The following is a 121,896-nucleotide window of genomic DNA, read 5'->3' on the forward strand; positions in this document are numbered from 1 at the left end:
AATAGTAATATGTTTCTCTGAATAGCCTAGAAACATCACATTGAGTTAGAGATGGGAAAACAGGAGATATATTGATGTTTTTTCATTTTGAAGGCTTAATACTGCAAATACATTTTTTATAGCTGTTCTACCTGAATTCATGACTGTTAGATTATTCTTTGGCTTTATCTTAGTGTAGAATATTTTTAATATGCACAGCTCCAGAGTTCAGCAACAGTAATCAAATAATTACATATGCCATTAGTTGAGTTATTACACCAATCTCAGTGTATTTCAATGGATAATAATCTAATAAAATTAGCATTTAACTTCTGGAGTCCTCTTCTATGCTCTGAAATGAAAATCAAACAAAAGTGCTACTCTTAACTTCCCTCATTAAGAAACTCCAGCCTTGGTTAACAAGATCTGAAAATTTAGAACTTATTTGCCTAAATTACAAGCTGTGATGACTTTCAGTAGAGGACACAGAATTAAAAAATAGAAGAGAAACTCCACATTTAAACAGACTGTGCATGGGAGAGGAGAACTGAGCAGTGATTCCTCCTTCCCTGGTGCAGAAGAAAGGTCAAGTAGTTATCTTCATCAGACCTTTGAGTGGCAGGAAGTGTCACACAGGGAGCTCGTAAAAGGAGAAAGGAGAAACAGTAAGCAGTTGCTGTCCTTCCCTGACACTTGTCTTTCAAAGAGGTTGCTCATCAGAGAGAGCAGGAAGGCAATAAATCCAAAGTATTGGGAAACAACAACAAAAGAAAAGAAAGAATTGGATGCCAAAGGGACTGTTAGTGTTCTCCTCTAGTGTCTTGGTTAATTCTTCTGCACTGATTTTCCCTGGGGGTGTTTTCAGTTGGAAGACTAGAATTTGGGAAGAAGCAGAATGAGGAGATTTTCGTCTCTTTCTGGTCCTTTTTGCATGTTCCGTATTAGCTGTGCCCATGTTACTGGTGGAGGCCCAAATCCAGCGAAGATGATGGTTAGCCCTTACAATGACCTTTGCTCTTTGCAACTCTGTCTTTGCTTTACATGGAGTAAGTCATGTAGTTTACAATAAATCACTCCTTAATCTGTAGCCACTGACAGCAGGATTTGTGCTGTACCACATCTGAACCAGTTTTGAATTCATATTGTCTTTCTCAAACAGACTGGGAACAATGCTGTACCGAGACACAAGGCAGTAGCGGCAGAGCAATAACATCTCGTTAGGTCCAGACATTGCTGAAGCAGTCTGAGACATTGTCTCTCACCTTACCCAGTCATCTGAGCATTCATATCCTTCACCCATGCACACAGTAAAAAGTCAAAATGTTTAATGTGTATGGCATCCACTGAGGACAGAAGTTGGGACAGTGAACCTAGCGCTGAAGCAGATGAGGAACACCCTCTCCATCCATTCCTCCCACCCTGCTGTGGGGTTGCCATCCTCTGGCTTGAGAGTGCTGCAGCTGTTTTGGCAGTGAATGTTTGCATATGTTAGAAAAAATACACCTGATCATCCAAAGGCGACTGAAACAACGAAGAATTTCACTGCAAATAAAAGGACTGGATTCTTTGGTAGCCAATGGACACAGTGGTCTGGGTATTTTCTGACTTAGGAATCCCTTAAGTTCCCACTATAAAAACTACATGAGCAGGTCAGAGCAAAGGTCTGGTCAGGTTAATATCTTCCTCAAACAGCGAGGCAAGGACAGAGCAGCTCTGCCCTGGGGCACATTCCCAAGCTCCAGCAAGCTGCGGTTTGTGGACTTTCCAAGTCCAACGTTTCATCCATTTCTAATAATGACTCTTTGTTAATTAATACTGCTCATCTGTCCCTTTATGAATAAAAACAAAGCTGCTGGGGAATGATATATTATGGGATCATTTTCAGCAAATTGCACTGTACATAGCTTTCTTCCTTCTGCCTGGCTGGGAGCGTGTGGCACTTTGTGCTCCAGAAGGACACGGTTAGGTGAAGTGACCAGACACTTTGCTCTTCCCATAACAGAACTTGGGGCTGAAGTTCTCTGCTCAGTGCCAAGTGGAAAATCAGGCAGATTTTCATAATAGTGTTGCAGGTAAGCAGGGAAAAATAAATTGGAATTCTCAGTCAAGCCTTCCGTTGAAGCACTGCCCTGTTTCTGGGTATAAATCCCTTCTCATTCTCATCCCTGTTCTCTGATATGGTTCTTCACTTCCCATGCAGTGTTGTTGTGTGCTACTAAGGGGAGGTTTTGTTCCACTTCAGAGGTGGCAAAGTGAAAATCATAAATATGCAGGGAAGAACTCTTTGAGATGCTTCAGGATTTAAAAGTCTATGAATGTGCAAGTTCTTATTAGCATAATTTCTTTTTATGGTATATATTGTATCAAATATGGTATTTTCACATTCAAAATTTGACACATAAGGTTTTTCCAACTGGAACAGAAAGATGGCATCAGTCATCTGTACTTAAAATCTGAACAGAGAAAGTTGCATATAGGAACTGCCATTAGATAATGAGAGGGAAGACGTGTTTCCTACTGATCATCAAAGCGTGGCCCTGAGCAAGTCCCCAAATCTTTCTGTGCCTCGGCCTGTGGTTGAGACACAATTAACATGTGTGTTTTATCAGTGAGGATGCTGTGCAAGTTATTTAATGAACACTTGCAAAATGATTTGTTGCATTTGAATGAAAAAGGCTGTGTAATTGCAAAGCATTGCTGTATTGTATAATTGTATATGTTGCAGGAGGTGTATAGCAAGCCACTTGCTTGCTTCTTACTGATGAACAAGTGTTCTTTTAAGTGCCAGAAGGAAAATCCTGTTATGCTGAAGTGCAGTGTGGATACTCTGCTTTTCTGGGCAGTTTATGCTTCCTTGTGTAAAACTCCCCACTGTGCACAAAGCAGATTTTCCTAATGGTGTCTTCTGACTTGAAATGATTAGAGTTGAAATTCAAGAAGTTGGAATTTGATCCAACTTGAAATCTTGAAATGAGATCTTGAAATTCAAGAGTTGGACTTGATGATCCTTAAGGGTCCCTTTCAACTCAGGATATTCTATGATTCTATGATTCTATGATTATTTAAGCAGATAAAAAAAGTGTGGAAGACAGTAACTTCCATTTCAACAGCCTGGAGAAAATGCTAAGCTTCAAGCTGTTCCATCAGGATCGACACCCTGCCTCTGGAGTATCTTTTTCCACAGGAGCACAGTCCTTGCATGCATGATGTTAGTCCGCTGTGCTCCTGACACGTGCAGCTGGCAGGTCAGGTCTGTGGATGTCTGGTTTATCTGCCCCACAGTGCTGAGCCCTTCCGAACGAACGTGCACGACAATGAGGAACTCAGTTGCTTTGTGTCACATGAGCCAGCATCCCCACCTCTTGTCTTCCCTGTACCAGCTTTGACCTGGGGCTGCTGCCTTCACCGATTGCTGGTTCCTGAAGTACCCCACATGCACCCCTAGCCAGGGTTTTTTCCTGTTGCATGTGTAAATAAAACAACTCTTTTTTTTTTTTTTTTTTTTTTTTTGGAGGGGGGGGCATTGCACCAGAATCTGTGAACTGCAGCAGTGCAGAGAAGCAGCGGTTCAGCTTTTCCTTTTGCCACTGGGTTTCCTACCAAGTATGTGCCTTTATGCGGAGCGTTTCCATTCCAAAGCTTGACTGGATGCATCAGTATGCAGTAACTACAAGCACAAAAGTGTTTGTGCTTCGGCATGTCACTTGAAGCATGAAGTAGTTACTATTAAAGTCTGTAGAAAGCAGCCCAAGGAGCAGCCCATGCTAAGGAGATGAATTCTCACCGACTGCCCTCTTCCCCTTTTTAGTCAAGCTTCCTGCTCACCTTGTGATTCTTGGTTCCCCACCTGGACAGGAAAGGCCACTCTCCTGCCCCATAGGTGCTCAGGGGGCCTAGGAGTGCTGGAGCATGGGGCAGGTTGGTGTGCATACAGCGAGTGGGAGATCCTCGCTGGAGCCTGTATACAGCTGCTTGCCTTTTGAAAGCACAGCAGAATGCAGTGTGCATGTAGCTGTTTATACTGGACTGCTGCAGAGGTTGTTTCGTATGTTTGTCAGTCAGGAATAAAGAAGGAATTGAATCTGGCAGCACGCAGAGCTGCAGCACATGCACAATAGGTGTGACTGCATGTGCATGATGGGATGGGATCTGCCAAAATCCTGAAAAAAATAAGGAAAAGTATCGCAAGCTTAATTGTTCACAAGCATTTCTGTGTTCACAGAGCAATCGAACACAGAGGAGTGTTGGGTGCTTCTGCAGCTTAACACAGCTGTGACTCTAGCATGACAGTCTGAGAGGTGCTTTACACAATATGGTGTCAAAAATCACAAATCTTTGAGCTTTTCTGTAACTAAATGTGTGGCTTGGACACTTTATCCATTGGGCTCAGAGGCTGTTCACAGAGAAGTGCCAAATTCCCAAAGCCCATTCTGGTGAGGATGTTTTGGGCTTTGGATATACAGGTGACAAAACTTCAAATTCCTTTCTGTGCTCTAGGACATTTCCAGGTCTTCACCTGCTCTGCAGGAAAGGGTTTTTCTGCAGTACATGCACGTGTCTTTGTGGCTGAGAAGTCCTGCACCGATGTGTGACAGCCCCAGGGAAGGGGTACACCGAGCATCCCTGCTAGCATGGGCCCCAAGCATCACAGCATTGTAGTGAAGAGAAAAACCCAAAGTGAAGAAGCGCCAGAAAGGTAGTGAGCTGGAAAAAAAAACAGGCTCATCAGTGGGCAAAACTCTTAGTTTCTTCCAAGAGAAAATAAATCCAGAAAAGCATTTCAGATTTGTTCTTTCTGCATGTGGAGCTAATTTTTTAGGCCAACTGAACAAAATGTTTGTCTAGAGAGCTCAAGAAAGAGGAACAAAAATAAACTATAAATATTCAGCTCTTGATTTCAGGTTTTAATAAATGATGAGCACTAGGAAAAGTGTTTTTTCTTTCAAATATCAAATGACTTGGTTCATTTTATAATTTGGTTATATAGTGCTTGTCACTTTCCATCTGCATACAATACAACAGTCCCTGGCAACACCCTAAGGTGAGAAATCCCAAAGGAATTGGGTCCAAGAGTCTAATGAGAATCAACCACTCCCCCGTGAATGCTGAAGGCTGTATCTGTACCTCTGCATCTGTATCTATACAGCTATGGCTATAAATAAAACCTCCTGCACAGGAAGGTCTGATCTGAGACATGATGCTCAAAGTTACTTGACCTACTTAAAAACTGCTCACAAGTCTGGTGAGACTGTGTTTCAGACACACACCACGTTTACCCAGGTGCTCTCTGGCAGGCAGGCTGCTTGAAGATGCAGCTGGCGGCCCACCCAGTATCACGAGCACCGATTGAAAATCTTGAGATATGCACACCTTCTGCCCTGAGGGAAGTTCCTGTGAAACCAAAGCAGACATGGGCCAGTGTAAATTTTTGATGTTAAACTTTACTAATGTTTACCAAGCAGCACACATGGCTACATGGTGCAGTTTATTGGCACCACCTGAGCGTGCCTAATTCAATTAACAACAGAATAGCTGTGACATGTTGGCTCAGACCATGCTCCTGAGCACGCTGGTAGGATAAACAAGAAATGATTATTATGTCAGTTTAAAAGTCGCCCATTGTCTTTAAATTTACTGAGGCTGGATAGATAAGAATATGAGAGAGCTGAGCTTGCTCTGGGTCCTGGAGTATTCAAACTATTTAGTAGGAACTCAAGGAAGGAAATAATGCAGACTCCAACTAGTGCACAGACAGCCGATGGAGAGAAAAGGATTCAGCTGATCATCTGCTTGTGTTATTCCACAGGATGCAGAATATGCCATTCACCATAAATTCGATGCACCGTATCAGTGGCAGAAAGTCCCTCCACCTTGCAAGCTGCTAACTGCGGGAGAAGAGCAGCCTTAGCTGAGTAAACTCTGCTCTGAAGGTAAGCAGTTGGTGGGTACTGTCCCACTGCCAGGTCCTTGGTGTCTGGAGCAAGTGGTTCCTCTGGGAAAGAGCACTGGCAATTGCACAGTTCATGCTATATTTTGGGGAGATTTTTGTTCAAACAGACCATTGTCAGAGGTACATTCTGTGCTCCAGATAACACCTTACCCAGTGTCTGATGCAAATTTCGCAAGCTTGCTGGCAGCATGTGAAGAGGAGAGGGCTGGCTGTTGCCCCTGGCAGATGTTCCCTCTCCATCTCAGCGGCTGCAGGGTGGGAACAGCCCAGAGGGGGAATTGCTGGGACTGGACTCCTTGACAGACACTGCTGGGGAAGCCACCCCTGCTGGTGACATCCCTTGGGACACGACGAGGGAATGCCACTACCCAGCAGGATCAGGAGCAGAGCCCCCTGTCCTGGTGGGATGTCCCACACCATCTGTGAGGAGTGTGACAATATCCTAACAGATCCTGCCCCCATTGACCTCACAGTTAAATCATCAGGCTGCTTTATCTTGGGAAACAGACCAGCAGCATCTTATATCTAACACCTAGCCCCTCCTTTGTGCTGCCATTAGTGCTCATCCAACCACCCGTGTGATGAGTGGATTCACGAGTGCCCGCCAGCCTCCTTACTTCAAGGCAGCCACCAGGAGCAGCAGATGCATGCACAGGGCAGCCTCCTGACACCTCTAATCTGGGGTGGCTCTGCTCACACACCCACAGGCCTCTATTTCAGTTAGGGGTCAGTAAAATGTAGTTAACCTTCTCCTTATGTGTGGATCTCCTATTCAGATGGTCAGTCCTATGAGGTGCTATAGCTCACTTCAGCATAAATGTCTTGCATGGTGTTGGCCTCAGTCTTGGGCGGTCCCTCTGGGTGTCACTGCAGCACTCCACAGGGGAGTCAGAACAGCTCCCCAGAAAGAAGTAGACTGCACAAAGCCACCTAACAAAATAGATTAAAAAAAATAATAATTTTAATCGAATTGTCTATCTGTAGAATGTAAGAAGTCATATGTTTTCTTAAGCAGTTATACCCTAAATCCTTCTTTAAACTGCAGATTTAATAAAGGGATAAGATCGTTGTCTTCTACTGGAAGATCTCAAAGCATTTTTCCCAGAGCAACATACTCATTTCCAGACATTAGCTGGGGCACACAGTTGTTTGTATAAGCTTCCCCTGATTGCAGCTGGCATAGTCCTAGAAAGACACACGGCCTTCAGCCTCTGGTCCACCAGCACCGCACTGGCTGACACTTCTGAAGCAGTGGTGTGAAACCACGAAGCAATGGTTTCACACAATAATCTTGCTTTAATAATAGAGAACTTGTGCCTGGCCTGAAACCACACTTTCTCCCAAGTAAATTCCTTGGAAGAGCAGATTCTTTGGAAAAAAAAAATAATAATAAAATAAAATAAAATAAAATAAAATAAAATAAAATAAAATAAAAATAAAAAATCTACACAGTAAATCTGAGCAAAATCTCCAGATACTACTTGTGCAGCATGTCACAGAAGGACAGATGTTTCATGGGAAAGGTGAAGTACTGCCAGTGTGACAGAGCAATAGCTGTAGCACTTTCCTCCAAAGCTACATTTAAAACTTATAATCCTACAACTTATATCAAACTCGTTGTCTTACTTCAAGCAGATTGTTCCAATTCACTATTTTCCAGAATGTCCACAATCCCAGACTTGGAATATTTCACAGCACTGGGCACAAAGCTTCATAACCAAGCTGTTTTTCCACTTTGCTCTGAATGCACAGAGTGGGCACGTGTGTCAGCAATCCAGCTGTGTGCCTGCCATTCCCCTGCTCTGTTCATACATGGCTCTGCTGCCTTTACTTCCCCAAGCAGCTCTGCTGGCAGAAGATAGAGCCCAAACCAGAGCTGACCTTCATCTTGTACGTTTGGCAGTGAATCTTCAAATCCTCAGCAAAGGTTCTTCTTTTTCACACATCAAAAATCTGCTGCTTCTTGTAAGAAACAGAACATTTCTTTGAATGCTGTAGTCATGGCACAGTAGTGCCCCTGTTTCCCAAAGCTCACTTCCCAATGTCACTTACACCTGTGACTCTTCATGCTTTGAGGAGCTCTGCTTGGTGGCTGTGGCAAAGCGACCCCCCAGGCAGAATGAGATGGCAGGAGTGGACTCAGGAGGCAAGCTCTGCCCTGCGGGTTTCTGATTTCAAGAAGCTGGCTTAATCTGTGCTAGGATGTTTTTTGTTTTTTGTTTTTTTTTTATCAGGGGAGCTCTTGCTCCCAAGTCTGCCATTTTCTTTGTATGTCATGTACCAAACACCTTCCTAGTTCACACCCTTCATTACACTTACATTTTCCTACGTTTCTCAGTAATTTCCTTCATAAAAGATTGGACAAGTGCATTTCGCACAGGTATTCCTACAGTGCTAAGATTTTGAACTGCATGATTTACAATATGATATTGAACAAACTCCTAGCGAATAAACATGGTTTTCATCACCTGCATAGCCGCGTGATTTTGTTAAACTCCCTGAACACAAGGGTCCTCTGTGAAATCTATGTCGTAATATTTTGGAGGGCTTTTCCTTTTTGCTTCATTCAAAATATACATGAAACTTCCTGGAGATCGCTTTTCTTGGGCACAATTAGGGAAGGCTGCCTTTATCCCTCTCACACAGCCCTGGTAGCGGCGCTGCCCCTCAAAGCCAGCGGCAGCAGCGGCTCCGCAGGGCGTAAGGCTGGGGAACTACCGAGGGGCTCGGGGCCGGGGCTGGGGGCTTGGGTTTGGGGGCTCGGGGCCGGGGCTGGGGGTTTGGGGCTAGGGCTGGGGCCCGGGGTGCCGTGGCCCCGCCGCCCGCTGCTGCCCCCTGCCGCTGCCTGCCCGTGGGTGCTCCCACGCCGCCGGCCGGGCAAATTTGGGCGATTTTCCAGCAGCTCGGACACAAGTGAGGTGTGGGGGGGGATGCTTGTGATGCGAAGCTGTGCCAAGTGTCTCAACCGGGCACCAAAGCACGCAGCCGGCGCTTCCCTAGGTTAGAGAAGTATTCCCAGTGTACACCCCCGGGTCAGGAGCTGTGGGTGAAAATGATATTTCTCTGGCCGTTTCACAATGATTTCTGGTAACTTTAGGCTAACAATCCTTCTCATTACTTTAGCTTAACAGCCACCTATAGAGAAAGAGAGCAGTGGTCACTTGCTGTACTATTAGTATGTTTTAAATGAACTGAAAATACATTCAGAAATTCCAGCAAGTGACTGTGCTCCAAAATAAATTCTGACTACAAAATAAACAAACAAAAAAAAAAAAATATATATATATATATATATATATATATAAAGTTCTGCTCCACTCTAAAATAAATAGCACTACATGGGTTATTACACCAGCACCCCCAGGCTCTTCAATGTAGGAAAATAAATAATGTATGAGTTTATTTATTAACTGAACATAAATATGACTTTAGCAGTAATGACGTTATAGACATCAGCAAAATAATACATGAGTAATGTAACAAGTGAATTAGAGAAATACTACAGAGAGAAATCCTGAAAGAGCGGGCAGTTTCAGAGCCTCTCCTCCAGGTTACTTGAGCTGCACTAGCTCTTAGTAGGGAAAGGTTGCTGGTGGGACACAGAACACTATGGGCTCTGCTGCTACACACTAGCCAGGGGGAAAAGAACTATGAAATAATGGAGCCCATTGCTAGATTTATTTCTTGCGCCAAAATTAAATATATATATATAGTGCCAGTGTGTATGTGCATGTGCAAAAATAACTGAATATCCAAAATAAGCCATTTAAAAAGGTCCAGTAATGCCTCCCAGCCTCTCTGCAGAGGTCTCAGTGAGGTCAGCAGTGATTCTGCCTGGAAAAAATATAAAATGTGTTACTGTTTTCAAATGGAAAAGTGCAACAATAAGGGGAAAATCTCAAGACTGAGAGCACTTCAGCAAGTTTCATTGATAAAAGGTGATGTCTACTGCACATGGCTCTGCTGGCCAAGCCTGTCACAGCTCTGCACTCTGGCCATGTGGCAGTGTACTAGTATGGGTTGCTGTCCCTGCACCCAGAAGTGAGCTCCCAAACTGGTTATTTTGCAGCTGGTTTTCTCAAGACAGGAATAATTCAACTTCTGAGTACTTCTTCCTTCTGGGAAAACAGATGATAGTATTTAGCCATACAAAGGTTGAAACGAAAATTTCAAAAACTTTGTTAAGTTACCCAGTTAAAAGATATATTGTGATAATGTTTTCTAATAGGATGATTTTATTCCTTTATGAGAGTAAACGTACAGATGCTATTGCTAAGGGAAACTTGACTCTTGCTTTTTTTTTTTTTTTCCTTTTTTTTCTTTTTCCAAAGCTTGGACAAAATGGAAAAAATGCAGAGGTTACATATGTTAGATCTGAGTATAAAACATATCCTCAGATAATGATGTTTGTAAGTGAAGTTCACTCTAAAAAAACTGGATGCTGTATAAAGGAAGCTAAATCCCTGTGAAGAACAACCTCCTCCTTGTCACTTGTGTCTCTTCTGGCACCTGTAACATAAAATTGCAGTAACAGTGACATGATCCTCACTGCCCATCCACACCATAATGGGATGGCACAGCACAAAGTTCAAGTCTTTCTCAGTGAAGCCATTAACCCCCTTCATAGATACAAAATTAAAAAAAAAAATCTTAATTGCAATATTGTTATCTTTTGATCTTTCCATGGACTGCAGTTTGATTTGCACACTGCTTTGGGCTTGTACACTGCTTTGGGTCTCCTTTGGGTACTCCTCTATGATAACCTGGGTCTTATTCTAGCTATATTCACTCCTATCCTTATTCTTTTTTAATACTTTTCTGCCTGCACCTTCTCCTTAGCTTCCTTTTACAGATCTGCCTGGACAGTGATCGCCAGTTATCTTCCATGCACACGAGTATGAGCACAGTTAGCTGCTAATTTCCACCTACTGCATTTTCATCTTGTCAGTTGATTTTCTCTTATGAACCTAGCAATTTTTTTTCAGCCTGGGTTGATGGAGCTGACACACTTTAGCCCAACCCTTCTCTATAGAGAAATATGGTTCACAGTGCATACTTTGCTGCATCTGCCAACATTTATGTCTCTATGGAGAAAGAGTTTCTTCTGTCTAAGAGTTGTTTATTTTTACATTAGATGACTGGGAAGGAATTGTACTCACTATAGAAACAGCTTTATGCATCCTGTACTTGTTATGTCTTCATATCTAACACACTTCTGAGCACAGTATAAATTATTATTAATAATGAAAGACATAGGAGTGAATGGCCGGGATGCTTGCATCACTTGGCCTCAGTGTCTGGAAGCTGCAGCCTTCCAAAGGCACCTGCAGCCTCTCTCAGCTCAGTGCCCCTGCCTTCGCCCCTTGGCTGGAGGAGACACCATGGGGAATCTTTGCTTATCCGCCTCTCATCTCATGCCATTTAAGCTCCATATTCCCTTCCTACAGCTAAAGCTCAGACCTCTTTCTGAGAAACCATGATAAAATTTGTACCCTCTAGGTACCCTGACAAGTAGGCAGTTTCTCAGCATTGTTATAAATGTGTCAAGGTGGACCATAAAAGTGGGCTTTCTACCCAACTTTTACTTATGCACTTGATGGCATTTTCATGTAAATCTTAGCTTTTGGTCAGCCTCATTAGTACCTGTGTCCTGTGAGGCACAGCCATGCACAGCATACAGGAAAATGTCCCTACCTGATGCCAATTTTGTTGCAGAAGAGGAGAGTTTCTGTATCCTCTGACACTTGCAGATATGAACAAATTTTTTGTACAAGTTCTAGCAACACGTTTTTTCAATATCTTGTTTTGAACTGCAGCTTCTACACATCTCTTTGTTTCCAATACTATGTTGGTCAGTACTCTGACCTGTTTGTATCCGAAAGAAGTGCTGGCAGTGCCAATTCTGTGAGGTTGTGGCAAAATACCGAAGTTTTTCCCAACATCTTCTCTGGCAGCTGGGCATTTCAATGCTGCAGTGAGGAAAATAACACCTCATACTGTAGTATTTGCCCTGGAAGTGGACGAAATAAAAAAATAGCTGTGACTGTGATTAACTTCTTTTGCTCTGGAGGATTCTGCCGCTTCAAGGAGGCCCGGAGCAGGCCTGGTGCTGCTGCCGCAGGCCTGGAGGGGCTGGAGCCCCACCTTGGCACAGCCACCCTGAGGGCACCCACTGATCACAGGGGATGTGTGACCACCTCATGTCCATTTCAGCTGGTGTGGAGAGCGCACACATACCCAGAAACACCTCCTGAGAAAGGCCAGTAAAGGCAACATGAAAATCCAAAGAAATACTGAGGGGCCTGTTGCTGGACTAAACCTTACGACCAGCTGCTCTTGTGCAAAGTGGCTGCTGTACACAGCACTTCTGCAAGTGGAGCAGTACATTTCTTCTTCTCTTCCTGCTTTCCAAACTTTATGTTGTTCAGGGAACACTTCTTTCCTGTGAGGATGACTGAGCCCTGACCCAGGCTGCCCACAGAGGCTGTGGAGTCTCCTCGCAGGTCTCCCAAAGTCACCTGGACATGGGCCTGGGCCCCCTGCTCGGGGTGGCCCTGCTGGTGCAAGGGGGAGCAGACAGGCCCGGGGGGCCTCAGCCCCGCTGTGATGCTGTGATCCAGTGATACCACATCGTGTGTGTCCACTTCATCCCTGAACTTCCCAGGGAGGAATTTGAGGGAAGTTGCTCTTCAGGCTGGTGGGGGTCATCTGGAGAGCAATTCCCTGCCTCAGTCCATAATGGTTAGTACAAGAGCAATGCTTCTAAAATCACAGGTCTTCTGAAATCACTTTCACCTCCTGTGAAACAGCAAGCTGCATGTTAGAAAAAAATAACAATAATCATGTGAAATCTGGGCTGAAATTCTCACAAATTGATGAGATTGCAGCTTTGGAAAAAAAAAAAAAAAAACGCAAAATATTGCGAAATGCCTGGTGCGGTAATTACAAATTGGCAGCACCGTAGGACTTGTACACCTGAAATGCCTGTCTCATCAGCCAGCCTGCTTCAAGTACAAATGGTTGTTTGTTCTCAACATTAAGATCGGAAGATAAAGGGAGCTGGCAGAGCCCAGGAATGCGGGCTGTTAAGCAGACATCCCCCACCCATCTCAGCTCACACTTTTTGGGCAAACAGCTGCCCTCCCCCCTGGCTAGCTTCCCCAGCAGGGATACACCAAAAGTCACCTTTTAATTACAAGAGCTCCAGACTGAGAGCTTTTATTTACTGCTTTAAGTTTGCAAATCTCAACATGCACTATTTTTAGCGTCTGCAAAGATGGACCACGATTGACTTGGGACGGTGGCACACAGAGCAGCATATGCACTGGTTGGTAGCATTCACTCATTTCACATAAAACAACATTTGGCGGGCTAGGACCCTCACATACAAAGGGGGCTTGCATACAATAACTAGTACCAGGCTACTTGCAAGCTAACTTTTTTTAATTGTCAGTGATTCTTGTTACAGCAAGACTGCAAATGTTTGTTTAAACACAATCTTCTGTCCTTTCCAGTGCCTACTGAGCACTCAGATGTGTTTAAATCCCTGTTGGTGACTCCTGAAGTATGAATGTGCTAAGATACAGAGCATTTGTCGTTGTACACACTGTTTATATTGGTGCCATTGCCTGTGGCCGAAACAATCAAACTTTCTTCTCTCCAGGGGCCAGAAGAGAGATGGCCCTTTCAAAGCCTGACTCTAACATCAAAACTGGCTTTGCAAACTCGAGATGAATTCATCAGCTTTGAGGAGGTTCCCCTTCCTGCATCACTGCGTTCACCTTTGAAAAACCTTGTGCTGAGGTAGAGCTTTTCTTTATCTTTTGGCAGGATTTCTAGAAAGCAGGCATCCATGGCAGCTGCTGCTTGATGGTTGGTAGCTCCCTGCTAGTGCCAGCTTGGAGGGAAGGATAGAGCTGGTCCTCTCATACAGCCATCAAGTGAAGGAGAGCAGAACCTCAGGCCAGCAGTGGAGACCAAGCTGTGTCTGTGTGGTTGTATCCTACGTGCCAGGTGCTTTGTGGGAACAGGGTATGCAGAAACCATCCATTGTCACACTGTGATGCTGTTACACGCTGTTAATCAAAAGCAGGTTTAATACAACAGAGTCATTGTCATGTTTCAATGAAAGCCACTTCCTAATGGTCACAGCATCAGAAAATATCTTTACAGCAGAGATGTTGTGTTTCAGTGAGGTATTTACATTGCAGACCAAAATGGACAGCAGACACTTGGGTCTGTCCCATGGCCTCCTACCATAGCAAGCTCTTGTCAGCTTTTCAGCACTGGGAAGCTGCAAAAACCATCTGGTAAGGGCTGAGAACAGGACTGGTTTGTTACAACAACCTTTTTCTTACTTTAAAGAAGTGTGAGAGGCCTAAACAATGGACAATTCCTCACCAGAAATATTTCTATCCAGTGTGTTTGTAGGTATTACGTCACCCTTGGCTCAGGATCTTAGTGCCTTGCTCCATATATAGTATATCTAGAACAATATTCAAAATCCAAATGGAGCTACTTATAGTTTTAACCCAAGTTTGTTTTTTTTTTTTTCATTGTGCAGCTTTACAACTGGCTTCTATGTCTTTCTGAGAAAATAACAAAATTAAAATATGATCCTGAATGACTAAATGACATTGAAAATGCTCCCAAAAAAGATATTCTTGGGATAACTAGTGGATAAGTTATGCTTTCAGGGAAGAACTAGTTTTCACAGAACTTAATACTGACCTTTCACATAAAAACCCACTCTACTTACCTGTTAGGGGGAAGGGAATATCTTCCAATTACATGTAATTTTTTCAATTATGTCAATTTAAATAACACTTAAACCAATGACTTCCAGCACCTTCAGGTTCAAATAAGTTACAACATCTTATAAACGTATTAAAATTTTTAATTTCACCTGAAAATATCCATTTAGTTCAGATAATATTTATCTAGTTTCATTGTTAAAGCCACTTCACAGGCTGATGATAGACAAATATTATGATAAGTTCCATTTCATGGACAGGGAAACTGAGGCACTAAGGACATAAATGCTGCACTGGGGACTGAAAAGGGTGACCACAGGGCTGGGACCCGAGCTCTGTGGTTTTGTCTTCTTGCCCTGCTGTAAAATGACTCAGCCCTGCGTTCATTCTCTTTAAAGACAGCCTGTTTACTTTGACTGCTCCAGGGACTGTGTGATTAGCCAGGAGAACAAATGTAAAAGGCAGCATGTGTATTTAGGAAAGAAAGAAGATTGAAAAGGTATGCACAATAATGCTGAGTGCTTTGGAAATCACTGCCATTAGGTCAGATTATGTCTGTCATTAAATCCCACCCTAGAGCAGAGCCCAGAGGCCTATGATCAACTCAGATCTGCTCCCAGCTACGGGGAGCACAACCAAGCTTTGCCTATACAGTGATGCTCTGCCAGGTTTGTCCTGTTGAGGGGGTTTAGCAAGCACGCACGGAGATGCTGGCTCTGTGCTCGTAGCAGTCAAACACCTCTGCTCAACCCTCTGCTCAAGTGCTCAACTCTGCTCAATAAATAAACATCTATTGGCCACTGAGATTTGAGATGTGAAACGTGGAATTCAGCCATTTGTGATGTCGATTTATCTTTTGGCAGTTTTGGAAAATTACAGCCACTAAGGGAGAGTAGCGATCTCTCATAAATTTCCTAATTCATTGAAGTCAGCGCCGTGGTGAACTGCTAGACTGGCAAAGGCACAAAGCCAGCTGACATGGGAGAATTACGTCACTGTCGCTCATGTCATCCAGTCATCAGTCCTAAAATACAATATGTTAAATGCCACTAAACCAAAACTGAACCAAGTAATTCACTCACACCCTCTATATCTCATAGGCCTAAGGGTGTTTCTGTACTCTTAGTTTTCAGGAATTTCAAATATCATGCTATTCGGATCAAACAAAGTTCCTAAGAAAATACCTGATGGGAGAAGAGGCTTTTCCTCCCTGCCACCATGATGCCAGCTTGTGCCACCATGATGGTGCAAAGTCCTGCAAAGCCCAGAGCAAAGAGCAGAGGAAGCCCCCAGATGTGGCTCTACAAATGGGGTGACCCACAGCCTGGGCACCAGCAGCACTTTCTTTAAGTGATGCAAATGTTTAAGAAAATCACAATAAGCATCTAGGTCACCTCTGTGAGGGTTCTCCTGATATTTTGCCTCCAAGCTGCCTGGATGGTGTTTGGGGGTGGCCCTCCCCAGGCAGCCCCACATGGGGCAGCGCTGCTGTGCCCAGCTGCATGCCCAGGGCAGGGAGGACAGGTGCAGGGTGGGGGACAAAGGCACAGCACCTATGGGAGGACATGATGCCAGGGCCTGCTGCTGTCCAGGCAGCTGCAGGGACTGCTTTTGCTGGTGATACAGGTTGTCATCTGGTGCTACTAGCGGTATCTTCTGGCCTGCAGCTGGGCACTTAGAGTCACACTTGGATACACATTTGTGGGTAGCTGCAGGGAAGTGAGCACCCCACCTGTAAGCTCCACCCTGGGATGAACGCTTGGTGAAACCAGAGGCTGCTCTCCTGGGAGCTGCCCTGCAAACCACAGAAAGAGGGCTACTTCTGTAGGAGGCAACAGTCACTGCACCTGTCTTTGGGAAAGGGGTTGTGAGCAGACAGATCTACGGACCTGGCTGCAGTTAGGGTCTTGTTTGGACTGTCTTTGGGCAAGTGGGATCCTACTGCAGAGAGAATGAGGAGAGAACCAGAAAGCATTCCTATGTTACATCCTAGTGAGATAACATGATAGTGCTCCATGACCTCCATGATGAGATTTAATGAAAGGTTTCCCCATGATTTGAGTGGAGCTTTCTGGGAAGTAAACGTCAATTTATAATTTGTTTACTGTAAAATAAGTTTCTGAATAATTTTGGGTAGTAATCTAGCATGAAACCTGAACATCAGCTTTCCCATATGGAGCACTACATCATGCGGACCAGGAGAGGAAATCCCTCTCCGTGCAGTGGCAGCCAGCCCTGGTGCTGCAGGGTGCCATGTGGGGCTGTGGTCCTGGGAGGTGGTCTCAGACACAGCAGGTCACCTGCACGGGGACAGGCAGATCATATCCACTTGTCAAAAACGTGTGCTCCCTAGACATGGGCTGGTTGTGATTAAGCTTTTATAAGCTTTTATCCCACCTCAGGATTCTCTTGATAAAAAAAAAAAAAAAAAAAAAAAAAAACAGGGAAGGCACACATCTTCCCAGGACCATCCACCAGTTGGGACTGGGCACAGTGGTGGTGCCTGCCCACACCTGTGCCTGGAGCAAGGGCTTTGCGTGACAGGCAGATGGCTCTCAATAGCAGAACAGAAATGTACACATGCATTATCTGCACAAATCAATTCACCAAGATATCATTATTTTCATCTGCCCTAAAACTTCCTAGTGGAAAGATAGACCCCTCCCTAGTGAATGTGAGCCTTCTGGCACTGTGCTTGCCTTCAGCTACCTTCAGGGACTCAGAAGTCGTATATAGCTCCATAGGGACTGAAGCCACCCTTCTCCAGGAAGTCAGAATGAATTCCCCCATCTCACAAGGAAACATTTTTCAGCAGAACTCTTGCTGGCAGACACAAAATATGAGGAAGGACTTTTTGCAGACCCATTTCCTACATGCCCATACAATGTTTGTTTGACAGACACAGAACATTGTTAGTATAAGGAGCACGCTGGTAATATGGCAAACTGCAAACTGGTATAGGAATTCATCCGATACTGAAGGCTGAGACACCTTCTCCCAGTTTTAGGGATTAGTCTGTATAGCAAGTCTCACATGTCCCTTTCAGAGGTGCTAGATGAGGTGGCCATGGGGATGCTTTGCTGCTAATCTGGGAATTCATCTGATGCCCAAGAGCTGGATAGCAGTGGCAGAACTCAGCCCATTTAGTTCCAATTTTTTTAGAAGTCAGTTCTCCAGAGTCAAGGGGTTACTGCCCTCTTTAGGGACAGAAACAATAAAAGGAGTTTATCTGCTCTGAGGCAAGAAAATGTTCCAGCAATATTAATTAGTGAAATAGCTGTCATAAAAGTGATATTTCCTGAACCTCCTGGAAGGAGTCTTGCTTTAATCACAGAAGGTAGATCCCAGTTAAAGGTCTCACCACTGACTAGTCTTGTTTCCAGTGGCTGAAAAACTCAGCATGAAAACTAATTGCTTCCAAGATTTGCACTAAATACCTGCATGAAATAAAAGTGGCTGCACGGTGCATGAGGAAAGATAATGCAAAGACAAACAGAACTGGCTGGCAGTTAGGACAGACCTGCACTTGGTGTCCTTTGGTAAAGGAGGTCCCAGCAGACACCGACAGCCCAAAGAATTCAGATTTGCAAAATGACAGAAATACCAGACCATGGTGTCCATGAAATTGAGACAATTATGGTAGATATCACTAGTGTTTTTTTTCTGCAGTACATTCATAGTAGCCCTACCACATTAATGCTACCAGTTTGGGAAGTGAGAATCAATTAGTAGATCCAACCAAATTGCATGATTTTTTTTTCATGGGACTAGAAGATATCAGAGATCATCAGTGCCTTGGTAATTCTTAATGTCAAGAAGTTTTTGCACTGAATCTCGAGCGCTGACCACCTGAGCCCTCTGTTCACAGGAGCAGGATCAGCAGTGCTTCACACTTCTCCCTTCAGCATGCGATCACACAGGAAAGGCTGCCAAGGGTGAGGATGGAGCACACCTCCCTGCTTCATGTTGAGATCTATGTGCTGGTGTAGTTTTCAGGTAAAACATTTCCCTTCATAATATAGCTAGAGTTGGAAAAAGGTTTAGGAGGAACAAGTAGCTTGACTTCAGAAAATTGGAAAAGTACCTCCCTGGGAATATGGGCGCGTTAGAGTATTTTGGCTGACTAAGTGAATTTGCATCAGATTTCACTTCTTCAACAAAGCAATTGAAAAGTGTTTTCATTCTTTTTGGCTGTTATTTCTCCAGAATCTGCCTGCCAGGGTAATTGTCTAAGATGGAGAGTGACTGAGATCTGTTTTGCAAACACGAGTATAATGAAGTTTTAATATCTGGCGTGTCCACAGCAATACCCTAGAATCCCCATAAAATAACATACACAGTCAGGAAGAACAACAAACATCTCCTGGGTTGTCACCAAGGAGTCTCTGGCTTCAGTGCCTTGGTGCAGTTAAAAAAAAAAAAAAAAAAGATTTAAAAGATTTGAGATGTCAGATTATAATTATCCATGATGGCAAAACAATGGTCATAATGAGAAAACAATGCTCTTTGGACTTCAACTCAGTGTAACACCCGCCTCTTCCTCTCTCCATTCCTCTGACTGTGTGAATTAAAAATAAAAGATGACCCGGAAGAGCAGGCGTGGTGCCCATTGCAGAGGGTGTGTTCCCAGCTGTGCCACACCAGTACCATGGTCCTGCTCCAGGAGCCTGTCTGGAGGCCCCTGTGCCACAGCAAAGTGCATTTTGGGCCCACACCAGCTCGCAGGCAGAAGGATATTGGATTATTTTTTGCTTTGACAACAGGAAGTCTGAGGCAAGGCATTTCCTATTCTTGTTCCAGCATTATATGAATGGCCTTTAAAAAGTGTTTCGGAGAAGTAAACACAAAGGAATTTCATACAAAGGAATGGTTTTTAACAATGCCCCTGTTTTTTCCATGTTCAGCTGTGTGGCTGGGCTGACTTGTCTCAGCCGGCTCCCTTGAAAGTTAGTGCAGTTCTGTGCACATCGTGCAGTTGTGAACGTGTTCCTCTGTAGCCCTCCTTTTGATCATACAGTCATTAAGGCTGGAAAAAACCTCCAAGACCATCTGGTCCGACTGTCCCCCTGCCACCAATATCACCCACTAAACCATGTCCCAAAGAACCATGTCCAACCTTTCTTTAAACACCCCCAGGGTGTTTAAACACCACCTCCTTGGGCAACCTGCTCCTGGCTGCCTCTAGATCTGTGATCTCCTCGTCTCCTGGTGAGAAAGCAGGAGGGAAGAAGGATGGAACATGTGCTTTACCCTATCTGTGAATGGATAGCCATGTAGCAGTCCCATATGTTTACAGGTATCTGAACCTATTTGGGGTAAGCTTTTTGCTTCTGTGAGGTATTTTTTGTTTGTTCATTCATAAATAAATGGTCTGAGCAGACAGAAAATTGTTTTTAATAAGGATTTTCCACTGGTTTTAAAGGACTGGATGAGGTCTCAAAACCATAGATCACAGAAAGAGACATAGGAAAAATGTGTATTAGCAAACAGTTTAATGGTAAAGCCAAGCAATTTCAAAAAGAGAAACAAGGAGCCAATTGTTAACAGTAGGGGGACATCAGCTCAAAATTTAACGCCTTTTCAGATGCAAAAAAATATATATATTTGGTCTAATAAATGATTTAATGCTCCTGTCTAGCCTTCAGTAATATGTGGAACAAGGCAACCTCTCATCAAGTAAGGACTGTTTCTTACCTTTAAATGTTTTATATGGTCATAGTCTAAATCTATTAGGTAGTAAGTGTTCATTCCAATATGAAAACCCATATATCCCAACAAAAGAAAAACTGTAAAACGTTTTACTTTTTCTCTCAAAGTTCCAGTAGACCTGTTCTGATTATGTTTTCCTCTACAAATCTGCTTTGTCTTTGGAGTTATAGACTCTGAATATCTGTATATTGTCTATCAATCAGTGCTTAGTTGATTTATAAATACTCCCTTTAAACTCCTGTAAGTCTCCCAGCCTTTGTGCAGCTCTGTAAACTTTGATAGAGGATATTTGGGAAAGAACATTTAAATGATTCAAACATTGCCTGAGTTTTTCATAGGTCCTCCGCAGAGAAATTATATTCATCTGAAAAATCGCCTTAATTTGCATCACATGGGAAATGGGGGAAAAAAAAAAAAGTGAAATGCCCTCCTCATGGTCATGCAACAGTTTGGTGAAAGAATAGCTTCTTGACCCTAGTCCCAGGCCTGACCTTAAACCATATGCCAGGTGGATGTATATCTCTTCAGGATTGCCATACTGATCTCATCTCTGGCATTGCACTCACTGCTTTTTTATCTATAATTATGTACTGACATAATTATCCTTCATTACATAGAGTGCATGCTGTGCACACACGGACAGGAAAATGAACTGTGCTGTGCTGCTGGGGTGTGCTTTATTCTGACCAGAGGTAAAATTTAGCCACCATCATCAGTGTGAAACATCGCAACACAGGCCAGTCGCACTGAGTGCAACATAGAACAGTTAAGGGACGGGGTTTTCTTTTTTGGGATAGAACTGTCCTGATGTTGTGGTTTGCAGTTCATCCATAAAGCTGCAGTGCCTTTTTGTGTCTTCTCACTTCCCTTCTACCATTTTCTGCAATATTCAAGCATCTTCTGAAATAGGAGTGATAAAATTGCTATCACTAAGGCTTTCTGCTTGGTTCAAGCTGCTTTCCCTTGTCATCTACCTGTATTTACTTCTCCTTTGTGAGGATATCAATAGACAAAATATAAAATCTTAGGCAATCAAAGTATAGTAAATTAATTCTTAAGTCATCAGATGAAAGTCAGTTCTTTACCTTGTGAGGAAGAGGTAAATGAGGATAAGGATTCCTGGCCTGAAGACCACCACACTCTGCTTCATCCATGACAAAGGAGAGGAGAGGGAGAGGAGAGGGAGAGGAGAGGGAGAGGAGAGGGAGAGGAGAGGAGAGGAGAGGAGAGGAAAGGAGAGGAGAGGAGAGGAGAGGAGAGGAGAGGAGAGGAGAGGAGAGGAGAGGAGAGGAGAGGAGAGGAGAGGAGAGGAGAGGAGAGGAGAGGAGAGGAGAGGAGAGGAGAGGAGAGGAGAGGAGAGGAGAGGAGAGGAGAGGAGAGGAGAGGAGAGGAGAGGAGAGGAGAGGAGAGGAGAGGAGAGGAGAGGAGAGGAGAGGAGAGGAGAGGAGAGGAGAGGAGAGGAGAGGAGAGGAGGAGACTGATATCACATAAGCTGTTTAGCCGCACATCTGCCATTAAGGGTACTGGTGCCAGCAGTGCTGCTCAGAGGGCTCACTGCCATAGCCAGCACTATCGCACCTTTATGGTGTGGCAGTTGGTGGTGGCAGCATGCCAGGATCCCTGGTTTATGCTTAATGCCCAGCACACAGCACTGTTATCTATTATCGCCAGTGCTTCCAACTGTATCTTTCCTGATAGACCACGTGCAACTAGTTTTATTTTCTGCAAATGAGGAGCGGGGCCTTACCTTTGATCTGAGGAGTCACCATGTATTGGTCTGACAGAGAAGTCAGGTATGCATGGTGGTTTATGAGTGCCCTGGGTGCGCTTGGCTCCCAAGATCACAAGCTGTGCCTCCCGCTCACAAACAATTCCGGTGTCTGATGCCAGTGGCCTTCCGTCGGCATATAGGCCCTTCAGATAACCAAGCCATTTGATGGCAGGAGTTTATCTGTCTGAATCTGTTACAGGTCAGTGCTATAAATACTAACCTTTTTAGTATCTTGGTTCCTCCTTAACGTTTTTGCCTTTCATCTTCCCTATTGGAGTCAACCTGGAAAAGATAGGGATGGTTTCTGGTAGAGTATAAATCTCCTTTGTAACAGCCAAGGATGTGAACCTCTATGTTTGGTACTGCCCAGGAAAGGAACTTCTCTGTTGTCAAGAGTTGCCTTTCCCAGTTAAATCAGCTTTCCATCCTGCCGCCAAGGGAGTGAGTGTCACATTCCTTTGTATTTTTTTGGATGAACTATTAGACCATACTGCTCTGAAAACTTACCAAAAAAAGGAAGCGGGGATGTGTTTTCTTTTCTTGTATTGTTCTAAGCAAGTTGATATGTACCACAAATAAAAATGTTATTTGTTTTATGCATAACAGCAAAAGAGGTTGGGAGGCTGAAGCTCTCCAGAAAATCCCACAGGAATTTGAGTCCAGTGCTGTGTTCTGGCCCAAATGCAGTGTTGCTGGTAGGAAATAAAGATCTCCATTGTCTCCTAGCTGTTGATGTTTGACTGAAATCTAATCTGAGTCCTCCACTTCTATTCCCGGTAGTCACCTCTGGAGCATGTCTCAGCTTCCAGGGAGCACACAGTCAGGAGGAACTCACCTGCAGAAGGTTTCATTCTTAAAAATGCACACACTAGATCAGAACTGTTTACTCATTCATATTCACTTTGAATAACACCTCACTCCCATGACTACTTGTACTTTCTGCAAGGATGGCAGATAGCAGCCCACCACCTGGTTTGTAACCTGTGTAACCTCTGGAAGCTGAGGAGTGCAATCACTTCACCATTGCACAGCATGTATGCACCAGGAATGAGATGCCTTATGACTGATTTGTATTGTGTGATAGTGCTGTATTTTATGTGCTATATCAGTTTTTGGCAGCATCACAAAAGTTCTACTCAAACTTTTTTTTTTTTTTTTTTTTTTTTTTTTTTTTTGTGGGAGGCAGAATAGGAGGTGAATGGAAAGACTACTTTCCCCAGTTTTGGTCAAAGGAATGAAAAATACCTACCATAAAAGAAGTGGAACTGCCAGTTCACAGAAATATGATGCAGTTTGCCTATGGCTCTGCCTTGCACTGAATTCAGAAACCCTAAAAACTCACAACTTTTGTATTTTAGAATTGAGACAATCTGTGTAATATTTATGTCCTTCTTTAACAGATCACAAGAGTGAGTCATGATGCTTATGTCACATTGTTGTCCCTGGCAGCATGATTTAAGGCTTTGTACACCATCATATTCAGAATAGGATGGGAGATTCAGAGTAGGGGCTGGCACTGGAAGACCACATCCATGTGTGGCTGCTGGGTAGACATGGTGCACACTTAAAGAAGAAATCCTGCTGTATCAGAGCCTGAAATTCTGGCTTATGCTCTTTATTAAAATAAGGAATATTATTTAAAAAATCAGGAGTTTTGGCAAAGTTTCTTAAAAAGAAAATTCTGGGCAGAAAATAGACAGCTTCAATTCGTTGAGTAAACGTTTCTTTAAAGCTTTTCACCTCACTTGTAACAAGATTGGTAGCAAATTTTACCTGAAAGACTATTTTCATTTGATACTTTATGCTATTCGACCATATCAATGTATTACTAGCAATTATAACCAGCAGAAAGAACTCAAATAAAGCCTGGAAACTGTGCATTGCTCTGGCCTTGAGTACTCCTCAGACACAGCTCCACATCCATCTCTGTCAACTCAGCTTAAATTGAACTTTTGTTCCTATTCCTGCCTGCTCTTGAGGTAATATCCAGTGACATTACTGTAACTTTATTTGGGGACACTTCATGTCAGTCAGAGATCAGGATGCTTACACTTCCAAAACATTATGAGAAAAAATACTAGTCTATCTTTTTAAGAGAGGGGATGCAGACTATGCCATTTTATTCATAATGAAGGAATTAAAATTACTTATCTGATACTTCTGAATCTGGGAGAACTGAAAAAATATTTTGCATTGGTCCTTGTGTTACTTTGCTCAATGACAATTATTTTATTACTTTTCACACTAACAGAAATTTTTATATCATTTTGTACACTAATACTGATACTTCTGCTTTATCACTGGCGACCTCTTATCTTTCATAAAGCTGCACTCCAAATATCCATTTCTCCACTAAAAGCCTTCCAACACCTATCAATGTTATTACTGTAAAACGACTGTCCTAATATTTAAGCATTGTATTATAATTGCCTGTAATAGTTGTAGAACTGTAGAAGTGTAAACTTCTTAGGACACAAACTACTATACATGTTTAGAGAGCAACATGGCTAAAACAAAGCAAGAGGAGATGAATGTTGAGCTTGTCGCTGTAGACCATTCCCATCACCTCCTGTGAGCACTTTAACCCTTATTTACTGCTGAGGTTTGCATCTTATCTTTTCACTAGAGCCTGATTGAACCTTATAGTCTCTTCATAAAGCATAGCAGTACATTTTTATCTTCCCCCCAAAAGATGTCTTACACTTTGGGATTTGGGATTAGAGGCAGAAGGTGAACAAGCTGTTGTCTAAGGGCCTCACATTTTGACGCTATGCCAGAAGTAATGGAGGTTTAAACCAAAATGAAAAGCAAACAACCTTAAGCAAACCAAGGTGATGATGCTAGGGAGAAATTAATGTTTAGGGAACTGCTAAACATCTCTGAGACACTGTCAATCTACAGGTTTTGCTTTCCTTTGACTTATGACACTGGGGTTTGTTGCTCTTGGTGTCAGGATGACACAGACTCTCCCAGGCATCTGGTAACTAGGGAGAATGCTCCTCTTACATCCTTGACCTTGCATGCACTGCCTACCTTACATATATGGTCTTACAAGCTGTGATACAGTCCTTCCTGAATATCTGCAATGTGTCTCAAGGTAGAAATAACAGCCAAATGTTGCACACAAACTTTGGCTATATCTACACACATTGCTTAGAAGTTTGTCACAGTTAGCATGTTAGGGGTTTGTCACAGCAATGCTCTGGGCTTCACACTGGGCTCTAATTCTGGATCAATTACAAATTCCTTTTGCCTGGGCAGTGCATCTCAAAGTTTGCCTTTATATCCATCACTTTACTTGTGATCAACTCTGCCTTTGGAGTGTGGTGCAGTTAATGATGGAGACCACCTGGGGAAACCCACACCAATTGCCTCACATGGGGGACCCTATCTTGGGATACTGCAACTGCACATCAGGACAAGGTTGTATCTTCAAAGCCAAGTTGAAATGTTCAAAATCTGGCATAAGAATCCTTTGGTGTAAGCTCCCCCTCACTGCTCTGTCTGGCCTCTGCAAGCCAATCCCGATAAGTAGCCTAGACTTACTCCTGATAGGAAATATTCACCAACAACCCTCACTTCAATATGCATCTTTAAAAACAAGCACAAATTTAATGCTGGTAGTAGAATACATGCTGTTGTTTTTTGTTGTTGTTGTTCTTGTTCTTGTTTTGTTTTTTCCCAAGTTCTCAAGCTTGGCATGCACCTGCCTTTCACATTTGCTCTGTCATACCAAAGTTTCTATGTGCTTTTCTCAGACAGAGGGTTATATGCTAAGAAATATGCCCTCACAATCCTTAATTATCCAAATTCTAACCATAGAGCTGAGTGGTTGTTTCATGAGCAATCATTTATGTTTGTCCATGAGCAGAAGCACTCATGCATGGAATCTGGCTGTTTAAAAGGTTCTCATCTTCACTCTGGCAAGAGTTCAAGTAACTAAGTTTACAGTTAATATAAAATTTCTTTTTATCTTTTATTTGTTTCTTGATTCTGTCTTTTCAACCCATTAAAAAAATGACAGAATCACCTCAGAGAATAACTTCCACTCTGTTTTGTTGTCCCCTATTTCTTTAAGTTGTGGTCACCAAAAGCAGTCCTGTCCTCGTCTGAACTTTGATTCAGCCTCAGGTCTAGAGAGTCCATTTACTGAGGAGCCAGGAAGGGTACATAAACAAAAAGGCACATTCACAAAAGAGGAATTGTATTAGTCTCCATAAAATTCACACTGATACTTTATTTTCAGTGAATATTTGGATATACCCCTTGTAAGAATGACCCAGAGCTTTTCCCAGCTGTGAGGCAATTAAATATTGTATGACTGAAGATGCCAAGATGTCTTAGGATGTAGAGTGCTTGAGTCCTTCTGCTTTAATGGCTCCATCTTCTGGGATGCAATCAGTTGAGCTTTCTAGGTAGGTTATCAGTTTGATGCTCCTAAATTCTCACTGCTACCTAAGCCTGGTAATAACGTCCTGCAAGAAGGCTTCTGAACTGTGGAGCTTATTCTGTGTGAACTTATCAGTACAGCTGCCGCTACTACCAAGTCCTGACTTGCCAGCAAATCACTCTTCTTTAGGGAGTCCTACAGGCTGGAGAGCAGATTTAGTTTCATCATCGTCTCCTATGAGAACAGGGTGACTCTTAGTCCAGGGAAGAAGTAAGTCGTATTAGAGAGGCTAACAAGATTATGACCAGTTCAGTAGGACACTCAGGAGGCCACAGATTTCTCCCATGCTGCAGCAGATAAATGCTCTGCAGCATATTTGAAAGTGCTGAATGTCCCTGACAAAAACAAAGACTTAAATTCTTGTTCCTCGGGTACACACCTGCTGTCACTTTGAATAATGAAAAGAATGTACAATCTCATAATGAGGTCCAGGGAGTCAGCAGAAAGACTATACAAAATGCTTCACATTTTTACTCTTTCCTCATCTCTTCATTCCTTACTTCTCAAAATTCCCGGCGGCCTCAGTGGGAGTCGTATGTGCAGGATGCAGGGCTGGGCGCAAACCATAGTCCCTACCTTAAATCTTCATCAACTGTCCTAGCAGCAGCAATTACATCCTCTCCACTGCCTCTAGAGGGTAGAGCAATCATGAGTCTCTACCAGGGCAGGCAGACTGAATACTGACTGCTATTTCAGTCTCCTAAAAGCTTTAAAATTTCCTTAATAACCCTGCACAAAAACTGCCCGTCAGTGCAGCCAGCCGGCAGACCTGAGACTGGTGACACAGCAGTTTAGCAGCGCTTTGCCAGATTCATCCCACTCCAAACATATTCATAGCAGTCTCATGGAAGTCCCAGGACTGCTTTGGCAGCAATTGTGCGGGATAAATAAAGCTCCCATTGTTGCAGATGGCTCTGCTTTCAATTGCATGGGAATCCAGGACAGCAGAGACTTCTGACTGATAAAGGTTAGCACATTTGTACTACTTTTTGAGTAACACTGGGCTAGAACCAATGCACGAAGCAGCACCTTTTGGAACTTAATTTTGGGCAGCTTTCAGCATTTTTTAAGCAGCTAAGTCTCTTTGATTTTTGCACTGCCATTTGAACAAGTATGAGTTAATATATTCTCAGCCATAGATATGTCTGGATCTCCACATAAATAAGGAGGGAGTCTTTGCCCCCAAAATCTTTGTGAGGTGGAGTTATATCACGGACATATATATATATCATGTTGAGTAGAAGAAACAGTGCTCTTTTTATTCTATGCTTTGATAGAAACTCTTTTTATGTTGAAGATGAAGAGTGGATATTCATTTATAGTAGTCCTGATCATGACCCCTGCAAGTATTCCTGAAAATCCTTTGAATTTCACCAGCTATACATATTCCTTCCATGGCATAAATTAAAAAGACCCCTCTTGTACACTACCTTAACATTACAATATATTTATTTGTCCCTCCAGCAATTTAAAGAACTGAACTTACTGCTCCTGAATATACAGCATGTACAGAATAGAGATACAACCTCTCCAAAGGAAAAAAAAAAAAAAAAAAAAAAAAAAAAAGTCTATTGATTATTTGCCTCCTAAAGCTTTCCAGAAAGTGCATGCAACTTTCCTGAACCAGAGATTTCCCAATAGTAGATACCTAAATAATTAGTGGTGTTACTGAAAATTTACTTCCAGCAATTTGGTCTGCCTATGTGCTGTATGGGTTTTTTTGAGCCTAATCAGATCTCCAAAGGCAGTTTATATAAATCAGCCTCAGGATGGTAATATGATAGCAGCTGAGCTTGTTTATAACACAGACTTCTACGTGGTGCAAAGTCTGAGTTTGATGGTTTATAGCAGGCAATGAAAAGGCATGCCTCTGCCTTGCCCTTTGATTGTTTTGCTGAGTCGAACCATTGAACATTGCAAAAAAAAGTTCACAGCCAATTTTTCTAGAAGTTTAATTCACTATGTTGCAGCCTGTAGAATAAGAAAAAAAAAAAAAGTATATAATAAAGTTTTTCAGAAGTTTAACCTCCCTCATGTGAGCCAGAGTTTGAGTGTAAAAGCACATAGGTGCCTCTCTATGCCAGCACAGTAACAAAATTCACTGTGGCATCCTGAACTGATAGTCCCCAGCTCTTTACATCTGAACGCAGCCATACAACAGCTAATTGACTGTGTGCTTGCAGCCAGCGAGCTCGGCCAACCTGCTTTGAAAGAGGAGGCAAAAAGTGGCATTGGGACTGCGAGAGCAAGTGGCTTTTCCCCCTCCTCTGGATGCCAGACGTCTCAATCTGCCAGCAGTTTGGGAAGGGAGTCATCCCCAAGGGAGGAACAGGGAATGCATGGAGGAGGCTGCTCCCTTTGCTCTCTGCAGCATGGCAACCCATTGAGAAATAAGGGAAGACAGGCAAGAATGGTGTTAAAATAGAGTCAATTAGGGCTAAGTAAGATGGTAAAGGAAGAGATGGCTGCACTCAAGCAAAATTTAGAAAAAAAAAATCTTTGGGGCCTTACTGTCAAATTTGACTGAACCTGGCAACAGAGGCACATGTGTGCCTTATCTCCACAGGGAACTGAGTTGAATACCCTGGAGTTTTGGCTGGGGAATGACATACAGACAGGACTTTTTGGGGCAGTGTGAGAAGCAGGCTCCAGGGTTGGGCAGAGGTGTGAGGAGTACCCATGGCTGTGTTGATCATGCAGAGCCCCTCAAATGGGTTAATCGGGGCTGGCTGTGAGTTAGTGCGTACCACGAATGTATATGTGTGCACATACACATCGCAGAACGAGGTTTTGGGGGGAAACTTGTCCCCCAAACCCTTAGAAGCACCGCAGATTCACTGGTTTGAGGGCTGATCTTGCCTCTCCTGTGAATAGTGAGTGAATTTTCCTCAGGGGAGAAAGGCGGGAAGCGGCAGGAAGGGTGGGCTTCCCTCCTCACCTGGCTGGCACCATATGGGGCTCAGCCCAGCCCTACACACAAGAGTGCCATAGGCCAGTGCCAGGGTACCTCCTCACCACTGAAAGCAGGTGGGCACATTTTAGCCTTGACACAGGCAGTCAAAAGTAATGCGGCCTGTCCAGCTCAGGAATCATCTCATCTGCTATACACACCAGACAGCAACACGCTGCCCAGCCACAGTACCTGTGGGATCAGGGAGGCAGGGCCAGGGCCGTTCTCCAGCACCTCACAGCGGGCACTGTGGGCAGCAGGAGGCTGAGGGGCCTTCTGGGCGCACCGGCTTCACCCCAGCCACTGAGCTGCCCTCAAACCTCCAAAATAATACCACCGATGGCTGCGTTTCCATCGGCCCAAGCACAACTTGCCCTTATAAAGCTCTTAGTGAACAGATCATTTGAGATATGCAAAATATAATGAATGGACAAGTGACCAGGAGTTGGCCAGCAACGACCACCTCTGTGTTTCATGACAGCGCTCGGTGCTCACTGGCAGTGCAGGCCAGGTTTATGGCCACCACTGAGGCTATGTGGAAAGTTACCTGACTCTGCCGGATTACTACAAACGCGTTTATGGCATATCATTTTCCACTTCTTTGTGCTTCTCCAGGAGTGTCGTGTCACTTGAGATTGGCAAGATTCATACGCTGTTCTGTATAAACAACCTCCAGTGGACTGAATTGACGTGTATGTATTGCCTTCATTGAACTGTTCAGTTCTATGACAGTTGAGGATTTAGCTTGCAAGGCCTGTAGCACGTTAAAGATGATATTTTGGTAATTTTGTTATTGGATTACCTTACAGCTCTCCAGGAGAGGGACCTGCATTCACCCATTTGCTGCCGATGCTCTCCCCGCAGGACGAGCTGGTGCTGGTGGATGAGCTGAGGTGTGCTCACGCTTGGGGGCTTACTCCAGACAGCACTCTCTGTGAAAGACAAGAATGTTAAGAGGTTAGTAATTTTTTGCTTCCCATTATCATTTTTGAGCGTCTTCCTTTAACCTTAGTTCTGTGTTGATATTTTTGGTGATGGTAACAACTGTCTTTCCTTCTTTCTCTTAAGCCTGTTGACACTAACAGTGTACCTATACTGATATACGGTCCTGTTTGGTATACAACAATATAAAGTTTAAGGAACTAGTTTTAAAAGAAAAACAAGAAAAAGAAATTTATAATTGTTATTTTGGTGCTTACCTTTCTTTTTTTTTTTTTTTTTTTTTATTAGAGTGGGAAACAAATTGCAGAACTCCTCAATTTTTTACCTCACTGCCCTATTCCCTTTGTTCTTGAAACAGCTGGCATTTCTTCCAGCTCACCAGCAACATTCTAAGAGAGAGATAACCCTGGCAGTAAATTGTTTGGGGATCGGTAGTCTGAAATTGTGAATTTTGAATTCCAGATGCATGGCAGAACCATTTTGCTTTTCTGATACAAGATTCCCCTAGAACAAAGTGAAATTACCTTCAGGTTGCTTTTATACTTTTGTGCTTCTTTCACCAATTGAGCCTATTTTTCTGCTTCCCCATTAAACCATTAAGGTAAGATGCACATTTCCCAACAGGAATGCCATAGATGTCTCACAAACATAATTTCTTGGGAACTGTTCCTGCAGTAGTTAAACATTTGTGTTTCTAGCATAAGGGTTAAGGAACTGTCCCAAACAGAAAAGGCAACACCAGGCTGCTGACTGCAAAACATCACACAAATGCACCTTCCATTTGTAACATCCCCATTCAGTGTCCTTTGCATAGTAAAAGCATTTAGCAACAAATACAGACCACAAGGACTTTATTCATGTCATTGTTTAATTTAAGAAATGCCATACATGAGCATCTAATAAACTACAGATTTTCTTGCATTTCACCAAATGTGTTTTTTGAAAGAGAATCATTGCATCTGCTAATGCAAAACAAGATGACAAATCGAGATGGAAAGACATTGTCTATGCTCTTCCTGCTCTAATAGCAGGTCTTCCTCTGTCTCCCTCTGTTTCACTGAGATGAGCTCATTTCGTATAATTTCTATGGTAATTTTTCTGTACACAAACTCTCAATTAGTACAATAAGTATGTAATTGGTTGTTGTGTTAGTTAATCATGTGGCCAAATAATCTCTCCATAAATAACACAGGAAGAATCATACATCATCAATCTAGGAAAACAAATGAAAATAAAATTTTCTACAGAAAGACTTTTAAAAAGACTTAATTCTCAAGAAAGGAGAATGAGCTCTGTACGCTTTGCTGCTGCTGAGTCTGGCCATCTCTTTCTTGCCTTTGGTGCAGGCTGGTGTTTCCACAATGATCCTTGATTCTGCTCTAGAAATGTTTGTTGGGCATTATGAAACATGAGATTCATTATTTCATTGATCAATCAGTTTTACGTTCTGTCTTTGGGAAATTGAAAGAGGTGGATTCAAAAATAACAGGGAAAGAATGAGGAAGCTCCTGCAGGCAGGGACTGGCACAGAGCTGATGGAGCCAGAAGAACAGGAAGAACAACAAAATAAGGACCAATAGGCCTTTCTCATTCATGCAGGTTATTGCTATTTGTCTTCTCAAATTCTAAAATCTTCAGAAATGACTTCTTAACCAGCTCTTGCTTCCTCCAGTTTCTCATAAATGTTTTCTGGTTGGAATTTTCAAAGTGCTCTTGAAGAATTAAGTTTCAAAAAGGTCTGGCTTCCTTTATGATTATAACATGGTGGTGTAATCTTTTTGCAAAAACGGTGATTTGTTTTTTCTCCCAAAATAAAGGGGAAGAAAAAGTAATGAACCCGAAAGAAAGAACTGAGGGTGAATGTGGGAACATAAGCATTGCACAAGGAGCATGTGTTTGCACATGTCTCTGTGAAATAGCACTTTCCTTGCAGTGCTTCAGACCACACCAACTACCAGGTGGCAGAAAACCTTGTGCTAGGCATGCACCATCAAACTGCAAAGTGACGTCCACATGAAACAAGTGTGTCTCTCTTCAGAGCTGCACCCTGTCACAGGGATCTGGATACATGTGTGGGCTTCCCTGCTCTCAGGAACCCCCAACTCTGCTATTTTATCCTTCCCCTCCAGGACTTCTGCCTACGCATGGAAATTCCCTTCCCCTCAGGCAGTGGGTAGGCCCGGGCTTCCACTCCTACCTCCTCCACCACCACGCTCAGCTGTAGCTCCCTCCACTCAGTCTCTGACTCCCACAGTCTGCAGCTGTTTCTGCAATTTTTTGCAGAAAAAAATGCAGAAATTTTTTGCAAAGATTGCAAGATTGACTTCTTGCAATCCTTTAAAAACCAGCTAGGGTCTTTCCACCTGCAGCTCCTCCTCCTCTGCTGTCATTCTGTCATGTGTATTAGATAATTCCTTTACTTTTATGTCTCGTCTGCTGGGGTTGAAGACAATTTAGGATGTCCCATTAATTTCTAAATAGCCAATCCTCAACTTTTAGCTTAGCAAGGTTCAAAAATAGCCTATCCATATTTCCAGTTCTACACAACCCCCCCAAAATTCAGCTCTGGAGTGTAAAATTATGCTATTCCAGATTATGCTGGCCTCTAGTATCTCTCGTGTAGTACAGCCCCTCTCCATCACTACTACTACCTGATGTTTAATGAAGCTCCAACACACTTGGTGCAGCAGATTAAGCCAGAGGTTTCACTGCCTCCAGCCCGTGGCCTTACTCCTTTCCAAGGCACAGACTTCTGATTATCTGGGGAACCTGGTCCTGGATTGCCACTGTGGTCAGCCCAGTACCCTAAAGGAAAATAACTCAATCCTGGGCTGGCCTTAATACAGAACTGCAGTAGTCCGAGGGCTAATTCACGGGTGGGTGAGCTGTCCTTGCTTTGAGGGCAGTGACACCCAGCAAAAGGATAGGAATGGTGACTAACAGTAGTGACCACTTTAAATGCAGTGACCCTTTCAGTATAATGTTTCTGGGACTGTGTGACCTTGTTATGAATTTCTCTTCAGAAACATGGGAAATGAGGATGGTGGACTGGAAAGTTTCCAACTTCCTTGAAACTAGTGCCTAGCTATTGTATAGAGAACTGACCAGTAACAGGTTGAAAGCATCCTCAAAATGTAACCTATTTAAACATCAAGTCACCTTTGTGTTTAAATAGCACTCCCTTTATTATAAACTGTATTCAGCTTTCAAATTATAGCATACAGAGAGGAAGACATCAGTCACATTAGGTTTGCAGGTCTGCAAATGTGTGTGTGTAAATTTATGCATGGGAATATTCCCACTGAATAGGTGTGCATGAGCTGTAGGCCTCGCAACTCATTCTCTTGGAGCTGCAGCTGTGCTAGCTACAGGCATTGTTGCCTTCCTCCAGTTGCAAGTGTCTGGGTCACCAGTACTTCAGTCTGTCCAATCTGCTAGTGCAGAATTGATTCTTAATATTTTAAACTGCTTAAGAGACAGGCTTCTACCCTTTTACTTGAAAGATATGTCCACAATTTAATAAGTAGCTCTTGTAACACATTTTTAACGTACTCTCCCTAAAGGTTTTGAAAAATGTTCTCACTTCTCTTACATTTACACAAATTCTCAGAACCGTGTTGTTGTTGTTTTCTTTTATTTCTGTAGATAATCGAGATTTCGTAGAATAATCCATCTCTGCATTGACTTATGCATGGGTAGTTATTGACTTGTTCTCTGGTTTTGGTTAAGCTTTAATGCTGCAAATACCTAATGGCATCTTACACTATATTAGCAACATGTCAAAAAGAATCGATTGTGTAATCAAGCAAATGCCTAAAAAAAGTTACTAACCAGTAATTTTCACATTTGCAGAGATTATTCAGATTCTCATCTCACTGAAGATTCTCAGTCCTACTTCTTGACTTCTCAGAATGAGATAAATGCAACTCTTTGAAATCCTGAGATGTTTGGGCCCATATACTGGTGGCTTGGTACTTGTGCCAAGCACAAACTGGTGGTCTCCACATCTGGATCGGCTGCTCTGTGCAGCTCCAGATATGAGCAGGCATTAATGTTTTACCAGTGAGATAAACCAGTGAAGTAGGGCAAAACATAAAAGAGGATGGGAAGGGGAAGAAAGTCTGACAGAGCAATACAGAAGTTACAAAATCAATATCTTATCAGAGACTCTCCAACAATAGGACAGAGGTGAACAGTCTCTTCAGAGCAGTAAATTCTGGTGAGTGGCTGGCCCTTTGCAGAGATCTGTCTGGATTCTTACCCCTGGAGTGTCAGGAGGTGAGAAAAAAGAAGGCACAACAATAAGAAAAGCCATGTAAAGGTGGAATTCATAGGGGAAAGGAATGTATATAAAGGCAGTCATATTTGAAAGAAAAGGCGAGGCAACTCGGAGTAAACTCCAGCACAGCGTTTCTAACTCTGAACGATGCATGCAAGACTAAAGCAAAACTCAGAGTTAAGTAATGTTATCCTGCAACAGATGAAGTTTCTGCTGTGTTGAACAGCTTGATTCCTGTAATCTTGGAAACAATTTCCACAGCACAGGATGACTAAAATAGGATCTCTTTCTGTAGACTAAATCTAAATCATAGTGGTTTTGTGAATGTGTGGAGCATGTACCACGTAGCTAACTTGCAGTTGTCTTGGATGAAAATATCCCCGAGAAACACAGTGGGGACTGCTTTGCTTCAGATCAAATGCAGTTTGACATGATTTCAAACTTCAGGCCAGACAGGTTATAAAAACAAAATGTACTGGAGCAGCTTAGCAGTTAGACAAGGTATTGGTGGCAAAGCTGCTTGCTGTGTTGATACCAAGTGAGACAGTAAGGTAGATGGACCTTCCAAGTACTTTAGTTCACTCAAGGCCTTTACAACTGTTTTTTACAATAACAACAACAATAATAATAATGTTTTATTAGAACATGCAGGGCAGAAATGGCAAAGTAGCTCAAGTCTCATCCTTGCAGTGATTCTCAGATGAGTCCTCTGCAGCACTCTACTATGTAACATCTAAAAGATAACTGCTTGATGTGTGAATCTCACTTGATGCCACCAAGAAAGTATATAAGAAACCACAAAGTGAGTGGTTCCAATGAAGTCAGTGATAGCAGACTCCATAAAGATCCTAGAAGAGAGCTCTTAGTAGAAGGTTTCAAAAATACACATTGCCATATGAATGTATAAAAAGTCTCAAGAGTCTACCCTGGAGTAATTCAGTTTAGGTAAAACTGGGCGTTTTTACTTTGAGAAGCCTGACTACTTGGTTGTACTGCTTCCCATGTGGATTGGGGAAGGTTAGTGCTTTAAGCTTTAGGTTCTGATGGACTGAATTGCCAAAGAATCATCAAATAAAAGTGGCAGTCCTTTATTTGCAGCTGTAGGTCTTTCCAGATTTGAAAACCAGCTAAGAGCATTCAAAATCTCCCACTTGTTCTGATCTGAGGCCAGAGTTAGAAGACTTGCCTTTGTTAGAAAGCTTCTGACAAGGTGAGTTAAATATTCCAACCTCTTGGGACTTGATCTGTGTTGGAAAATGGCTTTTGCTCCTTCAGCTTCTGCTGTGAAGGACCTCTGGGTCTGATCTCCTTGAAGCTATTCAAAAGCATGAAATCCTGTTAATAAAAAATAATTCCTTTTCTCTGCCATGAAAGGAACACTCGGATGAGTCAGTGAGCTAACATTTGGCAGAATCTTCCAATTTGATGGTGATAGTTTATTGGGCCTATGGATGGAAATACGAAAAAGCTAGCCCATGGAGCACCAAATTAATGCTTTTGTAGAAGATACTGCTTAAAAATATATTAAAGAAAAGCTTCTTAAATTTATCAAGGCACCTTGAGGATTGAGGCAAAAAGTAAAATGAGTACCAATAACTGCAGTTTGCCAAAACACTGAAGTAGCCTCCAGAGAAGCCAGGCAAATTGTGTCAAAACAGGTTCCTACAGGCATCACATCACTTAAGGCAACAGCCTTCAACATTGGCAGAGTACTGGTGATTCTGCAAGGACCTCCTTTGCCAGGTTCAATCAGGAAGAAATAATGGGGGGGAGGGGGTTATATAAGATATGTATGTAATATAAATAAACATATGTTTGGTGGAAAAGGTAAATGATGAACATAGGAATCCTGCCTTTTGCTTAATGCAGCAACTGCAGACATCAAGGATCAAGCAAAAAGGTTATTGAAAAATATCTTATACTAAGGATCTCAGACCAAGAAGTCTGACCACAGGCTATCTTTATAAATTATCAACTTAAGGATTTCTAAGCATAGCATATCTAAAAAATTAAACTTTTAACTCTCTTTTCTCCCCAAACCCTACCACTAACACACCACGCACCAGGTTTATTTCAAATGCAACATATCCAAAACAGCCCAAAAGAACATTTTCCCTAAACTTTCTCAAAGAAATTAAATGCTTTAATCTTGCTAAAAAACAACGACAACAATAACCTTAGCCACAATTTACTTTTAGTGAAAGCATCCCTCGCTATCAGGACACTGGAGATGGGATGGGCTGCCCAGAAAGCAAGGCATTCCGAAAGAATGACAGACTGCTTTAAGCTGCAATGTTAGCACCAGCTGCTTTAAGCTGTGATGTTAGCACCAACTAATGCTTAATGCTCATATTCGAATAACAAAACAGCTTGCTTTAAATATAATTAATATTCATTGCTAAATATTGAGAACAAATAAAGGTAGTTGGATGCCACATTTGGCTTTGACTTCACCACTGTGGAAATGTTAATCCATGCTCTCATCTTGCCTCCCACGGCCTGTTGTCAGTTCTCAGTCCATGTTCTTTAAAAGCCCAGCTTCCCAAACTCCCCTAAATGTAAACTATTGCTGATAATAGGACGAACTACAATTATGTGATTCCACCTGCAAACAAATCTCCCAGTTTCAGTTCCATTTCGGGATTGCAGTTAAGTTCATCCTTCCTATTTTTAAGTCTTCAAATGGAATCGCCCGAGGGAACCTTCCAGATGTTTATCTCTATGCTCCCAGCCCTGCTCTTTCTATTAGTCTAATTGGTGTCTTCCTCCCCGCTGCAACATAGCACAATTCTGGCATTGCTGGTGTGAGGAACTCCTCCTCCACAGACCCCACATATAGCGGCAGTTTTCCAGCAATTAATTCTCAGTCTCTACTCAAATATCTGGAGTGATCATTGCTGTTTAAATAGCCCTCTGAAAATTGTCTTAAAGGGGAGGAAAAAATCCCACATCTCATTTATTTGTTATTGATTTATGAAGAAAGAGCAAAGATACCTTTTTTATTCTGTCCTGGGTTTTTGGCTTGCTTGCACTTTGACCTCTCCAGCTTTGCTAGCTGGCACAGAGCATAGGGAAACCAGAATGATGGCTATGATAATAGGGTCTGAAATCTGAACAATCAGAGGCCAAGGGTCTCTAATCAAACTTTTTCTTCCTCCTGCTGAACTCAAATTCCTAATAATACTTTGGAGACAGCCTTATTTGGGAAAAATTCAACAGTCATATCTTTATCAAAAACCAGAGGGCTTTCACTTCAGCAGTTTTTTTTTTTTTTTTGTAGGGACAGCGAAGCTTCATAATTCTGATACTCCTTTCACATACACACAAAAACTAAGTAGAGAAAAAACACTTTTCTATTTTACTGGGAATTTCTGACCTGAAATCAAATCTCAAGACACTGAAGAAGACCACATTGCTTCCTGGATCTGTCTGCACAGAGCTCCCTGCAGGATCAGGGCTCACATTTGAGAGTGATAGAAACAGACATATCTTCTAGGACCTGGTTTTGTTCATTGCAAAGCAAAAGGTGTATCTTCCCAAGTTTATATTTAAAAAATTCCTTTTTATTATTTGATTCACTTGTTCTTATTTATTCCCTCTCTAGGATCTTTTCTCTGCCACTCAAAACAAATGATTAATTCAACCAATGCTAGAACATTCATTTGAAGTAAAAATGGCAATGCAGATCTCAGTTACCTTTTTTATTTAATCACTGAGAGATTTTTTGAGGTTTGATTACTAGACAGGTTACAAAATTAATCTTCAGTACTGGAATCTGATCCATCCACTGAGTTCATTGGGTTTACCCAGGCTGATCAAATTGCAGGATCAGTTCCTACCTTTGTACTGAACTCTGCCAGACTGTACATGCTACATAGAAAGAAATCAGAGCTGCTCCTTACTATATGACAGATAATTCTAATATGATAACCATTCAATGTAGTCCTAGCATCACCTATGCTTATGCTGCCCCAGACCTGTTTTCACAGTTTTTAACCCATCAGGATAAAGTGAAGACCAGGGTGAAGAATTGGTATCAGAATAGAGGTTAATGTGGCCTCCAGAAGGAAGGAAGGAAGGAAGGAAGGAAGGAAGGAAGGAAGGAAGGAAGGAAGGAAGGAAGGAAGGAAGGAAGAAAAAGAATTTGTGGGTGTAGGTTTTTCTTCTAAGGAGGAAGACAGAGTAAGGAGGTAAGGAAAGGGCACTGGAGATATGGCACTGTAGGTCCCAGTGCCTATGCGTGGGCTGACAGCTGCTTCTGGGTATACAAAAGCTAAACTCAGTATCCAAGTGGGAATGTGATGTGCAGCCAGGCAAAGGGAGGTGATTGCAGGAAGGAGAAATAGTTTAAATCTTTAAGCACTCTGATTTCTCATATTATATTTTATGTTTATTTTCACTTGAACGTAATAAGTTACCTTTGCTTAGGAGCACTAATGCCTGGCAGACCTAGTGAACATCAGGAAGCATCTTATTTAGCACAGACAGTACCTGCCCATGTCTGTGACCTTTCCCACTAAATTGACCAAACAAATTGACATTTATGGATACACAACTCCTATGTTAGCAAGACCCAGGTTAAATCTGTGTTGTGTTCTTCTGGATCAGCCACCTGGTGCTTTGCAGAGGAGGTGTCACAGAGGAGGTCTGTGACGAAGCCAGGAACTCAAGTGTCCTCTCATAAGTCTCAGCCTGATACCTTAACCAGAATGTTTATCTTCTTGTTGTCCTCAAGAGCCCCCAGGGAAGATGGCACAGAAACAACTTTGTTTTCCTCCACAGATGAATGGACAAGCGGTCAAATACCACTGCAGATGCTCTTTGCCTTTTGATGCCAGAAGTGAAGAGACTTAAAAATTAGGAAGACTGCACAAAGGGTGATCAGTTGCTATGCCACAACAGAAGAATTCCCCTGATTTTCATCCCGCTACTCTGTGCCACCTTTCTGTGGATGTGTCCAGTCCCACAATAGCAATGTGCAGAGGGATTATGAAGCTGCAAGTGCATGGCCTATTGGGACACATGCTGGAAGGATCTGCCCTTATAACTACATATGTGATACATGGATGGCCACAGCAAAGAAACCATCTTTTTTTTTTTCTTTTTCTTTTTTTTTTTTTTTTTCTAAAAGCAAAGGAAGTAACAAAGAAATAAGCAAAACCCAGACCATGTAACTCATTTCTGCTTTAATATATTCACAGCTCACATTCTGGCTCTGACAGTGAGTTAGCTGGTGTATGACCTGCGGTGTACAACAAGTCACTTAATCTTTTCCTGCCCATTTGTAAATACGGTGATCTTAAGCACCTCATCTCCCTTACAGAGAAGGAGTTGTATGGATTATTCAAACACGGCATTACAAGCATTTTGAGAACCTCTGTGGGTCAAGGCGCTTCAGCATAACAATGCAAGCTGCACGGGAAGCATCGGTTTTCTTACTGGCAGTCCCTATCTTCCACTAATAATGAATTCACTTTAAAAAGGGCTGTTGCAAATATACCTAATTTCAGATACTTTGCAGCTTCACCTTCTGCCTTCTCCTCAGAGTAAGACACAATTTTTATGGGTAGCCTTATTTAATTAATTATAGTATAATTAATTATAATTATAGTATATAATTATGAACCAGTAGAGTACCTTCCATTGCTTATTTCACTATGGATGTATATCACTGGTAACACTTAACTTCAGTTTACTGTGTCTGAACTGAAAAAGGGATCATCTGACTTTTCAAAGATGGTAAACAGAGACTGGGTCACCACCTAGCAGCTCAGATGTGAACACGCCTCTTTTGTCACTTTGTGGAAAGAAAAAAATACAAAAGTCCAGAGTTATTGCAGGATTTTGAGGGTTAGAAAATGTGGAAAATACATTCATAGAGACATGAGATGCTCTCCATCCCACTAGCTGTGCACCAAGTTGTTGCAGTTAGATACATGCATTGCAGCCAAATAAATTACTGAGTTTTTGCATCCAATTCTGTACCTTTAGTGACTTTTTCTGCCTATTGCCTTCCTGTCTCATGTGCTCCAGCAACATCATGATTTTCTTCCCCACACTCAGCTTGAAGGTGTTCACAAGAGCAGCTGATCGCCTGCTTCAGCTGGAAGGTCTTGTCTCAAAACGTTTGACTTTTGACTCCCTGAATAAGGTGCCCGAGGATCCACCTTTCACTCTCTAGATGCAGCGCAGTATCAGCAATGTGGAAAAGCACCGAAAGAACCATGAACAAGGGAATGGAGAGCTTCTGGCAACAGCGAGAATATTTTCACTTACTTTTATCACTGTAGTACTAAGTGTCTCTGATCGTGGAAGAAGCAAAACCATGAGACCAGAAGCAGCTGCCTGAGTGGAGAAGGCAGCCTCCAGCACACTTTAACTCATGACTGTAAGAGGTATAGGATGGTATAACTGTGCATACGGTCCCATGAGTGCAAACTCAACATCCTGAGGAAGCATGTTGCTGGCACAGGGGCATATTTGCATTAATATATATTAATCCAGAAACATGGCAGAATACGCACAAGTGGTAACCCCAGTTTTGCTGGTTTAGTGCATCTATATTAAGGGTGTGTGCTGGTGTAATTGCCCTTCTGTCATTACACAGCTATAAATCTCCTTAATTATAGACATGGCCACCTGCACGCATTATGGGGCACCATAAGTGGTGCTGGAAGTGTAGAGCCTGGCCACAGGAGGACGTCTGTGCTGAAGTGAGGGCAGCAAACAGAGCCAAGTGGGAGGCAAGATGTCCTGATGCAGCTGAGGAGCTGGGAGGAAATCAGCAGACTGGCGCAAGTGCTCCTGGTCCAGGATATTCTGCCATGGGGCAGCATCCTCCTTTCCTTCAGCCCAGTTTGCTGTGGTGTTCCCCTCTACAGTTTACCCTGTGGTGGCCATCTGAAGCCATGGGTGGCCACTGTGGCCACCTGAAGCCTGCTGAAGACAACGTGGCCTTTTGGAGCAGGGGGCAGCAGCAGGGCAGGACAAAGCCTCCCCGGCTCCAGCCCAGCCAGGATCTCACCTGGAGGACAGACAGGCAGCAGAGACACGGGGCTGCCTGGTTCGGTGCTCGGCCTGGCACTCAGGCAGCCAAACACTGGCTTGTGAGTGTTTTAAAAATAAACAGATTGAGTTGGATTTATTTTTAATTTCGGTGAGGCTCAGGAGCAGGTCAGCTTCATGAAATGAAGCCCATTTCTTCAATGGCATTTTAAAGATGATAGCGCCTCTTTAACTTCATCTCTCATTACATTACGATGAGTAATGTGGAGGGAATGCTGGGAGGCTGCAGCCTGTCTGACAGCCCTATTGACCCAGCCAGTACAAAACAGGGAATCTCCTTTGCCTACTAATATACAGCTTGGGCCTGGAGGACAAAATCCCTTGCTCAGGTGCAGCTTTACCAAATTCCCCAGTGCTTTGTGTGGGCATAAGGGCCAAGAGGGACTGGATTAGTTTACAGGATAGAGGCCTAAATTTAGACAAGATTCAATAAGTGGGCGTAGGAAATGAAAGGAAGGAGTGAGAAAGGAAGGACAAGAATAAAACTGATAGCAATGGATACATAGACTGTATTCATCATGTCCCCACTCGTGAGCTTATTTATTTTTTTTTTTTTAATATCAGTAACCCTTCTCAGGTGTTTGCCGAACCTTCCACATATGGAATTTACCATCAGAACTGCAGGAGGCAGGAATCATCTGCAGAGGGATGTGGCTGTTAAAGATGGGGCATGCAGTGCGAAAATGGATTTCTTATGAAAACAGAAGGAATTTATGGAACAGCTGGATAAATAAGTGATTGGATATCACTGCTGAGGTAGAGGCTAAGCCAAATGCTGGCAGCGATGATATGGCCAAGCAGTTATATAAAAGGTGACCAACCTTTCCTTTAAAGGATGGAGCTTTTGTGTCTTGTACTGGGGAGAGGTGAACAGCAGAGAGTTTCAGAAGGGAGTGGAAACAGGCCAGAAATACTTTGCAGAAGTATGCTTCAAGTAGTTGGGATAAAATGTTAGCATATGTTGAGATCTGGACTTCACCTTAGGCTTGGCAATTGATAAAATTTGTATTTCCTGTCCAAAAACAATCAAATCGCAGTGCTACAACCACTGGCTGGCTATGCAAAATGCTTACCATTTATTTCAAAAATGCATTTTGAGATGATTATACACACAAAATTTATTCCCTCTTAAATAAGAGGACCTGAATCAATTTTCAATAGATTTGTTTTTACTTATAGCTATATTCACACACACACACAGAATCTCTAGGTTGGAAGAGACCTCAAGATCATCGAGTCCAACCTCTGACCTAACACTAACAGTCCCCACTAAACCATATCCCTAAGTTCTACATCTAAACGTCTTTTGAAGACTTCCAGGGATGGTGACTCCACCACCTCCCTGGGCAGCCTGTTCCAATGTCTAACAACCCTTTCAGTAAAGAAATTCTTCCTAACATCTAACCTAAAACTCCCCTGGTGCAACTTTAGCCCATTCCCCCTCGTCCTGTCACCAGGCACATGGGAGAACAGGCCAACCCCCATCTCGCTAGAGCCTCCTTTAATATACTTATACAGAGTGATAAGGTCACCCCTGAGCCTCCTCTTCTCTAGGCTGAACAAGCCCAGCTCCTTCAGCCGCTCCTCATAGGACTTGCTCTCCAGGCCCCTCACCAGCTTCGTCGCCCTTCTCTGGACCCGCTCAAGCACCTCGATGTCCTTCTTGTAGCGAGGGGCCCAGAACTGAACACAGTACTCGAAGTGCGGCCTCACCAGAGCCGAGTACAGGGGGACGATCACCTCCCTAGACCTGCTGGTCACAGTGTTTCTGATACAAGCCAGGATGCCGTTGGCCTTCTTGGCCACCTGAGCACTCTGCTGGCTCATATTCAGCCGACTGTCCACCATCACTCCCAGGTCCTCCTCTGCCTGGCAGCTCTCCAGCCATTCCTCTCCCAGCCTGTAGCTCTTCTTGGGGTTATTGCGCCCCAGGTGCAGGACCAGGCACTTGGCCTTGTTGAACTTCATACAGTTGACCTCAGCCCATCGGTGCAGCCTATCCAGATCCTCCTGCAGAGCCTTCCTACCCTCAAGCAGATATTCACACAATGTATGATATATTTTCACAAGTGTTTTTTTTTTCTTCAAAACATTACAAGATACTTAAGTCTGCCTTGTATCTGGACCCCGAAAAGTTCACTTAAACTATAAATATATAGAAATGGCACTGCTTGATTGCGGCATTCCATCTTCATAAGCTGACTATGCATCGTCCAGTTGATGACAAAAATTCCTGCCCCTCTTCCACACTGCTCTCTCCACAGCAAAGGATTTGTGCAGATGCCTTTTGCCAATTTCTGCTCCCCTAAAACAGCAGGAGAAGCCAATGACTTTGGAAGACTTAGCTGCCTGAAAAATATCTGAAACTGAGAAATTTTCATATGTAAAAAAAATAAATAACTTTAATGCTTATGATGAATTAGCTTGACTGTCTTTAGGGACTTGCTCCTAAACAGTGAAATTGTTTTTGCTCAGTTGGTCCTTGCTTACAACCTCGCTGTCTGTGGCTGAAGAATCAGGTAACAATCTGTAGCGATCTCCTCATTGTGACATACTCGTTCATCCTGTATTGGGAATCACTTGTGGAGGAAGGACAGAGGGATGAGTTTAAACCTGCATATGATTTAGGAGGTTGGAATGGAAGTCATTAGGAAAGAACAATTGTTCAGGGAGGTAATGATAGGGAAAGGCTGCAGTGCGGAATTCAAAGCTTAGGACATTCAGAAATGAAAGATCTGTGCATAGACCTCTGTCCTAAGCCAGATCCCATCTCCCTCTTTATCGGTAACCTGGGTTTTGTAGATTTTCATGTTTTTGCCCAGGTCAGTATCAAGAAAATGCTTGTAAATGATTTTTCTTTAAACAGCTTTTGAGAATTGAGAGGAACAACAGGATGTCGTCAGAATGTCCTATTTAGAAGGCAAACTATCAAACTGTTTTCAGAACCTGATCTTCTCAATAATATCTTCAGCCTCCATTATTTTTCCACATTCTAGCTCTGGATTTTTACTACTTAAGGCAAGGCTTCAGATGCGGGACATTATTTTCCTGTCCTGCCCACCCTGCAGAGTCCTGTGTTGCTGAAAAGGGACCAGCTGGAGCTCAGACAGACTGGGTTTGTCCCCCAAATTGGGTGTGATTTGCTCATTTTATAAACTGGAAAAATAAACAAACTCATAGATCACTTATCCACTTGCAATCAGAGCAGCACTGCCTGCTGGGGTACATTTTCAGTCCCTTCAGGAAGCCCAATCTTGCACGTCCTGGGCATTTCCCTTCAGGCTATCCTCCTGCCCCGTTTTCCCACTGCTGCGAATTAAATCCTGCACGGCTAACACCGCGCATTACAAGGCCCTCTCTGCAGTCTCCCACCTACTCTTCCACACCTCGATGAATTTGCTTCCTCCGCCGCCCTAGCTCTGGGCTGCCCAGCATTACCTATTCATCCGCACCCTTCCCTGCCCTTTCCAGCGTACAAAACCCAAGTCCACGCAGGGCCCATCCCCCGCGCGGGGCCCACGAAACGCAGCGGGCCGCAGGCAGGGCCGGGCCCCGTCCCCAGGCCCTCTCCGGTGCCCGCTCCCCCCGGCGCCCCCAGGCCCCCCGCCCGCTCCCCCCACGCACCGCAGCCCGGAGCCGCGCGAGACAGGGGGGGCCGAGCCCTGAGCCGGGCCCGCCTCCGCCGCAGCTTCCCCCGCGTGCGGCCGCGCCCCGAGCCCCGACCCCCGGCGGCTCCCGCGACCCCCGGCGCTCCCGAGCCACCCGCGGGGAGGCCGCGGCCCGGCCCTGCCCTGCCCGGCCCGGCCGGGGCGCGGGGCCGCGCGCAGGTGGCGGCGGCCCGCGGGGAGGCCGCGGCGGCGGCGGGGCCCCTGTGGCTCCGCCTCCCCGGCCTCCTGTGGCGGCGGCGGCGGCGGCGGCAGCGGCTGCTGTTCCCGGCGCGGCCGCGGCGCTGCCTCCCCCTCCCCGGCTCGCTGGGCCGCCTGCCCCTCATGCGGATGTGACATTTCACGGCGCTTACCGCAGCCGCCATTTTGAGGCGCAGAGCGCTGGCGGCGGCCGAGCGGCACCAGCGCGCCGGGCCACGGGCGACGGGGGCGGCCCGCGGGCCGGGAGCAGCGAGCCGGGCGGCGGTGCCGGGGCGCTGGGGGGGCCGGGAGGGCAGAGGAGGGGCCCCGCGGCGCCTCCCCGACTTCGCAGCGCCGGGGACACCTCGCCGGGGGAGGGGGAAGCGGCGGGCGCAGCCGCCGGGCCCTGACTCCTGATCTCCCGGCTCCCCCCCCCCCCTCCCCTCCCCCCTCCCTCGTCCCGGTCCCCTCCCCTCCCCTCCGGCCCCCGGGGAAGCCGCCACCCCCGGCCGGTCCCTCCTCCCCACCCCTTTCCCCCGACCGGGTGCCGCCGCCGAGATTGGGCGAATAGCGAGCAAATACGTGCGCGTCTCGCTGCCTCCCCCGGCTGCCCGCTCCCTGCCCGCCGGAGCCCAGCCGCAGCCCCCCGAGGCGGGTGCCCAGTCCCGGCCGCTGCCCGGGCCCCGCCGCTCCTCCGCCCCTGCCCCTCCCGACGCAGGCCCGCAGCCCCCCGCGGGAAAGGCCCAGGCCGCCGCCGCCGAGCCCCAGCCCCGAGCCCAGCCCGACATGAACCACCATCAGCAGCAGCAGCAGCAGCACCAGAAGCCCGGGGAGCAGCAGCTGAGCGAGCCCGAGGACATGGAGATGGAAGGTGAGGCCGGGCCCCGGGCCCTCAACTCCGCGCCGAGTTCCCCCCCCCCCCCGCTCTCCCCCAGCCTCGCCGCGGGCTCCCGGGGCTCCCCCGCAGCCCGGCTCCCCCTCGGGCGCTCCCCTCCTCGGCCCCCAGCACCCGGCCCCGGTGCACGGGCGCCCGGCCCTTTCTCCCCTCTGCAAACATGGGCGGCCGGGGCCGGGAGAGCTCGGGCGGGCGAGTCGGCGGCGGGAGGCGCCGAGCGAGGAAAGTTGAGGCTGGGAGCAGCGTGCGAGGGGCAGGGGCGCGCAGGGGGAGCGGGGGATTGAGGGGGGGGCTCGCTGCAAGAACGCGAACCGCCGGGGGGGAGCGGCCGTGCGGCAGGGGCTCGGCTCTCCGGGGCTCCGGGAGCCTCCCGCCTGGGTCGGGGGCGCTGCGGGTGCCCGGCTCCCTGCGGCTCGGCACGGGGGGGGGGGGGGGGTCGCGCTCCCGCGGGAGGCGACGCCGATGCCCGGCGGGAGGCTGGGGGGGGGGGGGGCGGCCCGGGGCCTGTTTTGCAGCGGGGCGGGGGGGACCGGAGGGGGCTCGGCGTTGGCCGGGGATGAATGGGGGGGGCCGGGGCCTCCCCGCCGCCCCCCTCGGGGCGGGCTCGAGCAGCGCCGGGCCGGGGCCGGGGCCGGTGCGGGGCCGCTCATTGTATGCGCGCAGCCACGCTGCTCGCCATTTTTAATTAACCCTCCTCCCGGGGTTATTTACAGCAAACGCGCCCGGCCGGGCCTAGCGCGGGGTCGGCGGGGGCTGAGCGCTGCCCATGTGTAGCGCCCGCGAGCCGCCGGCCCTCATCCTGCACCGTCATGCAGCTGCGCCGTGCTCGGGAAGGAGGCACTGCGTGTGCGGGCTGCTCCCGAGCGGTCCCCTCGGCCTTTCTCGCCTGCTGCCCTTGTTTTTTTGGTTTGGTTTGGTTTTTGTGTCCCCCCCCCCCTCCTGCAAACTACGAGCTCAGCCCCGTGCAGCTCTTTTGGGCAAGCAGCACGGCGGGGGTCGCTCCGTCAGGCAGGGCAGGCACGGCGCTGTGTGTGCCCATGGGGTTTGGCTTGGAGGTCAAAATATTGCCTAAATCTTGTTTAGGGTGCCTGGCCGTGAATGCACGCGTCTTGTTATAAGTATTTGGATTAGCAGTAAGGTAACTCGACACAGGGCATTCCACTTGTGAACCACGGAAATTGACATAGCAGATGTATATTTCTACTAAATAACAGGCCTGGAAATTACAAGTAGCAAAGGTGTTTTAGTAGGAGTTTGTCACAGTAACTGTGTGGCTCCTTTTCAAGATTAAAAGGTCATTACAGGAAGCCTTGCTTTTTTGAATGTAAATCTCTATTTCCTAAAATTATAGCTAAAACCTATTTGCTATTGAACTGATTTTTTTTTGAAAAATCTCCAAATTGGCAATTATGTACTCAGTGACCAATACAAAAGATTTTAAAAATGCTTCATATTTGTTTGTGTGCATGCATGCACACACATTAACGTTTTGTGGGGTATATTTTCCGGCAAACTTTGATAGCCTTTAGCAATCTGCTTTCTCAAAATCCTTTTCAAGTTCATAATGCTATTGACTACCTGATGTTTTTATTTTGATTTTTTTATGGGCTTGATGTTCTACCATGCTGGGCATGCTGTGAAATGCTGAACACCTTTATTCAGTTAAAAGTGCCATGCACCTCTAAGGATTGCATCCCCTGTGTCAGTGGGGAAACAGAAGCCCAAAATGCACGTGGAAGTCCCTCTGATGGTTGTGCAGACCTTATGCTCCTTTGGAGGGGCGAGGAAGCAGTCTGTGTACATCAGCACAGCATCCCTAGGAATGCAGCATTGCCTCAGAAGTCTATTTGCAATCTATTAGGTTGTGCTCAGCTGATTCAGGATGATACTATGAGCTCACTAATTTGTGAGAGTTTACTGACCCGTCTGTGTGCAAAACAAAAATTGTTCAACCTTTGGAGGCTCTTTTTAAATGCTTTTTTCCACCCCTTGAAATGTGAAGCTTACCAAATTGCGGAGATCAGGTTATTGCTAACTTTTAATAAAAGTAGATGTCCTGGGTATACATTCTATTTTGTGTAAAACATTGTTCATCATCTTATGTATGGGTGTTCGTGCTTCCACAGGAGGGATGTTTTCAAGCAGTGAGGAAAATATTTAATAGTATGTATTTAGCTTAATTTTAACGTGCATAAAACAGTGTCAGATGCCATTCTTCACTGAGTGATCACACTAGATTTAGGAGGTATGTGAAGAATGCACAGTGGAAAATTGCACTTCTTGGCTTCAAGCTATGTGAAGGCATGCTTGTTCTCTATACACCTATACTAGATGAACAGTTCTTAATGAATAAAATAACTATCAAGCAGAAATAAAAGCATGGAATTAATTCTTCAGGATTAAGCGGATATGATATTCTGAGCGTCTGCTCTCTTGTCCAAGGTTTTTCTCCCTTCCCTTTCCCTTGTGAATATTGTACTCTTCATTGATGATCTTGTGGACACTAAGTGAGAGTAGCGTGCATGGGGCTGTCAGACTTCAGGAGTGAGGGAGACATACCCTCTAGAAAGGAAAGCTGCTTAATCTCTGCATCATGAACTAAAGAAGCAATGACAGCCTGGATAAGGGGCAGGTATCTACTCCAGACGACCATGTGTGATACAGGCTCACCTTCCTCCGATTTGGCTAGAATAATGTGATGTTGTGAATCACCTCTTTGTATATGTAGTCTTCATGTGGATGTTGTGTTTGAAATCAGCTTTAGCCTTACTAAGGTACAGTGGTAGTGATGCATGGACAGAGAAGCACCGAATTTATGCGAAGTGTAGGAAAACATTTTGTCCCTTCAGCTGAACACGAGAGCTTCCTTAGTTAGAAGGAAGCATTTGCTGCTGCTGATTCTCTTCTTGTACCCTTCCCCAACATTTGTGCTAGCGCAACTTCTTGTCACCATAAAGTGATTGGAATTAATTTTTTTTTTTTTTAATGTAGCTTTGTTCTTTACTTTTTAACTTGGTTCCCCCAGCAGCCTTGTTTAGTGTTATATTAATACGGTGAAGGTTTGGCATCGGGATGGGAAGGAACAAGAAAACTGCCACCTCGAGCAGCCTATCTTTACCAAATTATGTCAGTAGTAATGGATTTTGCCAGCACCCCTCAGCCACTGCTGCATAAAGCATGTGATTCTGGTTCAGCGGCTGCCTTTGCACTGAGACAGCCGGGGAGTGTGCGCGTTGGCCATCAGTGCCTGACTTTGAGATAATTACCCTCTCAAGATGTTAATTTAGTGAATTATTCCACAGAATATTTTATTTGTTTATATACTAGATAAGTTTAGTGGAAAAAACAAATACTATTTTTTTCTGTACTGAAGGTAGGCTACGTAGGCTGCTTTGTCATGCAACAGTTAGGGCTGCTCAGTTGCTGGTGAACTGCTCTGAGAGGTGTAATCAAACCCAAATCCCCCTGTGTTCTGTATGCCTCCTTGGGAACTTCTTTGCACAAATGTTCTCGTTGAGCTTCAAAGAACTTGGCTTAATACAAATCTACAGTTACGTATTTCATAAGGTTCTTTCATTGCCTCCATGGAAAGTCTCATTTGCAGCTTAATAACTGGAGGTTTCCCTTGTTTATAGTTTGAATTTGCCTCTTTGTAGTTTCAGCCTCTGCCTGTAGTTGTGTACATATGTATGTTTCGCATTAGGGCTGCTTCGTTTCAGATGTAGCAGGCGTAGTGTAGCCCTTGGACACGTGGTGATGGGTAGCTGAGGTTGCAGGCTTGTATTTTCCTTGTGCAGCCCTGCATCCTCCCTGGTGCTGCTGTGCTCTGAGCATTTCCCTACTTAGGCTAGTTTAATGCTGAGATTTGGATTCCAGGTGAAACGATGCAAGCTATTTAGAAAGGAGGAGATGTCTGTGTGTGTGTAAGAGAAGTTTAAAATCATGCTTTTTCGCAGCGTCCATGCGATGGCAAGTTTGCGGCCCTTGCTGTTCATCCGTGTTTTGTTGGCTGCTGACAGCATTTACTGGCTTTCTGTCCCATTGTAGGAGATTGGACACAAATCCATAACGCTTTTTTTGCCCGTCTTCTGAATACTCTAGTATTTTGTCCTCATTAGTGTTCTCCATCCCTGTCACTTTGGTATCAGCTGCTTACATAATACAGGGCTCGGTCCTTTTCTTGCCTGCCCTGGTGTGCCTTGCTCCTGATGGCCCGTATCACTCTTCCCTGAGCTCCTCCACTGTCCTCGGCACTGCTTCCAGCCCCGTGCTGAGGAAGGGGGCTGTATGTTCGCAAGGAGAACACGCAGGGCAGGTTCATCATATGAACACAAGTACCTACTCGTTTCTCTCTTCTTCCTGCCCCCTCCCCTCTCCAGCCTTCATGTTTTTCCAAGAAATGGATGATGCTCATGTGAGGGGTGATAAAAGCGCTGATGCAGCAGACAACAAGCAAAATTAAGTTAATTCCGAGGTTATGGCTAGAGTGAAGAACCAGGCCTGGTCTCTCATGCCCTGTAATGATAATGTGTAGTGCCTCTGGAAACGGCGAGCCTGGCCTTGGGAAGTGGCATGCATTGCATCCCTCTTGGAGAGCTGCTCCATGCCAGCTGTGAGGAAATGGCACGGAGGGGACTTTAGAAGAGTGCCGACTATCTCTGGTTCTCTTCTGTGCTTTCTTTGTCAAATAAATGCTTAAAAAGCTCTCAGACTTAGTAAGATTTCTGTGAAGGAGAAGTGAACTAAATCAAGTAATGGTAAATGCATGTAAAATGCAGAAGGAAACAGGTAGCGCTATTCAGGATGCAGCACATCCCAGTACGTATCAGAGCTCCTTGCTCTATCCCAACTGTTGCTTGCTGCTGGTTGAATTCAGACCAGATGCAAAATCTGCTGCCTATCGGACTCGGTCGCTGTATTTAGTGATGGAGCAAGTTGTGTGTAAAAGCAGTGTAGCCCCGAACTCTAAAACCACAGATGGAGATGGTTGATTGAGACTAACTGAATGGGTTTCAGAGCTGCAGAATAATTTATCACAAAAAATCTGCGCAGTGCATCCAGCCTGTGGCAGTTAAACCAGTTCAGCCAGTACATCTTGCATGACATCATTCAATATTTGGGCTAAGGGTGAAAATGAACTGGTTTAGAGCTTGTGAAGCACCCACTTTTTTCTTAAGTGATTATACATTTAAAACAGGGCATTGTTTGCTTTAGTTTGTGCTTTGAGATGTCTTAGATGAGTTGTTTTAGCTTAACTTTGTATCTCGTGGCTGTAAAATGTTGATTGTGAAGGAGGAAAGTACTGGGTAGCTTGCAATAAAAGGTATGGGTAAACTGCAGCGTTTTTTTTTTTTTTTTCTTTTCAAACACAGATGTATGCATATTAGGATATATAGAAAATCTGTTAGGTGCTAGTTTGATGTAACCAGCATATTAACATTTAATATAAAATGCCTTGGTGGGTAGATTGGGGGCTGTAGACTGGTTATGTTATTTATCAAGTTATTAAATACTCAGGGTAATTCTTTAAAAACTTCCTTTATTAGTACTTCAGATAGTGCGTTTTGCTCAGATAGTTTTAGTATTGTATCCTGATACACTAGCAAAAAGCTGTATGTGCAGAGTAAAAGTGCAGGTAATCAGTGGCAACAGCTGTAGCATAATGTAGCTGTGCACAGTGTTGCAGGTTTGAACTTAACACTTGCATTTCAATATTTCTGCTAACCCCTTTTTTCACCTATGCTTACTGATTGTAGTAAAACAAGCTCTGTGGGTTTAGAAATGCTGAGAGATCAGAATAGGTTTTGAATGAATTGCCAGCAAAATGAGGAATGGTCAGCTTGGAAATCCCGTGTGGTTCTGCTTTATATTGCGGACTTTCACTAGGTGGTTGAGCTTTTGTCGACCAGAAACAATTCAGCTGGAAATAGGTGGATGGACTTTGAGAACAGTTAAACTGTACTGAATATTTGCAGTTTGGGGAAGGCCATTTCACTCTCCTGCATCTCTCACTATGATGCCTAGGTGCTCTTTGGAGTACTTCTCAGAGTACAAAAACACACCTGAAGACTGGTTTGTGCTGGACTTAATGTGCATCCAGAATAACACAGCTTGATTGTTCAGTGTAACAGTATGCGTGTATTTGTCAAGCAAAATCACTTAAAATAGCATAGAATAAAAAGATGGTAAATTTTGGTAAAACTAAAATCCTGTGATGTAAGCAGCATAGCATGTCTCAGTTTGGTTTTAATTGGTATTTGGCATTAGTGCAATAAGTCATTCCTAACCTGTTTTAATTGTGAAGATATAAGCAAAGCCATGATAGTTTGTTGCACCAAGCATCTCAGGAGGCTGGGACACCCAGCATTGGCAAGTCCAGCTCTCCTTGCCTGCTGCCACAAAGCAAGCTCCAGAGCGCTGCCCTGCAGAGATGTGCCTGGAGCATCCCTTGGACCTGGGCAGGGAAGGCACCAGTGACTCAGCTTGCTCCTGCGTGGATGCTGGTGTGCGAGGTGGCCTGAACACCTGGGGTCCCACAACGAAACCAGCACCTTAACAGCTCCAAAGCGTATTGCAAGCCAGTGGAAGACAGTGTGAGGAATGAGCTGAAATGTCCTGTGAGAGGAAAGCTCCGAGCAGGTCTATAGCAGGGCCACAGCAGTTTGTGGCCTGGGAGATAGGATTCATATTATTTTTTAAATGCCGTCAGCTTTTATATGTAACTCCCTAAAAGAGGTGGAAAACAGAACTTTTATGTTTTGTATGTTAAGGGGTTGATTGCATTCCTATAATATTTGATTTAATTGTAAAGTCTGTGAAAATTCTTAATGCTGTTTTTCCTAATTTCCCTTTTCCTTCTGTAAATCTGAAAGGATGTGTAGGAGTATCATTGATAATAGTGTTTGCCATAGCTCTAAGCTTGATTGTCTAGTGATTTCGCAAGGTGCAACTGAAATAGTGTTCTTAAAAAATACATCTCTAGCTGTGCATGTGCGTTTTTAGAAAGATCTAAAGAAAACTTTTCTTTAGGGCTCTAACTGCAACGTTATACGAGTATAACAATTGGATGGACTTCTTTTGAGCTCTGTTTAAAAAAAAAAAAAAAGGAATAGTTGTGTTTCCCCAGTAGAGATTTTGCTTCCTGTATTTTTCAGAGTTCTGTTTTCTAACATCACTGGCATTGACCAGCAGAACTTTGGAGGTTTGGATAAAAGCAGGAGTGTGTGAAAGTCTGGTCAAACTTAGTGGCAGTTCTGAATTCCAAATCCATCTCTGTGAGTTAATATTCTTCCTGTTAAATAGATCAGGGGTCAGCAGTGGGTATTTCTTGGTTAAAATGGCTAATTCTTCAGTTAAAAGGGCACAGAATTTACATGTATAGTAAGTGCATTGGTAAAACACTTAATATGCAGAGACATTATTTAAGAAATGATGGGGATTTAGGGAATTATATTTTTAAGAGTCTCAGTGTAAGATCAATGCGTTTTTCTTTGCCTTGATAGGAAGTTATTGGTGTGAATCTTGTGCTGAGGCTGCAGGCAGGATCTCACCTCTAGGCCATGCGATGATCCTTCTGCACTCCTGAGCATCTCCCACATGGCTGCTGTGGCCGTGGGGGGGATTGGTGCTGGGTCTGGGCTGCTCCGCTCCAGGCAGGGTGCTTTCAGCTTGTGTTCTGCACCTCTTCGCTGCGCTGGATGTGGGGGTAACACATGGGGTAAAACATGGCTGTGGCTTGTGCCGGTATGAGCGGTCTGGTGTGCAGGTCAGGTCGCAGGAGCAGGAAGGCTGTGGCTGCCCTGCTGCTGGTACCTGGATTTGCAGGCATCACGGGATGCACGTTGCTGTTTTGTCTAGCAGCTGCGATGCTGACCATCACTGAGCCCGTTCCTGTTGGGGTGCCACAGCCCCTGCGACTGGATGGGTATCTGTGTGGAAGTGCATTAAGGACTCTGCAGTGTTTCAGCAGTGACCTGTTGTGTTTCTTTGTATCACTGCTCTCTGATTCTTGGAAAAGAATGAAGAGGTTACTGGTCAGGCGATGGTAAGTTGCCCCCCCAACCCTTTTTTTTCTTTCCTAGAAATACATTTTGTTTTGGGCAGTCAAGGCACAGTTGGCAGTCCTGGTAGGCAAGGTGGTTTTGCATCTTCTACGTGTTTTTTTTTTTTGTTTGTTTGTTTGTTTAAGAACAGAAGCATTACATTTGGATGTAGAGAAAAAGTTGTGTTCTTCCTTCATGCCTGTAAGCCCAGGCTGTTCTGCTGCAGCCAGCTCCTCGTGGTTGCTGTTTAATAGTCATGCAATACATCTCAGTTACGTACTGCCAGGATATTTCTGGTAACTCTAATCAGCTAACAGTTTTTAGACACAAGTTTGCCTTCACAGCATGTCTTAACTATTCTATTTAGATAAATGGCTGTTTTGCTTCTGTTATGGATTTTAGAGATGTCTAGACGCTCAGATGCTGTTATATAGGTTTACAGGCTTCAAATCTGAAGACAACGTGAGATGTAATTTTTCTTAAAGGGAATTTTGAATTCTGGATCTGCTTCAGCACAGACTGTGTGAATGCTATTTAATTGTTCATTAAATCAAGCTATGGAGAGCTGCATTTCCTTCTTCTTTGGGGAAGAGCTAACCTATTCTGAAGAGTTGTTCACCTAGTCAAGTGTTACTTAATGACATTGAAGGTCGAAGGTAATTTCTGTAGGAGAATAGATACTATTCACAGTTTGAACACAGAGGTAACTCAAGTGTGTCTGTAAATTATATGAATTAAAGAATGGGTCACAAACCACATGCAAAACCCTCCTTGCTAGTAGCAATTGCAGCAGTGGTGTTTCACAATTCTCTTCTGCTTTCCTTTCCCTCTGCTCATTCTTCCTGTGTGGTTTTCAGCTCCTCTATTTCAGTGTGACTGTTTCAGATGCTACTTGGATTTCAACCCTGCACCTATAATGCGATTCCCTTAAAAACTAGTACAGTGCTGTGCAGTATCTCAGTCATGCCACAAAGGTGGTAACCATAAGCATGTGCTTTTTTTTCTTCCTTTAAGGTGTCCTTACAGCTGAGGAATTAAGTAGTAGTTAAATCAAACCGGAATCTGCCAGAAATAGCAACTTAATGATTTTTTTTAAACATTGTATTTTAAAATCTCGACCGCAGAATTTGATAACTGCTTGTTTCTTCAAATGTGTCATATCAGTTTCATACTGATTTTAAGATACTTTATTGTTCTCAGCAGATTTGTCTTGTTCAACTTGTGTACATCAGCTTATGCTTTGGCTTACACCCTCCGCCCTGAAGTGTAGTTTCCGAAGTAGGAAAGGGTTGGCACGGGAGGGATGGGATCTGTTTTGGGAAGGGATTATTGGGGTTCCTCTCTGGAGGAAGGAGTGGTCTGTAATTCATCTGCCTAGCAATGCATCTCTGCTGGGGAAGGAGTCTCGTGATCTTGGTAATGGCACAGAAGGAAGGGAAGAACACGTGGGAAGCTGTGCAGCCATGGATCTTGTTTCACCTACTGCTGCCCCTAAGCAGCCCCTGATCATCCTTGTCTTTGGATGCAGACCCACAGCATGTATCTGCAGACCTGCAGTCTCAGCGTGAAACCTCAGCTGCTGTGGTCAGTGACCTCTTGCTGGGTTAAGAAGACATTTCAACTAATTCATTAAGACCTTTCGTCAGCCTTCAATATAACAAACCGAGAGGTGCTGACACTAATGCAGTGAGAGACCGTGCCTCCAGTGGTTCTCGTCAGCAAGTGTCTGCTGGTCATCTTACAAAAGCATTCCTGCACTGGAATCATTTGTATAAATGGACCTTGATAACTTGAATTCACGTTGAGTCAACATTTAGATACTTTGTGGCACCTGTGAAGAACAAAACCCATGGGGAATCGCAGTACTGGATTGATTGTAATGAGCAAATCGTCTGAGCGTGAGCCTCAGTGTGCACACATCCCTCTGTGAGTTGAGCTACGCTGGTAGCACTGACTTCAACACAGAGCACACCATCAAGGGCCACTTCTTCAAAAATACCATTATCGGGACCTAACTTTTGCTTAAACAAGTACAGCAGAAGCCTGCTCACAGTTAGCAGATGTGATGTGCATGCTGCCAGACCTTGCTGCGCTCAGCGATGCTGAACATCTCCTGCGTGCAGCTGCCCACTGGACACAAGTGTCTATAAGGATGAGGAGCCTGACCCAGTACTGGGCAAAAGCTGCAGGGAAAGGTTTGGATCTTCGTCTGGGTGCTAAACCTGACTTTTTTTTTTTTTAAGATTACTATTTACATGCTACTGGGAGCCAGGAGAAGAGTTTGTGTACAGTTCATGCTGACCCTCCTGCAGAGAACAGGTATCTTCTGGAGCAGTGTTTCACCTCTACACCTCTCTTTTACCTCCTCACTTGCACTGTCACAACTGTATGGGGGAGCACGTGGTAAATAAGATGAATGAAGAGAATGAAATTTAAAGTAACTTCCTTATTCTGGGTTTATTTTTAACCTAGCTCAGTTCACTGGTCTAGCTTATTGTTTGGCCTCACAAACAAGTGGGCCAGCTTGATTGAGGAGGCAGGAGAGAGAGAGAACTCTTAAGCTGTTGATAACTGCTATAACTTCTTTAACTTTCCCAAGAACCTTTGTTTGACACTGGGACCTTTCTCCCCCAGTAAATGCATTAGGAGACAGGGCTGTAGCAAGGGGACAAGGATGAGTAGTACATCAAAACTTAGTTCTTACTACTGACACCTGGTTTTACCATTATAAAAATTGAATGTTGTTCAGATGCAAACAACTTATGGGGATGAAATTGTTCCCATTATAGGTCTGCTTCTGAATATCTTCCTTTTTTTTTTTTTTTTTTTTTTTGCACAAGGGCATTCCTTGGAGCTAAAAATACTCCTGAATTCTCCAACTTGAACATACATCTGAAGGATCTTCAGCTTTCTCACCTATACTAAATGGGTTACTATTTTTAGATTAAAGTACCTATTAAAATCTCCAGCAATCACAGTAATATTTGGGAAGGAGGGAAACCTCCTGCCCAAGCCAGCTCTTCTTCTAATACAGTGATTAAAAAATTTCAAAGTCATATTCAGACCTGGCATTAGTGCTTACTGTGGCTTTTCCATGAGCCTAGCTCTGGCCAGTTAAATTGTCCTCACCTAAACAAGACCTGCCAGTTTCCAAAATGTTGTTGGATCGTACAAGTTTGTAGCAGGCTGTTTAGGAGAGTTCAGAGTTAAACATTTCTCAGAAATAAACAGGTTATAGGAGGAGATGCATGTAATTTTGGTCATTTTAAAGTTAAAGTATCTTTTGCTGTTAGCACCTTATTTACAGGTTAGATTTGGGAATACAAAACCATCTTAATGCTAGACTGGGTCTAGTTAGTGTAGCTTGAGTAAAATATTGGCAGAGGTAAATGAGGCTAATGTTCATTTTTGATCTCTTGTTTTAATATACCTTGAAATGCACATTAAGCACCTCAGCTGCATGCTTTATTAAATCAAAGGATGGGCATACAGTAAAAAATATTTGAGATTTTGGCAGAATACAACTCTGTCAATAGAGAGATGTTTGTGTGTTCTGATCTAAGACATTTTTTTGAAGCTATTGGAATTGTAGAGCAATTAATGGGTCATTTCTGCCCTAAATATTGGAGTGCTGTATACCATGAGAAGCTAGTTAACTTCTGAGTGTTAAACCTATTCTTGGTGGTAGTGTTGCACTTTTGTTTTCTATATCATGCTCAGACATTTGGTGGGGCGCTAATTTGGTAACGCGGCTCTCCAGCTGGGGGTGCCTCGCTTGCCCATAGCTGCCTGGTGTGCAACACCAGTTAACCTGCCCATCACCCTGCCACTGGCAGCACTCTTTCCTTAGGAGCAGTCTCTAAGCTGGGTGAATTGTTCTGGGGATGGCAGAAGCCTACTTTAAGTCACTGTTTCCTAGATGAGGGTGCCTTGGGAGAACAAGCTCTGAAAATAGGTCACTACTTTGAAAATAATAATTTTGGCCTACATCCTGGTTGAGTTCAGAAGAGTGCCTGGTGAAGTGGGCAGCCTGGGATCTCCTGCTTTTATTTTACGGGCAGAGTCCCTCGGTTTTGGTGGCAGCCCTGTCTAGGTGCTCTTCAGACCCAAACAGAGAAGAGGCTAGAGGGGTATCAGTTCCTGTTCCCCTGCTGCCACTCAGATAGTGCCTTGATCCTCTGCCAGGCTAGGAGTGGCATCTGTGCTCAGACGGATAACGCCGAATTTCTAGTGCTATAGAAACCCAACTCATCAAGTTAACATATTTAAAGGACTCCTGATTATATTGGCTTAGGCATTCGTTTTCTGGGAGCTGGAACACTTTACTCGCCCTACCACATTTCTCTGCCATTTATTGGGATCTGTAACTGTAGGTCGTGTGTTGGGGGTGAGGGTATGCAGCTGCCTGCTGGTCTGCTCAGGAGCGTTCAGATTGTGTCTCTTCTATTCACCAGCAGCACAAGTTATTTTAAAGTAACATTGTAATGGTAGTTTAATACCTGGACACACCTGAATAATTCAGGTTTTTGGCCTAGCCAGGTTGTTTAACTGTCTTGAGAGATTTAAGAGAAAATAAAATGCTATAGTTCCACTTGTTGCAGTAGCGAGAGATGCATCTCCCATTCCCCAGGGCCCTGCCGGTTATCTTGGATACATTTTTTTCAAGCAGTGATCAAATATGAGGATTGGAGTTAGGCTGCTACAGCTATACTGAAATGTAGGTTACTATTGCAAGAAGTTTAAAGTACCAGTGTAGCCAGCAACAGCTCTTCCGGGGATGTGTGCATGCCTTGATTTCTACCAATCCTCTCCTCCTTTCTAATCAAAGCTCAAAAACACAATCTGGTCTCAAAAATACTTAAATGACCTAGAACTAACCTGCTTTTTGTCTACTGTTTTCCTCCCCCTGACTCCATTTTCACCTCACGATAAGGAATCACAAGGATTAGGAACCACATAAGTGGATGTATGAGAGTTGGGTGTTGAGAAGCTCTGGCTGGCTCCTGGGCTGCTGCCAGGGAGCTCTGCTGGAGACCTGACAAACCAAGTGCACCAGCACAGGAACTGAAGGGTAGCGGTCTCGGCTTTCGTCCTGGATAAAGGATTCATGTAAAAGACCATTGCAAGAATAATAGTAGTAATAGTAAAATAATACTAAAGAAAAAAACCTTGCTGTCTCTGGTTTTACTCCCTGCTTGCAGAACAGACTGAAAAAGCTACCTCTTATCTGCTCCAATCTTTGACTTACTTGCATCTTTATTAAAATTGGTAACATAAATCAAATGAAAACTTTGCGTGCCCAGCAATGCTCAAAATGGTATTCCTTAAAAACAAACAAACAAAAGTACATTCAATAAAATAAATAGAAGAATGACGTATAAAGCCATCCCTAGAGCAGGGCTTGCATCGTACAATTAATCCAGCACATGCAATGCTACCATGGAACTGGAGGTTGTCACTTAATACAGGTTCTTAACTTCCCACATAGAAGGATCCCATAATTTTGCCAGAGTGCTTTGGACACCAGTGTCATGAATTTTAGTTTGCATGTGTGCAAATGGATGGGCTGGGCTGGAAGGGGAGGCGTTTGGTGGGTAGATCTGGGATAGCCTTTCTGGTTCCCCTGCAGCTGGGCTCCCACATTCAAGTGGATGCTCCCTGGGGAACCAAAGCTCAGGGGGAGTTAGGAATCGGTAGATCAGGGAAGGAGGGTTGTGGTGACTTGAAGTGCAGTTGGACTTCAAGAATGCTGGATTGGACTGAGTGCTAGGAAGTAAGTGCTGCTGCAGTTCCAGCGTTTCTGTGTGCCTGTGGAACTCATGAGGAGTTTGTTGCTACTGATATTTGCAGAAGAGGGAAGAATGAAAATAAAGAACTTTAAAAAAAAAAAATTGGCTGTGAACACTGCAGCTATTAGGTAGGGACGATGGTAGGACTGATAATAAAATCTAGAAACAAAGCATCTATAAGTGATATTGGAAGGATTCCCTTTGTGTTCTGGGGTCATGCATTCTGTGTCAATACTTAGCAAATATTGTAATAGGGCAGAGGGTGGTACTGGCAGCGGTTTGTTTGATGAAGGCACGCTATTTTTGTCCTGGATCATGCAGCGCAGTACTAATGAGCAGGGTATCGGTGTGCAGCGTGGTCCTTGCAGTGGATGACTTCTCTTCTGCCATACAACAGTGTATGGGATAAATCCCAGGGCCTTGCTAGAGAAGCAAGCTCCTAGAGCACAGTAGACAGCCTAATAAAGTCCAAGAGATGTCTAGCATCCCACAGGTTATCATTTGGATGTTTAGAGCTGTCTCTTGTTTACCAAGAGTATCCAAGCCCAAGTGAGACAGACATCTGCTCACTCATCCTTTGTCTCTCTCTTCTTGTTTTGGGGGGTTTCTTTGATCTTAAAATGTGCTGAAAATGCATCAGGAGTAAAGCATCCACAGGAGTATTAAAATACATAAACTTAGCCATATGAGCTAGAGCTAATCAAATGGCACGTGTGTTTATTTCTTTATTTTAACATTTTAATGGTCAAAGAATGTAGTAGGAAAAAAACAGGTGTATCTGCTAGGTAAAACTATAGACAGCGTATCATGTCTGTTGGCCTTAGTGAACAAGCTGAAACAGGTAAAGAAAGGCTCTCCTGTTACATGTGCACAGATGAATTTCCTTTTGTGTAGCTTAGCTGTTAAAAGTATGCCAGTGTTGTGTTGCCACACCAATAAACACAACATATTGCCACTTACAAAAACCCAGGTGCTTACAAGTAGGTGAAATATCATATCAAAGGGTTTGCTTTTGCTGGTTCTTTTGCAGGTCTGAGTGCTCTGCCCCAGAGTGCAGCTTCTTCCCCCAATAACCTCCAGCAAAAAAAGTGTTCTCCTTTCAGCCTCAAGTCTATCTTGTTGTAATTCTTTTTATCTCTTATATCTTCTTATTCTTTACTGCAGAAGCGTGGCATGGCATGTCTTTTCCTTGCAGAAATGGAATAGAGTATCCCATAGAAATGGAAGAGTACTTCACTGTGAATAAAAGTTGCAGCTAAACTATTGCTGCTTCTGCAAATCTACTCTGTAATCCTTCATAAATCCGTATCTTACTCTGACTTTGACCCATAACGTCTGGGTTTTGTTTCCTTTCCATTTCCCAAACTTGAATGTAATGACATTCAAATTGGAGCTCTTTGCTTCAATTCTGTTCAATTCTGTGGTGTTAATAAACAAACAAAAAACTTGTAGATGAGAAACCTTCAAAGGATTTATACTAGCTGTCGATGTTTTTAATGAACTTTATTTCTTAAGGAAGATCCCTTATTTTGTGTCCTGACTGCTTCTGAAAGGAGAAATAAATCTGCATAGATTCTTAATTGAATAATACGTTTTTTTCTTTTTTTTTAATATCAGGAATTTCATTCTGAACAGTTTGTGGTATACCTCTCTCTCTGCATTTGTTTCTTTGTCCTCTCTTCTGATCAGCTGCCTTGCCCTGTCCTACACTCACCATTTCTCTGTTCCTCCAAGGAAAAGTGTTAGGTTTCCAAGTCATGGAAAAGGAGTCTGGGAAGAAGAGAGGAAATGCACTGAGGATCCAGTAATGGGGAGGACTGGAAAAAATAAATCTGCTTTTTCATGCTCCAAGGGTATACATAAAATACTGACAGCATTTGGGGGATAAAAGGTATAGCTAGAAGTGTAAGTGGCCTAGAAAGAAGAGTGCAACCAGTAAGGGTTTCTGTTCCAGTGGTGCGTGAGCAGTCACCTCGTTTGTAATGTCTGATGATGACACAAGCCACAAGCGATATATCATTTGAGAGGAAAATAAAGGGTGGGGAGAAGACTTTTGGGACTTACGGGTTTCCTGAGACAAAGGAAGAACCATTCATCATCAATAGAATAAGGGGCTTGAGATACAGCTTAATTTGGTGGTGATGTTTGTACCAGCTTCTTGCCAGAGGCAAAGCAGGAAGGCAGTAATTAATTTTGGAAGTCCTCAAAATTTGCTTCAGTTGAGTGATGCAAGCAATGGAGCAAAAATAGCAGTAGTTAGGAAGAGTTGCCAGAAAGAATAGAGTATTGAGATTGGGAGTGTATTTGTGGAATTAGGGTGTTTTGCAGAGCGTAAGAAAGATTTAATTCAGTGGCTGACATGCAGTAGTCAGCTGCTCTAAAACACATTTTCAAGTCTGTTTTGTTGCCTTTGTGCTCTGAGAATGGTTGTCCAGAATGCTATTGAAATACAGTCTGAGGGCTTGGCTCGTGGAGCAACAAATGAAATATGCAATAAATAAGAAAGTAAATACACAACAAATGTGTAAACAGTAAAGTAAAACTCACTCTTCAGAATGCAGTTTTGCTCAGCAGTGTGCTAGTTGTTATCATCACCCCATGCGAGGTGACTGGCTTTTCAAAGGGATAAAATTTGTGTCCAACTTGGTATTCTTTCTCCATTCTCAAAGAAAACTAAACTAAAGCTTTATCAGGAAGGCTCTGAAGTAAAGAGCTAAATGTTCCTCAGCATGTGGCATGGACACTTTGAAATGCTGCCTCCAGTCAGCTGGAGGTACTGGGAGGGCGCTGCAGGTGCAGTGGGGTGGCTCCTGATGGAGGGAAATCCAATGCCTTTCAGGGGAGAAAAGGCTGTGGAGGACATTAAGTGCTCTTAACCTTGGAATGGGTTGGAGAGAGGGTTATGGAGAAATAGTTATTTGGGGTTCTGACACATCAGGGCGTTAATGAGAGAGCTGCAATATGCAAGAGCCCCATCATATAAAACAAAGTCTGTCCAAAGCATCACCTCCCCACCTGTCAGTCACTTGGTTGGACTGCAAGGTGAAATCTAAATTGCTTAGGTGGATGGCCTCATTTCTTGAATGTCTCTCAAATTTCTGTTTCTAAAATATTTTTTTTTCCTGCACGATTTGCATAAACCATGTATTTTTGAGGCGTGCAGCTACAAATGATACTGCATGATGTGTACAGTTCAAGAAGCTGTGTCTGTGATAAAGAATCACATTAAAATGGTTGCTGATTTACAGGTGTTGCAGTATTTATCAGTAGGTATTCTTTTCATTCTTTGTTTTCCAAGATGCTTGATTTTTGGAGACCTGAGTGTAGCTGTTCTCAGCTGGTGCAGATATGGGGGCATCTACAGCAGTATTTCTGCCTTGTTGATTTTGGTGCATTTACATTAGGTTTTGAAGAGAAATCTGGCCTCAAAATGTCTGCACCGTTGTGCCTTTTGTGTACGTATATTGTTTTCTCTAAAATACAAAGTATACTTCTTTTCTGATTGTGTTTGCTTAACAAATATGAGAAGTTGGCTATGTGGTCCTGTGGCAGCCCTTTGGCACCGGAACAGTTGGGTGGATGTTTAACACTTGAGTAGTCAAACAGGAAAAACTTTTTGGTCACTTCTTAAAAGTTTTCTTATGTTTTCATTCAAAAGGGAAAAAAAAAAAAAAAAAAAAAAGCGATAAAATTGTCAGTGGAGTGTTTAAGTGAGAATTAGAAAATTCCTGTCCTGCAGTCTTCTATGAATTCCTCTGTAAATAATGGAAGCCCATGCCAGTGAGTCCTAAAGTTTCTACAGGAAAGGGTTTTGGAGCTGTGACTTAACTTTCTTTAAACAAAGAGAGGTGTTCTTCATGTAGATAGTATGAAATGTGTTCTTCATGTAGATAGTATGAAATAATCAACGTGGTTTAATACTGATGTTGGTGCCTGCTGGTGTTTGGACGTTTTCAGTGTAGTAAATTCCATTTTTAAAGCAGTAAAGAGAAGCTGATGTTCAGACACTTTCCAGCAATAACCACCTCTTTCTTGGAGCCCAAGTAATTATTTGCCCACAGTAGCGCTGCAGTGGAAAAAAATAGGTTACTGTCAAAATGAAAGGGAAAATCAAGTTTAAATCTTATATAAAAGTGAATGCTGAGCAAAGCCTAAACTGCACTGGGACCTACTGATTCTGTTGTGAAGACCGAGGAAGACTCTGGATTCAGTCCCGTGTTAAGGCTTTTTCAGTGATTTCAGTGATTGCCAGCATTTGTACTGCAAGGACTGAAAAGGCAGAGCAGCCACTCGGCAGATGATTCATTAAATTAATGCTAGCCAGAAGTGTAATGGCTGTGGTTTCTTGGGAGTGGCCAGACCCCAAAAATCTTTGTGGAAACTGCTGCCCAAATGGGCCCACTTCTGACATGCAGGATGGGTTTTCTACACAGAACTGTAGGGGTTGGAAGGGACCTCACGAGATCATCAGGTCCAACCCCCCTGCCAAAGCAGTTCCCCAGAGCAGGCTGCCCAGGTAGGCATCCAGACGGGCCTTGAATATCTCTAGAGAAGGAGACCCAACAACCTCCCTGGGCAGCCTGTCCCAGTGCTCTGTCACCCTCACCATGAAGAAGTTCTTTCACATGTTGGTGCAGAACTGCCTGGGCTCCATTTTGTGGCCATTGCCCCTTGTCCTGTCCCCACAAACAACTGAAAGGAGGTTAGCCAAATCCCTCTGTCTCCCACACTGACGGGATTTATAAACGTTAATAAGATTCCCCCTCAGTCTTCTTTTCTTCAGGCTGAACAGAGCCAGGTCTGTCCTTCTCTGCTTGTTGTTGTCCCGCTGAAGTTTTTATCAAACGTGGAGAAGTGCTAACAAGGGAGATCTGGAAACTTAGCTTATTAAATAACAACCTCAAAAACTCATGGGAACGATATCTTTCCAGAATTTGGGGAACTGGTGGAATATAGAAATTCTGTAATCTGCATTTTGGACGAGAAACTGTTTTGTTCTAGCCCATCGTAAAGCATCCCTTCTGAAAAGGGAACGTTTCTTGTTTTGCTCACTCTGCGGTTGTTAGTTTTAGATGACAGCATAATTACTTTTTGTTAATTACAGTGAAAACAAATGGTGAGATTAACCCGAAGCATAGATTTTTGTAGTAGGAATCTCTTAAAATCATCGTTTACGAATATGTTTGCTCACAACTTGTGTTATTAAACCTAAACATGCTGCGAACTGAATTCCATGAGGAAATGCTTTTGGTGGCAGCGCTCCTCGCCTTTCTGAGGAAACCTTACGAGCTCCTCCTTTGGCAGGCATGGATGTGTGCATGTATGTCAGTTCCCGTAAAGGACTGAAATCATTCAGGGCTTTTGTTGTCGTTAACCCCCATGTGTAACCACGACCCCAGCACTGGCTGCATCTGTAGGGGCCGGACGCCCGCAGGCCCAGCTCAGCACCCGGTGGCCACAGGTCGAGCGAGGAGGAAATAGTCAGAGGGAATCGAGGAGGAAACCTTCACAGGGAATTGGAGGGAGTCATGGGAGGGGAAGCCCCCACGCTGGGTACAGGGCTGGGTGGGGAGCCAGGGCTCAGCCTGAGCCTCAAAGCCCTTCCACATGGGTGCGCCCCAGCAGCTGGGATTGCTGTTCTGGAAGTGGAAGGGAAACAACCCAGGTGCTCTGTTAGTCTGAACACCAAAGTTGTATTCACACTAAGGATTATAGACAGTCTAAAACTGTCTTCTGAGTTAGGAACCTTGGATTTTTTTTCCTACACTGTTCCTGTTTAGGCTGTTTACAGATTTTTTGGGTCAAAAGCTTCTTATGGAAACCCCACATATCTCAGTAAGATTAGGCATCCTGTATTAAGCAAACATTGTGTGTAACCTGGTGCCTTGTGTCTTGAGGGTTGTCAGCAGCAGATGCCTATGGTGAATGTCAAGACATGGAGCACTCACTTCTCCACTGCCTGCGCCCTGAGGGTTTTCTGAAGCTCCCTAGGCTGCCTCCTTGTGTTTTAACAGCTTTTGATGGAGTCATCTTCCATTCATTTCTTCGCTTTTGGAAGTGAATGGGAATAATATATGCTTTGTATAAGTTCACTGTGGTTCTGCATCTTGAATACTGAGTGCAGCCTAGTTTAACAGCCTTGCTTTTTTGCTTTTTTTCTCCATTTTGAAAAGGTCCAGGAGAAGTTTTTAAAAAAAAAAAAGTGCAGCAAGGAAAAAAAAAAGATCAAAAGTATTAAATGGCTGTTGTAGCAGTAACGACTATATAGACTAGGAAGCAGCTGTCTGGCACTACCTTCATGGATAACTGAGGAAAGATACGATAAAAGCCTGGAAGGCACAAGTAGCAGAAGGAGAAGAAGCAGCAGTTTAAGAACTGGAGAATGTCAAATGCAACATCAGAGGGTAGGTTGAAAACAAAAAGAAAGAGTTATTTTGTATGACAGCTAAACAGTGGTACTCTTTGCTGGGATCTTGTAAACTCCGGCGATGTGTGCTGATTTGAAAAGTGGGGGACACCCTCACAGGGAATTTTCAAAAGCAGAGGCACCATCCACAGGCCAGGGTGTCCCTGAGCTGTAGGACATGGGGCCTGGCAGGACACCCCCAGCAGTGTCCCTCCCCACCACTGCTCCTTGTCCCCACCAGGCCCCCCCATGCCACTGGTAGCACTCTACTTTGTGGACCTCCTGTTTTGAACCCACACCGCTGCTTCTGAGCCAAAAAGTGCCAGTAAGGTGGCTTGAGCTCCACAGCATCCTCTGTATATTTCATGTGATTCTTGAAAAATTATTTTATTTGCTTGCCTATCGTAATTTAAATTTCATGGAATTTCATGTAATGCCCCTTACTTTGCAAGTGGAAAGTAATCGTTTTCATGGGCATCCTTTGTCTCCCTGCCCCAGGTTCTGTCTGGCATGTTCCTTACGCTCATTTAGTCACCTTTTCTGTACGGGGAATGAATATGTCTACTCTGTTTTCTCTGCCCTCATTCTGAATTCGTTTTAACTACAAAATAAAAGCTAAGTGTACAAGACAAACCAGCACACACAGCAGCATGTACAGTTCTCCCTTATAAAACAAAGCGTATCTCTTTGCTTCCGTGTAGTAGTTCAGATCATTGTAGCATTCAGCACGCTTAATTAGAGCCCGTGGCAGTTGTTTTTTATACAAGTACCACTTCAAGAACAATGCAGTCAGATACTGTGGATAGCAGGTCCCAAGATCTCCTACCTGTGCTTCCGAACTGAGCAGTACGTGCATGATGCTTAAGTGTCCTAGGTCCCCATGCTCTGGGTACCAAGCAGTGTTTATACATCATCAGAGACTTGCCATAGGACTGCCAGACCAAGTCTGTAGGTGACTTGGCTTGTGGTTATAGCTGCTATGCTGTAATAGTTACCTTTAAAACAGGTTTAGTAGTTGCATAATTAGGCTAAGAGGAGTCATTTCTTGTGAGCACATTTGATTTAGACTCCTTCACAGCTCAGCACAAAAGCCTGGATTTAGAGTTGCTTGTGTTCTCCAATGAGAAAGAAATACCATTAACTCCACTTTCTTTCTTTCTCACAATCACATAACAGCATTTAAGGTTGTTCTCCTGAGTCTGGTTTGTTTGCCTTTCCTTTTTACTAGGCTGCTCTCAGAACTACTGAGAGCCTGTAACAAGCACATCAGATTTCTGTGGTCCTGCCCTGTGTTCTGCCCCATTTTTCTGCATGTTGCAGTGCATAAAGAAGAGATGGAACAGAATCAGTGCTAGCAAACCTGTGATGGTAAAGGAGGACCACTAAAAGCACTTCCGAGTCATGGGAAGAAGTGCCGATGGTGTTGGATCTCAGGTGTGAAGTCTCCGATGTGCATAGACTGCACTTCGTCTAGCTTGGAGTGATCTGTCAATGGTGTGGTGGTGGTGTTTTTTCTAAACAGACCCTGGGCAAGAAATTACTGTTAGTCCTACTTACAGACAAGGTATGAGGCTAAAAGTGGTCCACGTCGTATCATCCCCCCGTCCCGTGTGCTAGCGTCACTGCAGTGCAAAATCTGTATTATCCACTAATGCTCTCTGCTGGAAAATTGGGTTTGCATTTAAACTCTAACATGGGCAGATGAACTATGTTTTCAGTTTCAGAAAATCATGTCAGTATTATGACAAAATTAGACTTCCCGTGCCCATGCTACCTCTCCATGCTGCCACTGGTGTCAGGAAAGCTCAGTGTATGCCCAGACAGTGTTTAGCAGTGAGCAGCACAATTAGTGATTCCTGTAAGCACAAATGCGTCCTCAATGAGTATTTCAGAAACTAAAGTGATGGCTAATGATGTTTTAACTAGGTTACAAAAGTAACTACACAAAATCATCCTACCTTCCAGAGCTCGTTGTACAAGTACTGTATATAATCATACTAACCCTCATTTTAAGAAAGGGTAAAGTAATATTCTTTATTATTGTTACAAGTGCAAAGGTTTTTTGTTGCTCTAAGTATGTAGCAAGAATTCAGCCGTGGTATTTTGCTTTAATACCCCAGAACTTTAGAATCTGAGAAGTGTAATCAGCCAAGATGATACAGAGGTGAGTTCTGGGTATGTATGTAGCTGACTGATGGGTCAAAATCAGGCTGGCTCAGGTGGTGGAGCCGTATGCTTTTCTAAACTTGAAAGAGAAGTTTATCAGGCTAAAGGGAGCATAATCACGAGCCCCATAATGCGTTCATAGTACTACCCAAATAAGCTTATTTAATTATTAATTTGTATCTCTTTAAAGCACAAAGAATGTGATCACAGCACTGCGGCATGCTGAGTGTAGCGTCACAGGTAAACAGAAGTGCTCCATGATGCTTGGACTGCCCTGGCTTCAGTTGAGAATGCATCATTTTCCCTATGTTAGAAGTTCACTTTTCTTTAAGTAGGTTTTCAGCCCTTCTAGTGATGATTGCCGAAGAGATTAGTGTTTGTTGTTGCAAGAGATAAGTCAATTAATTAGTCAGTAGAGCAGTTAAACATGAAGAGGGGTGTGATACTGGAAAAACACATTGTTTAGGGTGTGTTCGGTAGGTTGGGATCAAGTGCCTTGTCTTCAGCAAAAATGTAATCATGCTATATCATCTCTGGAATGCGCAGAGACAAGACTTAACGAGTTAGGATGGTTGCTTCTCTAGCCGTGCTCCTCTAGATGCGTGAAGAGAAGGCAGTGAAAGTCCAGTGGTTGTTGCAGTAATAGGTCATGATACTTCTGATGTTTCAGCCTTTCCGTGTCGTGAAAGAAAATTATTTGTCTTGTCAACTGTTCTGTTTACTGTTTTGAGTACTACATAGGAGCCAGAAGCAGTCGTCTTTCCTTTTTCTTCCAGGTCCAGTAGTTTTCTACACGTGTAACCTAAGCTAGCAAAGCTCAGCAGACTAATAAAACAAACTATGGAGTGATTCTCAGCAGACTTTGTCTTGCCCAGATGACTGCTGAGGAGCTTGTGGCACTGTGGAAGGGGTAAAAACAGGTTAGTGAGAGGTTGGCATCTTTCAGAGAAATATCACTGTATTGAAGAAAAAACTCACGCTGGTATTGTTGCGTACCCCAAGTTATTAAACACTTTGAGCTTTAAAAGTGTGTGAAAATTTTCTTAAAATACGTTGAGAAAGCAATCTGTAGAAACTGCTCCAGCAGAAGTATAAAGTTGTAAATATGTTGGATAATTATAGGTGTGTTGCTAGTGTCCAAGCTGAACTCTGGTTCATGCAGTCTTTCATTTGACACTGAATTATTCATAAAGCGATGAGTTAAACTGCTGAAAGCTGGCAGTAATTTAGTCACTGCTTGGTTTAGTAAATTTGGGGAGGTGTGGTGACTTCTTAAATGGCAGCTTTTGATCCACTGAATAATTGTATTGATAATACCTTAAATGATTTATATATGTCTATAAGAAATTAGTCACCTTTTTAAGGCTTCAGCATACTGATAAGCATTTTACAAAACAAAATGTTATCTCTAAAGATAAGCAATTTGCTGCAGTAACTCATTTATCTGCCTAATTTAGGGAATCGCTTCTGTGTAGGCTGTTTGTTCTCAGCTACTTTTCTATTTGTGAAGTTCCATTGTACCTCCCTTTTACTTTCAAGTAATGATAGCTTTCTTAGTAGGATGACGTTTCAGATATTATTTACCATGGTATGTGTCTCTCATGCACGTTTGGTGTTCAGAAGTTTCTTAGGGGAGTAATTCTGGTTTATCTGAGGATGTAACAATCCTGTAACTTACTAAGATCATACCTTTTTGGATTCATTAGGTACACTGACATGCCATAAAAACACTCTTGCCATCCTGTATTTTGTCAAAATGTTCTCTTTAACAGGCAGACATAATGATAGGAATACAAGACAACAGCAATATAATGATTGATCAGTGTAATAAGCGGTGGCTACAGCATTACTGTCTGTCTAGTCATTGTTAAATGTTCTGTAGGCATGGCAGGGATGAGTCTGCTTCCAGGAAGTTTTCCCATCCCAGTAATGTTTTCTTCATTTACTGTCTTGTGTAGCATCGTCTCTGACTGTGGGGGATTTGCAATTCAGTCAATAGTGCAATAATTATTTGTTTCAGATGACAGCTACAGGGCAAGAGACTTCTGTATAACTATTTTTTTAAAGGAACTAACATTGGCTACTTGTTCTCTCTTTAGTGAATAAATGTCTTTTCTATTTTCTTTCTACTAAATTTGCTAAGGCAAATTTTGAAAGCACCAAGGACCATTAAACTGTGACTCCTTCCCTCACTACGGGTCATTTCTCCTCCTGTGACCACAACACCTTTGTTTCTTCACGTGCGAGCTCGCCTCTTGCCTTCTGATGCTTCTCCTTAGGTTTTACTTAGTGTCCTTTATAGCTTTCTAGTTTAAGGGCTTGCACACAGTACCGTTTGACAATGAATCAAGTAATGAAAAAGGGAAGGAAAAATATAAAAATTAAAAGAAAATGGGGGGGCACAAATCGCCCACCATATTGCTAATATGAAAACTCTTTGTTGTAATTGCATGATTTTTTTTTTTTACAAGTCATGGAAACATCTGTAGCACCAACAATCTATACCTTCACATCAGTCTTCAGGATCTTACTGATATAGCTACTTTTTTTCCTTCCTCCTTTACCTGGCCGACTTGAGTTCCATCTCTTTATTCCATCTTTTGAAAATGTTTGGGGTGACACCTGCTTTATTTTTTGGATGCCTTTTGAAAGGCAGTCAAAGTACCAAAATTGGTTGTTGCATTTTCACGTTTTCATTACAGCAACCTCAGAGTGCCTTAAAAAATGGAGCTGTAGCACGCTTTTTGCTTAATTTGCTTTCTCCTGAGTCCCTTTGTGCAGGTAAGAAGTAGTGCTTGTGTGCTAACTGCAGGTAGGGATTAGAGGCCAAATATTTTCTCTCACTTCTGAAAGACTGAATTGTTCCAGAGCAAGCTGGTTGCTTTCTTCTATCCGGGGAATATTTTATAAATCTTTTCTTTGAACAGTTCTAGTTGTTCAAAGATTGGGTGTTGTAAGTTAAGTTTCTTGAGATCACGCAACTTGTTTGGTTGTGTCTGCTGTGTGTTTAACCCCCTGCCTCCTGGGAGTGGTGCCTGGTACGCTGCCTTCACAGCAGGGCTTTCCAGGCTCCTGGGGAGCAGGTCACTGGAAACCCACAGACTTTTTTGTAAACTTCTAGTGTAATTGTATAAAACCCAGTTCCACTGACTCAGTAGACTTCCTGCACACCACTTATGGTTTGGGGAATCTTTGCTGCAGAGGGCTGTGAAGTAACCTGTCTGCACAATCATTTCCCATGGAAGGTGGATATTTATTCTTTCATCTTCTTCACATTGTTGGAAGTTTCTTGTTTGCTTTCAAGAAGTAATATTCTTTAAGGTTATTGGAATGGGTCTCATCAGTGTCTAGTAGAGGTCGGTGTGGTGGCAGAAGACATGATTATTTAAAATAGCACTTAAAATCACTGAGCTCTGTTTCAGGATGATTTCTAGCAATGGTGAGGCTTTTGCTTGTTTTTGTTTTTCAGCTGTGTGGTATTATCAATATGATAGTGGTATTTTAAATCATGTACTCCCTAACGCATTTTAATATAGCTACTTTAAAAAATCCTGTAAAGATACCGTGTTTCCCTAAACTGAAAAGGACTTGTGATAAGCACTGTGGACCAGCAGTTCAGCAAAGCTGCCTCAGAAAGTCCTTTTCCAACTTCAAGTGGTCCAATGAATTCTGGCACTGAGATGGAAAGTTGGCCTAGGCTTTTATGTTCAGCACGTGGTTGATACCCTCTGATGCTGGTGTAATCTGACTGCTGCAAGACTGATTTCACTAATTTTTAAGTGAGATTTGCATAGTCTATGTTTTTAAAAGGTATTAAAAGGCATTTTAAAGCCTTCCATGAAGTAACAAAGGCTGAGGTTCTGGAACACCCAGCAGTGGGGGAGAAAGGCTGGTCTTTTCACCGTTCTCCCCATAAAGGCAGAATCCTGCATCTGAAGCATTGCAGGGCAGCTCCTGAGGCTGCTGCCAGTAGCAAGCAGCCGTAGGACTTCCTTTTGCCTTGTAAAAGCCAGAGCTTCTTGCTTGTCCTTTCTGGAGTAGTCATGGAGGTTCTGCATTGAGGTCTGTATGAACCGTAGAGACACGGGGAAGTCAATGCTGGTGGTTGCCATCATGAGGCAACCATACATGATAAACCATAAGTTTTTAGTGTCACTGCTATTCCAAAACCGTGGTCTGTTTAACCTCAAAAGGAAACAGAATTTTTTCATAACCTGCTACAGAGACTGCTTCAGTTTCTTCTCTCTGGCTGCCAGATCCAAAAGCTAATGAGAAGCACTGTAATCTTTCAAAATGTGAGTACTTGGTATCACACGAGTCATGACTGAAACCTGTGAGGTTAGTAGCTCGCTGCTGTCAGCCTTAAACTATGGCAGAATACTGCTACCAGCTTAACTGCTGCCGTAGCGGGGTCAGTCTATGGCTTTTGCTTACCTGTGACTGGAAGCACGTTTGCTGCTGAGCTACCTATCCTGTATCTTGGAGATGCATGAAATTCTCCATGTTTTTCAGTATGAATATAACAGGCCTCATATTGTTTCAGAGGCCACATTAGCTTGACAAAATCTTTTTTTGCTTTCTCATAAACAGGAAAAAAATACAACATTTTTTGAGTTTTCTTTCCCTGTAGATTTGAATCATTGTGAACAGTAAAACAATAGAGCAATACATCTTACAGTGACACTGAGTTCATCCTACTAAACCAGCTGAATCCATCTGAAGAGCTTTCTTGAGTCCAGGCTTTTTCAATCATTTTGCTATTTTCATTCTGATTACTTAACATTGTATTTACCGATGTTGATGTTGAGGTCACTGTCCATAATGAGGAGATTTTAAAAAATCCTTTTCATAAGAGCTGGCATCCTTGGGCATAATTGCAGCTCCAGAGAATTCTGACTTTCGAATAACCACTTTGCTTTCAGGCTTTCATCTGAACTCTTTAGTGATAGACTTCGTTAATGAGTGATGAGTACACAGTAATTTGATGCACAGTAATTTGTGTATGATCCAGTAACTTATCTGTGTAAGGTGACTTGCTTCTCATCACTTTCCTAAACTGTACTGTCATGTCCCACTGTCTTTCTGGTTGCATACGCCAGTTTCTTAGACTTGATTCACTTCAGCATCCGTGATCTTTCAGAAAATAAGCAAAAGCTGTTTTGCTCAAACTTGCTAGTATCTGAAGTGTGTCTTTTCAGATGCTAACAGAACCTCCAAACTGCTGAAACCCTCTTTGAACACCCGGAGCTGTTTTGTTTCTTAGTAGTGCAGTAGCATGAATAGATAGAAAACTGTGTACAACCCTCAATGTTTAACTTGTCATCACTGTTTGTCATGTCCTACATTTCTTTTTCTAATAATACAATATCTAAACAGTTGTAAGTGTTGCATTTTAGGAGATAGAAAACAAGTGTTCTTTACTGACACTGTCTAAAGTATTGGAGGCTACAGTAATTTAGTATTTTGTAGTACTGTATTTCAGGAGTTGAAGACACTCTTTATTCATAAGGCCATTTTATGCTTTGTTGTACTACCTTCTTCATTTATATGGTTTATGTTAAATTTTGGTTGATTGTTTTGTGCCTTTATTTCAAGGATACAATTACAGCTGTTTGTTCTGGTCTAGGAACTGATGGGTGACATGACTTGGGTGGTGTTGACCCAACGTGGTTTAAGCTGTGCTGAAGACAGCAGTGTGTTCAGGAGGAAGGCCTTCCTGACCTGTGTGGACAGGTGTTTTTTCTTCATCCGGCCTTGTATAATGCTAAGAACTCTTTGGCTTGAGGCTAAGAAAAGTTTTGTTTTTTGTTGGTGTTTTTTTTTTTTTTTTTTAATTAAATCTTGGTGTAATTTGGCATTTCTTTCCTCTTAAGGACAACAGAGAAAGACATCAATACTCAGTTTTCACTGCTTGGTTCAAAAACAAATGTTGTCGTACTGCTTGCTAGCAAATCTCTTAAACAAGGTCTGTGTTTGCTTTGTGCAAAGCATTTACAGTAATTGTTGAGTTTTATTAGAAATCATAAACTTCCTTTATTCACAGCAGCTGAAAACATTTGTTACTATTATCTGTCTTCCCTATCTGAAGGCTGTGTTACAAAATGTGTGTCAATATCTGTCAGGAGAAGCAGCAGCAGCATGCATTGTGATTCAGTTTATCTTATCACTAAGTAGTATCTCTCAGAAGCTGCATCTGTTGTATCTTTTCAGTTGATTGTTTTTGCTGTGATAGCTTGTGTTTTCTCCCTGCATGCTGCTCTCGGTCGTGCGGATCGTAGAGCGGTATCTCACAGACAGCTCTAGAGTTAGCTAAGGACGGATATTTCCCAATAAAACATGATTTCAACATTTAAATTCTCTGCGAGAAAAACAGTTTGTTGGTGAAGAACCAGCTATTCCTCAACGGTTTGCTTCAATTTGTTTCTGGATATGAAGTTAGCTTGATGGCAACTTTGATACTGGGCTTTGATTGTTCCAGTTCGGTGTGTGAGCAGCAGTATTGCTGCGAGCAGGCTGGGTGCTCCCAGGGAGGAGAAGTGACCCAGAGGATGGATGGCTTCCTTCTTAGGCTTGTTCCGTGCTGTTAAACAAAAAAGAAAAAAAAAAAAAAAGGCAGCAAGCTGTGGAAATAAACTTAGCGATCTGTACTTTTTACTCTCCTTTTTGTCACTCTCTTCTTGAATTACAGCAGTTTAAACCTCTCCCTCCCTGATTCTGTTGCAGTTGGGTTCTTTTTATTTGAACTTTCTGTGCTGTAGCATTGCTGGTATTGATGCCTACCAGCATGGGCTTCTTTAATCTTCTGCAAACCTCTGTCTAGTGCAACCCAGACTTTGCTTCATAACTGATCCTGCTATCGTCCTTCTCAGGAGAGGTGAGGAAGGCACACGCTTTAGTGTGGGCACTGCATGCTGTGCGTCTGCAGCATTTAAATAGCACTCACGCCTCGGTGAGATGTGCTGTAACCCACCAGGCCTCTGATAGTCAGGGGTCAGTGTCACAGTTTATGGTCATTTGTGTCTGGTCCAGGAACAAACCTCAGGTGGGTTTCTGCTGATGCCCAAGGCAGAGGCTGTTTGTTCTGTGGGTTTCCTCGCAGAGCTGCTGCTGCAGTAACACCAGGGTAGGAACGCCTGTCGTTTGCGTCTCTTTCCTTCTGTACTGTGAACTGCAAGGAGGCAGCAACACCCAACGTGATGGGAGGATTGAGGCAGCCCAATGCTACCTTGCTTCTCACTGAGCTGGCAGCAGCTCTGGCCTCAGCTCTGGCTTTTCAGGACGTCCAGGGTCGGTGAGCATGGTGCAGCGAGTGCGCGTTCCTCTAGTCACTCCTCTGGCACGAAACAGGCAAAGGGAGAGCAGCGGGTGGAGGAGGGGCCCGAGTGACCTGTCCCCTGTCCCAATCCCCCCAAAACGCCCAGCCCCGCTCCTCCCCTGGGCACTGGGGGCTGTGGGTGCCCGGGCCAAGCGGGTGCTGCTGTCCAAGGTGCTGACGGGGCGCGGGGAGGCACCGGGTGGCCGCTGACTGGGGGCTGCCCACGGGCTTCTTCCTCTGGGGTCATGTGTGCCCGTGGGCTGGCAGCAAAGGGGGGCCAGGTTTTGACTCCGTAATGGGAAAGAGTTTGTTCAAGAATGTATATGGAGGAAAAGCACATGGCAGTAACTGTGCTGAAGTGATCAGTCAGCTTCTGGTGCAGAGCAGTGCAGGAAGGTGGTATTCTGTTGTTGGGTTCATCGAGAAGATGCTGAAGCAATTCATCTCTGAAACTCTGTTCTATGATTCACAGAGTTGTTTCACATCTCCTGTTTTAGTGGCATTTACATGTTTAAAATGGTTAACGTAGCAAAACTTAGTAGCAAAAAACTTAGTCGCAATAGTGGCTAGAAACTGGAAAATCTTACCTCTAAGATGATCCTGAGAGGGGAAAGGATTTTCCTTCCAAAGTTTTCCAAGTAAGATTTAAAAACACAACTTTGATTAAATGTTTAGTTTTCCTTTAAAAAGCAGTGGCACTGAAGAAGCCTTGAAGTAGATTGTTAATGTACATGTCTGATGTTAGAAGTATATCTATGAAAAGGTGGAATGGCAGGAAAAAAAAGCCATTTAAAGGTTCATTTTTTTTTACAAGACATGATTAAGAAATACTGAGTGTAAGGCCATTTGCAAGTTTAAGAACCAAGTTGTTTTTTATATTTGTGTTCTGTATTAACATGGACTTTCTGCTCAATCCTTAAGTGTCTATCTCTTTGAGGAATTTTACAGTTAGATGTATACCTATGCAATAGTTGCACTACAGCTTCAGTTGGATACTGCTCTGCAGGAAAAAGCGTGCCTTTTGTGTCTTGTCTATCTCGTAAACATTGCTGGATATAGAAATGTTAATACAGCTGAATAATATACATATTTTTATTTTTCTGTGTTAGCTGGAGATGCAGATGATCCTCCAAGAATTACTCAAAATCCTGTCATTAATGGGAATGTAGCAATGGCTGATGGACATAACAACACTGAAGAAGACATGGAAGATGGTATGTAAATATTTGATGAAAACATGCAGCTTGCTCACTTCTTTATTTTTAGGAGCTTAAGAACAAAATGCTCCATGTCTTGTGTGTCCTCTAAACTACAGCTCACTAGAAAATCAAAGCCTCAGTAGTTACTGCTTTTTTTCTGTTTAGGTGTTCTTATGACCTAGCTATACAGTAGGATTAGGCATCTGAGGGTTTGTTACTTGTTTTTCTTTATTCATTTAAAAATTGCAGGAAGTGATACTGTTTGTTGTTATATTTTGTGATATATTCCTTTAAACACACTGCAGCTGGTGCTTTGCTGAATTGTAATTTTGTCAGTTATGCAATCCCTTCAGGACGTTTAGAGTCCTTATCTGTCCTACGCTGTTGTCAGGTGGCAGCTGTGATCAGTTATGATCAGTCACTGCTAACTATTCGTCTGAGGAACACTTCTCCCCCCAAACTCTCATGTACTTTCATTTGTGATTTGCAAGGGAACGAGTCTGTACTACTGCCCTGTTAATGAAAGGGGAAAGCAGTTAGGTTTTTGATTTTTCTTTGGCTTGTTAAATAAAAACTAAGGTGTAAACTTTTTTTCTACTCTAAGTAGATATGTATAGCCTTACTTAAAGAAAGATAACACATTTTTAATTCACTTAAATCTGTTATATCTAGTGAAGAAAGTATGTAATACTATTTCTTATCATAAGATATTAGGAGGAGAAACTGCTCCTGTTTCGAAGAACTAAAAATTAAACTGGGGGAAAGGAGACAAAATCCGAATGGGACCTGTTCCTCTCTGATTTTCTGTCTCATGCTGTCTTGTGCGAGTTAGGAAGTCTTACGTACTCAAAGACATGCTGAAATATTTGTGGATAGTGTTTTGTGTTTTTTGTTTGAGGAAAAAAAAAAAACAAAACACAAATTGAGCGTAAAGGGCAAAAAAAGTGCTAGCTGTCATGTATTCAAGGAACCTAATAGCAGATGGAATGCTGATAGAAAATGGTAGTGTTCCATGAACAGAATACGGTTTAAATTCAAGACAGACACATCTCATGGTTGACTTGCCTCTGTAACACTGGTAAAGGTAAAGCTTCCTAAGATCAGATTATTGCAAAAAAGTAAACATGATGTCTGTTTAGCTTATGTTTTTGTTGTTGTTTTTGTTGATTGTCATTCAAGGGGCCTTTGATTTCTCAAATCAGGAATTCAAGAGTAATTAACCAAGACTAAAAGAGATTTTTTTTTGTCTTGATCAAAACCAAGATACCTGCTGTTAACAGATGTTATGCATCTTTTTTTGGGTCTTGGTACTTGGGTAGCAAGAGGAGATCAAGTGGATTGACTGGCAAGGATGGCTCTAAATTTCATGCTCTTGGTAAAAGGGTTTATAGCTAGAAAACCTGATAGCAGTGAACCAGTGTAGCCAGTAGCTAATGTTATTGGTCAGTTATTACAAAAAATTTTCCAGATGTTTGACCGCATATACTTGCACAAATTAAGCAAAAGGAAGTTAAGCTGCTGAAGCAGCTACTGAAGCCCAGGCTGCATCAAAGATGGCAAGTAATCAGCTATGCACCTCTCTTCATTCAGAACGATGTTGACTTTTTAATCAAAAAGCTACAGTAACACAGTTTGTCATCTACCAAATATTTGAGTTATCTCAGACAATCAGTGTGCTGCTGTAGGAAAAGAAGTATCTGAAAGCATTCAGCAAAAGGCTTGTGAAAGCTTCTGTGTTTGTGGCAGTACTAATGTCTTGGTGGACTTCAAGTTTGGTCAAGAGCTTTGGTCCATTCTGCTGTGGGACACCTTTCAGGGGTAAAATGTGATGATTTAGCACTACTCTGGTAGTTCTTGACTATCATGTTTGATTAAGGAGTGTCTGGATACATCTTGGTGCTATGATACTTCTACATTGACACAGATAGAAAGTAGGGTTATTGCAAAACATAATTGCAAAAACATTCCTGAAGACTTGCATCACATAAGTGAATGATGCCCTTTCCAAGCCTTGTAAACCAGATTAGTTGCTTGTTGTTGCATTACTTACACATCAGTGCAATTGCCTTGCTGTTTGTTCCTAGGCTATCCTGGTTTGCAGCATGGTATATATGCATAATGGACAGCGTGGGAGATTCACAAGATAGGAAAAATGCAGGGAGGAGACACTGGCCTCTTTAAACATGCTGCTTGCCACTGCTGTTTTTCGTAGCAGTGAGACCAATCTGAGCTGAAAAGCAATGGTTGAAGAGAATTCAGACACTGCTCAGTAAGAATATTCACAAGTGAGTTAAATGGTTTCTGCAACAGTGAAAAGCAGGATAAAATGTTGATGCTGCTTACTGGATCATAGAGACCAACTTTCTAGTGAATTTCTGAGTTCAGGAAACTTTTAAGGTGATTTTTTCCTCATGCTTAGACCACAAAAAAAAAAATATGCTGATGAAGTGGGAAATGTGCAGCTTTCATCCCTTTTGCTAGGTAGCTCACTGTTGGCATTGTAACATGTGATGGGGGCAGCAGTGGACCGCCAACTGGACTTACAGACAGAGCTTTATTCTTACAAGGGGTTTGACTGTAACCTGGTGTTGCCCTGTATGATGTCTTGGCAATTAAAAAGAACCAGCTGAAGGAGTGTGCCATGCTTTGTACAGACAAGGACTCCATGAACCAAGCCTTGTGAGGTGGAATAGCAGTTTTGCAAATATATGTATACATTTGCAAATAATAAAAAGGGGGCTCTGATCAAATTTGTTTTGGAAGTGCATCAGCATTCCAACCAGTAAATAGAATAAATTCCCTCTGAAGCTGAGGTTCAAGCAGAAGGTCCCTAGCAAAATAAACTCACAGCATTGAAATTACCCACTGAGTCTCATTTTGGTGAAGAATTACAGAGGCTAGGAGGGTTTCAGAAGCATAAGTCTTCGCTATATGCTAGTATTGCATGCTGTATTTGGATCACTATTGAAATATTCAGAGAATATCCAGTCAATTTCTCCATTAATAATTCACATTCAAAATATTTTAATGAGCCCAGTGTACTTTAAAGGTAGCAACATCTACTAAGAGAAAAATCTGCTTTTCTCAAAGGTAAAAATACTTAAACATGTACAAAGTCTTGAAACGCATCATGTTCTGTATTTGGATCTCTGATTTGAAGGATCTTTGTTATATCACAATGTTAAGCGTGACATTCATCTCACTGGTGACCAAACCTTTTCCACCTACCAAACACAATCCATTGCATGGAATTTCAGCAGGCATTGTTAGCTGGGTCTGTTCTTTTTGTCTTGTGTTTAAGTTCATGTGTCATATTTGTATTTCAATAATTTATGAAAGCCTTACTTGCTAGTCACTAAGAAATTATCCTGCTGCCAGTTGCAGCCTTTTATTAGAAGTTGTTGGATATGTTTGTGGTGTTGAATAAAGGTTTTGCTTATGTGCTCAGTATATTAATCAGACTTAGCATTTAAAAATTTCTTTTAAATACAATTCTTGTTTTTAATCAATTGCACTTGTTAAAAATGCAGACTTTCTAGAAGGAAAATAAGGTTGTTTTTAGGGATTGTTTGTATTCATAAAGAAACTCCTATTTTAGGGTTGACCTTTGCTGCAAGGTTGAATTTCTGTGGAGTGGTTTCTGGTGATTGTTCAAATATTCTACCGAGAAGAGTGCCCTTCCCTGGTGAGGTCTCACACACAGGCTTTCCTGAAAAGAAATCAAGAAATACAGGCAAACTTGCTCTGAAGCATCTGCAGATGCTGCGTGGGCTGCCTTTTTTTTTTTTAGCAGATAACGTGGCAGCACTGCTGCATCCTTGTACTGAAGTGCTCTGAAAGCTGCATTAAGGGAGGCAGAAAGCAAACTTGGTCTGCTCGGTTTTCGGACGCCTAAATCAAGTCCAGAAGGACTGATCTTGGTAGTGAACAGGAAGGCGTTCTCAAGCTGTTCTGAGAAACATGATGCAAGACTGATTCTTAAATTGTTAACTCTTTGAAGGATTTTCTTTGTGTCTGCAAAGAAGCTTGTAAGCGTGGAGCTGTTTTGCTCGTAGAACAGCAGCTGCCTGAATTCTCTCAACAAGCAGTGAGTAAAATGGGTAGGAAACAGGTGCAAAGTAGGTGATAAACTACTGGTTAGCTATACTTGCATGTAGGGAAAAGGAGGAGAAGGCAATCCTTTGGACTCTTCTGTTGTTGAGGAAGCTGAGAGCACTGAGTATTACCAAGACTATTACAGGTGTGGAGGGGAGAGGAAGCAGATCGGTTGGCTGGTTTCTGTTGTAGTGCTGCTACTTTTGAGATCTAATTAGGAAAGCTTAGGGATAATAAGACCAACTGTTGTTGCCAAGATCAAACTCAGCAGTAGAATAACTGCTTGGAAAGAAAACCATTTTGCAAGGGCGAAGAATGAAACCTGTCAAAGCTTCTGCACAGTTAGGGACAAAATTGGTAATTTTCTTTGTGAAGTGTATAATCTTTACACTGTTGCATGTTGTAATCAAAAGAGTTTAGTTTTTTAAACAAGGTAGCAACCAGGACTTGCCTGCTTTAAAAAAAAAAAAAAAAAAAAAAAAGCACCATTCAACACAATCTTTGGTGTTACACAAAGCATTCCAAGTGAAAGACTGCTTTGCAAGTACCAAAATGCAACCTTTGCTGTATACTGTGCACCTTGTCACTAATTTCATGGTCCAGTTTCTGGTTCCTTGTACCTCAGTGCTTTTGGCTTCGGGTGTCACTGCATGTGGCACATCTGCTCCAGTTCTGCACCCCTGTGGGTGACGTGGGAATAACGTTGGGACCCCGCATGCCGTGTGCCACCCCCTGTGCTGCTCGTACTTCCCCACACCCAGAAGCAAATCTTGCCATGTTCTGCAGATGTTAAGTTGGAGCCATGAAAGTAAAAGGAGGGGAGTGTCACGTGCACGCACTGTACGTGTTCCTTGCCTTGTGAAAATGTTGAGAGAAGTTGCAAGTTTTTTCTCCCTATATGCAATATGAGGCATGTCACAACAAAAAAGAGCCCAGTCTTGTGCCTTCCTGAAGCTGTCGCAGTCTCCAGCACCCTGTTACAGCTTTGTACAACAGAAGTGGAACAGATTGTGGTATATGAAGAAGCAGGGATGTGGGAAGAAGGCAAAATTAGTTCGTGTGTCAAAATAAGCAACATTAAAAACTGTCTGATTTAACTTTTAGACCGCTAAAAATCTCTAAAACTAGCGTACAACAAAGAGCAACAGGACCCTAGTCTTGAAAAAATTCTTCATTTATCTGATAGGAAATTCAAAGAAAAGTATGAGGTTGATCTGTTTTAGAAAAAATACTCTTGCAAGCAGAAACCAGCTAAGTGGTGACTTGGTATCGACAGGCCAGTAGAACAGATTGTGAAAATCCTTCAAATGTCTTGGTTCATGCCAACAACTGACTTGAACTGATCTGTGAAGACACTGCAGAACAAGGGGAGGTAGTGGGATGTGATTTTTCTTGTAACGCATTCAATATTTCTGTCTTACTGTACCTACAGCTTTAGAAGAAACTCAAGTGGTAGCAAATTCTAGTAATAAAATGATGTAAGAAGAAACAGTAGAGAAGGAACGTGTCTTTCAGTGTTGTTTTCCTGAATGCTGTTGCAATGTGTTTTTCAAAATAAGAAAATTGAAACTTCAGTTGCTAAAGAGTTAAATGACACTGGATTTTGGACTTTTGGTTGCTTTCAGAATCTCACTACAGAATACACACCCATGTTGCAGGATTTTTGAAAATTATTTTGAAGGGCAAACCATCAGATCTTTCAAATGCTCTCTGCATGTATTTGTGTACTTTACAGATACAAGTTGGCGATCAGAAGCAACATTTCAGTTTACAGTCGAACGCTTCAACAGATTGAGCGAGTCAGTTCTCAGTCCTCCCTGCTTTGTACGGAATTTGCCATGGAAGATCATGGTTATGCCACGACTCTACCCGGACAGACCACACCAAAAAAGTGTAGGATTCTTCCTACAGTGCAATGCTGAATCCGACTCCACGTAAGACACTTTTAATTATTTTACAAGTCTTCATTTGATACTACTTAATCTGTATTGCAAGAAATGAAGACATCTGTGGAAAAAGAAATATCTACCAATCTTTCTTTGAGAGGAAAGAATGCTTGTCAGATTTTGAGTTGTGTCCTGTCCCGCCCCCCCTTCAAAAATCAAAAAAAAAAAAAAAAAAAAAAAAGTGGCATATAAGTCTTTAGGCAAGTTTGTGGTAGAATTTATATATATATCTGTTTGATTGCTGGAGGGAAGTCTTTGACAGTTGTCTTAGCATGTGAGAAGTCCTGAGTTTACTTCAAATTGAAGAGCTTCTGGAGTTTCAGTAGCCTTGCTGAGCTATAAATCCTGCCTGTAAATAGCATGAGCAGGTAATTCTTAGCAGCTGAGGCAGAACAGTGCATTGAGGTATCTCCTAAACAGAGTTCATTTCTCATTGGCCAATATGAGGACATGGACATGTTCTCAGATTCCTTTATGCCAAAAAAAATTGGCTATCTTTTACCCCTTTGGCAAATAATGCAGGAAATTAGGAAGGTAAATACAAATTTCTAGGCATTTACTGCACCTTATCCAGCTAGAGAGCAGATGTCTCAAAGGTATCTTTTCCAGTAAGGTAACTTTATTCTTGCATGAAATCTTGCACAGTTTGCAGCTCAGTGCATAACAGCAGTTGTTTTTTCACATTGTTTTTGTAACCTAAAAGGTGAATGCTCATCTCACACACGTTTAATCACAGGGAAAGAATAATGTGATCTTTAAAAGTATATCAAACAAGGCACAGCTGATGGAGCACTCATGCCACTGTATGAGACAGTGACAAGGCATTGTTTGAACTGTTCAGTCTGATCATTTTGCATAAGCGAGATGAATTTAAACAGGACTGGTCACAATGAAATGCTGCTGAAGACAGATTAAGAGGATAGGGGAATTTATCTGGTGGGAGGGAACGCAGAAGAATCTCCTCTTTTCCTTAGACGCTGAGTTACCACACTCTGGAGACACCAAGACCACCTTCAGTTGGCTTACCCATCTGTGCTGAAGTAGGTTAGAAATAGCTTATCTTGAGATCAGTTAGCTTCTTAAACTACTGTTACCTGTGCTTGCCCAGCAGTACTTTATTAGTAATGTTGTTGCCTTAAGAGAACCTCTGTTGCAGCTTCAGGTTCATAATGCACCCTCAGAAGGCCCCAGGGATTCATGCCCTTGAAAATAATTAACCAAATCTTAACATCTAATAAGAAAAAATAAAAATGTGAAGGTAAGGTACCAAAAAAAAAAAACCAACCAACTAACAAAATGTTTTAATGACTATAAAAAGCTGGTTTTGAATGAGTTTCAAATGTTTCTTCTGTGTTTATAGGTCGTGGTCTTGTCACGCGCAAGCAGTTCTCAAGATAATAAACTACAAAGATGATGAAAAATCATTCAGCCGTCGTATTAGTCACTTGTTCTTTCATAAGGAAAATGACTGGGGCTTTTCCAACTTCATGGCCTGGAGTGTAAGTATTTGGACGTACATTAATCTATTACATTATAGATACAATATTGAACTTGCACTCCTGGATCCTGAGATACCTATAGATTTTTTTTAAGCTGTTTTTTAATCATTGCTGAAAATTTATTTTCAGTTTCGTATGAATTCCTGTACTTAGTTATTATAGGTCGATTTTACTTTCAGTATGACATAAACATTCCTTCACTGTTGTTTTCTGTGTATCTGAATGCCTATCGGGGGGGAGGGGGAAGTGGCATCATCATTCTGAAGCAATGCAGACTTTCTTCTGTTTCCATGAGTTATTTGTATATGTATATAAGATACTTTAATGCACTAATAATACTGCTAAGGCTTATCTTAAGTTGAGACAGCTTTTTAAGCCTTTTCAAAGGCTGGCCCTCTAATCTTTCATCTGGCTGGAATAATGTTCTTCAAGTAGAAGCCCAACTTCTGATTACCGATTCTTATTATCTACAGGAAATTGAAATAGTACTGTAAAACCTTAAAAGCCAGGAACAAGTTTCCTGTATTGAGACATTAAAAAAGAACTAAGTGTATTAAGCTGAAAAACAGCTTTGCCAATGTTCTTCTTTTTTCCCTTCGGTTTGTTATTACTGGTAGGTTAGGCTTGGAAATTAAGCAATGTCTAACTGGATGCTTCACAACAGTCATCTTGTAATATAGAGAAGTTCTGTAGTTCTCATATTCCTGTGTCGTTCTGGTTTTACAGGAAGTTACTGATCCTGAAAAAGGCTTTATAGAAGAGGACAAAGTTACTTTCGAAGTCTACGTTCAAGCAGATGCTCCACATGGAGTGGCGTAAGTATCTTTGTTCAAAAATAATTCTTAATTTTAATATTTTTACATCATTGAGGTTTTCAAGTACTTTGTTATTAATAGTTGTAGCTTATTAGACATTTACTTTGTCACGTTTACTTGATTATTTCTCACAAGCAGTATTTTTCGTCGGTCATACACATTTTTGTCAAGGTTAAACTTCAATTTATATTACAGTGTTGTAGAACTTTTACTTCTGTACAAATTAATTTGTGATTTAATGTGTCTGCTAATGTAGCCTCTATATTTCTGATACAACTGATAAGAATTTCAGATACAGTCAGGTGACTCTTCTATCTATCTTCCCTTGGTTTACAGTTTTAAAACTGCTTTGTCTGAGTCATTCTGCTTCACGTCACTTCTAAACAAATTCATTCTACTTGAATGCAGACTTGCTTTTAAAAGGATAGCTTTGGATTTCAGTACACTTTCATAATAAATATCTTTTCTACCATATAGAGCATCTTGACAAAGAAAATCTAGCATCAAAACATTTAATTTCAAAGATATACTGGCAGGCAATAGGAAAGCGTATGTAGTCTGTTTTTTTGAACCTTAAGTGATAGTGAAGAGTAGCTGATACATACCAGCAGTGCTACCTTAGAAGAAGTGCTCTTTACAGTTAATAAAATTCTTTTTTTTTTTTTTTAACTGCTGTTTTCCAGGTGGGATTCAAAGAAGCACACGGGATATGTTGGCTTGAAGAACCAGGGAGCAACTTGTTACATGAACAGTTTGTTACAGACTTTATTTTTCACAAATCAACTACGAAAGGTAATTAGTATGTGGAAAAAATGACATTGCTAATTGAAATATCCAGAACATTTATATTTAAATGCTTCAGAATGCATCTCTATTCCTTTTGCCTCCTTTATCCTATTATGGAAGTGGTGACATGCTGGTGCACGTCTTGCTTCCTGCACTTCAACACCAAGTTTCCTTTTCGAGTTTGAGTGTAGTTCTTGTTTTTTTTGTGAATGTAGTCAGAATACCTGGTAGAAAAACCTGAGTGAAGGGGTGTTTCCTAGACTTTCTTATGTGCGAACGTTGCTTTGAACTGCTGAAGGGAAAACGAAGACTGATTCTACTTCTTGCAGATGGGAGGAAAGTAATTTTCCTTTCTTTAAATAGTTAAACTAGAAAACTTACTTATGACTTCTCAGCCCATAAACAACATAAAAAGATAAATAAGTGTGTCCTGTGAGGTTCATTTGTTCTGTCTTTTAATTTATATTGTATAGCTGAATTTTCTACTGTTGTGGTTTGAATCTTTGTAGTGATGGGAAAGGATTATAATTTCAGCAATTTAAACAGCTTTTATATTTGCTTCATTCATATGTTTTCTTATTTACTGCAGATGGTACTTCTTTGCTGGAAGGAGTAAAATTTTTGACTATGCGTTTAATAAATATTTCACTGAAACAGGATGAAATGCACAAGATAATGTGTAATTTCAAAACAGTGCAGTAGCCTTAATGGGGTAAAAAATATAAATTACTTTATTGAAGTGTAGCTAGTTAGAAGATCATACTACTTGGTACCATTTAGTTTATTGGAGTGTCCTATTGATCCTACTTTATCCTTCTACTGTTACTAGTTACTATTATTCTTTACAAATAATAATAATAAACACTTCACTCTCAACTATTTTTGAAGTTTATTTTGCCGTTCTTAGTGTTCTGTTGTATTTTGTTCTTGTAGTTTTACCTAAGTTTTTTGTGTTCTTGCCTTTTGCACTTGTTGTATCTCTTAGTGAAAATGAAGAATTCTGACTTCTTTTTTGTGTGTGCTAGGTTGTTCCATTAAGCTTTCTCTTCTCCAGTACCTATTTCTCCTATACCTATTCTTCACTGTGATACAAATAATAATAAGACAGTGGCATGTAAGAGCCCCAGTTGGGGTTATTTTTTCTCTTTTACAGTGTGCTGCTTACTCTTCAGAGTTGCAAAAAAATGGCATGTTGAGCTTCAGTAGACTGTAACTGAGGTTTTACCAGTGCTATGCACAAGAAATAAGTACTTGACTTGTTTTATGTCGTGCACCTGTTTCTTCTTTTTTTTTTTTTTTTTAATAAGAGGTGTAACTTACCCATTCAGCTTATCATTTGTTATAATGCCTGATTTTTGCTCAGCATTCGTAATGTTTGTGCATTTTATTTTTTTTTGGACAACCTCATATTTCTTGAAAGAAAAACGTGTTTTTATAATGGCTACATCTAATCCAATTGAGTATTTCCTTTCTAGAATGTCTTGCAGCCAGTAAATCAGTATGTACCACAAAGAAAACTTGCTCTGTGACGAAACGCTTTTTGTGATACAGTTTTGTTTCAATTGAACTAGTCTTTTCAGGCATTCCCCTGCACTTCTTCCCCAGGCTGTAAGATAAATACCAGCTGTTAGGGATTGTTAATATCTGGATAGCAACCATATGAGAGAGCTTAATTTACTAGCTGGTAACTGCAGATACCTTAATGGAGATGGTACTGGATGCCTAATTCTCTGCTTATTCTTCAGATTTTCAGAGTCCCCCAAACCAAAAGAACCAATAGTGGTTGTTTTAGGCAGTTTTTGGTACTCACTTGCTGTCACTACAGATAAAGAAGAATCACTACCTATCTGGTCTGGGGAAAAAAAAAAAAAATAAAATAAATATGTTGTAGAAATTCATGTTTCACTTTGAACAAATTTGTTCCTTTAAAAACAGCTAATTATCACCAATTCCATTATTTCTGTTAATCCTTTATACTTATGAGAAATAATTATTTTTATTGCTGTTATTCAGAGGTTTGTTAACAGAGAAAATGTTGTTAGGAATAGATCTGGGAAAGCACGAACAATATCAAGTGCAAGCGTATATTTATGGGAAGTCAAACCCTCTGATGAAGCGTGGGAGAGGATGAATGCAGACATCTTTCCTTCTTTGCTCTGTTTCCAAACAGCAGTTGGAGGGTTCCTTGGTACTTGAAACGAAACTTCCTTTTGTTAGCAGCCAGGTGGCTTCTGTGGTAGGGAAGAAAGCAGGAATAAAGGGAATAAATCTTTGTGACGGGTAATGCGCACCTAAGTCCAGTTTACTCTAACAAGGGACAGTGGGGAGTCCAGATTTGGTCTCAGACCACTTCATGTTGTTTCCTGTGCCTGTCATCAGTGCCCCCAGCCAGTCAGTCAGTGTTGCTTCAGCCAGTCAGTTTTAAAATTCTTTGCTGGTTCTCTTGGAAAAATACCCTACAGGTTGTGAGCATGTTGCAGAACATTTACATAACAATGCTAAAATCTCAAGTATAGGTGCAATACATTTCTCCCCGATCTACTCTCGTTAATTTAGCTAATGATTTAGCTAATATATCTTACCATACCTTCAAATGTCATGCACAGTGCTTTCTTCCCTTCTTTAGGTCACTGTCTTTGACTCTAAGCACTGTCTTCAAGCTTGTCTGTAGCATTCTTTTACGACATAAAAATCTAAAATTTTCCTTGTATCCCAGTCTGTTGCTTTTAGCCATTGCCTCTACATGTTCCTGTCATTCTTGTGTGTTCATTTCCTGAGGGAACTTCTCAGGTGTTAAAGATGCTGCTTTTTTCTAATGGATCAAAATGCTTGACTCCTTGATCTTGAGATCAAGTTCTCAAAGTTTGTGAGGGCTAAACGTGAAAATAAAGGTTTGTAAAGGATTGTGGTTTGTTTTAGCTTGAAGAAACACTTAAGCTTTTTGAGATGTGTTCTTCAGTTGTGCTTATATGCACATACAGAAGGAAAAAACAAAGGCAGGCTGTATGTTAGATGTCAGTCTGTAGTAAAATATTAGAACTTCAGAAGAAATAAAACTGGTGTTTTTATCCAATTGCATCTGGAATGTAGTCATTATAAATAAATTTTAAATAATTGATTTAATATTATTTGAGAGATACAGGAAAGGATTTAGTCATCCAGATGGTACAAGAGGAAACCAAATAAGAACTAAATGCAAAGGACCTGATTTTGTTTAATCATCACACTATTCTGAACTCCCATTTATCTCATTTTGGAAGGAGATAGCTATAGTGACAACCACTAGGTTGACTTTTAGCCTGTTATAGTATCACCTTGGGTTTGTCACAAAGAATGTTCATGACAATAGCATTCAAATACTTATTATTGACAAATATATACAGAAAGTATTTTAAGAACATGTATCTGCACTAGTTACATTTGATTTTTTTCCTTATGTGATTCTCAAATCCTGTTTGCCTAAACATAGCAAGTAACTTCTTAAATTTTTGCTTTTTATGAGTGGTTGTTTACAAGTTATAAAAAACAATTAATACAGGCTGATTAGATTTGAAAGATGGATTTGAAACTTGGTCACTCAGGTATTTCCTGTTTCTTCTTTGGGCCAGTGACAACCAGCTTATAAAAGGGTTCATAAGCTGGGGTTGGGGAGAGGTTAAGTTAATTCTGCAAGATTCTGACAGTGCTTCACAATCAGGGTGGTCAAACTTGATGTTAGCATGTGTGGAGAGCTTGTGGGTCTCCGTTCCTGGAGATGTGTGGAACTCAACTGGGAAGGGGCCTGAGCGTGTTTGCCCTTCTAGGTCTGTAGACATTGCTCTTGACAATGTAGTTCACAACTAACTACAAATGTAAATTTAAATGCTACTAGTGTTCAGTCATGATTTTGCTTTATATTATCTCAGTTTACTGCTAAATTTTGAAAGTAAAATATAAAATTCAAAAATAAATAAAATGACGTGAATTATCACATTGCTTTACTGTTGCATAATTAACTTTTTTTTAAAAATCCAAATGTCAGGGGTTTGCTTTCCTTGCCAAACTAATCAGTATTTCAGTAAAGAGTTACGAAGGAACTTCAGTTTGTTTTATTTCATCTTACTACTGTGGTTGGTCTGCTGATAGTCTCATAGAGTTCTCATCCTTCAAGTGTTTGTTTCTGCATGTTTGAAAACTCATATTGTGGACGTTCAGAAATTTTTAAATATTAACTGGCCAGTCAATATCTTAACATATTTTATAGCCTTTTTTTGGCATTTTTTGTTTGACGTTGAGTTGTATTTTTCTGTCAGCCGTGTCTGTATCTAATGTCTGTCTTGTAGCTCCCATTACCTCTGCACTGAGCATTTGTGTTAACAACGAATGTGTTTACCCCAGCAGTTGAGCAACACGCTGGAAGTCCCAACCTCGTTCTGTACACAGGGAACATAAGGCGCAGGGTGGATGTGCTGAACACATCTGAAATCTAGGCTGACAGAAATGGAGTGAGAGGAGCTGAGGTCCAGTTCAGTGCTTCGTGCACAAAGCTGTACGCTTCTCTTGTTTCACAGGCAAAAACTCAGCTGGCAATATTCCTGTTTCTTAACAGGATGTTTCTCTTATACTACTTAATATCAGAGTCTATTATTTCAAGTGTTATCTCCTTTCGAAGTTGCCTCTATTTTCTTTTTACAGTCACAATTTTTAAATGAGCATTTCTCAGTCAATACCTTTTCTTTGCTGTTACTTTTCCCTAGATATATTGGTGTACAATTTCTTCAATGAATCTCGTTTCACTGCCAGTTCAAACTTTCTGAAGGCCTGTTGGTCTAGTTGTGTAACTTTTGCTTGCAATCCTTCCTGGTTTGGTAGAATCAGTGAATTGAATTGTTGAGCTTTTACTTCAGTTGCTACCACTGGTGATGTTAAGTAGGAAGGAATGTATCAGAGAATCTGAGTGTCCTTTGGCATCCTTCTCTTGCACGTAGACCCTTTCTGTGTTCCTGATTGATGCTGTTTGTACTTCCATGTGTTGTTTTCCCCCAATGGAGATGGCAGTATTCACACAGAACCAAGCTAAAGCACAAAAGCAATACTATTTTTAAAATCCTATAGTGTTGTTCGGTGTATCTGGTCCTACTGTGATGATTGCATAGGCATACAAAGCGTGATAAGTTGTTCATGTGTTTTGAATGCTTCGGTGTATTTACTTTTCTAGGGTGGAGTTTAACTATTTAGATAACGTTCCCGTGAATGGAGTCTGTTCTGATCCCTTTAACCACTGTGCTCTAAGAAGAGTGATTCGAGACAATTAATATTTTTACACTACAGTAAAAGATTTTTTTTCAGACTCTTTTGGAGTGATTAAATGGAGTTATATGAAGTAAGTCACTGAAGAGGAAAGGATGTATTCAACAATATGAGCAATGAACTTTTCCATAGATACTAATTGAACTGAATACTTTTTCAGGCAGTGTACATGATGCCCACTGAAGGAGATGATTCATCCAAAAGTGTTCCTCTAGCATTGCAAAGAGTGTTTTATGAGCTGCAACATAGTGACAAACCAGTTGGAACTAAAAAGTTAACAAAATCTTTTGGGTAAGTTTCAGAAATTTCAATTATTTTTTGTTTTCATATAACATTTATTTAAAAAAGCTTTATTTAAACTAGACTTTTTAGAGAGGTGCAGAGAAATATTAATACAGTATGTTAACTGCTAGTTTTTCAGTTTAGTTGGATAGGTTTTTAGTAATAATTGTTCCTAAAGCTAGATGATCCAAAAGTCAGATTGGTGGGAGGTACACAGTCATCAAACAAATCAGTAGTGGGATTGGGGTTCGTGTTACCTGAAAGTTGTGACATGTTTATCTAAGTAGGATTGAGAACAAAACACATCGCTGAAATATTGAGGTTTGTGTATTGTTAGTGTCTGAGTTGTTTCTGTTTTTAAATCTAGGGAAATAACAGTAACTTGCATTTCCAGATTGTTAGTTCAGCACTGATGACTGTTATAATGCTTTGTTATTATACGTCAAAGATGCATGTCTTTTTGCCTGTCCACAGTTTAGAAACGCTTATCCCATATTCTGTTTCGTGATTTAAAGCTTAAAAGGAATACCCGTGGTGTGAAGTAAAGGTGTCAGAGCGCACACAAAAAATATTTCTTCGCATTTTCTTTACTCTTGCACTCTCTTTTCCTTCATAATGCATCTTTTTCCCCAGTATCCAGTTCGTTGCCCAGTATTTCTTTGGTCTGGTACCAATTCTTGTGAGACAGTGTTACGAGGTATAATTTTAAATCTAGAATGTACAGATATGTGGAAGACAGAATTACACAATATAGCTGTGTTGAGGATATTTTTGTTGTTGTGTGTTTTTTACACTAGTTTGATATTTTGGTTGAGCAGAAGTTGGGAGAAGATGAAGATTAGCATAACCTCTACAAGCTTTCTCTTTGCACATCCTATGAATTTGGAGGGTTTTTAGCTAAAAATTATTCTAAAAGATTATTGTTTGCATTATTTTGCTACACGTGTATTTATAAACTAATCCTTTGTAATAGTATTGAAAGGAGTTTTTGTTTGAAAACAAGTTAGAAAATTAAATTATATGATCTTACATGATCACATAGCTGTCCTAGTGGTGAGCATGACAGTCACGTTTCTGAGGTCTCTGATCCTGCAGCTTCTGCTAAAACTTGTAGAAGAGGTCTGTCCTGATAAAATTCTCGTAACCTTACAGCTATTCTCCTTTTCTTTTCACGTTTTGAGGTGATTTTAAAATGAAATTGGTAACTTCAGTGCTATATCTTTATCTGGTGGTATCTTCTTCCAACTGGTACATTGTATGCTTAGTTTATCAGCACTCCTGCTGTCCTATAAAGATTTGCTGATATCATAAATACTTCATCTTGAGTTAGTATCTTAACTGTGTCATCCTCAGGTGCATGAGGAGATCTTTCCTGAGCATGTTGCGCATGCTTAATTTTGTATCTGAGAGTAAGCTTCTGAAAACGTGCTCATGCCTGCCTTTGTTCTTGGGAAGGAACTTCTGAATGTGGTTGAAGATTTGCTCTTCTTCCTCCTTTAAGTCAGAGAGGGAGGGTTCTGACCTTGTGAGACCTAGCTATATGCTGTGTATATTTATTGGGTATTATGAGTTTCTGTAGAATCTAAATAAGTTTGGATTTTTTCAGCAGAAAGTGATGCTGTCTGCAGGAGCTCCTTTTTAAAAGTCCTAATATTAGTATGTAACCTTTTCTTTGATTTTTGTCCTTCAAGCTGGCAAGCATTTAAGGCTTGGAGATTCAGGAGGCTATTTTCCATTCTTAATTACCCAATGGGTTACTTCATTGATCTTGTTCCAGTGGGGACCCCCACACAGTTGTTTTGGCATGCTTTTGGGAGCAGCATGCTGCAATGTGACAATGCAGATGAGTCACTGAGAAGAGAGTGGGAGGGGAAAATAAAGTTAGTATTGCTCCTGATCAGCCCTGTGCTTCTGGCTTCAAGAACCGGGGTTGAACCTTTGGCTCACACAGGAGCTGAAGCCTACAGTAAATATAGTCTTTTTTATATAGTGGGAGTGATGGCTGTTGCAAAAGGAATTGTCAGAGACTTGAACTCAAGGATGCTTTTTAAATATAAAGAGTTTTGAGGACCAAGTATTTCACAGTGAAACTAAGAACAGCTCCTTTATGCTTTTTCCCTTTTATTTAAGGTAGTAGCACTGAACATCTTTGCTGCGGTGTACCATTTCGGGTACTGTGGAGGCATTTTGACTATGTTGCACTTGTTCCTCCGTTCACACAACTGCTTGCAAATGTACATACAGTACAGGTGGTGTTCAGGCAGCTGGCTACATCCTTGGAGTTACTGTGAATCCAAGAATAACTGTTCAGATGAGTACGAAGGAGCCAGGATAAGTCCATTTGCTTCCTCTGATGTGCACAAATAAGCCCTGAGCACTGCTTAGCTGCACCTGAAGGGCACTCTGTACAGAGGCAGCTGGAAGTGTGTTGTGGGAACTTTTCTGACAGAAGTGAGTTGGTCCAAGGCCTCCTCTTGAGTTTTTGACGTGAACTGCAAAAAGTTTTTAGATTAGAAGAATTCTGTTACCAACTGCCTGACCCTAGCCTCTTCCAGTGGCATGGGCTGCTTTCCTGTTACCAGGACCACAGAAAGAAAAGGCAGGTGTGTGCAAAGCAGCTGCCAAAATGTCCCACAGGTTCACTGCCCCTTCCTCCTCTCAGCTGGGCTTACTGAAAGGAAAAATGGCTTTAGAAGCAGGCTGTAGGCCAAGTAAATGCTGTAGAACTAAAAAGCATGCTCACCAGGCAGTACTAAATCTTAGTCTATACATCTTGCTATATATTAAATTCCTGGTATGAGAAGAAATCATGAAAATTACTTTTGAGCTATAAATTTTCTTTATGGTATAGTAATTTTTCTATTGATTTGCCTTACAAAGGTGGGAAACTTTAGACAGCTTCATGCAACATGATGTCCAGGAATTATGTCGAGTGGTATGTTTTTGCTATTTCTTACTCATGTATCATAGAATTGTCTCTTGATATTGTGTGTATATAATACAATACAGTAACATTCCTAGTAATAGTGACACTTAACTGATTAAATTAAGTCTACATGCCTTGGTTTATTTCTCTCTTTTAAGAATGGGATTAATTGTGACCTTTTGAGGGTGAGGAGTTCGTGCAGGATAGGGAAGGTAGAAAATAAATAGAACACACCTATTCTAGTGATCCTTATATTGCTGTAGAGAGGAATGCAACTTTGAATATGCAGGTGCATCACTTAATTTGTGAGGTTTTCAAAACCCAAAAGACGGTAGCTGGGGTAGCCCTCAAAACATTTTCTAGGGGAAAGAAGAGAATTTGGAGGACTAAAAAAGGAGATGCCAGTATGAATAGACTAAAACTTCATTTTTATGCAAATGAATTAGTTTAATCAATATAGTAATCATTTTTATGTGATGACTGAATTTAGCAACTGTGCATGTTTATCCTATGTTAAAACTAATCTTTCTTTCAGCTGCTTGATAACGTGGAAAATAAAATGAAAGGCACGTGTGTAGAAGGCACTATTCCTAAATTGTTCAGAGGGAAGATGGTGGTATGTATTTAATCTGTTAGTACTTTTTAAAATTAACTCTGTTATTTGCGTACATTGAAATTCTATGGTGTTTGTTTTTGTTTACAGTCTTATATCCAATGTAAACATGTAGACTACCGATCTGAACGAATAGAAGATTATTATGACATCCAACTAAGTATAAAGGGAAAGAAAAATAGTAAGTGATGCGTTGTGATATGCACCAAACAGACACTTCAACATGTTGGGCTGTTTGTTTTGTTCTGTTTTGTTGTTACCAGATGGGTTTAATACCTGTTTGTTTAGTGCCTGCTGATTTCAAATGGGTTGGATGGTGCTCAGCACTTTGAAAGATCCTTGTTTTAATTTCAGAGGAATGGGTCTTACTTTTTGACAGCTCGTTGAAAACATTTTCTGTAGAAAATGTCTTTGCTTATGTTACCCTTTTTCCCTTTCTCCCTTTTCACTTCACTGTTCCTTCCCGCCTAATTCTCTGAGATATTTTCATGAAACTCTTTGAATTTAGAGGTTTTACTAGTGTCATGGAAGTGCATCAGTGACATGTTAATAACAGTAGCGTTATCGCTGTAGGTTATAATTTATATATGGAGATGAACTTGTGGGTAATAGGTTCATAGTTAGGCCTGACCATAGCAATAAGGGAAAAAAAAAAGAATAAACTAATCAGAATAGTGTAACATTGATCATTTATCAGTGGTCACCAAGTATTTGGCATACAAGACATGAAAAAGGATGTGTAAGACTCAAGCAAACAAAATTATCTAGTTTGCTACTTAACAGTTGTAGAGAGAATACGTTTGTCAGGCAGTTCTAACTGATTTTAAAATCTTGAAATTTTATACCCCTCCAATTTTGGTGTGTTTCTTGATATTCTTGAACAATGTAAAACTTTATTTTTATAAAGACAAATACTCAAGTACAAGTTCTAGTGTCTTAAAATGTTATTTGATAAATATATTGTTAAGCCCTTAGCTAGAGTAAACTTATTTTTTATTTCCTCTTTCCATATTATTCCCAATATTTTTCATTTAGTTTTTGAGTCCTTCATTGACTATGTTGCAGTGGAACAGTTGGATGGTGATAACAAGTATGATGCAGGAGAACATGGCTTGCAGGTATTTTTCTTCTTTTAATTTGTTTTTTCAATTTTATTTTTGTGTCCTTGATAAAACAAAGCTACAGTGGCCAAAAAACTTTGCTACTGATACCTACATGCCAGGTTGTATCAACTGATCTTAGCAATTTTTCTCTTCAGGCAAGCTTGTACATAGCTTCTCTAAATTGCTGTTAGACTTCTCAAAACAGAGCTTAGATTTTAAAAGTCTATTCAGCAGTGAATTTTGGTTTTGTACCTGTAACAGTTTTAGTGACTAGAATGATTTTACTGTTAAATTCTCTACTGATTTTCAAGACTGAGAAATTATTCAAATCCTTCCTCTAAGAGTGGCCCAATTTTCTGTGTCTAGTAAAACAAAACAAACAAACAAACAAAAAAGCATAGTTCTGAAAGTTACTTTAGAGAGGCAATTTCTATATCATCATCAAGTGCACCTGTGGAATTTTGACTGTTCATGTGCACATTTCTGAGCTTTTCAGCTGTACTTTGCAACATTCACTGTAGGGAGTAGTAGGTCATTCACATGTGCTTCATGAATGACCTAAATTTAAATGAAATGTTTTCTTGTATGATGTTACTGGAGGAGCTCATGGGAGGACTGCAGCATTAAGATGGTTCAAAACTGGGGTGGAAGTTAACTATTCTTTGCACATTATGGTGTCAAGTCTATAAAATAAAAGTTTAAAGAAAAATATCTTCAGCAGGCAGGTATGTCAAATTGCTAAAAATCTTACAATTTCAACCCTCTGTTTCCTTTAAAATGTCTAGGAGGCAGAGAAGGGTGTGAAGTTTCTCACATTGCCACCAGTATTACACCTACAGCTCATGAGATTTATGTATGATCCTCAGACTGACCAGAACATCAAGATAAATGATAGGTGAGTTTGGGGTGGATTTTTTGGTGCATTTTTCTTCATGTGCTTTTAGCTTTGGATGTAGAATTTAGACCAGCTGATGTATTTTTGTAAACAATAATAATAATAAATAATAATTAAAAAGGGCAAAATCCTATTTTTGAATCAGTTCCAAGGGGGAGGTGTGTTGTACAGGCATATGTTAGAGGTCCCCGAATTGAATGTTAAAGTGTTGAATTTGTCATTCAGAACTGTAATTGCCATTTGTAGCTGTTGTTTTAAACATAATGCAAACAAATGTAGTTTTTTAATGTAGTTTTTTTCTTCTTCAAAATTAGGTTTGAGTTCCCTGAACAGTTGCCACTAGATGAATTTTTGCAAAAAACAGATCCTAAAGATCCGGCAAATTACATTCTTCATGCAGTTCTAGTACATAGTGGAGATAACCATGGTGGACATTATGTTGTTTACTTAAATCCAAAGGGTGATGGCAAAGTGAGTATTCAAAACCAACTAAATGTATTTGTGTGATGTAAATAGATACTTGCAGTTTTCATAATGGGAAGAAACTTTGCAGCTCTTCTTTCTCTAACAGAAGAGAGTACTGGCATGGTCAGTTAGTGAAGTCAAGTCTCTGTTTGATGTAGTTTGTAGGTTGATACTTCTCATTGTTGTTTCTATTCTAACATATTTGGGAAACTTGCTTTGGATTTACAAAGACAAAGCAGCAGCCCTCATGTCTAGTTTTCTTTTGCTCTTTAGGGGAGAAGCTTGCATTTGGAGGCATCACTTGCCTTATTAAGAGAGCACCTTCATATTTGCTGTTGGCTTTTGGCAAAAGACTAAGGGAAGCCCTTCAGTCTTCTGTCTGTGTGTTGAATTTCTACAGTGAGCAAATTTTATCCAGCATTTCTCAGACTTCATGCTGAAGCAAATATGAGTCTTCCTAATGTTTCTGTGACTCAGAAATTCAGTGTCTTTGCACGTCCAACTGTTACAGGTTTAGATGACTTGATCAGATTAGATGTTTATGGGTCAGGTGCCTCTTCCCTTGAGCTTACTGGTTTTTTGTGTCTGTGACTGTTCACAGTAAAATGAGCAGTCAGGTTTTACTGTGAACTTGTTTCTATTTGTCTTTAACTATTAATCAGTTTTATTGGTTTTATTTAAAATTTCCTGTAAACTATTTCAAATTTACAAATAATTACCAGGTATTTGGTGCATCATTGCATTGTGTTATTTAATAAAAATAAGGCCAGCTATCTGAACTTCATATAGAAATGTGAAATACTTCAGGAATAGTCTTGAGATGAATTCTTTGTATAATTATCTGGCTAAAAGCTTTTGATATTCGGTGTAAGAGTTTCAGATGAGTCGGAGGTACTTATGGCCTCCCTTATGCTGAGTGCAGATAGCAGGTAGCACAAATTACAGTGAACTGTAGAATTTTCTAAACTCATGATGCTTGAAGAGAAATTTTAATTACTTGGAGCTGAAAGGCATGCCAGAAATAGGATTAATTTATCATTCAAGAACATGTTTTTGTGTAAAACGTTATATTTATGTAAAATTTTCTCTCTAGTGGTGTAAATTTGATGATGATGTTGTATCAAGATGTACAAAGGAAGAAGCGATTGAACACAACTACGGAGGCCATGATGATGACTTATCTGTACGACACTGTACTAATGCGTACATGTTGGTTTACATCAGGGAATCAAAATTAAGTATGTATACCCTGTGTGTGTTCCAAATTAGATAGGGTAGAGGGATTTAGATATATATTTGATTTCTGAATTGTTGACAGCCTTCTTATACAAAGGGGCTCCATTAGTTATAGATGGCATCTATAGATTCTGTGAGGATCGACCAGACTTTCTCTCACTTCTGGAAAGTGTGTTCTCATCCTCCGGCATCTTGTCTTAGCACAGTAAGACAAGACTGTGTATCAGCAGAGTGCTTTAGCCTTAATTGTTTTATAGGATGAAAAATCAGTGACTCATGGAAATTAAATCCAATCCATTATAAATATGTAGATATATGTATATTAAAAACAATCAGGTGGTGGTAAATTTTTTTAATCCTGAAGTGAATATCTAATTCAGAAGTCTGTGATACATATTTCATGGAAATCATGCATTTTGGCTCAGGATAGAAAATACTTATTTTGCCAAAACATGATGATGTCAAATCATGTTTTTAATTAAAAGATGAAAAAGGCAGATTTTTTTTTTTTTTTTCTTCAGAAAAAAGTCAATTGTGCATGAAAACCCTGTTTGATGTAAATTTCAGAATGACATCACAAAATTTGTCTTGTAGGTGAAGTTTTGCAGCCTGTCACGGACCACGATATTCCTCAACAACTTGTAGAAAGGCTACAAGAAGAGAAAAGAATAGAGGCTCAGAAGAGGAAGGAGAGGCAGGAAGCTCATCTCTACATGCAAGTGCAGGTCAGCTTTTGAAATAGATCAAGTTGCAATTGTCTTCCAAATAAATTCAGAATATTGAGCCTCCTAAGACAAACCTAAGACAACCCTTGAATATGTGTTGGAAGTAGCATTTGAACTGAAATAATTTCAGTGCCTGTAAGTATATTACATATACTTACATGTGCACTGAGTACTGATGAAACAAATTGTACAGTGCTGGGAAATCAAAGCATGTTACAGGCACTTATGTTTTCTCTAGAAGGCCGTGAAAAGTTACTTGCAAGGAAAAATAGTAAGTTCAGGTGAAAGGAAAATGAGTAGGTTATTTTAAATGGCTGCCCTGCCACTGCACTTTTATCTCCTTCAGGAATTATTTTCTAAAATTAGAATGTATCTTGCCATAGGCAGCAAGGCTGGACTTCTGCCAAACTGAGCTCATCAAGTAGAAGCAGAAGGAGAGAGTGCTTATATTTGCAATTATCTCTTTGGAAAAGCCAGATGGACTAGATTGTTATGAATTGCCTTAAGGAACCCTGTTTATGGCTCTTTCCAGAGCCCATCTGGCAGAAGAAAATAAAACCCATTTTCCATTTGCCTCCATGTTTCTTTGCATGTTCTTTCTAGAGTTCTTATGTAGAGCTATTGGTAAAGGTTGGCTTGTTCCACACTACATTTACACTAGAGCTATTTCCAGTGGAGAGATTAGCAGAGTTGTGTGGACTTTCTCTGTTAAAAAAGAATACATGGGAGCTGTAGCAGATGCAGGGAATGTTTTAGGCCATCCTCTGTGCATTACACAAAATAAAAATAAGCCTATTTTTAAGCGCCAACATTTTTTAGAATTTTTAGAACATGTACATGTTTCCAAGATTGGGATCTAAGTGCAACTGGTGTCTTATTGTTCAGGATTTGTACATTAATTACTTACACTGATTTGATTCACAATTTTTAAATTCCATTGTAATCTGTATGCTTTCAAATTTTCTTCATGAGAACACAAATAGTGTCAGCAATGTGATGCCAACAATAGAGTCAATGACACTGCATAGGAAAGCATCAAAAGAAAATACTGTATTGTGGAGCTGAGTAATATAAATAGTAACCTATAAATGTAATTTTTCAGATAGTAGCAGAGGATCAGTTCTGTGGCCACCAAGGCAATGATATGTACGATGAAGAAAAAGTGAAGTATACTGTTTTCAAAGTATTAAAAAACTCCACGCTTACGGAATTTGTTCAAAACCTCTCTCAAACAATGGTAAGCTTTCTGTGGCTGGCTATCTATTTTAGTATATTATGATATGTTAGTTTTTATCTTCTCCAGGTATTAGCAGCAGTCATAGTTTAGACCTTTTAAAATAGAAGTTCTGTTTGGTTTAATAAAAATATCTTAATCGTTTTTGTTTCCTGTCACAACTTTTATTTATTTCAGGGATTTCCACAGGATCAGATCAGATTATGGCCAATGCAAGCAAGAAGTAATGGAACGAAAAGACCTGCAATGTTAGATAATGAAGCAGATGGCAATAAAACAGTAAGTATTCATTGATAAGTAACATGTATGTCGTCCATGATTCTTGGATTTCAGATCCTAACTTTGGGACATCAGATTTTTAAGTGTTTTAATTTAGCCTTTGTCTGGTAAAGTTTCATATTTGAGAAGATTTGGGCTATTTTTTCAATCAATTTGGGTTGATTGAGGTGGAAAGGGGGATCGTGGTGCATAATACTTCTATGAAGAAAAGACATGATCATGGTTTATATCCTAGATTTTAAACATAAATGTCTTTTTAGTCTTCTATTATTTGGGCAGAAGCAATGGATTTAACGAAATGTATCACTTAAGATGTAAAACATTGTGCTTAAATGCCGCAAGAAAGGGATTGGTTTCACTGTCCTCTATTTTTGTAGAGTGAAGTAATTGTCTTGCTATAATAGAGATGACTGTAGGTATACTTTTAAATGAAAAAGAAATAGGTCCATTTTAAGTAAAACCTATTGTTTGTGCTTCATTAAAACTCTTTAATTTTTTTGTTATTGTTTCTCTTCTCATAAACTTTCTGTCAGTAGTGCAGCTAAAAGAAAAAAAATCTCTCATAAAGTATGTCAGAAAGTTCTCCTATCTGATGAAAATGAAGATATTAGTTTATATTACATTCTCTAGAGACTTTTTTCTTCTTCCACATCTACATAGATGATTGAGCTCAGTGACAATGAAAATCCATGGACAATATTTTTGGAAACAGTAGATCCAGAGATGGCTGCTACTGGAGCAACATTACCCAAGTTCGATAAAGATCGTAAGCATATATGCTAAAACTCGAGTAAATGCAAAATACTTTGGATATTATGTCAGGAAACCTTGTGTACTTGTGTTTTTCAATGATGTCAATGATGTACCCAACAAACTACAGTGCTGAAATTAGTTTGTCTTGTGCTTTTTTTTCTTTGTTTCTTCTTTAAGTGCAAGGTGTGTTTCAAATGCTTTTAGAATCACTGAATAATTTTTCATAAATGCAGATAGATTTATATAAATTCAGTATTTAAGAACATTTTAAAGGCATTAATTAAACGAATAAAGGAAAGACACACTTTGCTGTTTAAAGAAAAGTACCTGGGTGACTATTTCCAAACATAGTCAAATATTCCTTAGGAAAAAAAAAAAATCTTGTCTTAATTTCTAGATGATGTAATGTTGTTCCTGAAAATGTATGATCCGAAGACTCGGAGTTTGAATTATTGTGGACATATCTACACACCTATATCCTGTAAAATACGTGAGTTCTAAAATTCAAATTCATTATTATAATTGAAAAATTTTAGAGACGATGGATTGTATATCTTAATTTATTTTTAATAATTAGTTGTTTTATTAAAGTCAAATGTAGGCCGCAGAGTAGAATTTTGATTTCTTCCAACACCATGCTGGTTCTCTGGTACGGTTTTCTTTCCCATGTTGTCAGTGAAACAAACTTTCTGCAAGGCTGACAGTTTTGCCTTAATGCAGCATTGGCTGGCAGGATTTTTTTTTTTTTTTTTTTTTTTAGTTTAACAGTATTCTTCAGGTGTTGCTGAACATAAAAAGTTGTTTCAGACTTACTGTATAGTTTTGTGATATGATATTGCTCCCCAGTTTTTTTCTTTTATTTCAGGTTATTTTGCTGAATGGACCTTTGCAATCACTCTTAAAATAGTCGTATGCAATTTGAGTACGCTTGTACTCATTTTCACAATGGTAGCCTGAGAATAGCTGCTTGGGTTTACTTAGCTGTGAGCCTTGGTTTTCATATGGATCCGTTTAAAGAATTCAACAAGTGGCCACCAAGTTAAGATACTTTGTCATTTTGAATATCTCCCTCTGTTGATTTGTACAATGCTTCATGTTTTTGCATTTTATCCATGTGATTTCAAAAAAAATAATAAAAATCCATCTCTGAAGAAGGAACGCTGTAATTTAATTTCCTTGATCTTGGATGGCCTTGCACATTTTTTTTTTGTTGTTGTGCAGATGAAGTGGAAGGAAACCTTAAAATCTCTCTCCGCGTTAAATTTGAATACGGGCAGCTTTAGCCTAGAAGGTTCCATTCCTTAGAAAGGCATTTTAAAACTATTTAACCAGAACAAAAGAAAATAGATTCTCTGTTATTTCACAGATAGGTCTTGCAAGCAGTTACAGTGCAATGCATTTCACACTCCTTTTCTTTTTCGCTAGGTGACTTGCTTCCAGTTATGTGTGAGAGAGCAGGATTTCCACAAGAAACTAACCTTATCCTCTATGAGGTTTGGATCAATAGACTTGTTTATTGTAAAAATCATTATTGCTGTACCGGTAGCAAATTTTGGGGTCTTTTTCTTAAGGATGGACCACTGTTTGATAATGTTCTAAATTGTGGATAATAACAAAGAAATAACCAAGTAGGTTGAGATGCAAAGCTTAGCATGGCAATTGTGACCTAATGTTTTCGTGTACAACACAGTTAGACACAGTTCTGTCACTCATAAATCAAGTCATTCACACAGAAGGGAACACTTGCATCAGGAGAGTTTGTGGAGTTGCAATCTGGGACATTTCCAGCACCTGAAGGAATGAGGCCTTGAGCAAACTGCTCTAAACTGGAAGTTATCTCTGCTTATAGTAGGAGGTTTAGCTAAAGGCCTTCAGTGGTTCCTTCAAATGAAAATTATTCCATGAATCAAAATGCACATTTCTGAACTTTTGATATTGCACATCTGTTTCACTGTGTTATCTTATATACTTAAGTACATTACTAATGTTCCCAACTCTTTAAAAGAAACCGGTCAATCTAAAAGAAACCAAATGGTGAAACACTACTTGAAAATTGAAGCTCAATATTTAAAAGGTGCATAAAAGCGACTAATAATGTACACGTATGTTATAATACACTGTGAGGCACGAATCTGTTAACAAGGTTCTGTCAAACCAATACATTTTTCCTGAGAACTGAAGGGATGAATATTTTGACTTGATCAAGTAAAGTGGTAAAGTATTATGATTTACCATTTTTGTCCCTTACATTCTGTAGCTAGAGGGTGGGGGAAAAAAAAGTTTTATTGGTTAAAAAAAAAAAAAACAACACAATAATTTATAAGTCATAAGTACTCTAACTAGTAGTTTTGAGGTCTGTAGTGCTGCAAGAGAGTATCAGCAGATTGTGAACTTTGGAACAGATTTAAAATTAGAAAACTAGAAGTCTGAGGCTTTAAAAACCACAACAACAAAAAAAATCTCTACACAAACTCCTACATGTACAACTTGGCTAATACTAAATCTGTGCATATCCTCCAAATCTCAGTGTTAGAGGAGCTATGATGCCAACATTATTGGCCGTTGTATTTTCAGTGCCCCTTAGACAGATGAGTTGAGAAAATGTTGCATCTTCTTCCTTCCTTCCACAAGTTCAAAGTCAGCAGACAAAATACTTTACTATTTCTGTAATAGAAATATGTTAACAAATCTTTGCAACTGCTGTATTTATTGAGTACCGAAGGTACAGATCTTGCCAAGGCAAAGTTCTTATTATAGTAAGAACAAGGAACTGTTTTTTGTGTTTTGTTAGCTGTCCTGCTGTTCTCTCTGGTGGTTCCAGGGGCACACATGCAGTTCCATGCTATAAAGCAGACCTGTCAGGTACTGCTGTATGTATTTCTTTTCAAAAATCACATGCACCTTACAATACGTAAAAGATTTTTACTCCTTTACGGGTCAGAGTTGCATTTGTTTCTAGTTATAGGCAGGTGCTTTTATCTCAGGAGGTTATCCTACAAGTAAAAATAATATGTATATACATAATTTTATAATATAAACATTTGTTTGGGCTTTGTTGTCTTTTTTGTGTGTGTTCCTTTCCAAAAATACTGTATTATTAAAATTAGCAAGCATACTTAGTATTCTCCAGTCTTTCTGGAAGCTGCATGAGTAGAAAATTAATCTGAAATTTACAAAATTTCAGTGGTATAATAATACTGAATGGTAAAATACTTTAAGATAACTTGAGTGAGAATCCTAAAGTAAAGTATTGGTAAAATAAGCATTTTCATCCATAATAATGAGGTGGCTGTGAACCTTACCTAAGATTGCATTTAATTAAAAAAAAGTATACACGCACACTTCTTTCAGTTGAAAGAAGATACCTTTTATCTTGTCTGATTACGTTTACTATTGTGACTTTTATTTTTGTCTCTTGTTTATTCTGTGTGATAAACAATTTTTGTTTTTTTGTTGCAGGAAGTTAAACCCAATTTAACAGAAAGGATTCAAGACTATGATGTATCTCTTGATAAAGCTCTTGATGAACTCATGGATGGTGACATCATAGTGTTTCAGAAGTATGTATTTTAAGGGGCAGGCTTATGATTGCAATTAAATCACCTGGTTCACTTTGAAAACAGAACTTCCTTTAATTTAGTGCTCTAACAGGAGAAAAGTACAGTTTTCCAGCAGTAGACATTCTCAGCAGTTCTCACTTGTTCATTCAAAGGGGAAATTAAAAAAAATATTGATAGCTTTTTAATTATAACTTCACATAATTTAAGGAAATTCATCCTAGTTTAGAAAACTAATGCTCATAAATACTGAAATACGTCTCACTATTACCAAAGAGTGTGTGGTTCAGCATTACTTCTGCATTCTGCAGCTTTTTACTTGGAGCCACTGTAACCCAAACAGTGAAGAGCCTACCAGAATTTCAGACCTTGGGTTCTGTACCACCAGTGCTGTACAAGGCTCTTGACTTGGAGCTCCTTTCAACTTAGAACTGAACTCCTCTCCATTTTTCCTTTTATTCATGCTCACTTTAAGTTCCATATTGGTCTGCGGTGATGAGATGCTCCCAGTTTGCCTGAGTGTATGCAACTCTTGGGTGTACTGGTGCTTCGACTGGAGTTTTCTCTAAGGCAACAGGAGAACTCCTGCTTCTTTATACATTAAAGGGATCTTTCCTAAGCTTGTCAGGTCTATAAATCAGCATTTCAATGCTCTCACTCCTGATGGTCACACCCAACTGTGTTGCTCTGTTTCTCTCCATGGGCTGACAGTGGGTGGAAGCCAGCTAGTCTATCTTCAGCACTCTTACCCCAGATTATGTGAGATGAATGTATTTCTCATGTCATGCCTTGGAACTCGCATTCCCTGTTGACCCAGTTGGTGTTATGCACCTTTGGCTGGCTGCTGACTTTTGGGTAAGTGCACAGCTTGTACCCTGGTGCTATTTCTCTGCTGAGAAGATAGGGGTACTGGTCAGTAGTGACCCAAACCAGCATCTGTGCAGGTTGTTTTGCTTCTGTGGTTCAAGGAGTGCTGTTGTACATCTGGCCTCTGTGCAAAGCAATTGATACAGGGGTATACAGAAAGTTTTGGCAGCATTAATAAAGACACACACTAATGTGCCAGGGTGGAGAGGGAGGGAAGAGCGCTGTTAGAATGCTGCTGTGAAATGAGTGGAAGTGTCTATTGCCAGATTGCCAAATGAGAGAGCACGGTGTGCAAGTGCATTGACTCGTGCACCGCACAGAAATACTCAAGGGTGTGAGTCACTACTGACTGTATTAATTATACTGTGTACAAGTGGTGGCGCTTTAAAAAGGTTTCTTAACTTTATTTCTGTATTTCTCAACTGTCAATGATTTACTGTAGAACCTGTTTAAGAGCCCTAGCTATGTGTATCTATAACAATGTAATGTGTAATGGTATTATCATTTGTCTGCTCTTGTAGGGACGATCCAGAAAATGATAACAGCGAACTACCAACAGCTAAGGAATACTTCAGAGACCTCTATCATCGAGTGGATGTCATTTTCTGTGATAAAACCATCCCCAATGACCCTGGCTTTGTAGTTACTTTATCCAATAGAATGAACTACTTTCAGGCACGTGCCCTATTTGTTTCTGTGCATTTATTTCCTTGTGCTGGAAGTGACTTCTGCATTAGTTCAAAAGCATGTTATAAATATTTTTAGGGAAGAGTAGATACATTCTTGTACACTTCTTGCATTATGGTAAGAAAAAAAATATAAGGAAACCACTAATGCTTCTGAGAAGAAAATACTTTAAAAAAAAAAAAAAAATATATATATATATATGTATATATATTTTTTATTAATTGGAGTTCATGCTGTGGCATGAAAATATTGATGGGAACAACGTGGTGATATAACCCAGCAAGCAAATTTCCTTTGAGTGAATTAAAGAACAGTGAAAATCTTCAAAGAACAAAGAATACAGGTTTCCTAAAAAATATTATAATGAAAAACAAGAGGAGTACAGCTATTGTTGTGGCCCTTTGGTGACAGTGATTTATTGTAATTAGAGACATGTTCCCCTCCCATTCCCTTTCTTTCTTACTCTGGGTCACCTGTTCAGCAGCTAGCGATAGCAGTTTCTTCTTTTCTTGGAGAAGTAGACATAGTGGGTCTCTCCCATTATTTCTCTAGCATGACATTTTTGAAGTAGAATAATGAATGATTGGGGTTGGACCAAATGACCTCTAGAGGTACCTTCCAACCTTAAGCATTCTGTGGTTGTATGACTGTAGAGCAGTGCCACAACTGTCTGAAAAAATACAGAACTTAAACAAATTTTTGTTTGCAGGTTGCAAAGACAGTTGCACAAAGACTTAATACGGATCCAATGTTATTACAGTTTTTCAAGTCTCAAGGGTAAGACAAAATTTCTAGCTTGGTGTTCTGCATCTAAAGTATTATTTAAAATACTTAGTCCCAAAATAAGTAGGTTTCAGTTGATTTGTAGCTTTTCCATGTTGTAAACTAATTTTTTTATCGTTATAATGTTAACATTCCAGCACACGCAGCAAGTTTCATAGACAATTCACTAACTATTACAGTGGCTGGCTCTAGAGACCCCATGAATTGTTCATTTTATAAGAATTGTAGTAAGTACAATTTAAAAAAAAAAACAAAACAAAAACGCATTTTAAAGAATTGTTGTTTAATTAAAATTTCTGAAATGATTAATTGTTTCAGAGCCTTTATGGTATGGGTCAAGTTTATTAAACTAATGGAAGTGCTATTTCAGAATATGCAGATGTCTAGAATGGAGGACACCAGAAATAAGTGCATACGTGAAAGCAGGATTTTTGCGCTGTTAAAGCTTTAAATGCAGGAGCTACTTGTTTCTGACTTTTATTTTTACTATTTATTTCCTGGAAGTCTGCAAATAAGGAAAGATAACTTCATCCTGTCCAGACCCTGTACAATGACTGTGATCCCACAGAGCTGCTAAAAGGGTTGTTTCTGGTTGAAGTGGTGGTTTTGGGCACAGTCATGTAAAACTGGATTTGAATCTATAGAAAACTGCAACTGCAGCAGAAAAGAGCATACTAGTAGCTATAGGTATATGCTGCAGGAAAAACATGCACACAGATTGTATAAACTTTTTGTATGTATGTAAATGTAGAGTGCTCTTGAATCATTAACCTGCAGGTCTCTCCCTTCCTCATCAAGGAGCCTGTATCAGTATGGATAGCTCTGTAGTTTACTGGGCTTCGGTCACTCTGGAATTTTGCTGTGTCATATGGCCCCACAAATTAACCTTTCACAATCTAAATCAGGTGACTTCAGTGCTGCTATACTAGTAGTTTCAGAGGAATGTAGGTCTGCCACTCTGCAGGATTAAAGGTGAACTCTTAAACATCCAAGTGAGTTAACATGTACAGCAATAGTATTTCTGTTGCCTTGTGCTTGCCTGTTTCTAAAAATCAGTAAAGCATTGGATATAATGCTGCTTAGCCTGTACTAGCAATTACATGAAACTAGTAGCCAGGAATAAAAATGTTCTTGGTACTTTGATTTACTGAGCAGCAATGGATTGTAAAGAGATGTTTGTTTTTCTCTTTTTCTTCTGTAGTTATAGGGATGGCCCTGGCAATCCTCTTAGGCATAATTATGAAGGTACTTTAAGAGATCTTCTGCAGTTCTTCAAGCCTAGGCAACCTAAAAAACTTTACTATCAACAGGTAAGAGTTTTTTGTTTTTGTTAGTGTGAATAATAATAAAAAATTGCCCTGTACAAAGTATGCCTAAAGTGTTTCTCTTTTCTTCTTTAAGCTCAAAATGAAAATAACTGACTTTGAAAACAGAAGAAGTTTTAAATGCATATGGCTAAATAGCCAGTTTAGGGAAGAGGTGAGTGAGGTTGGCTGTTATTTGTTATAATTTCTTTGTAGAAGTTGGTATGGCTGTGATTATGGTTCAGTTCGTACATTCTGCTGCCTCTGAAGAACACCAAGTTAGAACAGAGATGCACTTTATAGAAAACAATGTCAGTTCTTAACAACAAAAATAATAATAATAATAATAATTGAAGCAGTTGTTCACTTCAGTAACTTTTATGTTTTAAATATGGATTTTTGATGAAAAATCCAGTGTTTTCTGTGCTTTAATATGGTTGTTTACATTTTCAGGTTTTCTAATCACTTTTCTGTTCTAAATACCACCTAGGAAATAACAGTATATCCAGATAAGCATGGGTGTGTGCGGGACCTGTTAGAAGAATGTAAAAAAGTTGTAGAACTCTCTGAAAAAGGTTCAGGGAAATTAAGGTAAAGCTGGAAGATTTTGTATTTCCTCTATGTGATTGTATGTAGAAAAGTATCCATAGAACTTAAAATACTGTGAAAACTATTATTAGGTAATGAAGTCTAATATTGTGTTAAAAAATTCAAAGATTCAGGAGTCCCATTTAAGAGAATTATTATTAAATACAAATAGGAATCTTACATAGCTATTTAAGTTCATGAAATAAAAAATCAATTCTTGAGATGCTTAAGATTCATCAATCTCAACTATTAATTCACAATTTAATAATTGTTTCCAATACATGCTGTTCACTTTTCAGGAGAGAAAAGTGAGGTCATTTAAAGAGAGTTTAAAAATAATTAAAACCCTTGCACTGCTAAAATTGAAAATTCAATCCTAGTATCTGTTTACATTCTGACTATACTAATTCTTCTTAAGGTTTGAGAAACTAATGTTGCATTGTTTTTTGTCTTTTCCTCACCACCGTTCATCCCTCCCCTTTTAATGCTTTTTTTCTGTTCTTGTGTTTTTAAGGCTGCTAGAAATTGTAAGTTACAAAATAATTGGTGTCCATCAGGAAGATGAGCTGTTAGAGTGTTTGTCACCTGCAACAAGTCGAACGTTTCGAATAGAGGTAAATACTTTCTTTAAAAAACTTTAAAACTTTGAAAGAAGAAATTATCTCAAGTGGTTATTGTCTTTTCCTAGATTGTTTTTCAAATACTGTGATAACTTGCAGCAAGGAAGAATACATGATTATACATATATATTTTAAAAATGAGCCTTCTAAAATCTCTGTTCCATCTCCTACCCTGTAATGGCTCCATTCTTTCAATCTTTACATATGTTTATATAACAAAACATGAACAATTGGCAAGGGCCTGTCTTGAGAACATTTGCCTTCTTAGCAATAATTAATTCCAAGATTTGTATGGGGACTCATCATGCAAATTTTCATGCTTGGAACCCACATTGATATGCAGAATCGTATTCTAGAAGATTGCTTCCTTTTCTTTTTAAGTTAGAGCTTCTGAAGTCAAATCTTGTTACTTAGTGTGATTTTTCTAAACATTTCATCTTGCAAATCTGTTAACCTGCCTCAAAGATAAAAAATTATAAAAAAAAAAAAAAAAAAAAGAAAAGAAAAAAAGAATAGTAAGCTTCCAATGTAAAGCTGTCATGAAAAGATGACAAGAGAAGGTCTGTGATATTTTTATAACTACAGATGATGGAAGATTTCATGTCAAAATGCCATCCAGTAAAGCCAAGAGAGTATTTTACTGAATAGGGGAAGCTTGAGCGTTGTTGTGACAGAGATGAATGGGGGTGGGGAGGTGACACTGTCAAAAAAAGGTCTGTCTTTAATTGTTTTTAAATAGACTTGTTTTGCATCAGTAACAATACATTAATTGTGCATTTAGTTACTTAATATGTTGGTTTTTTTAGTGGAATCTTTAGCTGATTGCAGTCTTAATTTTATGTCTGTATCTAGGAAATTCCTCTGGACCAGGTAGATATAGATAAAGAAAATGAGATGCTAATCACAGTGGCACATTTCCACAAAGAGGTTTTTGGGACATTTGGAATTCCATTCTTGCTGAGGATACACCAGGTACATATGCCTCCCTTTTCTCCTTATGCGATAATCTTTCTGATGTTTCTTAAAATACTGTAAAAGAAATAGTTAGTAAAACTTGTTCCTGTTTAAAAAAAAGGGGGGGGGGGGGGGGAAATTCTGCCTCATACATGATTTTTTGTGGTTAAATCCCTTACTGTCTTGATTCTCCTTTGCGCGTACAGATTGTTCAGTGTTTCAGTGAGCCTTTTTAGGTCGTGAACGTCAAGCTGGTGATTGACATGCTGTATATGTAATATTAAAATAAAAGTAGAATCTGATTTCTAATACTGTGTTAGCAATTCTGATGTAAACTTAGTGGCAGAAGTGGTGAAGCCAATGTTGTTTGGCTTCTTATTGAGACAAATGATTACGACAAATTAGTGAGGTTGCTTTCTTGAACATTTTCTAAGATGACTGCATTTTATAATTTATTTCATAACTTTAATAATTTTGTATGCTTTATCTTCCAGAGCTGGAAGTTAATAAAAGAATGAAAGCTAATTTTGAAAGTTTAATTTATATTAAATTTTTATGTGTTGCTACTCTAACCAAGTGTCACACTATTTCTTTCAATAGGAAAGTGTTTTTGTGAAGGCAGTTAGCACTTGTGCTTTTAAATAATTTTTCTGTTTGCTAGTTTATATGAAAATTACATAGTTTCATAAAAGTTTTGGAGTGAGAAATGAATCTCTGAATCTTTGTGTCATTTTACCATATTTCCATATTTTTGACCAATGTAGAGTAAAATCTTTGTGTTAATTTTTGGTGGAGACTGCATTTCCCTAAGATAGCTCTATTGATCTTTAAGTTAACGCTGTCTGGTATTATATTTCAAGCAGCTTATATACACAACATGCAGAAAAATACTATGAAATTTACCAGTTGAGGGGAAGCATCACAGCTGTAGAGGTTTGAAGAAGCAATATGCTTAGGAAAGATCACTTAAAAATAGTTATACGTACATTCTTTAAATCCCTATTTTGCAGCTAATTTTCTAACTTTGTTTCTTAACTTTAACCTGATTTGTATATATTGAGCAAGTCAATTTATGGGATAGATTGCATGAAGATGAATTGATAAGACTTGCAGATGCCGAGTTTATAGAAAGTTGTACATTGTATGTACTCTATTGTAGTAGTGTTGACACTTCAGTAATTTTGGTAATAACTGAGAGATTAAGATAGGCAATGTATTCTGATGTAGCTTGAAGTAGGACGTATTTACGGCACCCCGTTTGTTTTTTGACGTTAAAAATCTTGTAATCATTAGGGTGAACACTTCAGAGAAGTTATGAAGCGGATTCAGACAATGCTGGACATACAAGAAAAAGAATTTGAAAAGGTAATTGCAAGTTGGAAGAAGTTTTATTGCTGATTGCAGACTCTAAGTTTATTTCAAAAAGTTGGAAAAATGTAAATTAGGGATAAGTGTAGATGTTGATCAGTAGAACAGTTGCTTGCCCTAATGACCTTTCTGAGAATAATTAGGCAGAATGTGTAGGACTAGTACTGTGTAAAAGGAGATACTCAGCAAAATAGCTGAACAACCTAGAAAAACTTTGGATAGTACAGAAGCTCAAGAGGCCACGCACTTTAGTTTTCTGCTCAGAGTAGAGCTAGCTTAAAGTTAAGTCAGGTTGCTTAGGATTTTACCTAGTTGCAATTTAAATATTCCCAAGAGTGGGTATTCTGCCATGTTCTGAGCAGTTATTTTAGAGCTATATCACTGTCATTGTGAAGGTCTTTTTCTTACTTGAGATCAGAATTATCAGAATTTGTCATTTTTGCAGCTTGTGATAGTAGCCTCTGGTCCTTTTGCTGTGCACCTCTTGGAAAAGTCTGCCTTAGTCTTCACTGTATCACCCTTCAGTTGGTGGAAGACTGGATGTTCCTGTTAGCCTTTTGTTCTCTGAGCTAAATAAACGTTTCCCTTAGCTGCTTCTATGCCTCATGCTACAGCCCGCTAACTGTCTTACTGGCCTTTGCTGGAACCGCTGCAGTTTGTTTCCAACTCACTTTCATTAGAGGGCCTGAACCTGGACACAGTATTCCAGATGCAGTCTCAAGATTTTCTGACTGTTCATTTTATCCTGCTGTCTACGTAGTTGATGAAGATCTTAAACAGGATTGACTTTGGTATCAGCCCCTGAAGAATACTACTCATAACCAGCTGTGTTTTATACTGTGAAGTTAGACTTAGAGGCTTTATTTTAGTACAGTATCTTAACATTTTTCTTCCTTTTCATAGTTTAAATTTGCAATTGTAATGATGGGCCGACACCAATATCTCAATGAAGATGAGTATGAAGTGAACTTGAAAGATTTTGAGCCCCAACCTGGTGAGTTGTTCTCAGTCTGACTATTATTCTGACCTGCTGAAGTCAGGTTTGCCAGTTATAAGGCAGTTATCCTTAACTCAGAATGCAGAAACAGATCAGTTGTTCTTTGTATGTCAAGTACACTGTATATAGTAACTAAGCAAGTGTTTGCCTATACTCGTATGCACACTTAACTGTTAGTCTTGAGAATATATACATGTATTCTGTAGACATATAAATTACTGCATAGTGTTTGCTTGTGAGCTAAAAGTTCGCATTTGAACAACCAGCATTTGAGCAACCAAATGGGTCAAATATCCATACAGCATACTTTACAGAAGAGAGTTCTGTTACTTGCACTGTATCTGTATTGCCCATCTTCTCCTTTGCGTATTTGATTCTCACATTGTTATTGGAGTAGGTGCTCATGTTACTCCTAAAACATAAGAAGGTGCATCCTCATAAGCTCCTTAAGTGTGCCACAAAGAGGTATTTGAGTTCTCATATTCATTGAAGACATTTCTTGTTCTTTCCTGATACCTTTAATGAGTCTGTAGAATTTAACAAGAACATTACATATGTGACTAGGATGCTGTTTAGATTCTTTAGACAAGATTCACCAAACTACAAATTCAGCTCTGTTCTGAATTTGACTGTGGAGGTGGTCTACCATCTTATTTACTCAACTGATATTTAAAGCTTTATTCTCTGAGGAATATACACATACAAGAAACCAGGTTATTCATTGAGGAGTCTCACCACAGTCATCTTTGGGGAGTTTTAGTTGGAAATGACATCCTTGAAATTGCAGTTAGGGCTGTATTGAAAGTCATGAGTTGTCTTCCCCCCCAAATTTGCCAAATTTGCTCAGATGTTTTTTCAAGCTCTGGACTTAATATAACAGTTGTAAAGAATTCCTGTGACTGTCCATTTATTTGAAAATCCATATAGAATTAGGCCTGTAGTGTTAATGAGTACTTTATAGGGGCCTAGCAAGAAGTCATCTCATTGTGGTATGTCATACAGCCAGGTTTAAGGCTAACGTCTGTGAATATGAGGGGACTTGCCAAAACTTTGGGTGTCTCCATGTGAACAGGCCATCAGTGAGCAGAGGGAAGTGTGGTTGATGTCACTGGGGGGACCTGGTTTTCTGCACACATTGTGAGGGGTCTCTGGATGACTAACTCAGAGGTAGACATTTGTCAGTGGGCAAATAAGCCCTTTCTTGTGTGTTCAGAGCAGGCAGAGTCCTGATTTTGTTCTAAGTCATCTTTCTGAGTGCAGGGAAAGGGAAGGCAATAGTCCAAAATGAGTTATTGGACTTTATGAGCAAAGCTAGAGCCAGTATTGCCGAGGCAATGTGAAAGACTAGGTAACTAGGTCAAAAGTACAAAACGTGGAAGAAATTGGAAAGGGGAGAACTTAGTGTTTGAAGCAGCTGTAGGGAATCTGAGACTAATGGGCTTCCATTTGATACTTGCCCTTTTGGTATTATAAACTTTCATAGAATTAACTCCCCACAAGATTCTTCTGTTGGGTGATATGATGTCCTAATGACTTCTTATCTAAATAGTATTTCAAGGTGTAGGGCTCACAAGTTTCTACAAATACCGGATTTTAACATGTGCTGAACTTACTGAACTGAAGGTTTGGCTTTCACTAATTTTTATCAACATAGTTGGTGTCAATCAATGCTGTCCCTCTCCATTTGTAAAGATGCACTCTAATGACAATTGTGCTAACAGCGTATGATTTCATTTCTGTCTTTAAAAGACATTAAGGTGATCTCAGCCAGATTGGCAGTACTTTTACATTGGCCATTGACCATTACGTCTAAAAGAAAAATTATTTTGATTGAAGAAAATATATCCAAAAATGCAGATGCAGGCAACCAGAAAGGTCAAGTGTTTTATGCTTTAGTGATTGCAGATGATGTCCTGAAATATAGGAGTGTGCTCTCTTGCTGGGGGGCTATTTAGTTTGTGCCATTATCATTTCACTTCAAAGAACATTTGATGCTCTCCATTGAAGACATTTTAAAAGGGAGTATTTTCCATTTGCAAGAAGCACATGGAATGTGTTTTTTCATGAAAATTAGAAGTAGGTAATAACAATATTGGGTTGAACACGTGAAAAATTTTGTATGGTTTCTGCATAGTCCAAATATGACTAAATTTTTTCTCAGAAAATAAGTACAAGGTCGGTTACATGATTTCTTAATAAACTCATAATTTGCATTTTACATGTATTTAAGAATGTTCCTACTTAAACCAGGTGATAAGAATAGCTTAATACAGCAGCAATCACTTATACTGTGGCAAATACTATAGGTTATCATATTTAGATTATGATTTCCTCTTTCAGGCACCGCCTAGCAATTCTGTGAAAGGTGGTACTCCAGTTGACTTCAATTGGCATGCTTCTAGCTATAAATTGCAAAAGCAAGGGTTGTTTGTTGTTGTGTTTTTTTAACTTTAGCATATACTTCACTGCTATAAACTCCTGTAAGTGACTGAAGAGGAGGAAAATAAGCTACCTGATGCAGAAAACAGTTGTAGAAATATTACTGGGAGGAAAGTTGTGGTCAGGAAAGCAGCTGTTATGGCTGGGGATTATAAGAGTGTTCTGCAGCCCTCTTCCATGCTGTATGATTCCTAGCAAACTGAACAGGGCATGCATGAGTAGTTTGTGTAAAGGAGTCTTCTCAACTTACTCTTAAAAACTTCATTTTTTTTCTCTTTTCTTTTCTAGGCAACATGTCTCATCCAAGGCCATGGCTAGGGCTTGACCATTTCAATAAAGCCCCAAAGAGAAGTCGCTACACTTACCTTGAAAAAGCTATTAAAATCCATAACTGACTTACTTAACCAGATTGTCAAGGCAAGGGACAAAAATAAGTGTGTGTGTGCACCTTTTTAACAACTGTAGAACTTTGGTACACGTGCACTATATCTGAAGTCTTCAGCAAGAGGATTTGCTGCTGATGTTAATTTTATTTTGTTGAGGCTGTTCAGTTTGGCTTCTCTGTATCTATTGACTGCCCTTTTTGAGCAAAATGAAGGTGTTTTTATAAAGCTTGGATGCCAATGAGAGTTATTTTATGGTAAACGTAATGCAAGGCAATTGTCAGCATAATGAGGGAAGAGTTTAGTAGAACAGTTGACATTGGCAAAATATTTGTCTGTAGTACGTTTATAGATGGCATAAGCTGGCTGGCTGCCCTTCCTGGTATGGTATTCACCATCACTGCAGCTAGTAAGTCTTATGTTTAGACTCACATCAGATTTATTTCCTTCAGTTATACTTTAAATGACATTTTTGTGCATTTGTAAATGCAAAAAACTCACATCATCAATAAATAGCAATCTCTACTTCATTGTGTACATTGTTGGCACTTATTTGGGATTTTTGTCTCCTCCAGCTGCATAGAATCTTTTTTAATGAACTAGTTTTCATTTAATTTAGTCACTACTTTGCATCCTGTTTTGCCAAGTGGATGCCCTGACTCCTAAAATGAGATATTTGGGTCTTTTTATTAAATTATCAACCATTGTTGAATACAGTTGCAATTTATTATGCCATCTTCTGGGAAACAGAATGACACTCAAAGTTGGCAAAAGCAAGTGAAAGGATTATAAATATCATTAATTTAGTTAACATGGGAAGAGATGGGGAAAACACAAGAAATAGCCTTTTAGCACAGAGGGGCATGCTCACTAGTATTTAGTAAGCTGTTGACTTTGTATAAAAAAGGAAGAAAAAAAAAAGAAAAAAAGAAAAACTGAAATTGTATATTTAATGAATGAACATGTACAATTTAACACTTGGAGGTTAATTTTGTTGGGTGAGTCTGCAAGTGAATTTCACTGATGTTGATATTCATTGTGTGTAGTTTTATTTCAGTCCCCAGACTGCTTCCTTTTATTTTGGAGCTAATGCCAGCCGCGTGTCTAGTTTTGAGTGCAGTAAAGATAGAATCAGCAATCCACACTTAATTTTACATTTTTTTCCAGTATTTTATTTTGTTTCTGTAGCCGCAGTGTACAACAACTCTTCCTGTATATTGCCTTTTTTTGCTGGAAAATGTTGTATGTTGAATAAAATTTTCTATAAAATTTTTCTTCGGTGAGTGATGACATGGAAGTTGAAGAAGATTTTCTCTTCTCCCTGGAAATAGTGTTCTGGGAAAGTACTTTTATTTGTGAGGTTTTGCTAAAGGTGTGTTTTCTTGTTTTCAGTGTTGACAATTGTATAACCCTCATATTGGTTGTTTTGGAGTTTGGGGGGAAACTTGTGGGGTTTTGTGTTCAGTTGTTTTAGGTTTTGGATTTTTTTGTTTTCTTTTTTTGTTTTGTTTTTTTTTTGGGTGTCTTGTTTTTTTATTTTATTTTATTTTTTTTTTACACCTCCTAACTAGTTTCATTTGAGCTTAACAAATAGAAGGGTTTTCCTGGAAGGAACCATGTACAAATACTATGAATGGAAAAATTATTTTGCTAGTTTGTTTGTAAAGCTTGTAGTAGAGTCTTTGTGGTAGACTTGACTCTGCCTGCCTGTACAAAATTTTGTTGTCCAGATTCTCAAGTCTAATATTATAAATGGTGTGAAATTAAAATCTGGAGTCTCTAAAGGTAAGCTCCCTTAATAGAGTGATAGGTTTCCTCTGTAGTGTGTTCCCTGTATTCATAACCAAAACAAAGTTCTTAGAAGCTTCCTTTTCTCAGACCTACCAATAAACATTTAGTAGGGGTTGTATACATGTGATGGCCTTTATACTTTCTTTTCTGAGATGTGGGTGCTGGTGATAACTGAAAACACCAGCAAGTATTTTTAAACTGAATTTTAAGATATTTTGTTCGTTTAGCTTTAAAAATGCGTTAATCTCCAATATTAGGTGTGTTTAAGTTTCTTTTTAATTTATATGCCGTGGTGCTTTTAACTGTCTCTAATTCCCAGTCAAAGCAAACTAGTTTACATTGTTTTTGTCGTCTGAGTACATAGATTACAGGTAGAAGGAAGTGCTTAAATAGCATGCCTTAAATGGATCAAGGTTTCCTTTGACTTGTATTTGCATTGAACTGGTGAGAAAGGTAACACAATCCAAGACAACTGGTACTTTCACTAGTAGTACTTGGGTTGTCTCTACAGGCTTTCAGTAAATATCAGGGTTTGTATTCAAAATACATCTGTAAAATTAGGTACTCCGATCAGCGGTAGTACACCCTAATTATATTTTGTGAACTCATTGTTATGGTAGACAGATGTGAAATCGAGTATCTGAATGTCACTAACTTTTAGCACTAATTTATGGAATTCTGGCAGCTTCTAGGGAATATCTTATGAAATCGCAATACTTCCTATTTCAGAAGAAAATACTGGTAACAAAGTAAATTTTGTGTGCCTTTTGATTTTTAGATGACTAGTTCTTACATGCTTCAGTATTCGTGCAATTCCCACAACAATTTTGAAAAGACAATACATTAAGGCATTCTGTATGCACTATTTCCAGTAACTGAAGTTTTTTATGGGAAAAAAAATTGGAGCACAAATAACTTAATACTCAAATGTAGAAACACACACAGCTATGAAGAGGAAGAATGGAGGTTTTCTCAGGTGCAGTATCTTTGTTTAGCTCATTCTAAAAATTTACAATAGTGCAGTCTTCAAAGCTACTGTGCTTTCCATTTCTAATTCAGATATTGGAATTATCTGGATAAGAGCAAATGCATTAAAATAACTTAATGATAATAAGTGTTAAGCAATAAGGATGTAGATTCATGGTACACAGGATCAGAGCACCATGATGTTAACGGCCCGTCTGAATTCTTGAAAATAGCAAGAATTGTTCCTGTAGATTTACATAGTGCCTTTTATTCTAAAGGAGTCCAAAGCATTCTGTGAAATCTAAGCAAATCACACCAGTGAAATAGTTTGACTAGAGAGTGACAGCCAACAAAAACACCCTTTATACAAGAAGGCTTGCTTAGCAGCACCAGGACGAATTCATACTGCTGCAAGACACGTCAGAGGGATCAGGCCGATGTCATGCCACAGGATGTGCAGTGCCCGGTGCTGTATCTACCTCAGCTGCTGCCCCTCGGAGCTGGGACCCAGCCTGCTGCTCCCCAGGGCCTTGGACCTGGAGCTTGGACCGCCCTCAGTCCTGCAGGCTCTGTGCTGGCTGCAGGCATCAGTACGTAGATCTAAGCGATGCTGTGTTTTGCTATTTGATAACCTTTGTGAGAAATTTTTTTTTTTTTCTGTAGGAACTGTATATATTGTAAATAAAATAGATAAGGGTAAACACTGGATTTGTGTCTTGTCCGTTCCTTTTTTGAAAAGAAACAAAAGTGAAAGGGTTGCTCAGAAGTCAAGGTGATTTTGATTAGATGGAGGAGATGAATTTTGCAAAATTCAACTAAATCATGTCAAGAATGACATTCATAATGTAAGTAGACTTGGCCAGAGGGTAAATACTGAGTTCTGCAGCAATTCCTAGGGTTTCAGCTCTTCCTGTTTTTCCTCAGAGGATCTAAGCAAGCATTTGGATATTGAGGTAGAGAGGGTCAGGGTTTAGCATGTGCGTGGCCTGGTGTCATTTATCCTTTGCTTTTACATGAGCCTGGCCTTTAGGATCTGAAAAAGGGGCTACACTAGGCAGTAGCCGGAGTCTGCCGTTCTTATAAAATACTTCCATAAGCTATTGTGCCTCCAGATATTGGTGCAAAAATGTTTTGACTACTTTTGCTAATATCCTCTGCACATCTTAAATCATATGCATCATTTCTTTCTGTTATGCATATATTCAGGGTTATTTGTTTCTGCACTTGCCTTCTAAATGTTATCCAACTTGATGTGTATTCACTGTTATTTAGAGGTAAAGCTTACTCTTTCACAGACAGATTTTAAAATTGAGAGAAAACCTAACATTTAAAAATACTTGAAATGGTGGAAAAAATCTGGCTGATGTCTGTTTGGCTGCTTGTGGATTTTATCATCGTGGTGTTACTTCCTGTTAGGTCAAAGTGATTAAGGAGGCTGTGTCACCAGAGGATGCAGATTTACTGACCTTGTTATCACATGAAAGCCAGGGCAGCCCCTAGAATGGCCTTCCTTGCCCGTTACTTCTGCCACTGGGTTGAGAAGGCCGGAGGTGTTGGGTCTGGTCTTTGTGCAGGTCGCTGGGATTCACCATGAAGGTTCCTGTATGGAAATAGCTCACCAGAGAAATTTTACAACCAAGCTTGTACTGCTCTCAGAGCTTCTAGGTTGATGTTTATGATGTCAATATTATAAAAGCCTTTGTATTCTTCAGTAAAATTCCCTGCATCCAGCTAGTTTAATAGCTTGGTATTCACTGGTACACCCTCCCTCCCCTTTCTCCCCTCTCCCCCCAGTCTTCAAATTGTTTGAAATCCTTTGTGGTCTAGAGGCCCCTTTTTAGCTGTATTCCTGACTGGAGCCTTGTGCTGTTCTGCAGAGATCCTACTGTAGCAAGGTGACCAATGTGTTCAGCCTGGGAGCTGGCTGATGATATTGAAGGCCTTTTACAGCCTAGATGATTCTGTGTTTCTGTGATGCAGGGGACAGGGAACAAGTAGCTGGGAGAGGCCAGTTTAATGAGAGCATTTATACGAGCCGTAGACGAAGAGAAATGCATTGGGGTCAAGATGTACCGCTGCTCTCAGGGCTGTACCGAACACTTCTATCAGATTGTTTAATGTGAAAACAATTCAGATACAGATCATG

At 41.0% G+C, this 121,896-nt stretch overlaps 1 protein-coding gene and 3 long non-coding RNA genes across 6 annotated transcripts; 2 read left to right on the forward strand and 2 right to left on the reverse strand.

The window, feature by feature from the left end:
* The first annotated feature begins 5,682 nt into the window (after positions 1 to 5,682).
* On the forward strand, positions 5,683 to 40,330 carry LOC139998780 (uncharacterized). Its single transcript, XR_011803701.1, has 3 exons — positions 5,683 to 5,909; positions 30,372 to 30,519; positions 39,566 to 40,330. It is a non-coding gene; the product is annotated as an uncharacterized lncRNA (long non-coding RNA).
* On the reverse strand, positions 9,288 to 46,003 carry LOC106014823 (uncharacterized). Of its 2 annotated transcripts, XR_003500702.3 has the most exons (4): positions 45,867 to 46,003; positions 30,365 to 30,494; positions 22,383 to 22,444; positions 9,288 to 14,004 (listed from the first exon to the last, which is right to left on the reverse strand). It is a non-coding gene; the product is annotated as an uncharacterized lncRNA (long non-coding RNA). The 2 variants fall into 2 exon arrangements; XR_003500701.3 differs by lacking the exon at positions 22,383 to 22,444.
* LOC139998779 (uncharacterized) lies at positions 42,898 to 45,814 on the reverse strand. The gene is made up of 2 exons (XR_011803700.1): positions 45,473 to 45,814; positions 42,898 to 44,153 (listed from the first exon to the last, which is right to left on the reverse strand). It is a non-coding gene; the product is annotated as an uncharacterized lncRNA (long non-coding RNA).
* USP7 (ubiquitin specific peptidase 7) lies at positions 45,948 to 118,267 on the forward strand. Of its 2 annotated transcripts, none has more exons than XM_038187080.2 (31): positions 45,948 to 46,564; positions 77,416 to 77,520; positions 83,336 to 83,534; positions 84,907 to 85,045; positions 85,772 to 85,860; positions 86,544 to 86,652; positions 92,096 to 92,226; positions 95,098 to 95,152; positions 95,679 to 95,759; positions 95,847 to 95,937; positions 96,792 to 96,874; positions 97,645 to 97,754; positions 98,069 to 98,225; positions 99,313 to 99,457; positions 100,050 to 100,180; positions 101,283 to 101,417; positions 101,592 to 101,693; positions 102,354 to 102,459; positions 102,844 to 102,936; positions 103,872 to 103,939; positions 105,906 to 106,006; positions 107,392 to 107,545; positions 108,267 to 108,334; positions 109,542 to 109,650; positions 109,742 to 109,819; positions 110,135 to 110,235; positions 110,747 to 110,846; positions 111,705 to 111,824; positions 113,100 to 113,171; positions 114,078 to 114,168; positions 116,899 to 118,267. In XM_038187080.2, the coding sequence occupies exons 1-31, from the start codon at positions 46,480 to 46,482 to the stop codon at positions 117,003 to 117,005; spliced, it is 3,315 nt and encodes a 1,104-aa protein (XP_038043008.1). In that variant the 5' UTR covers positions 45,948 to 46,479; the 3' UTR covers positions 117,006 to 118,267. The 2 variants fall into 2 exon arrangements, with proteins under 2 accessions (XP_038043008.1, XP_071880235.1); XM_072024134.1 differs by lacking the exon at positions 45,948 to 46,564 and adding an exon at positions 72,939 to 73,053.
* Positions 118,268 to 121,896: the final 3,629 nt, after the last annotated feature.

Source organism: Anas platyrhynchos, chromosome 15 (assembly GCF_047663525.1).
Source record: "Anas platyrhynchos isolate ZD024472 breed Pekin duck chromosome 15, IASCAAS_PekinDuck_T2T, whole genome shotgun sequence".
NCBI lineage: Eukaryota > Metazoa > Chordata > Aves > Anseriformes > Anatidae > Anas > Anas platyrhynchos.

What these genes read in the sequence shown, in the direction of transcription:
- USP7 (XM_038187080.2), top strand. Translation starts at nt 46,480, where the DNA reads ATGAACCACCATCAGCAGCAGCAGCAGCAGCACCAGAAGCCCGGGGAG. An exon ending in AAGCAGATGGCAATAAAACA is followed by an intron (nt 101,694 to 102,353) that starts GTAAGTATTCAT and finishes ACATCTACATAG; the next exon opens with ATGATTGAGCTCAGTGACAA. An exon ending in ATAGAATGAACTACTTTCAG is followed by an intron (nt 107,546 to 108,266) that starts GCACGTGCCCTA and finishes TTTTGTTTGCAG; the next exon opens with GTTGCAAAGACAGTTGCACA.